Raw genomic sequence first — 133111 nt, forward strand, 5'->3', positions numbered from 1 at the left:
AAAGATTAATGTCACTTTGCTTTTTCCCCTCATCTTTCCTCTGTAAAGGAGGAGAGCTTTCTGATTATGGCAGTGTATTAGTAAAGATAGCCTAGAGAGCTGAATACCTTAAGGGCCTCAATCTTCTCTCATATGTGCCAGAATTAAAGCTGGTATAACTGTTGACTTCAATGGTGATTTATACCTGCATTAGTGAAAGGAGAATCAAGTTCTGAGGTTTTTATGAGGGATACTATGAAATTTGTTCTTTTAGCTTGTTAAACACGACAGTACCAAATTCACATTTCCATTAAAGACAAGATTGTGACATTAAGGATGTCTTTCTCCTAAACTATTTACTCCTGTACTTATTTGGCAAGGTGATGATGAGGGTGGCAGAACAAGAGCAAGCCTCATACAGGGAGCAGATTTAGAGGTCTTCCCCACTGCAAATGCACAACTTTTTCTAGCATTTGGACACAGAAGCTCCAAATATAGGAACTAGAAAACATGCACACACAGTCTGCATGTACAAACCAAAGCTGGTAGCACATAAAATTTGTATGAAGGTCTGCATTTCACTTTCGCAAGCTAAAATAATGCTGTCATATTTTGGCCCATGACAGCATGTTTAATACAGGTTGTGTGTCAGGTCCAGGCATGGACCATCTGGGGCAGACCCATGAAGAATTCTCAACCAGAAGTGGCCTTGTTAAATATTCTGTTCTAGGTATGTTTTTCCACTAATTATTGATCAAGAGCAGGTTATACACCATTATTTTTTGCTGTAGCAGAGAGACAGTTTGTTAAACTCTCAGAAAGCTGTTCCTTTGGTTTCCAATTTGAAGGCCCAAAAGGAGATGTGCCTGCTAATAGGGTATTTCACACTGTCTTATTTCAAAGTGGTAAAGTTGCATTTCTCCTGAATAAGTGGATTCTCTTCTCTACACTGCAGCAAGCCAGAATGGCAGCCTTAAATTGTTTCCCAAACTTTCTACCCAAGTTTCTGGGACTGAAGCATAGCTTGTAACTACAAAGGTTGGGTTTATCATTACTTTCAATTAATAACTTTGTCTATCCTTTTAATTGTAATTTCTTATTCACTTCAGGGAACTATTTACATATATTTACATATGCTTATTTATACACTTTAACAGATGTACTCATAGGAAAACAAGGCATTTCCCTGACAAGCTTAAACCTGTTTTGTTATCATCCAACTTCCATTTCACCTTTTTTGTTTCTTGACATTTATTTCTATTCTAAAACACTGCATTTTGTTGCTAAAGACTTCTTTGGTTTTGTGATATCCTACCAGTTTTGTTTAATTCCTCTCAGTAAAATTCCAAATGATATTGAGTATTACATTAATTTCTAAGAAAACAACTGGGATAGGACTATGGCAAACTGAAGAAAATCAGAAATCACTGTCCTCTACTTCTGCTGCTACAAAACCAAAAGCTTATTACAATTCACTCCTGCATGTAATCCCAATTACTGAGACAGTCCTCATGGCTCAAGTACTTACACGATCATGGGCCCTCCTCAAGGGAGGAAAATTCAGATGACTTGTCTAAGAGTTTCTCTGGAGGCTGTAGGCTGAGGAGACTCCTAGCACAATTTGAACTCGTTATTCTATCACCAGATCAAATCTGGCCTTGGTAATAGTAAGAAATCATTACCATCTGAATTCTAATCCATGGCATATGTAACCAGGGCTGGGTGGTCTCATTATAACTTCTAGGAGAGCAAACCTCATCTCATAAACCACCACTGCAGGTGGTACTTAAAACGGAGGTCTCTAGGCTCTGTGCTGTAAATCCAGTGCTTTTTACCACTGTTGAATTCACACAGCATCTTTAGCAAAGAAAATGTAACAAATTCAGTTAGCTTTGTATTTTCTGACCCCTGAAGATTTCCACTAGATGTTTATCATTATTTAGAGGAACAAAAAAAAAAAGTCTTCAAGTGCATATTTTGTGTGGAATGATGCAAGATACAAATATTTGAGCAAACCTCAGAGAGATAACCCCAGCCATTTAGGCTAGCAGTCATGAGCCCCAAAGAGGACAGTGCTTCCAAAGATGCCATCTGTGTTTTCAGGACACATGTACAAATAGATCTGATTTTATACAACACAACAAATTAGGATTGATTAGACTCCTTCTATGCAAAAGATAAATAGGTATTTCCACATCCTTTGGCACATCAAATGTAATTGATCTAGTTGACTAATAGTTTTGGAGACATTCAAACTATTTTAATCAACCTGAACTGGGCACCATATCAATTTACAACATGAGTCTTAATCTATGTCTGTTTACATGTATTTATTGTGTTACATCACAAGAAAGTTACTGCCTGGCCATGTTGTCTCGTTTCTGTTTCAAAGTACCATGCAAACCTGGTCCACTCTGCTACAGCAGCAGCTAAGAGACATCCTTGAGCTGGCATCTCCATGGTTTAAAATTTGCATGGAAAATTATACCCAGCCCAAAGGAAATCCCAACAGCCAAAACAACATCATCCATGGTGGCAGGACTGGAAGGACAGCACTTCTGAACACCCACTCAACAAGATTTTTTGATCAGGGGTAGTAGCTCAATGAAGGGCAGATGCAGCAACATTTACCATTCTCAGGAAGCAAAGTAGATAGGGAACCTACCAACTTTGGAGCAGACACGTTTCATCTTGGCTAAAACCCAAGTTTTTGACATGAGAGGGCCATGATGTGGGGCTGCTCTTTACATACAAAAGTGATGCTGATGAACAGAGGATATTATTGTAGTTCAGTGAAGAGCAGATACTATTTTTACATTTGATATCAAGGTATTTTGAATTATTTTTTCAAAAACATCTAGAATTTAGGAGACATGTATTTATGTATAATAAATCAAAATAAGTGAGGAAGTGACAGAATAAGGAACTGAAGACTTTCAATAATGTTTCATTTTAAAATTACAAGAGCACAAATGCACAAAATCTTAAAGGCCTCCATCCAACAAAGCACTTACATGTATACTTAATTTTAAATCTCCCTACAGTCACGATTTGCTGAATTGAGGCATAATAACGGTAAACTTCTAGGCCAAATTCTGGACTGAATTCAGTAAATGCAGATGTCTTTAAAAGGAAACAATATGTGTATGTAGAAAGCACATCCCTAGACACGCATGCCTGATCACTTGCATTCATGTTCTGAAATTGTCAAACTTGTGAACATTTGTTTCCCCAGATTTAAAATACTTGCCTTATTTAACATAGAGCCACAGAGGTGCTTTGCTCCACCAGCAGAAAAAATGGTCTCTGCCCAGAAGACCTTGCAGTCTGAAATTCAGACAGATTAATAGCAGGTAAAACATAGGAAGGGATGAGAATGGAGGAGAGCTGGAGTAATAGGCTCACACAGTTATTCATTAGACATGTGCATTTTGTGGTTGCCAAGTTATAAGTTTTAAATATAGAAGTTTACTTTTATGTAGAAGTAATAATTATTAACAGAACACAAATCTTAGGGGGCTTTACAGATCATTTTGACAATCCAGAGGGAATGGGAGTTTTGCCACTGATTTCAATAGAGTCAGGCTTTTATTCTGAGTTTCTGCTTTAACCCATATGTCCCCAAAAGAGAATGCACACAAATCTTTATAGCCCAACCAGGTCTGCCCTGACCTGTATAGCTTGGAAGCTTTGAGTGTAAATATCTGCTGCTTCCCTGCTCTCAGAAGGAGGATGTGTCACTCATTGCATAGCTGTAAACAGCAGTACACCAAGCAGCAACAAACCTTTCTCCAGCCCTTCTTTATAGCCAAGCCTCCTAATTAACCTCGCTATCATCCAGAAACCAAGTAGAAGACTGTTACAGAAGAGGAGCTGCTCCACAATATTTCACCTGCAGTTCTACAGTGCTTTTCTGAGACAAAAGGCATGTGGAAACACAGCAGTATAGAACTGCTAGGTAGGAGCAGTCCATGCAGATGGCCATGCTTGGAGCTCTCACCCGTTCCTGCACACCCCAGGAACCACTCATGCTGCATGCCCCTGGCTTGCATAGCAAAAGGGATTTAAAACTGTCAGGCAGCAGCTTTCACTATTAACTTTCAGTTTTGAAACAGCTGAGAAGGGGAGGCTTTGAGGAAATCTGGGTCCCATTTTTATTTTTAGATAAACTGCCAGGGAAATAAATCACACAACAATGATTTTTCAGTAATTTTTATAGGAGAACTGACAACTCACTGTGGTGACTCAGTATTTGCAGAGTACTCTACAATATTGTGTAAGCACTTTAATTTCATCTGTGATTAAAAGAATTGAAGGGGTCTGGGCTTTGTTCCTTTAGCACTTCGGAGGTGTTTCAGCATGAGGTGGGAAGAAGGTAGCAATGGACAGGCTGTCATTCTTGTTGCAGTAGCTACTTTTAAGGAATCATGCAAAGTTACATGAAGTTAATATTTTTCCAACATTTCAGAACTTGTGTCCCACCTAAGATCTATAAAATTCACTTATTACAGAGATAGAAACTAACCTTAATAAAGTCATTGGTAAAGTTGGAGTAGTACATGGGTTGATCATGCTCTTCCTCAGGTTCAGTGGACCTGTTGGGGAAGAAAAAGGTTTTCCTGAAAGATGATTCTAGTAGCAAAATACCTTTGTAGTACTAGCAAAGAAAAACCCCTAAAAAGTGGTGTTTTTTTCTTTGTGGGGTTGGGGATTTTTTTGTGGGTTGTTATTTTGGTTTGGGTTGTTTTGATTTTTTTAAACTCACCTGTCAAAAAAACCCCTATGTTAAAGTCAAAGAGGAGGCTAAGGTGCCCCTTTAAACAGAGGCACAGGCTCTGAGTAAAGAAACTGGCATTAGTTCAGCGACTTCAACCCGGCTCTGTGCTGTCTGAAAGGTCCAGTCACAGGGAAGCTAATACAATATCTTAGCCTGAATGACTTCCTTTTTATCACTACCTCCATGCTATTTAGATATAGATTTTTTAGTTAAATGTACCTGTTAAATTTTAATGTTCTTTTGAAACCCTGATGAATTCAAATACCGCTATATGCAGCTTACTGGGTCCAAAGAGTCACACAGCAGGAGTAGAGCTGCACTCAAGCCATGCTGAAGTAGTTTAGCTAGAGCAGTGGATCTTTTTATTTTCAGCATAGGCATGATGTAATAACCACCCAGCTAATAAGCTTAAACTAGTTAGAAGTGTCCCATTTTATTCATATAAAACATTATAGTAAGATATTGTTGAAGCAGATTTTCCCCCAAATTGCCCCTGCACTATGATCTGATTTGCTCCCTCCCACCAAGGCAGATTTGCAGCACCTACAGACACTCAGCTGTCTGCACTAGACAGATATGCCCTTGTTCAGGGGATTGCACAGGCAGTCGCTGTCCCTTTTGCAAAGGCAAGGCTGAAGGCAGTCACCACTGAGTACACACAGCTGCGGTGTATTTGCAATATTGTACAAACTCAGACTTTGCAAAAAATTAACTCTTAATGGAGCAGTAATAGGAGCAACCAGATATTATCAGGAATGAGAGGAAATAACTACCAAATTCTTTAGTTGCAAGTGTTCTTTTGGTTGGGACAATGCTTTGTTATGCAACTGAAATGCTAGAAAAATCAAGGAAACAGTGATTTCCTCTTGCACTCACAAGACAGCACCAAATACTTGAAGTTCAACTGTGATGGGCAAGGAAGTATAACACATAGGTCTGGAGATGTTAAGGCAAGACAGGACTATTAGATCAGCTATCCCAACTCACACAGCAAAAGCTACTAGACCACCAAAATACCCTTGCGTTAAGTTTAATACTTACACTTTGATTAACTACATAACTAAAGAATATCAGAGATATCTTGTGATTGTCTGAAGACACCAAGACAGGTAGAACCCATCACAAATCCCAGCAGAGAGTTCCGGCAGGTACTTTGAAACAGTTGCTTTATTTCCAATTTCACCTTCAGTTTTCAGGCATTGGTTCTTCTCACCTTCCCTGCTAGGTGAGAAAGCTTCCTAGTACCCTGTATTTTCTTCCCATAAAGGTGCTTATACATTATAATTGAGTCACTTCTCAATCTTCTTTTTATAATGAAAGATAGAATAAAACAGCCTATGGCCTTTAGAGCATAGGCAGGTTTCCAGGAGAGTTTACGAAGGAGTAGCGGAAGTCTTAATGTGACTACTTACAATGCAGTATCAGTCAACTCCCCTTTCAAACTTGCCAAAAGCTTTTGATTCCTTCGGGAAAAAGCTATACGCTCACATTAAAAAGCACATAAGCATCTATCAGTTCAGATAGCCCTTGGTGTCTCAGCCTGTTTTTGTGGACATAAGCACTATTTACAACAAACCAATTTGGAGTTGCATAGCAGGTAGAAATTTACATCTTGTCTAAATCTAAAGCTCTAGTGCTACTTCTAACAGCAGCTTTTGTTTCACTGAAGTATTTTCTTTCCATAGAAGTGGATTTCAACTGATCTTACCCTGATTTGAGAAAACCCTTTGCCGATCCCAGTGTCATTACAGACCGTTTGCAAGGGCTTGCCATTGATTGTTGCCAACACGGTCATTGGCGGACAGGGGCTGCTCCTCCCCACCAGCACCTTCTGGGGGTACTGCCTGGATCTCCGATACAGAGCTGTTTTCTGAACACAAGAGCCAGCACGCTTTGTTTGGTGACTAGCGCAAGCACCTCCGTACGATCTTGTTACTGGAGAAGGAATCACTGTGGAAAAGCAAGTTGCACCCTTGGTGGCACATGCAGCATCCCTAAAGAGCCATGCCTCAGCCACTCATCCTGGGAGCCAGCCGCTGCCAGGCCAGCACAGCCCCACAGACCCGCTCCTGGACAGCTGTTTGCCGGCCAGCCCTATGCACAGCGACCTGCTCCCTACTGCAGAGTCGCCTGAGGGCTACCCAAATCCATCCCCTGCCCTCGCTGGTCCCTGTTCGGGGCTCCAGCCCCTGGAGCTATACCCAACAGCTCTATATGAAAGCCATTCTCCCTTCCCTCTTTGCCACCTGGGAGAACAGCTCTCCCTGCCTATCACCCAACACCCATTTCCCTGAAATCGAGCAGGGGAGGCTTCCCAGTCCCTTTTTGCCCAGCAGCCAGCATCCTTGCTGGCCCTCACACCTGGCCTGTGACAGCCCTGCGCAGGGCCACACAGAAGCGACCTGACTGAGCCCCTGGTAATCACAGCTTGTAGGAGCAAAATGCTGCTCGGTTCCCTGACACAGCACAACCACTGGCACCAATGGCATCACAAATCCTGTCAGGGCTTCCCTGTCTGGCACTAAAACCATACCTATTATTTATGGATAGCCCTTTTTAAAATTAGATGATTACAAATTAGAAAATACATGTCCTTAAATCTGAAAGTGCAAAAAGGGGTTATAAATATGCTAAGTCATTCTTTTATGTGACCTGAATAATTATGGAAACTGTAAGAGTTGCAGTTTAAAAGGATTTTCAAAACACATCATCTTTCAAAAGACACATCAGTAGAAGGTCATCTGTGACCCCTGCATTGTGTGGGTTTTTCTGATAGAGAAGATAGGCCTAAAGTAAGATGACAGCTGTCCTCCCATAATTACCAAGTAGGAAGCCGAAAAAAACTGAAAGCCACCCAAAATATCAATATCAAAGTACACTCAAATGGAATCAGCATAAAGATAAGCATTACACTTAAATCTCTACAAGATGCTGTATCTGAGCTTAAAGGAAGATGCTGATTTTTAATGCAGACACAATCCATCTGTAATTATTATATACTACAATTATTATAGCAGCATATGCAAATCTTGTACAGTGCAGTATGAGACTAGACTGCTCACATAGACAACTAGTTTGTGCGGTCATGGTAATCACAACACAAGCAGGAGAAAAAAAATGCACGTGCACATCCGTCTTCCCACGTTTGGGAGCCCGGGCAGATCCACCCTCTGTCCCATTAACATGTGCCCATCAACCTCACATCAGAGCAGCATTTATATATTCAAAATTAGGAGTGTCAGTTCTAATGCTAAAGGACAAGTCCCATTGTCTTCTGGCATATTGTGTTTTCTTTGAAATGACTTGTCCTAGATTTCTAGATTAAAAATAATGAGTATATAATTCATATATACCACAAATTTTATATTAAAAAACTTAAAACCATACCTACAGTACTTTAGTACCTGACTTGTATATTTATGTGACTATTGTTAGAAGTGACTAATTGGGTTTGATTAGCTTCATCATTAATATTCTGTCCATAATTTAACATGCTTCAATAAAATACCCTAAAGCAGTATAATGATTAGATTTCAGGAATATGTGTTTTGCAATTAAGTTGCTCTTGATTTTGATATGCAGATTAAGAAATGGTGGTCTCATTTAAAAAAAACTGCCCTTATTAACTCAGCAGTATACTCTGAAGATTAGGTAAGAAATCCAAGATTTTCTCTTTGTATATGCTAGTTAAAATGTATTTCAATCAAGCATATGTGGGCAAATCAGATTTGATTAGTTTAAGTTCACAGTCATTCTACCTAAATGAATAATGTGTCACCTAACATTGCAAAAATTTGATTAATAGTTTATCAGTTAATTAAAAATGGGGTTTAATTTTTCTTTTTTAGGAAAATGCAAGGTAGATATTCCTTGTCTTCATCATAAATGCAAATTATTTCAGCTTGAATCTATTGTTCCTTGCTCGCTTCTTAGCCAACTGGCAAGAAAATAAAGCTTTTAAAACGATCCCTTTTAGAGAGAAGTAGTAAAACTTTGTTTGCTTACACATATGGCTGCCAGTTGTCTTAAGTTCGAGTGGGATAATCCATGCACATCCTTAATCCTCCCCCAGCCCCTGCAGGCCCTTCACAGGAAAGGCCTTGGACTCCGTTTGTTCCATCCCACAGCAGGTCCAGGAGGACTGTGCGAGTGCAGTGGTCAGGCAGGACCCACTGAAGGGTTCGGGGAGAACCGAGGAGATGCCATCCTCCCCAGGGACTGAAAGGAAGAACCTCAGAGGGCAGGCATTCCTGGCGGCCCAGGCCAGCCCCGTTCCCTGAGCCCAGCAGCAGCTGACAGTCCTCAGTGTCCCCTCCATTAGTCAGCAAGGGGGCCAAGCCCCCTCTTTGCAGTGGCAACTCCTTGGGGCCATCAGCCCATCACAAGCCCAGAGGAGTGCAGGGACAGGATGGCAGGCAGGAACCCAGACTAAGGGCTCCCAAGGAAGGGAGCTGCCAGGCAGATTAGATGTCTGAGCACAGCTGCTGTAGGGTTGCACCTTGTGTGTATGTATATATATCTACACACACACACACTCATTCTCACTAGCAGACCCCACATCTGGCTCAGCTGGAGAGGGGAGCGGCACGAAGCTGTTGGTGGTGCCTCCATCTGTGCGAGCTCTCTATACATGCCTGATCTGTGTTGCCAGCTGTGTGTGCGTATGTACATGTGTGTATATATATTTATGTGGTGTATGCAAGTGCCTACTGGGAATTCATCTTCAGCCTCGCTGCTGGTTGGACCCAGGAGCATGGAGCTGCACCAGCCTCGCCTCTCTCAGGCTGTCAGATCCTGCTTGATACATTTTCCTCTTGACATTATCTATGCAGAACAACTTGGGAAGGAAGGGAGGGGGGATTTCCTCCACCTAAAAAGCTTAGAAAGTTTTTTGTAAATAACAGCATTAAATAAATATGATAGTGCTAGAAAAATCAAGCATCAAAGTAAAAAACTGGCAAAGCTGAGGTTTCCTTCAAGACCTCAGTTTGGTTACTTGGTGCAGCCACATCATATAGTTTTAATTATATTCTCCCATGTTACACTTTCTACAGGATTTTACATTATCCAGTGCACAGCATGAATAGCGCTCTCTGAATTAGCAAGCGTGAAACGTGTACATCCACACATGACATTATCCAAGTACGCAATTTAAGACGCTTAGCAGAGCCTCTTTTAAAGATGCTCTTATGAGTCCCCATTATACCCTAGGGAAAACAGCCAGGACTTTAGCAGGGAACATAGGACAGTCTTCACACCACAAAAAACAGTCAGAGGAGGTTCCTCTCATCACTCGGGCTAAGGGTGGGACTGCTACGCAGAGCAGCCGGTGTGCTCCCTGTAGGCATCACCATCAGAGCAGGCAAGACGGGCAGGACAGTGGTTTCTCTGGTAACTGTTTAGCAACTACCGAGAAAATCTGCCTGCTTTTCTTCAAGAAGTCTGTTCCTTTATGTTTGCATTTGAATTTTAATGTTAAAACCAGTCCAGAATATTAAAAATACCTGCTCCAAACCAGCCAGCTGAGCTCCTCACTTGTCTGAGTTCTTCCTCCTCCCCTCCGGCACTGTCCTCCCTGTGACTCATACACACTGCCTTCGGTGCTGGGAGCATCCAGACCGTCCCACCCTTTTTCTTTCACCCAAACGTTTCAACATCCCATCCTTTTCAAGCTGTCTGCAAATCAAACCTCTTATTTTAGTCCTTATAATTGACTCTTCCCTTGTCACCTACACTTTCCATACTTTATATCTTTATTTTTATGCATAAGGCAGCCTCCCAGAACTGATCAAGACCACCGTTACCCTTTCTCCTTCTCTCTATAGCCACTATTGCTGCCACATCAGGAAGAAATCAGCTACTTAATTACAGTGTATGAGAGAGATAAAATGCCAATTTTGCCTCCTATTTATAATGATCACTTAATTCTGCAGGCATCCCACAAAGAGCAGAATCTGCATGCTGGTCCCTCGTATTTTCATATTGTTATTAATAATCAGAGCATGAGGGGGGTGAAAGACAGAAGAGATCATATTTACTGCTGTACAGTTCTACACTAGATATTTTAACTGTAGCACAATAACCCTGTTTGTGAGCAAATAAATGTATGTATATTAACAAAACTCTGCAAAGCATCATGCTTTTGTGACATAAGCAGTCCCTTCTGACTTTATAGGCCACTTCTGATTAATCAAGTAGAAAGCTAAAAAGGGAAAGAAAAGCCTTATTTGATTATCCATTGGACAAAAATGGAAGAAAACAGTTAACAGTAATTAAACATCAAAATCTCCAACTGCAGGTGGAAATATACAGTTACAGTGACATGCTCACAGATTATATTGGACAGAGAGCTATGAGTAACCCTGAATAATGGATCCATCAAGAAACACAATTCACTTCAGTGGAAGCCAGGAGTACTCAGACTTCTAAAAACCAGGCCCGTAAAGACTAACACCTAGATAACTGTGTCCCTAAGATAGGCAGAAACTAATTGGTCATGGATAATAATATAACATGCTTGCCCTCCGCCATTAATATGTGGCTATATTAATATATCATGGCTTGGTAACGTAGTATGACTGGGATCTATATCAAATGATTATGTCAATGGCCCATTAAGCAAACAGTATATTAAACCAGTAGAAGAGCATCGAGTGTTTGCTCCATAAATGGGTATGTAACAGCAGGTTTAGGATTTAACTAGACTCTCCAATAAATGAAATACTATATAAGCTGCAGGTTAGCAACAAATTTGCTCTACCTCGTTGGTTTCTATATAGAACCAGACATGAGGAGGCATTTGCTATCCTAAGATTTGCACTGTCGCCAATTAATATGAAATATTTTCCTATGAAAAGCCATACAAACATGACCATGTAATTCCCTTCTAACAGAAATGTTCCATTAACATTTCTGATAGAGGTCATCAATTCTTCATCACGTTATTTTCACCATGTCCAGCAGTTATCTATAACACTGAGGACACCAGACATGCCTCCTATGTTTTTTTCCCTTTTTTCAATGTTTGAGTTCAGCTTGCCCCAAAAGTTTAGTGATGATGAAAGCTCTGGATGGGAACCTGTGCAGCCTGGAAACCGGGCAAGCCTCCCTTTCCCATAGCACCCCTGATGCTGAAAGGCAATTACCCAGATGAAAGAGCTTCGACTTCTGTGCCCATCCCCCCTGAAGCCTTGCTACAAGGGCTTCCAAAAAGGAAAAAAAAAAAAAAAAAAAAAGAAAAAACCCACAAATTCAAGTTGTTATGTGGATATTTATCCATTGAGGAATGCATTAGAATCACAACACTTGCGTAGGTCACCAAGCACCTATCATCTGGCATCAGTCCCCAGCCATGCCTGGCAGAAGCTGGACTGGAACAGGCGTCAAGGTGAGAGGCACCACGTAACAACGGGAAAGCTGCAGAAAGAGCCGCTTCCCTCCTACACCAAGCTCAGCCTCTGGGCACAGCATTAGCCCTGAAGCCACTCCAGCTGTCTGAGTTTTGCTGCATGGCCTCTGCCAGTGACCTCCCAGACTTGCCTGGCTTCTCACTGCAACTTTCGAGAGAACTCTCACAAGAGGCTGGTTTGCTCCGTACCTCCCCAACCCTTCCAGCCCTCAGCTTCAAACCAACCACAAGCAAAAGTCCTCCCACCTTATAAAGAAAACACAGGACTGTTTTTCAAGCAAACAGAAAGAAACTAAAGTTAAATTATAAAAAGCTTTAAGCACGTCCCTGTGTACTGACCCAAGAACAAAGCACAGGGCTGATGCCTGTCAGCATGCAGCTACATCCTGGCAGCAATCACACCCCCACCAGCACCCTCCCAACCTGCTGATCCTATATACAATATCAAGAGTCACCTTTTTTGTGTATCCTGTAACAAATGCATGTAAATAAAAAACATGTGGTATTGATAGACACTATTACTCTATAACAAAGACTTCAAAAAACAACATGGAGAGGAGATACAGAATCCAAGGTTCAGGCTAGTTATTATAAACTAAAAAGGAATTAAAAAATAAACTACTAAGTCATTTGGTACAAGCTGCAGCTGGGGGCCGGGGCCACATCTCCTCCTGCTGCACAAGCCAAGGAAGAGCGTTGCTTTGGGGTCCACAGCCCCTGCATCCCAGGCCTTCCCCACCGCTTTCAGCCTGCTTCAGATGCCCAGCCCTGGTTTCGGGCAACTCAGCCACAGGTTGATGCCGTGGCCAGGAAGCAGGCAGGCTGCCCTTAGTCATTGCCTCTTCTCTACAGCAGGGTACCTGGCCACCACTACCAGCCTTGCAACAAGCTGCCAGTGTTCCCGACACACAGGTCTCCCTCCCCATGTCCAACCGCCATGACTGCTACCTTAGCTGTTGGCTTTCCGTGCACCTCTGCTGAAGCCTTCTCCCTGCCCGTTTCCCCTCCTGGGATTTTTCCCAAGCTCACTCCTGCCAGCATGCACAAGTTATTGCTGTTCTGGTTCTCACGCGTTGAGCACAAATTGCTCCCCTCCACATATGTTTTCTGTTCACCGATACGCAGATCTGGTGACAGTAATCCTCTTTATTTTCAAAATGGTTAATGGATTTGGGCTCCATTTATCTCCACTCTGCGGAGGTTCAGCTTTCTGGCCTCTACGAAGCCAGCATAAAACAGTTTCAGACACTTCTGTTCACTGTGCACAAGAGTAAAGTGCTTGAGAAGATGCAAGATAGTGAAAAAAAATCAGTGCAGTGTCTTTCTGCCTCACTCATGCCTGCCAATAGCATTTTAAAAAAATCAATAGATTGCAATTTGCATTAATTTTAATAAATTTGCATAAACTCAGGCAAATACATTGAAAGCTTTGTCCCTAACAATTTTAAAGTTAAGCTGGAGCAAAATGCTAGCATCAAGAGCTCGTTGCAAGCAGTAGCCTTGAGGGGTTGGTTAAAGCAGGCAGGTATTCCTCTCCCTACATGGTACAACGTGGGCAGGCAGCACAGGCATGGGAGCAGGGCCCGACTCTGCCCCCGCAGCACTCTTGGGAGGGACGGGCACATCCCTGGCTACTGCAAGGCAGCCTCGGCTTTGGAGGGGGGTTTTGCCAGGCCACCTGAGGCTCAGCTGCATCACTGGCTTCTCCCTGTTTTTGCAAGAAAGCAGTGAAGGGCCCCAGGAGCTGCTCTCCTCGCTGCAGATTGCTGCAGCTGGAGATGCTGCTCACCCAGCCCCAGGCCACACTACAGTTTTGGCACACAGCTTCATGTCAGGAGTTGGTCAGGCCTATGGTACGATACAGCATTCAAAACACTACACACTGCTAGGTAGCCAAAAATGTAAATTTACACAATTAGAAGTAAAGCAACCATGTGGTGGTCAAATAAGAGAGCCCAGACTGGTTTTATGACTGCAGCTAAGTTCTCAGGCTCAGACTTTGAGTGACCTGTATTGTTTCACTCCCGCATTTCGGAGTCCAGCATTAGGTCCCCAAGGTGCTGATCAACCCCGTGCTACCTGCAGCAGTTGTTGAGCAGCAGATAGTTCAGGTACATGCAGAAATATGGTTTGATATTGGGAGACTTAACCTTGTGCAGGTCAACAAATCTTTCCTCCCTTGACTAAGCCTCTAGGTCAGATCTGCAAGTCCACCTACTCCAGGCTCCCCCAGCAACCTCCAGGCAAGTATTTCTCTTTTCAAGAAGAGATGTTCCTCATCTCCCAAATCCATAACTGATCAGGTATAAGATCTGGGGCAAGACAGTGGGATTGCTTTAAAAAGCATCAGGTTTCCTGGGTCTCAGTTGTGTTCTTTAGCCAGAAATACATTCCCCCAGCCTATGGTACAACCTGCTATGTAGCGGGACTGTCCCCTGCAGAAGGGACCATCCCACTGGTGTTAGGCACCAGGCACTTACTGGCATGGGCGAGGTAAAACCAAGCAGACAGGGCAGTGCAGCGTTGGCAGGGAAAACCACGAGCCCCTGTATCCACATCGCACATCCCAACATCGGCACTTTGCAGCTCAGTCCTTCAGCAGGGCAGGCAGGCCATTGTGCCATCCCCCCACAAGCAGCCATGGCTCTTGGCATAGCAAGTCAGAGCAGAAACATGGCTTCTCCAAGGTTAAGCCATGTTGTTCTGCAAAAATGACGTAGGTGACAGACAGGCGTAGCACGGTGCCCTTAAACCTCAGCAGTCAGCCACAGGCAACAAGCTACCACACCAGAGCCCCTACCAAGATTTAAGGGGGAAAGAAAAATACTGCTGCTTACAGGCCTAAAACCAGAAATACAACGGTAGAAATGAAGTGAGTAACCACTTCTCTGTGCAAAATATCATTGAGAGAATAAAATCTGCAGTTGGCTGGAATATAAATAACAAATCTCAAATACACCAAGGCCTTCAACATTGCAGCTAGACCAAAGAGGAGCAATGCATTGGAAAAAATTCTTTCAAATCCAGTTCAGAGAAGCTGATTTCTGATGTTCTTCAACTCAGAGCTTAAAATAATTCCCCCCCCCCCCCGTAGGAACTTACACAAAAAATGACAAAGAAGAAAAAATATATAAAAAGCCAAGAAATAATGACTTTTTAATCTTTGATGATATCTACTCAGAGGGTAACTATCTGTGAGGATTGCAAAATTTAACCTATCATTTTCATAGTGGCAACAGAATTTATAGATTAAAGATTTATAGATTTTAAACATTTGGAACGAAACCATCTGGCTCCATGATAGCAAGCCCCAGACTCAGTGCTTCAATAGCTAGAGCTCTTCTCACTGAACAAAAGCCAAACCTCAAGTCGTCAACAGCATCTGGCTATGATAAAGCCTTGCTCTGACACCAACTATTCAGAGATGCACTGGTAAATTAGCAGGATGCACTGGAGAAGTTGAACGGCATGAAGGGGTAGGTGGAGAAATGGTAGGTGTCCTCTGGGAAAGGTGGATCAGGTATTCAGCATGTGCCTTGCTGGGTTGGGAAGAGGGCGATGAAAGCTGAGTAGACAGACTAAATTTTTTAAATCCACTCTCATAGGGGTCAAACGGTCTCTGGGTGCCTACAGATGCTTCCAGCTAGGGAAGAGGCAGCTCCTGGGAGCAGCCAGTGGGATGGTGCCATGGCAGGGAGGGTACCAATGCAGCACCCGGCTCCACTTTCCGAGGGAAAGCACCTCCACACTCCCTCGCCATCCCCATCCTGGGGCTGGAGACCCACAACACCCCGTTGCCCAAGCCTCAGCAGGGAAACGGGGTCTCCAGGGCCGAGGTGGCCAGAGGCTCGCTCCCCACCAGGCCGTGAGCCCATCACGCCACCCGTTTTAAAGCCACTTCTGTTCCTCAATGGTAAGGTAGAAATAAAAAACTTGAGACAAATCTCTGACATTTTATAACTGCATTTGCACTAACAAATGTAGACGACACATTTATTGACATTGTAACAACTCCTCCAGGACAACAACATTTTTAAAAAAATGGAAGAGTAAAGATAAATCTCCCATAGATATTGCAATGAATCTTACACTGACATCCTAACAGCTCTGATTCAATCCTTGAATAGGGAAGAGCTCATTAAAAATATCTTCCCCAGTCACTGCATGTGGCCGATGGCTCCTTCAGCCCAGCCCCAGCAACTCCCGCGTGCAGCTGGTGATGCCAGACAGGAACAATTTATGGTTTCATGAATTTGATGAAGTGACATATACACTCAGATTAGTATGTTTGTAAGAATTGTAAAGGTTTCAGGCCCAGATTTTGTGAACTACAAGTTTAATTGGCCCACGATTACTATGACTGCATATGCAAATTAGCTCAGAGCAATTTCACATGTAAGTGGCCATAAATTGGGCACACCAAGCCTGCTGCGGACTCGCTGCCACTCTGCCCACATGGCACATGAGCCAGCCCCCGAACCCAGTACACCTGCATCTCACTGGTGCTACCCTCAGGATCCCATCTACGCAGCAACTGCCTCGTGTCACAATCGGTATTGCAGGCCGTTGTAAAACATGGCTGAAAGCTTAAGCAACAGGCTAGGGAAAGCGCAGAGCGATGCACGGCCAAGAACACAGGAGGCGAGAGGAAGGGGTTGCAACCCGAAGGGTGAGCCAGCACCTTGCCTCCAAGGAGGCTGCTTATCTCACCATGTGAAATCCTAACCCAGGCCTCTGCCAAGGGCTTGCCTGTGCTGATAATTCATCAGCAACTAGGAGTAAATTTTATCCTGAAGTTTTTCTTACAGACTTGGCTGCACTTAAGCATTTTCACAAGTTTCCCAGACTTCTGTTCCCCCAGGACATTTCCTTCCTCCTGGGTCTTTCTTCCAGGCAAGAAGTTCCCACAGTTAATGGGAACCCCAAGCCATAGGTGTGGAAGTTGAGACTGAGCCCTCGAGTTTAAAGCAATTCAGTAGATTTGAGCCTAGACTGGTGCATTTCCATCCAGGGCCTGCAGTTTTGGTGGCTGGGGCACAGGTGCACTGCAGGACAGCACCTTGCCTTTCTGCAGAGCCAAGTGCCTGCCCAGGGGCAGCCAGCCTCAGGGCCAAGGAGATGCAGCAGCAACCAGGGACACTGCAGAAGAGCCATCCCAGAGCTGCTGGCTCCAGACACAGCAGCTTCTGGTCCATGTTCCTCAATACCTCATTTGCACACTGTATTATTTGTTTCTTTTTAATGAAGAAAGACTTCAGATCTTCAGCTGTGGACTTGGGGCTCTTAAAAAAAAATCAGAAGGACAAAAGCCTAATATTAATGAAGAAAAACAGAGCTATGCAAGCCTGAGACAACTAATAACCTATGCAGAGCTATAAACTGATAAAGATTTGCTGGTTTCTAGTAAGACGTGAAGCACCAAGAGTTTTCATATAATGTGCTGTTAAGGAAGACTCCAGTATTCAGTCTAACTGAACAAGATGCTTTAGGCTTAGTTTCCTCAAGACTTTTGTGCCATTTATGGACCATTTCTGCATGTAAAACAGGAAATTAGTGCACTAAAAATGACTTATGCACCAAATTAGTCTGTTTTCATACCCACAAAATCCCAAAGCAGCTGTATTTAACTCTGACCCAAGTATTCACCTCAGGGGTGAATTACCTAGAGAAGCTGGAGTCAGATGGAAAAGCATTAGCAGCTTTACGAAGCTTATTTTACATATTCACCAAGAACTTCATTTTGTGGAAACAAGTGCAGATTTGGTGCATGTCGTGCCATGACCCAGCGTGGCAGGAGCCACTCCCATAGCAACAGAACCCCACAGTGCTCCTCCGCCTGACCATAACTGTTATTCTCACGTATTTCCATTTTAGGTGAGCCCTAAAAATATATTCCAACTTAAAAAATGAATCCAGGGTACCCAACCTCAATAAGCCACAGACATAGCAGCGCCACGCTTCCTATGCCCTGCTGCTGCTGGGCTGCAAATCTCACCCAGGGACGGGCCCATAGGCCTCAGGATCCCACATCAGTTTCCTTCCACATCATCCCATGCCCAACAGTAGGGGCTGAAAGGCACTTGGGAAGGAAAGCTAAACCTGGACCATGCCATACAACAGCCTCCCAGGCTGTGGGACCTTTCCCCTCCCATTTACTGGGCATTTTCTAGAACATAGAGATCCTCCCAGTTTCAGCAGGAGGCACCACTCAAAACTTGCCTGTAGCTGTTGCTCAGCCTCTGGGGGTGTGTTAGCCTTGGGGAGGTCACAAGTGAGAGCTGGAATAGGAATTTCCTTCTTTTGCTTCCCCTTAACTCAATGCAAATCACCTCTGTTTACATCTGCAAGCTAGACTCAGCAAAAACATCCTGCACAGATGAACTCTACAAGTATATAATAAATAAATAATAACAATAACAGTTTGTGTTAATATAGCACCTCTAATCCAATTATCTGAAAGCTCTTTGCAAATACTAATTAATAAGTCTTGCAACACCCCTGTGACATAGGTTATTATTATCCCCATTTTACATATGATAAACGGGAGTCACCAGAATGCTGTTTCCCTCGAGCACACAGTTAGCAGCACAGCCAGAGCAAGCCTCAGCTGGGCAGAGCCCTCAGCCTGTACTCCAGCACCACACATTGTGTCACTCTGAAAAAAGGGGGGTTTGGGGAAATACCATCACACTACAACAGCAGAAAGGTGGGAAACTTCCCGGTCATGATGACATACCACCAGAGCCAGCCCCCACACATCATGAGCACCAGGCTCCCACTTGCTGCTTTCCTGCCCCAGAGGACCCCTACAGATCCACACAGAGAAAAGATGAGATCACACCTTACCTCTCCAGCTACTAGCACAGCATGAAGCAATAATTATTTGCCTTGGGTCTACTCCAAGGCAGGGCTTGCAAAACAAAGAGGTATAGGACAAGAGCTCAAACTCCAAAAGGGCCCATGGGAGCACAGGACTCTTTTGTAGACAGCTTTGGTTTCTTCCAGGTGCCATGAATTTAAGCATCCCCAGAAAAATGTGTAATTTATGGCAGGTGGAGCCATTTGTGTTTAGTTAGGAAATGGCCGATCCCAAAAGGGCAGGTGGATGGAGGCTGGAGAGTGTGGGTACCAGTCTTGCCCACAGCAGCGGGGAGGCTGAGGCGTGCTCACACATATAATCTGCCCTGATGCTTTTTACCTGTCTCAGTAATTTCAATACTCACTTTATTCATCAATCCTTTAAAAGGGATTCTAACATCAGAAAGCAAATAATTTTTTAACTTGCATTTTATGAAAAATTAATCATTAAAAAGACAGTTGCTGCTCACTTTCTGCTGAAAACAGGTTGGGTTACTTTCGTATCAGGAAAGTCAAGGCAAAATACCTCTGAAAATGACCTTTTTCTGCTCTCTCCTGACAGAGGAACACATTTGAAGGGCTTTGCATTTGTTACCACTATTTTACACCCACACTGGTTTTAATTAACTGTTGTTGGCTGGAGGAGCTGCTGCAGCTCCCTGGACCAACCATCCAAGTCAGGGACAGTTTGGGGCACTCCTTTTAGCAGGAGTGTGGTTGGAGCCGTCCTTCACCTTATTTCAGCTTACCCCAATGCCAACGAAATGGTGCAAAAAAGGAAATATTTTACATTCCTGTTGTACCTTTTCAGGAACATGCTGGTTTTCACCCCAGAAGAGCATTGCTGTCAAACCCATCCCTGCTGTGTACTGAGCCATAAGGCTGCTTGGTAGTAACAGGGGGAACCACCCTTTCATCTGCAATGAAATCCATCCTCCCCATTTTTAACATCCAAGTAATAAAATTCACACAGCTAAATGAAAGATGTTGTTAATTATTTTACGGACTCGTTGCCAATTAATTCTCTCCTGTGTTATACTGAGGTCAGTTAAGTGCCGCAGCTAGTCCCCTGCTTCCCCAGCAGCACCGCGCATGCAATGCAGAGAAAAACGGACAAGAAGGTGTATTGCTTTAAGTCAAACAAGATAAGGCGTGTTTGCCAGTTGATTACTAAACCTAGGAAAGATCAAACAGCTCCAGTGGAGGAGAACTGGGTACAGCAGCTCGTAGCAAGTGCTGTGGCTAATTCCAGACCAAAGGGGAAGCAGGATAAGAGGAAATTTATGAGTAAGCTCTTGAAGTAATGAAACGAAAGTAATGCTGATTGGCCTCATTTACAGCAGTTCAAAAGCTGATCGGCATCGCTGAAGTAGTGAAGGATCAACTGACAATCATTTCCGTGGCGAGGAGCAGAGCTGACCTGCAGGACACAGCACGGGGGGTTTGGGCACAGGGCGCCACAGCTGCTAGCCCCCATGTCCCCTCCCAGCATCGTCCGGACATCCCGCTGTCCCTGCTGGGGCACCAGCCCAGCTTCCTTGGGAAATGGGGTACGCAGTGCCAAGTGATGACGAGAGCAGCTCGCCAGCTTGGGTTTTTTGCTTCTGTAAAATGGGGGGGACAAAGCTGGAGAGCAGGTGAGTGCCTGGAGATACCCGGCAGAGGACGAGAACTGTGCATGGAAAGCACCGTCCCAGTGCAAAGAGGAGCCTGTGACCAGCTGGGCGTCGTGGGAACGGGACGTAGGCCAAGGTCCCACCAAGCGCTCGCCCTGTCCATGGAGCTGGCGGGGCCGTCCGGGGCTGCGGCAGCCCGGGGTTAGCATGGGCCCTGCGGCACATGGTCCTCCCTGCTCACCCGGCACGGTTGGGGCTGTGCTCAATCACAGGAGCCGGTAACCAACAAGTCAAAATAACAGACAGTGGATCTTCAATTACTCTAGAACCTATTTTTAGGATTAAGGACATTTCTGTCCAACGGTTCCTAGTGTGCTCACTCAGAAATGGGGCAGGGAGAAAGAGCGGCACATTTGTTACTAATATACCTTTGCTTTGAGACTGAGTCTGACCCCTGTCTGGGTCAGAGTTGTATGGGAATACATCATCTGTGAATATGGAGCCATCTGAAAAACATGTGATTCCACTGAATTTGGACAAAACCATCTGCCCATAGGTTGCACCGATGCGCTGATGGAACATGCATTTTATAGAAATGTTTGTCTCTTCCTGGCTGATGTACTGTGTTATGACTAATTTTTGTAGGCCACATTGCATTAAGTCAGGATGTGCAGTGAAAACAACATGCCTGATAAAATCTTATGTGAGACAATGAAATGTAATATATACATTTTGAAATTGTGGAGAGAAAAATGGCCTTTTCCACCTACACATTGATTCAAGTCGTTGTGTAAGCACAAAATCACTGTCCATAAACCAATATGGCCAAAACCATGGTGTTTCTAGTAGCGTTTCACACACTGGGGGGGGGGGGGGAAGATGAGCCCCAAATGAGTGAAGTGTTTTTAAGCTTTGTAAAACATAGTAAGCTAGTTGTTTAGTCTCAGTAATGCGGAGAATCCTAACCCACAGCTGCACCAGCTGTTTTACAGGACACATTGGTTGTGCCTCCCTGAGCCGCTCCCACTCCGTGGGGATGGAAACCCAAACTCTATTTGCATGGAAGACAACATCCCATAAGAGACCAAGCGTTTCCTGGTGCCCGTGCGGGGACACGGCGAGACGGGGTGGCTTGGTCAGACGCAGGTGAGGCTCTGCGGGCTGAGGCCGCTCAGCCAGGAATTTCCCGCAAGGGAAACCTGTGATTTTGGGGCTGGTGGGGATGCAGCGGCGCGGGTGCAGGCCTGGGTCTGCGGGTGCGGCGGGGAGGATGGGGATACCGCTGCGAGGATGCGAGGCGGGCACGGCGGGAGGATGCCGGGGCGGGCGCGGCGCCGGCGGGGGTCGCCCCGCGGCTGGGCTCGGCCGGGCTCGGCGGGGGCTCGGAGGGGCTCGGCGGCGGCTCGGCCGGGCTCGGCGGCGGCTCGGGCGGGGCTCGGCGGGGCTCGGCCGGGCTCGGCGCGGCCCACGAGGTGGCAGCAGACCCTTTGCAATGCGGCGTCGGGGCCGTGCGGCGGGCGGGGGCTCTGCCGGGACAGCCCGGCGCCGCCCCGCGCCTTTCCGGCCCGCAGCCGCGCTGGGCGGGAGGACGAAGAGGCCGCCGCGGGCCGAGCCACCTTCAAGTGGGTTTTACGCTGGAGCGGGACGGGCCTGCCACGGAAACGTCCCCTGGGGACGGAACCGGGGCTGGGGCGGCAGGGGGGTGTTTCCAGGCGGTCAGTAAGCCGGGGTCCCTCCCAGCGTGGGGTGCTCCGGCCTCAGAAGCGCTGCCCCGTCACAAGCCGGCCTCTGCCGCCTGCCCAGTAATGCTCGCTCTCTTCTGCCGCGTTCAGCGCAGCTTGCTGGCTGGTGCGATAAGAAACTTCTCGTCGTTGAGGCCTTGTACCAACGGGAGAAAATATCCTTACTGCTCCTTTACGTATCTTTACTCCCTAGGAGCTGGTCCGCCGAGGGAGGCAGGGTGGGGTGGGAGCACCCGCGAAGCTCTCGGCCCAAACGCGAGGCTGGGCGGTGAAGTGGGGCTGGGGCCACGGCCCCGCGGGAGCGCAGGCCGTCCCTCGCCTGTTTCGCATGCCACGGGCAGAAAGAGGTTCTTCGCCTGCTGGGGGGAAATCGCGGCGTTTCCCACGAGGTGCGTACAGGGAAGGGCGTTAGCCGCCCTTCTCTGGGAGCCGTGTCCTCGGGCACGGTGGGTGTGGGTGCGTTGGGGGCCGCGTGGCGTGGCGTCACGGCCCGAGCGAGCGGGCAGGCAGGAGGCCCCCGCAGCAGGGTGGGACAAGTGGGGCCAGTTTTAGCTACAGCTACAAGGCACGACCAGCGATGCAAACCCAGGCAGGGCACCGTCAAAATTCAGCGGCTGGTAACCATATTTGGGGACCTGTGGGGTGATGGCAGATGGCTGAAGGAGTTTTTCTTTATGAACTGAAAATGCAAACGTGGAATTGCTGCCTGCACCAATTTTCCCTCCAAAGAGCTCACGCGCTAATAGAGACTGCTACACATCTCCTCAATTAAGCAGTCAAGACGTGCTGAATAATAAATGAGCACAGAAAGGCCTCAGCTGCAGCTGGGACCGAGTCCCCAGGTACCTGCGGCGAGCGCAGCGGGTGCACGCTGTGCTGGCAGAGCGCTCCCAGCCCCTGGCTTTGCCAGGGAAGCTTCTCGCTGAAGAGCCCGGCTTTCTGGCTGTAGCCAGTGCCTTGTCCCTCACCTGTCCTACCCAGCCTCTAGGACCCTACAGCGCTGGCGGGGAGGACTGAGCCCAAAGAGCCAAGCATCCCGCCATCCCCATCCTTCACCCTTCTGCTCACAGCCTGCCAGTTCCCTGCCGCCTTTGTACCTCCGCTACTTAGACCACTGCCCACTTTAAATGATTTATGGGGGGTTATATGTATACATGTGAGAATAAAGTAAAAGTTAATTAAAAGATATGATCTACATCAAGCAAGACCATCAAGTGTCTGTTACACTAAATGAGGTAGAGGAGCCCTCCATCCTGCTCAGTTTTAACATTTATTTTTGGGCAAAGCATGGGCACAATGGCGTTTTTCTCCCACCTTGGGTGGCAATATACCTTTGTTTAAAAGACTGTAAGGAGCAGAGAAGTGAAAGGAATTAATATAGTTTGAGGTTATTGCTTGGGTGGGCAGGGGAACATGAAAATTCAAAACATCCCAGCAGCCTGTAGATGTAGGCAAACTCCTGGCTGTTCAGGCAACTGATTGTTCAATAAATGCAAACGGACAAAGCGAAGCATCGCTGAACTTGAGAGATAAAGGTCCTAACAATAGAGGCTTTTGACAGTGTGAGTCCATTTTTTTTTGCCTGTTTATATAAGTAAAACCCAATTTGAGCAACTGGAGCATCAGCTCTTTACAGTGAAAGATAATTTGGCTGGAGCAGCCAATAAGATCATGTAAGATCCTCTAAAGAAGGCCCAAAATACGTATCCTCATTTCATTAATAAATGGCTTGAATCCAAGCATAAAAATGATGTGACTTTAATGGTTTCTCCAACTGGTAGCCACATTCCTTGTTAGCGAGAGATCCCATGTGGGAACATTAAAATAAGACATCCCCACACAGGCTGGGAGTCAGCACGCATCAGAGGATGGAGCTGGGTAATAAAATATTCAAATAAGCAATTCAGCCCTAAATGTTTCTGTACCTGCTGGGTGTCCAGATTTTGAAACTGGGATTTAAAGATCTTTGTATTTCTAAGCGCCAAGTTTCTGTAAGTAAATAAGAAACGAATGTCAAAAGCTGATAATTATGACCCAGTTTGTAGCTGGAAGTCTAACTGGATAATTTAAACCCATATTTTGGCTTAGTCCAGAAAACCCATCAAAATCTAGCATCTCTTTGTGAATAAATCTTTGTGAAGTTGGCATGCCACAGGTAGGAGAGGGACCACGTGATACAGTAGGTTCTCATTTTTTGCTTCAGTAGACTCATTTTTTATTGAATAGCAGAGTAAATATTTAAGCAAAACTAGTGTAAACTGCTGGCAGGTATGCCATGCTAAGTAGCAGTCATTTACTTTTAAATAATTAAAAGTCAATATACAAGCATAGCATTCTTGTTGCAGTGCAGCATACGGTACCACCGCTCTGCCTACGTGTCACTTCAGAGCCTGATTTACTAACAAAACATTTAGCTCAGCTCATTTTGAGAGAAAAAAAAAAAAAAGAGGTTTTTAAAAACCAACCCTCCCTATTGTGTATGATTGCAGGTATTTTGGCTACACAGACCCCAGCTATTTCTGGGTAAGGCTGAATCTGCATTACTTGTGGGGCTCATAAGGAAAGCCCTGATTTCCTTTGCATTATGCATAGTGGAAGTGTCAGGATGGCTCTGATGGCGTTTAATTAAATATTTGGCAGTGTTTAATTAATTAAATATTTAAACATTAAATACTAAATAGGATGTGATATCTGCTTAGTGGACATTATGTCTCAATAGCCATTAGTCATTAAATAGGACTCAAATTGGCCCTAGAAGACTCCCCTTAGCTAAGCAAGGTCTTAAGTACATGCACTTTTGGATCTTCATTAATAAGTAATAGAGGCCAATTCAGACTATGTAGCAACACAGAGATCCCTATTAACGGAAATGTTAATGTCTCTGTTTGAGACCAAGCTCTCCAGTCCAGACAGCAGATGAGATGCTCAGAGCGGAGGAGCGGGATGCAGCCCCTGGAGTGATGTACAGGGCAGCGGCCGGGGCAGGAAGGCAGCGACGGGGGAGAGCCCCACCGCGGCCGTGGGACGCCTGCCGGCACCTTCACAGGGAAGGACAAGGGCACGGCACTCGGATGCCTGCGGTCTACCAGCCCCATAATGTCTATATGGGACTATTTTGGGTTAACTTAAGGGGATTTTAAATTAATTACATGGTTTAGCATTCGCACACACTTATGCTCGCTGCAAGAGCCCCGCTCGCCCGGGGAGCCGTGTACAGCCGCCTCGGCGTAAATGAGAATCAGGCTCCACAAACCCACTCTCTGCCAGATTCCCACAAGTGTTCGCCACGGGCTGATCCAGCCAAACGTTACCACATGCCAGCACTCTAAAGCCGTGCTCTTCCCATAGCATCCCCAGAACGGCTCACACGCTGAAAACTAAGCACGTGCATAAGCACTTGGATGAAGCGAGGTCTATAAAAAGAGGGGGACTGATGCTTTAAAGTTTTTTCGGTAAGATATTTTTAGCAGGGAAACAACATTTTACAGGCCCTTGCGGTTTTGAATTTGCTATTTCATTATTCTCTATTCCCTAGATGACTACTAGTGGCAAACACTGCATACTTTTCGTCTCAGTGATATTTTTGGTAAGATTTATCATTTTTACCATTAAATCCGAACACCGCGCTCAAGTACGCATTCACAGTTCCTTTCAGCAGCAGTTTTGCAGCCCGCACAGGCAGTGCCCAAGGGACTCCGGCTCCCTGGGGAGAGCGGGCAATCCTGGCACTCGCCCTGCCAGTGACCCAGGACTTTTCAGGGGGTGATAAACTGGTTGCAATTTAAAGCAACTCTGATATCATTTTAAATGATGCTAAAGTCTAATGAAAACCCAGCAAGGAGATCCCTAATCAGCTCAAGATCTCTTTTCTTTGGGGATCTGCTGTAACATGCCGCGTGCCATCAGTGGGACTTCCATGGGGGGCGGGCAGCGGTGGCCAGCCAGCAGGACCGCTGCATGGGGCTCAGCGTGGACCTGCCCCACGCTTCTCCCCAGCTCCAGCGTTCATAGATCTTCCATGCCTCCCAGGCTGCATACATGCCGATAATCAGATTGCGCTTCTGCCTAGTAGTTTTTACTTGAAATATCATTGAGTTAGCTCTTGAGGGATTTGCGTCTGGTGACATATATATTGGTATTGAAGTCAGAGGTCGCCTATCACAAAGATCATCTTGATAGGATGATTATGAAAAGAGCCATGCTGGTTAGAAGACCCTCTAACTAGATTTGGTCATCGTCTTTCAGCCTCACATTAGCAACTCCTGGTTTCTCTCTCGGTTTTAGTGATCCAATCTTTCTTCTCAATTTCTCCCTTGGGAGCTTTCTACACAGACATTTTAATATATCACGCTATTCCCTGCAGAAATCATTTGCTCAATAAAAGACTGGATTTTTTTTAATTGTAACATTAGCAGTGTTCAATAGCAGCCACGATGCCCACACCTATGCCTGGCACAGGCTGGGAAGGGCTGGTCCTGGATCTAAGCCATCTCAAGAGCGCGTCAGTCCTTTCACCTTCATGTTTCCACTATGCGCAGCTTCAAGGGCAGCTGGGACCGGCTTTGGAGGGGACGACACAGCTGCCGGGAGCAGTGCGCTGCAGAAGACGTTCCTCCACCATTTTGCTCCATGCAAACTCCAGCTGCACCTTCTATATGTGTTAAGAAATTGTCAGTGATGGGGTAGGCACTATAAAGCAAGCACCCTATCAAATATTAAGTAGCACCGTCAGTCACTGAATTACCAGCTAACTGCCAAATGTGGGGTTTTTTCAGTTCTAATGCTTCCTGTTGCACAATGTCAAATTGTCAGAAGACACCATCTGCAGAACACAAAACAAATATCAGTGCCACACATCCTAATAATTCAGACAACCTGCTCAGCATCCTCTGCCCACACCACCTTCCCAGGCGAAGCGAGGTGAGCCTGCCCGAGCTGCAAGCGGGCTGCTCTGCTCCCCGCGCTCGCTGCTATCCCAGTTATTTCTCCTGGTAGCTTTGCATGCTTGTTGCGTGCTGTTAAAAGGCTTTTCATTTCCTGACAATTTATAAATATGTATTGGGCCTGAAGGATGAGGGTAAAGCAACTGCTGTTTCTTTTTTTAAAGAAAATTAAACATGACAAACTTAGTTATTCATGCAAACCATCCGCCTGTTATCTCTGATTATGCAGGATCCAAATGGTGAAGCTGAGTGAATGAGAGCATTCATCAAAGTAAACTGTCAGAGGCAGGAACACCAGTTTTAACCTACCCCTACCTATTCTCTTTTGTACTTACGTTTCATCATATTCAACAGGCAGTGCAGTTGCTTGGTACCAAGAGCACCTATTTCACTACTATCTCTCTATTTTAAGGGGATTAATTAGCCTCCAGAGAGCAGAGAAGAAACCCTGCATGTAGTGCTCTCATGCTTTAAAACATCACTTCATCGGGTTATTTTAAGCTCGCAGGCCAGAACATATGGTATTTCTGGAACAGAAGCTGGAAGAACAGTGCACATGTATTCCTTTACACACCCAGTGCAGAAGGAGGTGAAGCATTTTGTTGAGCCTCGGCTTGCGTGCATATGTACGTATGCATGGGAGAAATAAGCAAAAATAAACTTCACACACCGAAAAGTGGAAGATTTATTTTCACCCATCCACCAACCTGCCCCACAGCAGCAGTGAAAACCTGGGATACGAAAACTTGAGAAAACAAGAAAGGTCGTATCATACTGCCTGAAATTTGTGGCGAGTGCCACAGTTCGCTTGTCTGTTTTAATCCAGAGAAGCTGCCTCAGACATCACTTCTTATATTCAGAAACAGCTTTGATGTAACTTCCGAGGAAGCTCTCTTTCACCTGGCCCAGGGAGGAGGCTCCCGTGCTTGGGGCCAAGTCCCCTCCTGAGGTGGTGGTGGCCACCTCACCAGGGCTGCCCACAGCATGGCCCCAGCCACCGGCAGCAGAAAGCAGCGTTCTCCCTGCAGCCACCGTGGGAGTCAAGGGGAACCAAGGAGAAGCACCCCGCTGTCCCTCCAGGCCTTGTCTCTCCTCTCATCTCCTTCAAATGGGGTGTTACACCAAACACTCGCCTCTTTTTCTTACCCATGTTAACCTGCCTGTTCAGCAGCTTGCTGGCTGCTTTCACAGAAGGAGACTTGGGTGAAGAGAAAATCATTTGGAGCACACTTACTTGAAGTAGCTGAGAGGGTAAAGACAGCATTTAGGCAGTGCGTTATGATGCTGCCTACCACAACTATGTGCCCTGTCATCTCTGCCTGAACTGTAATAGCTCACAACAGAGACCAGACTCCAGCACGTCCTCATGTTGAGAGGCCCACACTACCCCAAGTGTGCACATGTAACTCTCAGTAATGGTTTTTAATACCTTTTTATTTATCTCAGAGTGCACATACACACTGGGAAGGGCCAATTACTGTTTAATGTGGCACACTTGGATCATCTGTGCAAAATTTGCAAGCTAATTAATTGGTTACAAGTCGTCTTTTCTTCTTCCCCCAAAGCCATTAACGTTGTGTCAAACAGTACCTCCTGCCCAGATGATGCCCAGGAGACGGTGGCGGTCCCCGCCTCTGTCCCGCACCATCCTTCACCACCAGTCCCACTCATGGTGGTGCAAGCCAAGGACCAGAATGTTAAGCTTTTGGTGGCACTGACAGCAGCCACCAGCCCCGTGGTGCTGTGCCATGCCAGGGGGGCCAAACTGGCCAGGGATTTTCACGGTGCGCTGGAGGGCAAGGAGGACTTCTTGCAACTTGCAGTACCTTCTGTGGTACAGTATGATGCTTTAGCACCAGGAAAAAGCCACAGCACTCTCTCCACTGTGATTTACACTCTGGTTGAGTCAGTGTGACAGCAGGCCTACTTAACGCTACCCTCCGCCCCCACTGTTACAGAGTTACGACTTTAAATGCGGAATATGAATCAAGAATTGCCTTTCCATTCAAATCCTCCTTCTGCCCTTCTTATCTGACTCACTTCCAAGCTGCCCACTGACCTTCATGCTAATTGATCATTACTAATAGATAAGGGTAATGCAGCTTTTGAACTGTACTTACGGTGTGCTCTATACTTCTTGATTGGCACAGACTGCGTTTTTTTGCCTGGACTAAGATAATCTGAAATTAAATCAGAAGCCAGTGGACAATACTTGGAGAATACCACTGCATGCTGCAGTGAGCTGCCATGCTCCTACATGCATTACCTGAAACAACTGGAAAAGCCCAGCTGGGGATTTGCAGGAAGGTGGGTGAGGGGGGCTCTTCTCTAACACCCCCACATAGCATGCTTAGTGTCACCAAGCCCTCTTACACCAACAGCACTGCATCTCCCAGGAAGGTGCCTGGATTCGCTGCTTGGAATGTAAGCGCTTACCAGTTGCACTTTCCCGAAGGCTGGAGTGCTTTGCAGGTATTAGCTCAGGAAGCCACGCAACACCCTGCACATCCGGCAAGCTGAGTGATATCTGCCTTTCGATACAGTGAACTGCAAAGAATTTAAGTGACTTGTCAGGAGTTACCGGGAGAGCCCAAGGCGCAGCTCAGAACACAGCTGCTGCCCATAGCCTCCTCTGCAGCTATCAATGCCAACCCTCTGCGACGCACTAATACTGAAGAGCACATTTCATACACAAATGGATTATTACTGGAATCTTATAGATAAAGCCATTCATCTTCTGAGGCCCTTGGGAGTCTGAGTAGTTAATACATATCACAGCAGAAAGATATATAAAGCACACAATACAAAGACACAGCGAGAAGCACATATAGAAATGTTGAAAGGGAGAGAAGAGCTGGAGCAGAAAAGCCAATCTGCACAAGATACACAGTCCAGCCGATGTGCATGCAAGCTGACCAAACAAATCAGATCTTCAAGCACTTTCAGGTGAGGTCTTCAAAAGCATCAACATGAGCTAGAAACTTCAAACTCCAATTGTTCAGCCACCAATTTTCTTAGAAGCACTGTCGATGATACGGCAACGATCAGGCCTTATTATCAGATTTGCACATGCACAGGAGCAGTCACAGGTGGAAGTAGGTGCTGGTGACTCAAGACACCCAGCCTGCCTAGCCCAGGTGTTTGTACATCTGCCCCTTTATCCAACCACAGTGACAAAAATAATAGCAGAAATCCTGACGCCCCATTTTCACCAGCGCTCATACCCTGGTGATGAGCACTCTCAGAACCCATTTCAGGCAGAATAGAAAATTAATGAGGGAATAAAAGAGGTTGAGTTACACATCTTACATCTCAAATATGCCTTGCACAAATCGGCCATGATGAATTGTTGTATGAAGTCTGGGTAAGGCTCTTCACTGGTCAGAATACAGATAAAGCATGTGTGGGCTTCTCACATGTTAAACAGAGCTCGTTAAAGGAAAGATGCTGTTTATCCTTTTAATTCCGACCACATCATTCACTTGCCATCTTATTTAGACCCTATTTTTCCCCAGACTGGCAGGTGATATGATTGCATTGGCCTTGATACAATCACAGCTCACACTCTGCTTGACAATCCAGCAGCAGTGACCAGAGCTTTTGTGCCAGTGCAGCTGGGAGAGCGGACTGCCTGCGCAGAGATCCCACCCCATCAAAACCACACGGATGGGATAAAAACAAAACCAGGCAACTTTCAGTCAATGAATATACATCTCATTCAAAGCAAAAAGAAGGCTCTCCAGCAGCAATGCCAAACACGCAGATTAATGACAATGCTTTGCCTGTGAAAATGGCCTTGCTGAGTCCAAACACGTTCTCCCAAGATGCCAGATTTTCTAAGTTAGCAAAAATGTTGAGCTGTCTGTTTTCTTTAAACAAGTATGTCAGCTCTGCAAGTAAAATATGTTCCCTCGACTGACCTCCCCATGCTGCTAGGTAGGGCAGGATTTGGCTGTCTCTTGTTTTAACACAGACATCGGGACAGCTGGAGAGTTTCCTTGGGAAAAGCAGAGCACAGCCAGTGGGGGAGAGGCAAAGGGACCAGCAGCACTGACGGGCTCTTGCAGCAATGTGCTTTATCACCTGCTGCATCACAGCAAAGCCCTAATACCCCAACTTAGGTGCAAGCCCTGGTCAGGTGTGGCTTTAGGTGTTAAGTGCCAAGTAAAAACAAACCTGTTTTGGGAAGGCAGCCCTTTAAATAGATGATGTCTGGTACCACAGTTTTTTAAAAATATGGCTCTAAAGCAGACAAGACAAAGGAGGCTATTGTTGCTGCTCCCACCTCTCTCCCCAAAAGAGGAGTTGCTGCAGAAAGAGATTAAATGATTTATCCCAGGTCACAGTGGAAGTTTGTGGCAGAAGTGGGAATTGCAGAGCTCCCCTGGGTGCCCGCCCAGTACATTAAGCACAAACTCAACCTTCTTCTGCGCAGCACCAGGTCAAAGGCTGGGTCAGGCAGCCTCCACACTGGAACAGCCTGTCAGCACCTGGCACTGGGCTGCCGAGCAGAAAAACACTTCCTGTCAATAGCGAGGGCAGAGCAGCAATATTTATATCGGAGCTAATGGAGGCAAACACCGATCACTTTCTTATGATTTACACCGAACACACCATAGCCAAGCTCAGCTGGAGGAGCCAGTCTCTCCGCCACCTTTCCAAAGGATGCTCAGCTGTGCCCAGGGGAGCTACACCAGCACCCCGTACTGATGGGACCGGACTACAGCCAGCCTGCCAGGATACTTTCTCATGCAAGCAAGCGCTCACTTGAATGTTTCCCCCATTCAGTAAAATGAATCACACGAATGTAGTTTACCGTAGGGCTCATACTTGATGTGAGACCACAGGAGGCTCCCAGCCTGGAAGACACAGGGGAGCACTGCTCCGACAAACCTGTGCTAGGTGGCAAAAGCCTTCAGTGAACTGCAGTGGAAGTAAAACTAGAGGGCAACCTAGTGCCAGTGCTAGCACATACACATATCACAAATATTTCATTGCCATTATCTCCAGAGCCCATCTAGGCAGCCTTCTGGCATGCAGAAGATCAGGTTTGGGAAAGCCAGAAATGCACTGGGGGTTATGCTGAAATGGTTGGTTACAGTATGAGCCTATATTGAACAAACAGGAGAAAAAATAAAGAAGAAAAAAAAGGAGGGGTGGAGGGGAGGTTCTTCAGTTCTGCTGCTGCGTTGAAGGGACTCTGAGGTGGCACATGTGGGAATGCCCAGGCCACGCAGCTCCTGGACACACTGGTACCTCACATCCCGACTGCTCAGCCTGCTCTGCACGTCTCTGTTCACACAGAGCTGTCTGTCCTGTAGCAGGAGCCTCCTGCACCTTTCAACTACTAACCCATAAAAGTAGCTCCTCAGGATTCAACTGCATAGAAAGCCAATCGCCATCTTGGCTCAAACACAGTGGAAGAGAAGTGTGCATGAGAATACACAGTGGTTATAGAAGGTATTTCCCACTTTACAATCACGTGAAGAGAGAACATAACTGTGTAACAAATCCAAAAGCTATGACACTTTTGTCTCTGATGTTTCCACTTCTAAGCTAGCAGCAGGTGAGAGGACAACACAGCTTGCTCTTTCCAATATTCAGATACAGTTTAGCATCAAAAAATCTTTCAGAGTGATCACAGTCCAGGAGCATACATCTAATTCCCTCTAAAATAATTTGGAGCTTCACTGGGTAGAAAATTGCTATTTCTGCTCCAATGCCAGAGAATTCAATTTTTAATTATAGAAATTTCTTTTATGCACAATTATAATATTCTTTCATATTCTCTCTCACTCTTAGTTCAAACATACTATTAGCTTTTTTAACTACTGCTATACATCGAGCAGACACAGGTCACTCCTGCTGCAGAGGAATGCCGATGACTCTTGAATCAACTCAGAACGAGTAACAGAGAATGAAGCATCTTTTTTGTATGTTCCAGGACAAATTATCTTAACAGTCAATGACTGTTTGGATGCAACCTTCAGTCAGATGAAATTAGAACAGAAAAATGTTAAATACCTTTTCCAGAGCAGAGATATATGGACTGATAGATAATGTCTTGTGGAGACACCGTGAGCTAAGGACTAAATTCAGTGAGCAGACTGAGAAAAGCCACACGAGAATCCACAGCAGAAGTCAGTGAAAAACAATAATGCTTTGCTACTGTCTGTGTTTGCAGGATCAGGAAATAAAGGGATACATTCTCATGTTCCAAACCAATAAACACAAAATTATCTTTATGCAATAATTAATCATCCTCTAGAATTGATCAGCTGAACAAAAAACCCAACCTGTTTCTGAGGACATAGCTATTCAAGGGCAATAGCTGGAGATTCGCAGCTCAAATCTGTCCCAGTCGGATGAAAAGAGAAGACTCCAAACACACAGGAGTTGGTCCAGACCCACATCCTGAGGATTAGTGTTTGTAAAGATACAAAGATGATAAATCAGTTGCTTTAATCCGTGGCTGAATTAAACAGATTGCCTCCGTAAGTTTAGTACCTGCTTTTTCAGTTCCGACTGGAACTTAGTACCTTTGCTGATCAGAGTCAACAGCTCTGTTAGTTTAGAGCTAGGTGCAAGGTGCATCGCCACTACTGAAAATTAGGTGCTTAATTCACCGGCCACGCAGGGGATCGTGCCGGGGAAGGTGGTGGGAAAGCAGAGGAGGAGGCTGCTGCTCTCTGCGTCCCCCACCTCGGGCATGGAGGGCTGGGGCACCCAGGCAGCAGCAGCAGCAGCAGGAGGGCCTGCAGGCCGCTGGCCATGTGTGCCCAGAAGCCCAGGCAGCGGCCACATCCCTGCATGAGCGGACACCAGGGCACAGAGCGGTTACTCCCGCAGGAGCGCAGAGGAGAGCCGTGTCCCTGCCCACTGCTCAGGATGCTCAGAGTGCAGGACCTGGGAGAGGTGGGCTGCCCTGCAAGCATCAGGCCTTTAAATGCACCAAGCAGGTCTCTCGCTCCTGGAGGGGGAAACTTTCCCCTGTTACCGGCCAAACACACACCCCAGCTCCGCAGGCAGGAGAGGAGGCAGGGCTGCACCTGCCTGCACTGGGGGAGTCTGGCAGGGGGCTCCCAGCTGCCCAACACCCACCTCTGTCACACTGGAGACCACCTCTGGTGTCTGCTCTAACAGCAGCCTCCGCTCACCAAATTGAAGAGGCCGTATGCATCAAAACCCCCAGTATCTTCCAATTAAGCTCGTTTGGTACGGATCAAAATTAAAATGCAGTCACCACACAGGCACATCTGAAGCCCTTGCTAGCCAGCAACTAAAGGGTCCAGGCTGGGCCTGTTTCCTTTGAAGCATGCCTGCTGGCTGTAGGTTTCTATAGTGCTCACTTGCAATTACAGCTCTTTTCAACTTCTCCCTCTCTTTTTTTTTTAATTTAAAGAGATTGAGAGGAATTAAAAAACCCTCATCAATCAGATTTATCAAATAAAGCTGTAGAGGTAGGGCCAGCTGCAGCTACACATGTCAAACTCAGCTGCAGATATGAAAGGAAAGGCTGTAATTCATAGTTAGGGTCCTCGGCTTTTTGAGAATTTAGCAGCAAAGCTAATCCCATTGCTATATTCCTAAACCTACAGAGATGCCTGACTCTGAGCTAGGCGAGGGCACCCCAGGATTGGTCCCTGCATACACAGGTCAGGACTCTGCACCCTGTGAAAGGGGGTGTCTGTGCTATGCTTACTGCCCAGGCACAGTCCTTCACATGCTGCTGTGCTGTTCTCGGGGCTTGTGAAAGACTCGAAAGTCAGTTAGTTTCTTTCCTTGTCCTTGCACAACATGTGTGGCTGAGCAGCCTGGATACATCGTTTATTTAAGACAGTATGCACAGGTTACTCTGGTCATTAGAGTTCGAGTGAAAGAGAAGATAATAACGGCAAAACTTCTCATCGATTTACCTGGGTCAGTATTTTATCAGCCTTGTCAAATTCTGCCTCACCGATGTCTACTTCTGTTGAATGCCGTTAGCTGAGTGACAATGCAGCCGAAGAAATTCAAAAGCAGGTAACATCCCCAGATACCTGCACAAGGATCTTCAGGCATGGATAAGAGATGCCTTGAGGGCGCATGAGCTGAAAATGATGAGGAGGAATAGATGTCTTGGGAATGGAAAAAGACAGAGGTGGATCAGTCTTCCCTCTTCTGCTTAAAATTACTGTTACTACTGTGTAACCCCCAAGTGCCACAGTTCTGGGACACAAGCAATGCCCATGATTCTCCCGCAGGCCCTGCTGGCCTTTTGGCCTTTTTGCAAAGCCCCTGATCACAACCCTTCTCCTGCTATGGCAAAGTGTCAGGTGAGCATTCAGAAACCACCACATCCTCTCCTCTCCCTCTGCTTTGCCACACTGCTGTCCAAATGGCTAACCCTGTCCAAAGAACATCTCAACAATCGCTGACGCCTGCAAATAAAAATCCTCTCCCTGTTAAAAACCCCAGGAAATTCAGGGACAAAAGCATGTATTTGTGCACAATGAGACACACTCAGGGATGCAAAGGTGTGGAGGTGCTTCATGATTTTCCTCATAACTACTTTAACAAAAGCATTGTAAAAACTAAGAAGAGAAGGGGTAAGGGATTTTCCCGCCCCACCTGACCGCACGCATGAGCCTCGCGCACGGGCTCTGCCCCAACCTCTCCCGCACCTGAGCGTCCATGGAGATGCTCTCTGGCGCAAAACATCGCAGCCTGCCTTTACACATACATTATGGCATTGAACAGCATCTTGTGCAGAAAGGTAAGAGCGTGACATTCATTTTCCCTTCATACCATCCCAGCGGCTTTGCCCTGCAGTGCGGCTGTGCCACGGGGCGGCTCCCGGGACCCTCCCACACCCTCAAACCACCACCCCGCTCCGCCAGGCCAGCAATGCTCACCCAGCAAGGCCACAGCTTCCGCGGGGCCCAGGGCAGCTGCCGCGTCCAAGCACACCTCTCCACGCCCCATCGGACCTCCTTGCTCTTGTACTGCCGTGCAGTTTAATGCAAAGCTGCTAACGCTGAAAAATACTAGTTGGCTATACTGAAACCGAAGCCCCCTGTTGGTTTTTCCACCATCTAGCAGAAAGAAGCAGCAGTGGTACAAGCCGTCTTTGGCCACTGCCGGCCAAATCCCTTCTACCAGGGGTGCAGGATCCCGTACTAACTCACCCAGGTTCCCGGCAAAGCTGCTTTCCGCAAATGCGGATGCTTCAGCATTGACCGACTTCTTTAGCAGAGGTTTCCAGGCTGTATCTCACACGGTAAAGTTTTCAGTCATCACTCAATTACAAAATCGAGCTGGTTCCTTAGGCTACTGCCTCATGTCCTCCAACAGACTCCATCTGCTGGTTTTTTAGACAAGCAACTCCTGCAAGGACAAAATATATCGAGTTAAATAATACACACTTCATCTTTTGTTTCTCTCGGCAAAACTGTGCAATTTCAGAGGTATTTTGTAAATTCAGATTTATGATGATTATTTTTCATACTAGGGCCACCATAGTGACCATAGAGAATTTATTGAGGTAATAATGTATTTAAATAGTCAATTTTAAAAAAATGGAACCATTGCAATGGGTTAACGTTCAAACCATTAATATTCAAACATATTAAGTCACTTAAAGTATTTTTGTGTGTGTACGCGCTTTTTGGGGTATATTCTCCTCATAATACATGAAGAGAAGATATGCTTTACTGTTGACATTTAGCACATTTTCTTTATTGCTTTTCATTTCATTATGAGTAAAAATGTTATTTGTCCACCCAGCCTTCCCTAGGACGAATGCCATCATTTCTGTTTGCAGAGGCAACCAAAAATTAAAGGAAATATTTTAGATGTCAACATTAAATGTCAAAACCCGATTTTAAGTAATTACTAATACCCTGGCACATATGCATTTTATTCAAAAAATCCCTGTTAAAAATATTCATCGGGGGATATTCAAATTTATTATGTAGAACAACACAGCGTTAACGTGCTAGCTTCTATTTAATGCTTTGGTTCATAGCAACAAAGATACCAATGGGAAATCATTAAACAAATATGCAATTTTTGCAGCATAATAGGTCTATGTTTGTTATCACTTGAAAAAACTCACCGAGCTCAAACCAACAGAAAAAATGCAATGATCAGGCAAAGTACAGCAACATTATAAATGTTAACAGATTTCAGAAAGTGATTTTATGTTAATTCAAATGTTAATGCTGTCCGAGGCTGCTGAAAGGAGCGTGGGGCTGCGGGAGGAGATAGACGTTGCCGGCAGGGGAAAGCACAGGGAACACAAAGGGCTGCCTCTTGGTGTGGGTGGGGGAGTTTTATTAATTATATTTCCTTTAGAGCCCTAACAATAACATGTCAGTAATCTACACATTCTGTACTTAATTGACGTTAATGATTTGGCCGGGTCCCGGTCGTCGCCGGCGAGCCTCCCCACACCGTGAGAATCCCGGCCATCTTGCGTTCCTCCAGCCCCGCGGTGCGGCCCCAATTAAGTCAATGAGCGTGGGGCCGCTGAGCTGCGCCCGCCATCTCCACGGCCCCTCTCCCAGCCAGGTCCCACCCAGACGTCTTCCAACCCACTCTCCACATCCCTGAAGGAGCACATGGCCCCCAGCGCGGCCCTGCACAAAGGGATACATTCATGCTCCCCCTGCAGCCCAGAAGGATGACCACCCGCCACGCATGGCTACCCCGGCCGTGGTGGGCAGAGGCGGAGGTGGAAGAGGTCCCTCCAGTTTCCCTCTGACACCAACAGCTGGGGGAGAGTCGAGGATTTATCTCTCATGCTCGTGAGCAACAGGTCCCAAAACATGCGCAGCCATCCCAAACCCCGTGTCCCACGTGCCTGCAGCTGCCCTCGAGCTTTTGGCCTATCTGTAAGCACTCAGCAAAGCCGGGTACGCAGTTACAAGAAGTGAAGCAATGCCTGTCAAAACTAGCCCCCGCCTGGGTTGCTCTGGTATCTCTACCCTCAGTGCCACTCAGCTGCCAGCCAGAAACATGTCCTAGACTCCCGTGATTTACCTTCTCCGGAGCCGAACATTTCCCTTACGTCAGTCCCAGGAAAGAGGGTTTCTGTTCAGACAGGCTGCTGCGGAGCAAAGTCCACTTGGCGGCAGGAGGATCCAAAACCACTGCAGCTGCCGGCACACCCCAGCCCTGTTGTGAACAGCAGGCAGCCCTCAGAAACTGCAGGAGAAACCTGTAGTCTTACCATAGTTTAAAAGCATGTGCAAGTTACAGCAATGACAAAACCGGGCTGTTCTGGGCAGGTGCGCATTGGCTTCTTGGTACGTTCAACCAATGCATTTCTTACATCGTCCCAGCGCAATGATACGTAGGGAAGGCAAGCAAATTTCTCCATGAGCACCAGACTACCAGACACGCTCTTGTGCATGGCATTTCCTCCCTTCTTGGAGCTAATATGGGCCTCTACTCATCCCCCTTCAATGCCAGATGTACATCACGGCTGCCAGGGCTACACCCCCAATTCCTCCTTCCCCTCTTTGCTTTTGCTTCCCACCTTTCGTCCTGCCAGCATGGAGCCCTCGCTGTCACTCGTCCAGGGGTCTGGCCAAGCACAGAGCGCGGTGGCCGAGCCCATGCCTCTCCTTCACACAGAGGATCAGCAGCCCATCTGACTCCTTTTTCTTCTTACCTATATTAACAGAAGTCAGATCTTCTTGAAGTTGTCCGATGGAGGAAGCCAACAGACAGAGAAGGGGGGGGATGGGGACACAGAACAAAAAAACCCCATGAATCCAGTTCTGGTTGGAAATCAGGCTAAAAAAATAAAAAAATCAGCACACTGTCACTGCAAGCAAATACCATCCTCTATTAGGAAGTTTCAGGACCAGCCATCCCACCCAAACACCTCTCCCACTCCCAGCAGAACAACGTGGCCCAGGCAGCGAAACATTCAACAAACTGTTTTGTTGCCACTTCTCAGGGGAAAACATTTGCTTAAAACCAGTCAGATGAATTTGGAGTGATCTATAGGGCACTTTGTTATGTTAATGACCGTTACCAACTGTCTCTTCTTTATAGTAAAGTGTCGACTCATTGTCAGTTGGGGCGAGACAAGACAGCTTGCTTGTGCCTTGCAGTCCTTTTGCATCACCCAAACTACTCATGTGAAGACACTTTAATATGAAGAGACACTGTCTGTGGCCATTATTAATCTCCTGACTGAAGCCCAGCATACTAATAAAACCACGCAGGATCAGCTAACCTTTCCTCAGAGCATTCTTCATTCTGCAAGATTTTTGGCCAAAATTAAAACATTTTTCTTCACTCTCACAAGCCCGTGTCTGACAACCAGACTTCCCAAACCAAGATGTAAAAACGTTTTCACTTGCCCACTACTGTGCTCAAATAACATCATCATCATTCTGGCATAGGTAAGAGGGGATGCCTCCTGCGAGCCCAGAAACATCAGTTTATGAACATCAGAAAGTAACATTTTGCAGATCTAGCTGAGATGAGAAAGCAACTTGTTTATCTCAGATCAACCTTAAACCGAAGTGTAACAACCAAACCTTACTGTGAGCTGTACAGTCCAATTATTACATTAACATCTGGTAAGTACTTGGAAGATGAATATTGGAGTGAAAAAAAAAAAAAAAGGTTATCTTTTAACTCTTGTCATGGTCAGTAATATAGAAACATAGAAAAACTGGGCTGAGGTACTGAGCTGCAGAGGCCAGCATCATAGTAGAGTACCCCCCTCAAAAAAAAAAAATAAAAAAATCCAAACACCTTACACAGAATTAGAAAATAAAGCACCATAGCCCTCTTTTCTGTCTGATGTTGTTACGCTGGGATTCAATCCAAGAACACTCAAACCATTTATCCTAGTTACACACAGGGCACGCAATAGGTAAGTTCATGTAACTGGAGTCTGAACACGATAACCTGGCATATCACAGCTGTCCCTGTTTCATCTTTTGCCTTGTGGGGAGGAAAAAAACCAAACCCCTTCCTACACAGCTTTATTACATATTTACTCTCTTTGCAGTGAACGCCTAATTTCCAGCCAAACCACTTATTTTTAGTTCTACATAAGGCTTCTTCCATGCATATTTAAGAAAAAAGCAACAATCCTAGGTCCAGAGTGGTGTGTGCTGCCTGCCCATGCTAACCGGTGGCAGTCTCACCCTCTCAGCCTTAGTGGATTTCACATTTTTACGCCATCAATGTGCATGGTGGTTTCTTTCTGAAAGCTCACATTGGTGCACAAGTTACTTTGGACCCCTGACCCTACTGAAAATAAAAGAATCTTCCTCCAATGGAAGAAAATATGGCATACCAAGATATGCTTTTAGTACCAGAAAAGTCATGTCCGTGGTGTGGCCTTTAGCTGCATGATTTTCCAGAAAATGTCTAGGCTTGCTGCTTTTCTCTGTCAGGAAAATTTTTTAGCTCATGGTTAAACCCAGTATCGTTTCAGTTTCAAGGAATTTTACTGTACACAGTTTGTAAAAAACCAAATGTTTGATCATTTGATTTTGCCTTTATAGCTTAGCAGTGCATTAACATGTGTGGCTGAATACTTTTTTTAAAAAAAACAAACCCACAGTGAAGACCAACTGCAATATTGCCAGAAAGACATGAAGTGCATTTAGATGTAGAGAACCATTTCCCCAGCACAGCCACTGTCCGTAAACACATTAGCTCCTCCCCTTTCTGATGCTCATGGAAATATAAGCAAGCAACTAAACCCTTATTTCTCTAGCCAAGCCCAAGTCAGAAATGTAACATTTGAGACTCATAATACATCACAGGAAAATATGCTCATAAAGGAAATACTTCCCCTTCAAACAAAGAGAAGGTATTGCTGGGCAACTGCAGGCTCTTCTCCATCCCCGGAACAGAAGCTGGTGCACATGGCTTCGAGTACAGAGTTGGTAGAAGTAAGGCCTTAGTCTTATGCCGAAGAGTAGGGGCTTTTCAGCCCCTCACATGTCACTAGCAGCCTCTTCAGTTCAAGCAAGCAGGTATTTAACTGAAATGCCTGGGAAGAGGAAGAACAGGTCTACCCAGCCAGGGTTCACTGGCGAGAGGAAGGTTAGGGTGAGGCTCTGCACACCATTTTTCCTTATATCCCAGGCAATCACATATCCTAAGCCAGACAGAAATAGGCCTTTCTTATTTTTCTTCCTTGAATATTATTGCAGCCCTGCTGAAACACCAAAAATCAGTACATTATAAAATACATTTGCTTTCTTACTATACTAGTTACATGAGAGCATGTTCAGCTCAGTAAAACAAAATGAGTTTTCACCTAGATATGCAGTTCCAATAGACAGTCTGCTCCTCTGAATTGCCAGCAGCTGTAGGACCAAAGCCCCCTGGGGTCAGAAAAGTTTTCCTTCCTTCCTTGATAGCCATTTGATCTAATTTGTCCTCAAACACGCCAGTCTGCAGAGTCTCAAAAATGCTGGATTTATTCACTCTACAAAGAATATTTTATTTCTTTTTATAGTCTCAAATTCATCATAAACAGAAATAAAAAAGCTTTGTATACAAACTTACCCTTTTGTGCTTTGCAAGAGCTGATTATTTCAAGAGACTGAAAGGAGACAGATTATGTAGTATTGCAATATTCTGCAGTCTTAATTAAATGTTTGATTAAGTATAAGTTGTGTCAGTAGCAGACAATTCAAAACTTGAAAGAAACAGATTTTGTACTTTAAAGGTAAGACGTAAAGAGACTTGTTTGCAGGTAGCATGGCTGAAAGAGCCTATCACCAAAATGCATATTGTTCAACACCTCAAGCCAAGTGACTTCTTTGCTGGAGTCTTAACTTCAAAGCACAGAAATTTCACAAATGGGCTGGAAATCAAGTGCTAGAAGGGCAAGAAACGGACTTTAAAGTCTTCTCATATTTATACGTAATCATCACCTCCTGCCATCTCACAGACACAAAAAAAAAACCAACCAGAGAACCCAAACCCCTCAGGTTACTCCACCCTGACTGCCCACCCCACCCTCGGCAGATCTGCACCCTGCAGCACAGGTGATGCTGGCTGGGGCGAGGGCAGGAGGACCAGAAGAGGACAGAAGAGCCACGCTGCTTTATGCCACAGGCATCACACGATGGACCTGCACCCCTATTTATGTGCTGAGTCTGAGCAGATCTCTCCAGGAAGATTACAAAAGCCCAGGTCAAGCTGACCTCAGCCTTGCCAGCAAGGAGGAGCTGTGCTTAATCCCCCAAAAATTCAAGGCTAGACAAAGTCTGAGTTAACCTGTATTATTTCAGAGTATGTGCTAGCGTCTCCCTTCTTTTGAGGGGAGACGGTTGTGGGGGAGGAAGGTTTGGAAGATGAGGGTATGAGTAATCTGATGCTTTCAATGTGTGTTGTTAAATACCTAGAAGAAGCATGTTCCCAAAATAGGGGAAGATTGACACCAACAGACAAGGTAAAGCAGGTCTATCCAATGTCAACCTGTGCACTTGCCAATTCCGCTGCTGCACTGCACATTGCCCCCCTGACTATTTCCTAACAGACTTTTACCTAACCTTTCAGCGCCCTGACTGGGTGTTACTCCCATTAAAGTCTGGAGGAAAGCCAATTGTAGCCTTTGGCAATTCCCAAGCCAAAGTTCAGGTACCCCGATGCCTCCCCCGCAAGAGGCGACGCTGCCATAAGCCTTGTATGCCTGCACCAAGGTTCAACTTCACAGCCTAGTCGAAGTAAGAGCATTTTACCCAGCTGCCTGAGTTCAGGCTGCTACGGCTGTGAGACAAGCCAGCTACACTGTACGTGAAGGAAACGGCACCCAGGAATTAGGAGAAAAATGAGCCAGGTCACAAGAGCTTGCAGGGCCAGCAGCTCCCGTGGGATGCCTGGCTGAATATTTGTGCAAGCACTCCACTGAACTTGTGCCCGTTGCTTACCTCCACCTCGTGCAAGCAGGGATGTAATAAAACCCCTCGTGTTGTAATTCCTGAGAACCAAGGGGAGACGCCGACCTAAGACCTTGTCGCAGTTTAAGCCCAGCCAGCAGCCTGCAGTTTTGCAGTAGCAGTAATACAAAATTAGCACTGGATTCATTTCTCTTGTTCAAAGTTTCTCCGATGCCCCCAGCTTTCAGATCAAGGTGAAGTTTTGATACATAGTTATGACAAACCTTTCAGGAGGAGGAAGGTAATCATATGCCACCTGGGTTACTGCAGAATTCAATTTACTTTGCAGCATGCTTTATGCTGGTCTGTAGCTATTAATGGAGAGACAGTTTCCAGCTGAGGAGTTTGCAGCAACACACAGCTAAATTGCTTTCGCCAGAGCCCCCCGCACTCCTGCAGCGGGAACTGCAGCCTCACACGTTGCCCCTGGAGCCCTCTCCCCACCTCTCAGGGTAACACACTTTGAGTTGGAGACAGTTTGCAGGAACATATTATTTGACGTTAGCTCACCTTCGTTGCACAAGCTTCAGCCCGCTTGTAAACACACTAAACCTTTTTCTGTTATCTAGCTAGGCAGAACTGCCCATCTGCTTCTCTCCCTGCCTGCTGTGAATCTGCCTCCAGCCTGGTCCAGGACCAGAGAGAACTTAGAATAGGATCCTCAGGCAAAGAAACACAGAGGGAACTCCCTCTTGGGTTTGTTTTGGGGTTGAGGTTTTGGTTTTTTTTTGGTGTTTTTTTGTTGTTGGTTCATTGGTTGTTTTTCCAATAGGAACAACTATCTTCCTTAAAATTAACTACACTGTTCCTCCCTAAAATGGTTTTCAGTGTATGGCAACAAGTACACAATTTTTCAAGCTACCCTAGAAAGACAGCACACTCAGACATAAGTATCCATAGGTGTTGCAAGTCAACCAGAAACAAAGATTCTTAAAGCATGAGATAAAGATGAGAAAGTAAGAAAATAGCTCTTAAGGTAAGTCACCCCTGTTGGAAAGTACCATATCTCCAGCGCACGATTGCTTTCCTACCTGGGAAGCTGCAAAAGTGGTTGATCTCTGCACTCTGAACAGATTGCTTCCCATCGAAATAAAGCAGGTTGACCTTTTGGGGGGAGGGGGAATTAAAAAAAAAATTAGCAGGATTACTATCTAAAGTAGAGATCCAATTTAGAAAGAGGCCTGTTATCTGAACAGTTTCATTCATAGATAAATGTGCATCTCTCAGATACAGGTTTCCCACACAGCTGAGAACACACGAACACCTGCATTCACCCTTGAATACGTACTAACCAGGAGGTTATATTTAGCTTAAACTGAAAGTTAGAGTTCGTTGTATCTGTAATATTATTACAGCATATTTTCTTGAAAGTTAAAAGTCATAAAGAAAATGCAATCCCCATTTATAAGGGACCAGCTACAGTTTAAATATAATTTTTAAATTTTATTTTTGTTTTAGAAACAGATGAAACATGTACTAAGTACTGAAAAGTACAGCAAAAGGACTAGTACTGAATCTTGGCTGGTGATTTAGGAATTAAGCCTAGAGACTACATTTCAGGAGGGTTATTTTTCCCCCCACCCCCCACCCCAGTTTTGTGTTCTAAATTTAAGGACAAAGTACCAAAATGTGTCTTGACAATTCCTCCCATGATAGAAACTTTTTCAATAATAGGTAAATATAATATTCTTTTGTCTAGGAAATGTAGTTCTCTGAGAAATTAAATCCTCTCTGAACTGGCACCAGCAAACTTGTTCAGCTAACAGACTTGTTTTGTTAGCACAGAACTTATAGCCATTCATTGCAAGGGAAAAAAAAAAAAGCCAACAACATAAAATAATTTGCTTACCATTAGTTACCATAGGCATTTTTATTACATTAAAGCTTTAACATTTATCAGAATACTGGGTAAGGGAAGAACAAAAGGGAGAATAACTTAGGGGAAAAAAACCAACCCAACAATAATAAAAAGCAGCCTTGCTGGGAACTAATGTTTAGAAAAAATTAACCAACAGCAGAGTAGGAGCTTCCTGGAATGTAAGCGTTGTAGCATTTAAGTTATCTACAGAAGGACATGATGAATCCTGGCAGTCTCACAAAAGTTTTCAGTGTTGTTGAACAGTCCTTCAAAGCGAGTATCATGAGAAAAACAAGCAACCATTTTTACATTTATTTCTCCACTTCCCTTTTTTTCTAGAACCATGACTTTCCAGAAAACTTCTTACTATGACTTCCCAGATTCTCAGACCTTGCAAAGGTCAAGGACAACTCTTCCTGTAAAAAGGCACACACCATTCCAGAATTCAATTTTGCACAGAAGACTATTAGCTGTCAAAGACTATGCCAAAATCCCAAAGTTTAAATGATTATGTTTTAAGAAAAGGTAGGATTTTCCCACTGATCCCTTCTTGCTATTAAGCATAACAATCCAGACAATCTGATTCAACAATTTCCTAATACACTGATCATTAGAAAGTGTGTTGTGGAAGCATTCTCCACCTACTTGTCATGTTTATTATCCCCTCCCTAGCCACCTGCATTTGGCTAAGGGAAATCCAAGTAGCCCAGCATGACAATATTATCTTAGTATCCAGAGAGGAAGTTTTAATTGATAAGCCAGTAGTGGTAAATAAATAAAGCCATAGTTACTACATTATTCATCCCCAACTCCCACACTATGCGCGGTCACAGTCTGAAAAATCTTAGCTGACCATAATTAAAAGAAAAATAGGAATATACATAAAACCAGCTGTCTTAGACAGCATTTTTATTAAAAATGGATACACAGAGACATAGCAGCATTTATAACAAAGAGTTTTTAAAAAGGCATCAAGTTGTAAGCCAACCATTTGAAAAAGAGGCTTTGAAATGTTGTCTTCCACAGCACTTTTTGCCCATTTGTCAACAGGGGACAGTATGACTGCAGATTATCCAAAGGACAAACAGGCACAGTAACTAATCTAAACTTCAAGCCCTTTTTCTGAACAGTTGGTCACATCAAGCATCACCCTCCGTAGCAGCATTTGGAGCACTCTTCGGTGTTCTTTTAAGTGGCTGGTGTACTTGATCCATTTCTTTAAAATATTTTAATGTTCAATAAAAATATTTCAAATAGAAAAGTTCTTCTGTCACAAAAAAATTAAGGTTTCCTTTTCAGATTCCATAAAAGCTTATGAAATTCACTGGCAGCATTTCTGTAATGGAGCAGGAGTTAGAACCAGCAGAACAGGCACTTCAGCAAAATTGTCTTGTCAACAGTTTCTAAAGTCATATTGGCTTCAGTCCAGAAGACTGTTTCTTACTACTTTGTGGTGGTGTAAGGACACCAGTGGGGAAAGGTGAAGTCCTATTTTGCTCAGCCAATATGGCTTGTTTTGCTTGAGCTTTGTCCTGAAAGCACAGAAAAAGGAGACAAAAAAAATATTTTTACTTTGGTATATTTATGCAACAGATCAATATAATTCAGTGTTTTATAACTTGATAGACTGCTAATCTGGAAATGCTTATCTGTATCTAACCCTCCTAAAAGTAACTGATAAATCATGCAGTATACAATAGTTAGTGAATACAAACCCCAAGAGGTCAGTATTAACTTTTGGAATCTGATATCAGCATTATGGTACTTGTATCTTCAAGAAAGCAATATTCAGAAGCAACTGAATATGAAGAGCTTTAACCTCTACTACAACTGAATAACCTAAACAGAAAAAAAACCTCCGATAGCTTACATTAACTACAATTTGTTGGACAAGATTTTGATCCTCTGCAAGTTTCTCATGCTAAAAGCCACTCTTGCTCAACTTCTTGTCAACCACCACTGTCAACATAACAGTCCCACAAGATCAGTCTCAAGTGATCAGTCTTTATTTTCTCTTTTTCATCAGACAAGGTTGTATTACCTGTACTTCCTATAGAGAAAGGTCTAACATACAATACTTGAAGCATTTTAAAGGGTAGAAATATGCTTCCGATTTCTAGGGTAATTATTTGCTGTTTGAGATGAGAGGCTTTTTAAACGAAATACAGAACAAGTCAGGTCTCTGTCCCAAGAATTTTGCAACTGGAATACAACCTTACACGTTTTATCATCTGCATACACTCAGTCTCAATCCGATAATGCTTCACTTAAGTTTACTGTATGTTCTAACCAAAGAAGAAACAAGATGTAGGAGATTTTACAGACAGCTTTTTAGTTCATTATGCATATACATACCAGCAAATCCAAGCTGTTTATGTGTGTCTGTATATTGTGCAAGTCTTCAGGAGCTATACCTCTAAAGTGTTTGAGTTTGGAGCTTCCTACTTCCCTTATAGCCATTGCAAACGGAACCATCCATTTTACACATTCCTCTATCTCACACCATTCATAACCTGTAAGACAAGACACATGCTTATCTGCCTGAATGAAGACTTAACATTTGTAAACACATTAGACATAGTTTATAAATGCCAATACCTGAAACTTTCTGCATCAACTCAGATGAGGAGAAGTGATACAAAGCAGAAGCTGCAAGTACTCCGTATGTATATTCCAAGCAGCCAATATCCAGCACACAGAGATCCAAGAGCTACAAGACAACAAATTGTTTAATAAGTCTGTCACAAGAACACTTTTTTTCTCCAAGTGAAATAGTATTTGAAGGAAGAAATCAGTCTTACCTCTGCTATTTGTACAAATATTTGCTGTGGATATTGTGGCAGCAATACCTCATAAAGCTCATTTAAATATGCAACTTGCATGTAAATGTTTAGCCATGATACAACTGTCAGTGGATTTAAGTTCCAGTTAAGAGCCTGAAAGAGCAGACATGCACAAGACTTCAGTATTAATAAAGAGTTCCTAACTTAAACCATGCAACTTTATTTACTCCAGATCAGAAGCTGTAATTCCAGTTCATCAAGGCATCTTTGAAACACACAAATCTAATCCTCTCCTGTACCTCCTCCTGCTGATAGGGTGGGGGAATGATTCATTTTGTTAATATGCACATACTGGTGGATGCTTTAAATCACTTGTTACCTAAAGAACACTGTTTTCTAATTAGAAAGAGAAATTGTGCCTCTTAGCAGCACATAAGATTAACTGAGGCTCTCTGCTTTTAGTCTGATTATGCTATAAGTTTTTAAAAACTAAAGTAGAACTAATTCCACTTTGAAATATTACCTTCATAATGATCAATTCCATACTAAGGATTTCATCTTCTGTACAAGCTCCATCTGTAACATAAGCAAACTGGTGCAACTTTGGTGGATAAATTTCCTGAAAGATAGGAAATCAAGTATTAATTTGTGGAATAGGTTGTAACTAGTCTCATGTGCTTAAAAAAAAAAAAAAAAAAAAAAAAGAACAACCCACCACTACTTCAGCATTTCAAAACATTGGGGAAAAAAGAAAAAAAGAACCAACACCCCATCCTAACTCATGGTGTTCTACTGTGCCTTTAATATACAGATTCCTTGTTCAACCTTCCTGCTCATAGCCTTCACCTTTCACTTTTGATGGATCAGTACAACATGTTTGACTACAGCACCATTGAGACTGTATCATAATCAAGACTTTTTTATACATCCTAAAGAAAAGGCCTTTTATCCATTGCTTGAGAACAGATTGAAGAATAATAGCCCTCTTAAAAGACAAACAGTAAGAACCTAAAAAGCGCTATGTATTTTAATAGTTCAATTTGTTCCAGTAAATAAAGAATAGCTCAGACTATCATCCAGTAGGTACACCACTGACAACAGAATTGCAACAAGTCATCTCTGCATACAGCAGCCAGCCAAAAACTCATTTAGCAACTGCAATTTAAAACTTTACATTTATTCTCTCCGAGAATACTATCCTTTTAAGATTAGAGAGATATACTATGATGTTAGCTAGTCTTAATTTTAGCCACTTCTAAAAAAAAACATAGGAGGAATTTTGGAAAAAGAAAAAAAAAAATTTTTTTTTTTTCTGCCTCCCAGCTGAAAAGTCATAGAAACAAACTCCATAAAGCCTGCCAAAACGCGTCTAGTGTACAACAAGTGTGCTGTCTGTCCATTCACATTTTTATGTTTAAGTAAAGCTGGAGATACTTACCTCAAGCTTTGCTGCTATGAATAAAGAAGAGATACCAATAAGCTGCAATAGTGTTTTTACAACATTCTGTTGTGTTGCCATAAACCGATCAAAGAAATCTTGTGCTAAATAAAAAGTTTCTCTATGAAGCTTGTAGACTTCACAAACCTGGAGAGACATCAGAGATTACAAAGGTCAAGAACAGTGTTACAGAGTCAAAACCAGATGCTACAGATGTATACAAAAAAGGCAAGAGCTAGACATAAAATTCATATTGGCTTTCTGCTTCACTGCTATTGTGAAGTAACATGTTAACTAAGAGCATGAGCTAAACAGTTTCCTTTGACACAAGATGACTGCCACTACAGTAACTCCCAAAACAAAGATATGAGAGTGAAAACCCTTTTAGGAAATGCAAGCACATGTTCTAACAACGTCAGAACATCAGTTCCTTGTTTTTACAAAGATGCATCATTCCAACATCTCAGAAGAGAAAATTCTCACAAACACTTCAGAATTAAGAACACAGACTATGCCACCAAGTCATCCAAACGGCAAAAAAGACTTGCATACAGAGTTGTAGTACATTCTACGTGCCAATAACAGATAGAGAGGTTGTGAGATGCATCTAGTCTCTAAGCCACCACACCTTCCTTCTTTCAGTCACTTTCACAATCATTTCTGCAGCTTTTATCTGCAGCATGACCTTAAAAAGCTTACATTGTGGAGCTTTAGGGACAAATTGATTATTATCCGCTGTCAGTCTAAATGAATATCAGAATATATTGTCCATTTGTACACCATCAACTCAACCCATTATATATTCTTTTCTTAAGTTTGGTACCATTGACAAACTTTAAGATGAAGACGAGTGTCTAGTGCTAGATGGGTTATGCAAACATCATGAAACGTAGTTATGACAGTTATTAGTACACTTTAAGAAAAGCACACTTGAAATACTCACAAGCACTGAAAAGCTTACCTCCATTAGCCAGTCTAGAAGGATTGTTCTCATTTTCGGTTGCAGGAGAGGGTGCCTCTGCAGATAAAGTTTATCCCTTACATATGTCTCTTCTTTGTTTATCATGTTTTTCCATACGTCCTCTCTGTTTGCCCAACTAAGAAAGATCAATATATTTAGTCTCAAATCATAGGACAAAAGGAAGGCAGACAAGCAGCAGCAAAATGGCACACTTACCCTAGAACTGGTAATGGTGAAGCTCTAGTTGGAACAACACTTAGATGTATAAAGCGAGAGTAATCAACACCAACTGGATCATCATCTTTATCTGGAGTAGGAATCAGCACATGGGCATTTTTGTGAACGTTATCCCAGGATGGCTATTAAATGAAATACAAGATTTTACACTGTGCCTTTTTAGATAATCATTTTAGCTGTAAATAGAAGACAAGACATTGGCAAGAAACTATGACAGAAACTATGATTACCTCTTTAAACTGCACAGAATCACAGAATCATTGAGATGAGGAGGGACCTCTGTAGGTCACTTTGTCCAACTCCCCTGCTCAAGCAGAGCCACCTATAGCCAGTGGCCCAGGACCATGTCCAGATGGCTTTTGAGTATGTCTAAGGATGGAGGCTCCACAGCCTCTCTGGCAACATGTGCCAGTGCTCGGTCACCCTCACGCTAAAAGAAGTGTTTCCTGACATTCAGAGGGAACCTCCTGTGCTTCAGTTTGTGTCCATCTCCTCTTGTCCCATCACTGGGCATCACTGAAAAGAGCCTGGCTCCATCTTATTTACATCCTCCCTTCAAGTATTTAGCTACATTGATAAGATCTCCCCTAGCCTTCTTTTCTCCAGGCTAAACAGTCCCAGGTCCCTCAACCTTTCCTTGTAGGAGAGATGCTCTGGTCCCTTAATCATCTTAGTGGCCCTTTGCTGGACTCTTTCCACCAGTATGTTCAAGTCTCTCTAGTACTGGGGAGCACAGAACTGGACACAGTAGGCCAGGTGTGGCCTCATCAGTGCTGAGTAGAGGGGTGTTGCTTATTTTCACAGTAGAGCAAGTTTGCAACTAAAGCTGAAGAACATTTACCCTGTTCTCCTTTTGAAGGACCACAATGGTTTCGTGGAAGAATATCCAAGTCAGAGTCTCCTATTGCCACGTTGCATTTTGGTTTTACCAAAAATATTTTGCATGAAAGCAAGATGCTTGCCTTCAGGTAAAGAATAAGCAGATGGAACTTTAAAACTCAATTTGTGATTATAATTATACAAATACAAGGTCAGGATTTCTGGTAAGGAATATGTAGATGCAATGCCTGAAGTCATGGTTCCATGCAAATCGACCTTGACAATGAACACAGCAAAAACCGTAGTTTATAGAATTTTTCTTATTTATCTTGCAGTGCTAAGATGAAAAAAACAAAGCACTTATGATCCAATTGTTTTCAGAATAAAGCAAGTACATGTTAAGCAATTGCCACTAACATATCAAGTTGACCATTTAATATATAGAATTTTGCCAAGGCCTACAAACATCAGACATCTGTCACTTCACCCGTCATATCCTTTTATTTGGACCAGAACTTAAGTTAAAGTTTACTTTTCTCCTGGCTAACTCTGTTAAATGAGATCTTGGTGTATGCTTCACACAGTTCCCCAGGAAAATACTACTTGCTTTATTTTGCAGTAGAATACAAAGCCAGCCCCATGTCATCATGCCTAAGCAAATTAAAATTTGGCATTTCTGCCTAACAGTGAAGTCAGCCATCTTGCTGCAAACTGATCTGTTCTGCAGCACTAAAAGGAGAGAACTCCCTAACAAGATTCCTAATGTGCTTCAACGAAAAAAATATTAAAAAAAAAATCAGAAGAATCATTAGGTGCTAACTAGTAAAATGCTCTACATTAAATTTTGCCTCTCACAAAGAAGCTTCCACACCTCATTTTTGCCCTGTACTTGCTACAAATGACATCACTTTCCAGCAAAATGGCTACTCTCTAGCACCAGCTTCAGAAACAGAAACCACTGACTTGATGAAACAAACCCCACATTTTTCAGTTCACTCACAGCTAAGACTTTTTTGTACTTTCAGTTACTGACACACAGATGGGTAGTTTTTCTTCTTGGAGTTCTACACGCAAATCTAGCATAGCTACATACCCAGCCATGCCACGATTTAATTTGGTTGGGGGAAGACAAAAAGACAGAATAGTATCTTTATCTTAAAAATGACAGATTTCTTATGAACTGAAAGTTTGAATAAAAGTGTCAAATCAGCATTGCTTTAAGTTAATTTATGTCCTCCCTCAAAACTAGACTTTAGTCCCACTTTGTCCTCCAAACTGCATGGCAAGCCCAGCTGCCAACAGCCTTTGGGCAAGTGCTGCCTTATCAGTTAATCAGCAAACCAATAAAAAAGCAGTACATTATCTAATATCCATTTAAAGGTGCCTACTACACCAGCAGCTTCTGAAGGACAAGGCATCTGCTCCACAGAGTTCTCAACCAAAGCAGATACCTCACATACTACATTGCAGCAATAACAACAATTGATTTAGGAGATTTCACCACACCCAATCTTCTATAAGGAAACACAAACCAAGGGTCAAAAGCCTCTTAGGTGTTTTGAGAAGAAGTGAAAACAAAGGTTTTGACTAGGTAATATCACTCACCAAGACCACTGGGGAAAAGTTGCAAGCAACAGAAAAAGATACAGCTTCACTAGAGACAAGGAGGAAACAAACACGCAGGGCCCTCAAAAGCAAGAAGCTACCAGGGAGACAGGAGTCTGAATTAGTGTAAGTGAGGGAACCCTACAGCTCTGGCATGGATTTTGTTTGAGGGAATGAGCATGTTAATCAGACTCTTGAGTCTTTAAAGCAGACTTAGCAAGACATTCAACCAAAACTAAGAAACAGTATCAAGAAACTGCATTATATCACCCTGTAAACTGTTAGGAAATGGGAGCCACCACTGAAAAAAGAAACAGTTTAAGGTGGGGAGGGTGCGAGGAAACCATGAAGAGCTTCCTTTGGGCTTGCACAGAGCCAACCCAAAAGCAGAGAGCTGCCAAAAAGCGACAGATGTTACAGAGAATCTGTGCAGCCTAATGGAGGAAATCCTACGGTCCTGGGCTTACTTGTGAGGCAAATAGGAGCTGGGTAGGATACAAGCCAAAAATCAATGGGGAAAACTGCCTCTTCAAATCTATATAGAGCCCAGCAAGAAAGCTTGGGTGGGTGACACCCACAGTAATATTCCAGATACAGGAATAGAACAATTGATCAGAGATACAGATCTCTACCTCAGACCTGAGAGCTAGATACAGATCGGAGAAATTGAACTGAGGACATGAGAAGGCTCCTTAGGAGGAGCACCAAGAAGGGCAAAAGGTAAGTGAAGTCCATCAGAGCAGTCGAGCCCATACAGCTATAAAAAAAAGAAAACCTAGGAGTTCAGAGGTGGTTTGTTTGGTTTTTTTTTTAAAGCTCAAACACTTACACACCTCGGTTTCTGCAGCATGTTGTTATTCACTGATATATCAAACGTTCATTTTAACAGAACTTTTGGACATTCTTCAGGCATATAGGCCAGACACAAAATGGAGCCAGTAGTGACCACTGGGGTCATTGTTTAGAGGCAGAACTTTCAGTGAAGCAGCCACACCTAAGAATACAAGCTGCCGAGACACTTGCGTATCTCAGCATGAGCTGGGAGTCACAACAAGCTTCCACAGACCAGGGCAAGGAGGGTAGCAGGAAAGCAGAGGAAGAGGGTGACCCTGAACTGCATTCAAACAGCAGGGTCAGAGGATTTTCAGCATGGAAATCAAAGGCAGAGGAACAGGATGGGGACAGGCCTGTTTGTCTCACCCTAAAAAGCAGCACCTCCTAGCAGAGACATATCAACTACTAGACTGCAGCCTTAGTTTGCCCGTCAGTAAGACTTAAAGTCTAGACATTTTTCACTCACACACATTAGTTTGAAGTATAGGGTTTTTCTTTGCCATCACAAAGGGATTCCAGAATTAATAAATAGGAGACAGAAGAGCAACTCCCATTATTAAGCTGTTCCAATTCTTTCTGAACAGCATAGGAGCTTCTACTACTTTTAATTTTCTAAAGAGTCTGAACATTGTCCTGCCTCAAATTTGGGCCAAGTCAAGCTCTCAACCTGGATATAGTTTACATTCTTTGTCTGAAGACTTTTAAGTTGTTTTTGGGGGGTGGGTTTTTTTTTTTAATTGGATCTTCTAAAGATAACCTAGACTAGTTAAAGAAACTTTTTGGAGGATATTTTCAAACCAGTTAGGTGGAACATTTTGACAACAGTAAGACCAGATTCTGGAAAAATGTCTAGTGAGAAACTGATCAAAACTATTTCCTGAGAGTTTACTCCATTTTCTTTTCACATGAAAACATTAGCTAGTTTCATCTAAAGAAACTAACTTCTAAATTCAATTCTCCGCTATAGATGGAGGTGGCCATGTAATTTGTATCACAATTCCACAGATGACTCTAAACTAGTTAGATGAATTCTGTTTTACACAGAGCCTTGGAAGTGTATCTGTCCGCAGAAGGCAGCCAGAATTAATATGAGAATTGCTAGCAGAATTACAGCAGTGCCAGTTCTCTAAAATCAAACACAGAATTTATGCAATACTCTGCTGTCACAAACCTGATGATATAGCCACCCTTTCATCACATAAAGGGTAACAGCATCCTAATTAAGAACTCAGGCCTTATGTTCAACAGAAGCAAACTAATGAATTGACTATGAAGATGCCGTAAAGTGGGATGTGACTATGATATTTTGCCTTGTGCATAAAGTAGTGTCAGTAAACAATTTATTTAATGTAGAAGTCATGTGGTATAGGCTGCAGTGGATTTATAGCTACTTGCATTTTAGAATCGTTGTGCCTCAACAGAATAACTATCTCACTGGCTATCATACAAGCCTGCTATACTGCTGCTGGAACCGTAAACATATTCTCATTAGTGGCCCATGGCAATTTATATCAGAGAATAGCTTGTGTCACACCATAGACTGAAGAGCTGCTGCTGTGCAGCCAAATGTTAGCTTTTTTAAACAGATCTGTAACAATCTGGCTACTTTGTCACAACAAAAAACCTTCTCTGTGTAGGGACAGAAACACAGGTATCCATTTTATTTGTGGTTTACAGAATCAAAGGGCCAAATCCCGTGAGTACCTGAGCTTAACCTGAAAAATTCTCAAGTGAGTATTTTGGATGCCTACTGCTTAAATTATCTAAATTTTAATTTACCTATCATTCCTGAAGTAACATTGAATGGCTATCAGGCCAGGAACACAAAAATTGGAAGTCTTCGTCCACTTTCAAAGTCGAAGGTCAATATACACAAAATATAGTTCAACTTTCTCTCCACTGTCTTTCTGGAAGAAGGTAAAATTGGGTCCCTGTTGAGGTTTTTTTAACAATACCTTACTATTATGCAATAAGCATGCACAAGAAGCCCTTGCTCAGCTCAAACACACTGAATCTTTTGGTGAAGGAGAGTGCTGTGCTGAAGGACAGGAAGCTCTTCCTTGTCAGAAGTGAGAAATTAGTTTAATATACCGCACAAAAGAAAGACAGAAGGGAAGGAGAGATCCCCTCATTAAATGCTCACCATTTGAGCCCTGCTTAATATGTTGACTGATAACTAGTATACGCAGTTGCAACAAGCAGAGGCCATTCCAAACAATGATGCCCATCTGTTATGGTAGCACTTTAGTCTTAGAACTTCCAGCTGCCACTTCTGGTTAGATGTGTCACATTATGCATAGCCTTGCGTACCAAATGAGTATGGTCTGTACTCCCTGACCATGACTTTTGCAGCTTAAGCATCACCCTGCATGTGCATTAACAGGCTGAAGTCCTAGTGACAGTAACTGAGCAAGCATGTGTGTGCATGCAGGAAAAAAAAAAAAAGGGAGGGGAATAAACCTATTTCAAAAAAACCAGGCTACTCTCCATTTTATTTAGAGTGGGCATTTCAATGTACAAAAGCATCATGCTTTCGATACCACATACCAACACAGCATCCAATATAGATACCAATAGCATCTCAGGTTCAATGATTACAGGAGGGGCACTAAGGGAGCAAGAAGACACTACTAAAGTTAGTTTTGACTTCCTAACTCAGGTCATTCTAAATGTCTTACTGAGAAAACCAGGAATGGTCACTACTAACCTCCACTGCAGGCCTGATTTCCACAGCTAAGTGACTTTACAGAAATTATCCCTCTGTTCTGCAGAGAAATGAAGCCTATTTGACGCCTGCGTTACCATCTAGTATAAGCTTCAAAGTTCTAATCAGGAACCTCATACTCTCTGTCAGTCTGATAATGACACTTGTCAATAGGAATGGAGCTGATGGTGGAAGCAAAGGGGGATCTTTCCTCTCTCCCAGGCGATACATAAGCAGAGACACAACTGCAAAGGAATCATCCCAAAAGATGATTCTGTTTGTATACTTAAGCGTCTTGTGCTTTGGCCTGCAAGGTACAGCATTTAAGCGCATGACTGTATCCTTGCGACTCTCTAGAGAGGTCAATGCAGATCCCCTCCATGTAGGCCTAAACGCGTACGAAGGCTTTTGTAAGGCGCACCCTTGCAATCCTGTGACAGATGGATATACCAAAGTATTAACATAATGTTTTAGACCAACGCAGGCCTCATCTCTTGCAAAGACTGCAAAGCAACCAGTGTGACCTGAAGCGTTTTGCACTCTTCATCAGCCGGGGTTGATAGTCCCCCTCGCCCATTGCTATACAGCACGTGGTAGCTGTGTCTCTGTTGCACCACGTTTGCAATAATAATGAGATACTGCAAAATAACAATAGGGTTAACCGAGATTACAGTAGCATGATAGAGCTAAAGCCAAGCTGGTTACCTGGTTTTCATACTGCTTTTTTCTAGTCATCTCCATTTTTGCAACTTCTTCATCAGGATCCTGCAGGAACTACAGAAAGGAACATGTAGTTTCGGGAGTACAAACCCCGGGACAAGTGACGGCCGGCCACCGCGACACGCACCCGGCCAGTCCCTCAGGGTCGCAGCAGCAGACCACCGCCCACCCAGCACCCCGACCACCGCCACCACATGGCCCCCCGCCACCCAACAAAAGGAGGCGAGGGTCCGGAGGCCAAGCCCGGCGGCGGGCCAGCCGCTGGCCCGCGGGCACCAGGGCAGGCCGCCGGGCCCGCACTCACCGTGGCAACATCGGCTTTCCTCTTGCGGGCTCGCATGGCGCACTCCGCAGCCCCGTCCCCCTTGGCGGGAGCCTTCTCCTCCGCGCAGTCGCTGCCAAGAGAGGAGAAGCTGAGGGAGCCCCGGCCGCGGGGAGCCTCCTCGGGGGTGCCCGACGGAGACCTCGGCCTACAGGGCCCCGCGCGCGGCAGGGCCAGCGGACTCACCTCTCCCGGCGCATGGTGCCCGCCCGGGCCGGGTCGGGGCGAGCGGAGCGCCGTGCGGGGAGCGGCCGAGCAGGCCCGGGCCCCAGCCCCCACAAAGGGCCGCGGAGGCGCGGGCGCACGGCGCGGAAAGGGCGGCCGCAGCCCCGGGCCGGCCCGCCGGCTCCCCCCGCCCCGCGGCCGGGCACCCCGGGAGGCGGCAGGGGCGCCCGCCGCCCCCCTGCCCGCGCAGTCGCTCGCTCACCGCCGCGCCGGCCGCCCCGGACCTTCTCGGCCGAGAGCAAGCGAGCGAGCGAGCGAGCGGGCGGGCGGTGGGTGGGTGGGTGCCCGGCGGAGGCGCTGGCGGGGCGCAGGGGCAGGGCGGGAGCGCGGCGCGGGCGGGCTCCGCTGGGCGCCTCCTGCCTCACGGCGCGGCCGCTCCCGTCCCTGCGCACAGCGCAGCCCGCGCCGAGCGGGACATTTAAACGCGCGGCGCGGGGCCGCCTCCCCGCCCGCCCGCACACGTGGCCCCGCGCGCAGCGCCGGGGGCCGGCGCCCGGCCGGGGCGGGGTCTGCGGGGGGCGCGGCGGGGCGCCGCCAGCCGCCGGCGGGCCCTGTGGGAGCGGCGCGGGGCGCCGCGGGGCGCGGGATGCCGCGACGGGGCCGGGGCCGGGGCCGGGGCCGGGGCCGGCGGGGCGGGGCCGGGGGCGGGGCCGGCGGCACCGACGCGGAAGCGGCACCGGCACCGGCAGCAGCAGCGCGCCCGGCCGCCGCCGCAGGTGGTCACCGCCGGGCCGCCGGCGGGGTGAGCTGAGGTGAGCCGAGCCGAGCCGAGGGAGCTGAGAGGAGGGGCCCGGCCGCCCCGCCCGCGAGCAGGAACGGGCCCGGTCTGTCGGCGGCGGGAGGCTGGGCCGCCGCCATGGCCGGCCGGGGCCTGCCCGGCCCGCTGCCCGGCCCGCTGCCCGGCCCTGATCCCCTCCCTCCTTCCCTCCCCGCAGGGCATGCGGCCGCCCGGGCTCTTCGGGCGGCTGAAGGCGGCTGTCGTCGGGGTGGTGCACGTGGGAGCGCTGCCAGGTAAGCGGCGGCCCGCCGGCGCTGCGCCCGCCGAGCACGGCCGGCCGGCGGGACAGGGCCGGGCCGGGCCGGCCTCTCGTCGGCGTCACCCGTTAGCCCGGCCGCAGCCCCCGGCGCAGAACCCGCTCCCCGGGAAGCCTGTCCCTTCAACCGCCGCTGCGGGCCCCTCGCGAAGTGCCACAGGTTGGGCATCCCTCCCTTCTAGGGGTAGAAGAGGCAGGAGACGCTTCTGTGGAGGGAGCCAGAGCAAGGAAGCAAGGGTTTGGCTTTGGCGAGCTTTCCACCGCTGCGCTTCAAGAAGCAACTGCTAGGAAACGACGCAAATGAGCACTGGCAGAGGGTAGATATCGGATAGAGCTCTCGTGGGTCCTGAGAGGCAACAAGAAGCTCAGACAAGAGGCAGGGTTTCTTCCACCCTGACCTCCTCATCCACCTGTCCCGGGGCTCAGGGTAAGCAGAGCTAATTACAGCAGCTGACCTTCCCATTGATCAGCTGGTGCCTGATGCTCCACATGTTCCCAGAAGCAGCCTCCAGGCATTATGGCCAGCTTTCCCCATGCTGCAAAATCAGACCATCTAACAAAGTTGTCAGGGAGCTCTTGGCAGTCCCCATGTCAGACTCTCAGTGCCTGGCTTTCGGAACCCAAGTATCAGAAGAGGCTTCGGGGTTGATCTTAAGGGAAACTCACTGGACTCCAACAAAATCCACGCGTGTTCATTTCTGCCATGAAGCACTTACACCGAAGATCAGATGCAATCAGCCTTGCAGGTTAGGGTTTAAGATAGCTTTGATTTTAAATTGGCTGTTGTTTACCATGGGCATTCTGCACACCTAGAGGCTGGTGTTGCCCTAGGTTGTATTGGGTGGAGCATCACTAATGCAGGATAAGCTATAGTAAGTACAGGAATAACAAGCTAAGAGTAGATCTGGTGCAAGAAGATATTTTAGCAGATATTCCTCAAGCTGTGAATTAGATTTAGGAGCTGAATGGTTACAGCAGATCTGTCAAGTTCAGCTAAGCAAAGAGATGCCACTAAGGCACGTTGTGAGGAGATACTGGAGCCTTTTAGCAAGTTTACCCTGTTTCACCCTATTTCAGTATGCCAATTGCTATAGTTGTGCTACATGAAAGCTGTAACTGTATGTGGTTTTGGTTTGTACATGCCCTGGGGTAAGCAGCATTATTCTTGCAGGGACACCAAGAAGTTCTCTTCCATTGACCCAGATCATTGATCAAGCTTGTCAAGAGGCAGAAGCTTACAAGGATGCTGGAGTTGTAAGTTTTGGTTTCCTTCTTCCTATGGCAGCATTTACACAATGCTGCTTCTGCATAGCCAATATTTTAAACTGAGTCTATAATTCATCAAAAGCAGCTTAAACCACATGGTTTAGGAAGATGTTTAAATCCACATCTTTTATTTCAATATAGTAAGTAGGCCTTGTAGATTACAAAACCTAAAGTAAGTATCACATGCATCCAAAACAATTGAAAAAGCTTAGATTCAAATTGTGTAATTCAAGTTGCTTAAGTTGAATTACCACCGATTTCTAAGGATGAAGTCAATTTAAGGGGGGGGGGGGGAGAGTTGACTGCACCACGGCTGGTTGCTGGCATTCTAGGTACCTGGCTGTAGAATGCTTCATCATCCAGTCTGACAAGCCACTGTATTTTTAGTTCTGTACAACACTGGTTTCATGAAGTCATGGAGAAATACCATGTGCACAGCGGAGGCACCACATGCATACTTCAGTCACTTGTAGGATGCAGGATCGCCCCACATTTGCATTTGTGCCAAAACAGCACAGATTATTCAGGGACCAAAAAAAAAAAAGCTTAGGCCCTTTTCTGCCCTCTTTAACCCTTCTATCCTAGCCCCCAGCAGCAAGCATGTCTGCTTTGTGCATCTAGAAGAGAAGGCCCAAAAGGCCAGTCTCAGCCAGAGGCAAGTACAACCAACTGAATTGCTGTTGGACCTAAAGTGGTGTAGTAATCTTCATAGGTCAGTAGATTTTAACAGGGTGTATGTCCTTTTGAAAGGTCAGATATGTTTTAAATATTTCATTGCACCTCATCTTCAGGTGTTGATGTGCTTTTTCTTTGACCTGCCTACAGTATTATGTACTGTTTCTGGCATAGTAAGGTGGTGTCCTAATGTCCGAAGTTTGAAAATGCCTTAAATAAGCAAGTAGTCACTGCTCTGAGCTGCTGGTTTTTTTGCAAAACTTTAATAACAAGCCAGTTGAAACCTTTTTAATGGCATAAATTGGAATGATACTTTACAGACTGAACAGAATTGAATGCAAGAGCTTAGTCTAAATTATAGAAGATCAAGGTCAGAATGGAAGACAAATCACACTAAGTGGGTTATGGGCAGAGTGCTAGTAAGGGTAAACTAGGAAAGAATCCCAAGAACAGAATTGTTGAAAGGATAAACAGCAGTGCAGAAGAATGATGTTTCCATAGGTGGGCTTCAGTGCCTATGAACCAGATGAGTTTGTGCAAGGTGTCCACCCAGTTAGAATAATCGCTAGCTGCAAGTTGTACAGAATGAGTAAGTTTCCTTCCTTTTCATGCCTGTTGAAAGAACAGGTGTGCAATAGCTCTGTATTCTGTACTGTGACTTTCTATTTTGTCTTTACAGTTACAGAATCAACATGAGGTATAACATGATTTGATCTACATCAGAAGAGTGGCAAGTACTAGTCTCCGTCTTCTGTGTTAGAGGAAGTGGTTACACAAATGATCTGTAATTCTTAAAGCCATTACCCCAGATTCCAGTGCTTGTTTACCCATTTCCCTTACATAGTAATTAAACATTGAAACCTTTAGCAGCAGGGAGAAAATGCCAAGTATACTGAAAGGTGAAGGAGGGTACAAAAGCAGTTACTATCGCTGCTGACACGCACAAAGCTAGAACAGTTTTAAGACAAGCTTTAAAATCAGTACTAACACAAAATTTTGTGTTTTATACTTTACTGTCTTTTCAACAGTTGTAATAAATTCTGCTATTCCAGGTCTAACTTGTTTACCTTTTCTCCTACTGCATTGCATTCTCAGAACTTGAATATATTTTTAAACCTACTTCTCAGGTAGACAGATGAGGTGAATGCAATTCTTTCTCTACACATTTGGACAAATTCAGGGCTTAAAGTTATGCTTAGTCTATTTCCTGTAGAAGTCACAAGAACATCAGTATACATTCCACAGCAATCTTCATTCTAAAGGTCTGTACACAATAGTGTTATAGCAATATGACAAACAAATACCTTATTAATGCCATAAATGTCAGAGAAAATCAAGAGAGCTTGCATAAATATCAGTATGGTTGCCTAACACTTTCTGCAATTCACTTGTTTATTTTTTCCTGGTACTTTAAGAGAAATGCAAGTTTTTGTGATAGGAGCTTCCTGGCTTTTGCACTGATACCACCACTCTTCCAAACTAACTATCCTGCTTCTGTAACAGGAATATATTTGGGTTTCCCCCTCAGTACTCAGAGTGAAATGTTAAGCTGTTTTTCTTGTGGAAGAAGAGCTAGAAACTTAAAGTGGTTTTTTTTCCACAGATGTTTCTACTGACAGAATTTCCAAATGCTGCCTATATTAGCCTTTAAGAAGATACGTAACCATCTTGCTGCTATGAGATGTTTACATGTTGTCTCAAGTTGCTCAAATTGGTGTTAACATTTAAAAATAAAGTATATGGTCTTGTTCACTCAACACACATTGCACTTGGAAGTAAATCCTATATTCAGAAAAAGGTGACTTGTCTGGCACATTAGCAGCTTAACATAATAAATATGAAAGATTTGTGATATTAGAGCACAGTAATGAAAACAAGTGAGTGCTCAGTTAGGAAGCCATCTGTGCTCAAAATGTATATGCTTTGTACTTGTGTGTTGCTAAACAATGAATTTCCCTAAACAAGATTTTATAAGCAGCAAGCTATGATCTCTGCAATTTGTATCTGCTTTTATTTAAGAAAAATGCAAAATATATATTCAAGTTAACTTTTATTCATTCCATTTAGCCTGGGTGAAGCTTACTTTGTAGCCAGAAAACGGAGCACAAGTTCCGTCTAATTTCATTGATACAGATCACTTTACTGCTAGTTGCTGTGATTTAGCTGTAGCTACTTGAGTAGCTGACATTAAAGACAGTAAGAGATACCTAAGTAAAACTATATCTTTAAAAAAAACCCAACCAACCCAATTATAAAGCTACACTGAGTTGCAAATATTATTGTGTTTACCACACAAAATTTTAGGTTTGCTTCTTTTACTAGTGCTGTCTCTGGAGTTGCATTCATTGTTATTCTGATCCTCCTGACCCTTCTTTTGTCTCTGTACCTAGAAGGGGAGTTGCTAGTATATTTTTTAAATTGATGTTTTTTAAAAATGAAAAGTTTCAAGCCTGTTGCTCTTAAAATGACAGTGATAGTTAGAATTCAAATTACTTGGAGTTTAATAACAGTTGAGATGGAATAAACTAGTATTTCTGCATAGAAACATGTAGGTACTTACCACTTGCATTACAGAGGTTAACATTTCAAATCTTAACTATATTACAGTAGAATAAAGCAGCAGACAAACCTCCCCACAACTATCTCCTGTGGTACATACAGGAGAACATAAGGTGTCTACTTACCTACATTAAGGCAGTAACCTTTTGTTCTGGAGATAAAGTTTTTAAAGGAATTGCTAAGAAGCTGTAACCAGACACAGCAAATAAATGCTTTACAAAGGCCCCTGATATCCTTTATAAGGGGCACATGATTGTGGTGGTGGGAAAAGCTGTGATTGTTCTAGTACATACCTGAGCCTATGTACTAATGGGTATGATGCAAAAAGCTCCTTTCTTCCTGTAGTAAAGAGTAGTTGTTTTAGGCTTGCAAAGGTTTGTATTAGCATGCATGTGTTTGTAGGTAAAGCCCTTCTGTTAGGTGAAACGCTGGGGTTAAAGTTACCCTAGGTAAAAGTTATATTAGGTAGGTGCTGAGTTAAAACTTGTATGGTTGTTACACCTGTTGTGGTTTATAGTGTTGTATATTTTTGAGGCTTTTCTGCTGTGATATGTGTGTGTGCAGCTGAAGTGTTTTAAGAGGTCATTTCTATAAGTTGAATAAAGCTAAGAAAATTATTTTTCTGTATAATCAGAGAGCTCTTTAAATGACCTATTTTCCAGTAGCTAACTGTGATACAAGAGGCACTTTGCACACATGTAGCACTTCAGAAGTCATTCAAAGTAAAAAGGAAATATATTGTTTGAGAATTATGTATGATAAGGCTAATATATATAAGCAACACTTAAATCATCTTAATATTCAATGGAAAAGGAACACAAAAGGTATTTGCTAGAGTTTTATCTCATACTATCCAAATAAATTCTGCTTTGGAGGGTGTAATACCGTAGCTATTCCCATAGACTTCTAAACTATAAGCTTAAGTTCCAAGAACTTTAATTTAGCGTAACTGTTTTCTTTCCACCATTTTAATTAGCTGTCTGGTAGTACTGGAGCCTGTTTTATATACATATCAAATCAGTAAACACGGAAATCTGTGGTGTTATATTTTTATATAAAATATGAAAGAAAGCTTTGAGTTAATGCATCTGTAATTCAGCTCTCTGTATTGCAGAACATATGTTGTTCTTTTTTAATTAAACAAAACATAATGTGCAAAAGAACATAGTCTATTGGATGGTACCAAAAGAATAACACATTATTAAAGTAATACCAAAAATATTCACTGTAACTGTGGACCTGGAGGCCATAGGAAGAGACAAGTGCTGAAAAGTGAATATAGTAAGTTTAAGGCAGAAGAGAGAAATGTGGGAATCCTCCCATATGCCTGTGTTTTGAACTAGAATTCAATGAGATACTTTTTATGCACAATAGTATGGCTAGGGTTTTTAATTAATTTTTAAATGAATTAATTCATTAATGTATCTAATGGAATAATTTGCTTTATGCAAATCCTGAGCTGTCAAAGTAGTGGCAACTCATAGAAAGCTCAGTTTCACTGCAGAATTCCTGTGGAATTGTGCCAGCCCGTTCTCCTGCTTTCTTGGCTCCTGGCATGGCTCTTCAGGAGCTGAGCATCTGAAGCCCCATTCTCAGACGCCTTTCTTCCCGTGTGTCCTATGGATGTTGATTCTTGACTGCCTCAAAGCCTGGGGCTTCTGATTTGCAGACCCTAGCTCCTTGCCCTTATGATAAGCTTGGAGTTTCCCAGATGTCCAGGTTTTGGTGAAGTCTGCCAAGTAGAACGTTCTTAAGCCAAGGACCAAGGGCTACCAGGTTTTGTGGCCTCAAGTCGTTATCTGTTTTTGAGGGTTCTTTGCATTTTTTGAGTTTGGTTTTATTAAAATATCATAGTTCTACATTAATCCTTTTGCCACATACTACTACTGACCAACTTTGCATTTGTGCTTAAACTGACCTAATATATTTATGTGTACAGAGGGCAAAAGGCTGAGGGATTTCTCTTTCTGTTGGTGTCACAAAGGATACAGTAGTTGTGCCTGAGGTACAAGACCATTTGGTCAGTTCAGGTTTGTTGGACCAGTCCTGACCTCATTCCAGAGAAACTGACTAAAAGTTTGTGATTTTTTTTCATTTCTGAAAATGCTGTGGGTTTTCTGAGGACTGGTTGTCATCTTTGTCATATGGCTACCTCCCTCACAGGTAGAAAAGTATCGATGTTAAATTATACATTGAATTGGATGTAGAAACAAAATCAAGGACAGATGTTTTGTTTAGTTGTCATAGCTGGTTTTCTTTTGCCTATCTGAGGTTTTCCTGGACTGGAATTCTGTAATTAAATATGCTAGTGAATGGCACCAAATAGTGCATAGGTCTAATGTTGGATGCTTATAATATTAGATCACTTTTTCCATTAATAGGTTGTGTGTTTTTAAGGTGGCATGTATTTTGTGTATTTAAAAACTCATCTGTAAGTCATTTGGTAAAGGCAGCTGTACCCTAGCACACTGAACGTATGAAGGTTGTGTGCTTGGACTGGCCATGTTGTTCCACCAGATTATTTCCTTTATCAGTTTTCTCCATCCTCCATGTTAGGTGTTCATTTATGATGTCTGTTTCTTACTCTGTAATTCAGCCATTAAATGCTGAGTGCATTTTATATACTATCTTATCTTTTACTGCCAAAAGGGCTTCTACACTACAACAAAGATTAAAGAAGCGTTACATATGAAAGTTTTTAAAAAAGGAAACCTCTTTTTTTTCCCCTTCCTGATTCTCTACATTACTATTAACCAAACTTCTTTGTTTAATCTTCAGTTGTATTTTTTTTCCCCAAAATGTTCTTCCTTCTATTCTGGTTCAGTTACAGTATCTTTGAAATGTAAAGCTCTAATTTTAAAGGATTAAGATGTGTGATAAAACTCGAAAGCGAGCAGAATTTATTTTCTATATATACAATTAATTGTCTAATAAACTTTTTGTATTTTTAGATTGAAGCAGGTGAGAAATTTCTAGCTTCTTTAAACATTCTCACTGCAAATGCAAAACATAAGGCTTGAAATACGTTTCAAGGCTGTACTTTTGTTATTAGTCCTTGACAAAATTATATATGATTTGCAGTTGAAAACTTTCTGGTATATACTATACAATGATTGAAAAAGTACCAAGGTACCAGATAATGTACAAAGATTTTCAATAAATTATTATCAATTATATCAGCAGAGTATTTTGTCATCACTCCATTGTTTGCTAAGAGTATGTCCATGTGGAGTGAGAGGTGTAGTAGATAATAAATAGCAATATCTTCCTTCAAGTAATTCTGAATCCGGAATGGGAGAAATATCAATAGTTAATACTATGGTATTAAGAACACTGCAAAAAGGCACAATAATAGTCAACAAAAAATTCCTTTATTTATCCAACGTAACACTTATTTTCTGACATTAATTGAGTTGAAAATTGCCTTGATTATCTCTAAATCCTCCGTTATCCAAACATACTCAATATCCTATATTCCAGTTGGATAATTGAAGTTTGACTTTACACTATTTTTAATGAGGTATACAATTTAACTCATTCGCCTATAGTTCACATTTTAGGATGGATCAAAGGAAACCAAATTGATGAATGTATAATTAAAATCACATTTATTTCTCTTCATGATTTCCCTGCAAATACCATGCTGTTGATGAAAGCACTTTTATAAGTGGTTGTATGCATCAACACAATTTACTGTAGATAATCCTTCCTTTGAAGGAAAACCTTTAAACTCATGTGTCTTTTAATACCAAACAGTGTAATGGTAAACTAGCTGTGTTTTTTAAGTTCCTTTTTTTCCAGTTTAATCATATTTCTTTATAATAATCTCCACAGGATGGCTTGATAGTAGAAAACATGCATGATCTTCCTTACACAGTATGTCCTGGACCTGAAGTAACTGCAGCAATGACAGTCATTAGTGCTGCAGTGAGACAAACCTGCCCCCAACTCATGCTGGGTGTCCAGATCCTGTGTGCTGCAAATCAACAGGCGATAGCCGTTGCTCTTGCTGCAGGTAATAGAAATGACGCATCAGTTATTACTGTTGTTTGCTATGGCATTTACTCTCTGCAAATTGTGCATTGTACTAACATAGATACCATGAAAAATGAGACATGAAAAGCTCACTGTACCCTGAAAAAGCAGAAATTACATTTTGAGAAAGATGCCTCCTTGATTATAATAGATGATACTTGCACACTGCTTCAGTTGAAGGCAGCTAAAAATCCCAAGGCTGCTGCTGCAGCTTTCTAGGTGAAACCCGTCTAAATATAATGATTAGTTTAAACCTACTCATGTCTAAAAGCCACCTTTGGTGTAACTCTGTTTACTTCAGTTAAATTATATTTGAGGATCAACTTAACCCACTGTGGTTAAGCAGCCTGTTTCAGCATCTAATTATATGTTGTTGCTACTACTGGTATCCATTAAAACTAAGTTTTCATTGCCTTTTTTTAATGAATGGATAGAGTGAAGCTTTTTATATAATAACAAAAAATTGAGTGTACAACTAGCCAAACTACTTAAAATTAAATTGCATTTGGGAGAATTAAATATAAATTAATCTATCTTTATTGCATGAATCCTAGACTTGCTAACCTTTCTGCTCCTACTGCTTGCTAAGCAATTTTAGTTTTTCATATGTAACATTCCATGATTTAAAGACGGAGGCTGGTTTAATATGGAAGGCTTGTACTTCCTAAATACTTCATAAATTGAGGGTTAATGCCTGTTTTTGCCCAAATTGCATGTGATTACAGTAAGATTGCACATTTTTGAATGTACAAATTTTACAAACAGGCAGAATTTCATAAGAATGGAAAACGAAAAGATGCTGGTGTTAATTGAAAACCATACTTCAGGTAAAATAATGTAGGCTAACTTATCTGCAATGACAGTTTTAATTACGTTGGGTATGTTCTAAAAGTCTTAAATTCCTTTTTTCTTGGGGGAATTCTTGTTAGTAGATGTGTTTTGAACTCAGAACTTTGGAGTGCTTTAAAATCAGAAGTTGCCATTTTCAAGGTGTCTAGCTACTTGACAAACTGACAAAACCTGATTTTTATTGCTGCAGTAGAACCTATATGAAAACCTAAAATAAAAATGCTAACAGAATCCAGTTTTAGTTTTTAGGGATTGTATGCATGTAGGATACTTGAGGTACATAGGCATTTGCAAAAGTATTTATACATCTTATTTTTAAAAGCAGTAGTCGAACTGTTAGTGACTTATGCATCCTTTTAGGAGCAAAACTGATCACTAAATAAGGGATATAGTGTGGGAACAATGTATTTCTCTTCTCAGCAATTATTAATGAGGGAGAGAATTCCTGGAGGGCTTGGGTTTTGCTCAGCTCTACTGCTGTTCTGCACTATTTGTTCTGTAACTGGAGAACACCAGCTTGGAAAGGCCTGTGTTTTAATGCATTTCATTGCACTTCTCTAAAAATGATTGTCTGAAGTTCACCGAACAGGAAAGCAAAAAGAAAAGAGAATCACTTTAAGCAAAACCATAGTAAAGCGAGTGCTACTTTGTAGGTAGGAAATCTTTGAGTAGTTTTTCTGTAGCAACTTACTAGTGTCTTTAATGTCAATACAGTTTTCATAGGTGGGAATTAATAAAGCAAGCCCTATATGCTTCCACTACAGAAAATACGTGCTGAAGGTGTTTTAGCTAAAAAGTATATGTAGCGTCTCCTGCTACTATGCAGTCATTTCATTTTCCCTGTGGAAACTCCTATCTTTGGTAGAAATAACTGTTCTGAAGAGAACTGCACAAGGAAATCCTAAGTGGTGTCTAGGTGAAGATAATGATTTTATTTTGTAAAGAGGGAAAAAAGTCAGCAGGTTTACAGTGTGACTAGAAGGAGATCAACATCACCAACATGTGGTTATGTTAATAAACATGTTGTGGGTAGCTAAATAGTAACAGATGAAATTACTGAATTTTCCTAGCATATTGACAACATATTGGATAAATCTGAAAATAAAAGTAATAAATCAGGGGATGAGGCATCTGAGAAGGTTGAGAATTTTGTTTGTCATTTGTTTTGGTTCTTTAGGAAACATTTATTTATTCAATTAAGACACCTAAAGGAAGGAATGACAGCAAGAACATCTTTGTGCTGGGTGCTTCAGCAAAGGCATGGAACAGTGGTAGGAAAATAGAGGGGGATCTTGAGGAAAAAGGGAACTGCTCTTCTGACAGAAACAAGCAGTTCCTCATGTTATCAAAAAACAACTATTGAGCCAAAACAGTTGTTGTCAACATCTCCCCAGCTCCAGAAGGTTATTGCAGACAGTTACACCAGTGCCAAGTGCTCTTGGTTCAGAGCATGGGCAGGTCCACCACTGTGGGTTGATGGAGGTGGTTGCCCAAGGGCATCCATCCAGCAGGCCATGGCATCCTCCTGCCCGTGTTTCCCCTCCATCTGCCCCACAAACCATCATCACTGTGTCTGATCTTCTGCTTTCGCTTTTGACTTCAAAAGGTTATGTTGAAAGCTCCTCGATTTCCCTCTGTTTCCAAGGGCAGATATGGCAATGTTAGGCCACTCAAACATTAATGTCATTATATACACAAATAGTGGGGGAGATTCATGTCACACATTTCTTTAATATTAAAAAAGTCCTTTGCTGCTCAACTTTTATACTCTTCTAATGTAGGCATTTTAGTTTAAAATACTGTAATGTCCCTGAAGACCCGTAGACTGCAAAACATGAAATACAGAATAGTACAGTTTTGTATTTATATTTTTGACTGGAAGCCATCTTTATCTCAAATACTTATTCTCAGAAAAACAACCCTTCTTAATAGTTCATTTTAATTACATCCTCCAAAGACTGTATTGTCGTCCTTCTTCCCTAAAATGCTCTTTGTGGAGAAGCAAGTCAGAATTTGTTTGCTAGGGTTACTTTTCAATTGGTTCATTATTAACAGGTGTACCATGTGGTTTTTAGAGGTGTATAATTTCCTGTTTGTAGTTTCTGATTTAATTCACTACATCTGCTTGAGGTTGAAACAGAATGATGTATATAAGCAGTTTCTATGAGCATTTGTAGAGGAGATAAAAAATACAAATGCTCTCATTTATTTTTGTTTAGCAAATATTACTGGTTATCATTTCTTAGTGCTCAGGAATGTCCACAATATGTTCGCTAAGTCTGGGTCAGATTTAGGCATCGTGTTTGGTTTTCTTTACTTATTTATCAGTGTGTCTTGTTTCCTGAAGTTAACCATTGTGTTAATTTCATGTTGTTTGTTGTTGATCTACTTCCAAATTACATGCCTTTTCTTTTATTGAAAGTTTGCTAATTATGAAGCACTGTTCATATTAGAGGGGACTGTTGTGTCTAAAGGAATTGCCCAAAAGCCCTCAGCTATTTGTGTTTTTTTCTTATGTTAGTGAAATGTTCTGCTTGGCTCTAATCTATCAGTGTAGGTCTTTGCAGAGGAGATGCAGAGCCTTTATAATACAGGGACTATATGCTGGTGATACTCCCTTCATTATTTTGCACATTCTGCGTGCTCTCCATTACCAATGTGTAGCAGTGATTGAGAGGAAATAAATAACTGGCCCATCATTAACCTAATGGAGACAAAGTTAATGGTGAGAAGAAGGATTTCAAGAAAAATTGCCATTGTGGAATATCGGCCTGGCTATCTGCTGATCTTTGAGGCATAGAATAGTGCCCATAGCTGTATCTCTGTAGTGATGCACAGGAACACTTCTGATATTCCAGGTACCCCTCCCTGCTGTATCTTGACTCCATGGGGTGGAGAACCCCAGGCACATAGGCCAGAGGCAAGTTATGCTCTTGTGTTCTGGCCAGAGCTTCAGTCTGTGCACCTGGGAGCAAGGACTGCAGGGTCTACTGTAGAGTGCAGCTTCGCTACACCTGGGTGAGCCTGTGTTACACTCCTCATGAATCAGGGCTCAGTTTTTAAGGTTATCTTCTCTCATCTCATAAACTTACAATAGAATAGTTCAGTTGGAAGGGGCTTAAAATAATTGTCTAGTCCAACTGCGTCTTCACCTGACTGTGAAACTGCCCTTTTTTCCTTTAAGGATCATATTACTGAAATCCCATTTCTGAGTTGGTCTTCATCAATGATAATGACATAGTTGGTAGCTGATTAAGTGAGGCTTCATATCAGAAGATATCCCAGGTACCCAGATGTCTCCATGTCTTTTATAATAGAGCTTTGCTGTCTGAGACCATTCCTTTCACTCACCCACAAGCAGAGATATCTTCCATGGGAATTCACTTGCTACAGCTCATGATACTGTTTAAGGTGGGATAGAATTGGGCAGAATTGTATACTGCTTTTTTGATTTTCTTTTTAACTGCCACCATATTAATGCAGTGGTGAGGGGAGGCAGCTAAGCTGAGAACTGCAGCAGAGGTGTGCATGCCTTGGGAGCATCCACAGGTGCTGTGGAGCAAGGCAGTGAGTGCTGCAGACTCTGCTGTGGGCTCTGCTGAAGATGCTTCTCCCAGGCCTGCAATTCTTGCTGAGCGTGGAAGGAGCTGCTGCGAGACGATGTGCTGAGTAGTAGAGGGTCTTTGCAACACAGAGACTGTATGCCTCCAGTGTCAATAGCAGGCAAAGTCGATACTCCTCTGAGTTTTCACTTTCAGCACAAAATCAGTCTTTCAGATTCTTTTTTAATTAAGAAGGCAAGAAGAGCTGGGAGATGGGATTTACTGTGCACGTAAAGCAAGATACCACCACTAAAGTAACCTGCAGCATCTTGCCTTTGTGTAAAGGCAGAGATGTTTGCCTGAAATCCAAAATTCAGGAGCTGCTGCCTTGCAGAGGCCAGGTCCCACTTCTGTGAAAGCAGTAAATCCTAGCTCCCAGTTCCTTTTGACTTTATAACTGAAGGAAGGAACATACCTGAGAAAAAGCTTCTCAATGGTTGCATCCACTTCACTGTTTTGGGGTGTTAAAATGCAGCGATATGCACATTTGCAGCATTTAAGATGGATAAAATAAAAGTACTATTTCCTCCATCAGTTCAGTCTTGCAGTATTTTCTCACCAGCAAAAGAAGTGTTTCAGTCTATCATTTTTTTCTTTTAATCGTAAATTATCATGGGAAGGAAAGAAAAAAATAAAGCTTTTCTCTGCAGTTGATAGACCTTCACAGCTGTTTAGGTAAAGCTGTTCAAGTAAGATTAAAGTAAGTGGAGTAACACTAACTTTTGAAAAAGTGACAAGCTCTAATTGCTTGAGGAGGCCCTGCAGCAGCTGATGACTTGATTCCATGTTCCTAATACAGTCTTAAAGTTCTGTTTATTAGGTTTCATTGGAAATTTCCTGTTCTTGTTTTCCAGTGAGACTACAAATTTTTTTTATTCTCATATAAGTCAGAAATGGGACTGCCTATTAACTATTCAATGGCTATTACTTTTCAACGTGCCAAGTGTGAAAGTAAGCAATAGTATCATTCTCACAATTTTATGAGCGTAAAAATGAATTCAGTAGCAGAATCTGATTATGGCTTCATAAAACAGAAGGGTAATGATTTGGTGCCTGCACCTATTACACTTGGTTAAAATTTGTATTTTCATAGCCCCCAAAAATCCAGATAGGGAGTGCAGCGGAAAGTCTTAAATTACTAAGTTAAGGAAACACAAACCAAGCATCAACAAATAACATGTAAGCAGTGACTTCAATAAATGAAATTACTCAATGAATAGCCCCTGTCCTGAGTTAGACATTATGATTGCTGTGAAAATGTAATATATCTCTAGACTTATTGATAGTCTTATGATTAGAGGAGAAGTAATTTTTCTTATTTAATTCTGAATTGTACTGTAAACTTGGGCGATTTAAATAGAACCTATAGCTTTTTTTTCCTAGATGCAGAAATCTTGATCTAGCTATTTGCACTGTGTTTATTACCCAATGTCTACTAGCACCTGTAACTATACTTGTGGCACGCTCTTATCTTTGGATCCTGAGAATACTCCATGCTTTTCACCCACTAATCTGAAGGCACAGGACAGCTTGCATTTGGTTTGGCATCCATCTGTGATGTTTCTTGGTAGCTGGAGTCTGTGTTGCTAAGCAATACAGGCTCTTCTCTATCAGGCATAAGGTTTTGTTTCTGCAACTTCAGGGCTTTTGGAATGAAATTGAAATTTTAAAATAAACAGACACCTTGTCATTTGGTAAATACATTTTAAAGATCATTTATGTTTATGTTTGAAATGTGCTAAGGTGAGGCCTCTGTTGCCTAAGCAGTTCTCTGGTGGGTGGGATTGCATTCTTGATGGCTGCTTTCACTTGCATTGGTTTCCTTGGTATGATGTCAGCTCTAATTAAACATGAAGCTGACTCCAAAGCTGGGGCAGCAGCAGAGCTTCAGAAGGGCTTGGAAGAGACCTCTAAAGCAAACTGGAAGAACAGCAAAAGCTGGATAAGATGAGAGCAGAGCTTTTACACGTATGTTAAGTGACAGGTGAAATAGACTTCAAGGCTATGAAAGACTGGAGAGAAGAGGGGAATACAATAAGGGAGTCAGAATTCAATCTTGTGCCTCACAGCTGTGGGCTTGTTACACCATGGCCAAAGGTTTCAGTATTTCAACACAGAGGTATTTCAAGGCTGTGTAGGGGTTCCCTGAGAGTAGATGAATGGGCTGCGTGAAGTCATTGCTATTCATAATCTTGCGCTTAAGTATACATGCTACAAAACCTTCCTACTGCAAAAAATGAATGAATATGGTGGAAACGATGTTGCTAAGATATGGTGGAGTTGATGGTTGGAGTAAGTTCAGAGTAGAGTGGAAAATGTTTCACTCTTCCCAAACCTTATCTGTTTTTACCTTTGGCACAGCTCTTGAAGTAATTTGTTCGTGTGGTGCTGTGTAGAAAACACAAGCTACATTCAGATGGAGAGTCAAACAGGTGGTATATAAAGTGTCCCAGACTGTGTTTTCTTGCCTAATTTCCTAAAGAAAGAAGACTTAATGCTAGCTCTAGTCTATGTCCATGTCCTCGATGCTTTTTGACCTGGTGGCCAACTTCAGGCATATTTAACAGGGGAATAGGTGTTGGGAAAGTAATGCAATGAAAAAGTATCTGGAAAGAGGGGAGAGACCCAAGTTGATGACCCTTCTTGGAGAGAAGATACATTGTTAGGACAAACGAGCTGTGTTTTGACCTTCTTGCTCCTCTGTTGGCACATGCTCACTGGCACGTCATGGCAAGAGGCAGGGCAGGGTGTGCAGCCAACTGTTCTGAGCCACACAGGAACAAACTGGTAGGGGCCGAGAAGGAGAAGGGAACCATGGGGACAGGGAGAAAACTAGTGGGCTCTATGGAGAGAGCGGCATTGAAGGCAGTAAGATGGAAAGCAGAAGTCGGAGAGAACATGGGTGAAAATAAATAATGTAAAACTTAAATATGTGGAAAAGCAAGGTTGGTTAGTCCTAAAGCATATGGAACAACTTGTGTTGGGAACAAGTAAGAGGGGCAATAAGGTAGGGTTTTGCTTGGTTTTAGTATTTCTGGTTTTCAGTCTTTAGTTTTAGCTAAGATATGCTAATTATTTCTTTTTTCAGGTCTTGATTTTATCCGGGCTGAAGGGTTTGTGTTTTCTCATGTTGCTGATGAAGGGATTATAAATGCCTGTGCAGGTAACCTGCTATGATACAGAAAACAAGTTGGAGCAGAGAACATTCAGATTTTTGCTGACATTAAAAAGAAACATAGGTAAATACAAGCAATATTTTATGTAAATATGAATGTAATAATGCTCTTGTATTTTTCTGCATTTTCTGATTTTTTTTTTTAATGCCTATTTAGTGTTAGGAAAGTTAATGGTACATGGAGAACTTTATTGTTCAAGCAAGGTCTTGCAGTACTATTAGGGGATAAGTTTAAAAATAAATTTGCACCTGTAAGCTGCAGGTTGCTGCATCTGTGAAGTTTGCAGTTGTTTAACCTTCAGGATTTATAAATGCAGACTGTAAAAGTTTTGCATCTGGTATTAGGTGAGATTTTATATACTTGTGTATATGCTTACTACGTTTAAAGAAATTTTGTTTCTGGAGGCTAGGCATCCAAGGTTATTTTTAGTTATGCAAGCAGTTGCCGTATAAAAGCATCCAAATCATAATATTTTGGCACTTTAAAAAGCTATTCTTTCTTTTCCCTCCTTCCTGCCAATAATACTGGTTTCTTCTACTTAAATCAGTGCTGTCTATGTACGGATTATGTTCTATGATTATCAAACAGAAGGAACTTATGACAGATGAATCCAATTCTCTTCTGCTGATACTTTATCATAACTGTCACATGGTACTTTCAGCTATTTAGATGTCACTCTGTTTTTTTCCCCAGAAGAACTGCTCAGGTGTTATGTATTATACATGCTAAATAACCTAATTAAAATGTTTGTGTGTAGTATGTGGATAATCATGAGAATAACCAAGTCTGGAAGATCTTAAATACCTAATAAACAGGTAATAAATTTCAAAATAGAAAGGAAACAATGCAGCATGGTCAAATTAAACTTTTACAGTCCTTTCAGAGTGGTTTCTTTCTAATGATTTATTTATATATGCATATGTGTATATATATATATATAAATAAAAATACATCGCATTAGACTTTTTTGTAAAAAATTGTTTGCATTATGATTTTTTTTTTCCTTTGCCTTGACAATTGATGAATTGGTATTTGGATTATACTTCCTGTTGTTCAAATTTCCTTTTTAAGAAAGGAAAAGATTTTGTTTGTTTCAGGCAGACTCATAAGCTGATAAGGAAATGTTAAAGGACTTGTTGGTTGAGTTTTTTAGTGTAGAACAATATGCCTGCCACTGAGAGCTGCTAGCCTCCTATTCTTTAAATGGGGAGAAACTATTTTTGTAGTCTACTTACTGTGTTATGGCTACCCTCCACATTCTAGTTTTAGGGTGCCTAGTACTCTTAAGCCCTGTTTCAACCTCATTGTATGTATTAGGTACTTAGGCCAGCCTTTCTCCAGCTGCAGAAAGGGAGTTGGTGTACTACTTTTGCATCCATCACCATGAGTGGAATGCAGTGCACACACGTGCTGCCTCTGAATATGGCCAGAGCATGGCTCCCCCCAAGAGCATTCATTGTCCATCCAGGCTGATCTGGCAAAGAGGTTGGCTCCATCACTGCTCACCAGTGCAACATGTTGGCCATAGCCATTGTTTTCTACTTAAATGGAAATACAGAGACAACAAAGTCAGGTGTTGAACCAGCAATGGCTGGAATTCTCTCAAAGTTTAGAACCATTTAAATTAAAAGCTTCTATTGCTATAGGTCTCAGACAAAGTGCGTCACCCATTTGTCAAAGACTGCTGTTGAAAAGCTAGGTTGCAGGTAATTGATGTTTGTAACTGCTGTGTAAGATGATTCCTGTGATTATATCATAGGTAATAACTATTCTTTCTGTTAGTTGGACTTCGTGAAGTGGAGGGTGTTAATTCTGTTCTAGGCAACAGAATCTGATTTATGAATGAGTGCACATCCACAACTCCCACTTGAAGTCAGAGATCTGTGTGTGCTCAACATTTCTGAAATACAGGTGCTCGACATGTAAGCAGCTGTCTCAATTGACACCTGGTAGTTCACACTTAGCAATCACTCGTTAGAGACAGGAGACCCCGAGCGATAGACCGATCAATTTATGGTTCCCTGATGGAAAAGGTTGGGTTTTTCCCTCTTGTTCATATTGCAATCTTACTTCCCAATTTAAAACAGGACACTTGCCCTCTCTCACAAAGCCTGCCTTTGGTTGTTCTGACAGCGGGGAAGATGAGGAAATGCAGTCTAAACATTCAACAAGATGGATAACAAATGTGTGTGCCGAGAGTAACCACAGGGTACATTCCTGCTGTTTACAGTGCTCACGCTCTGACGGCAGATGTCAGCGTGGCCGAGACCGCTTCGGCTGCCGAGCTCTTCCTGGCCGATGGGGTGGTACTGACTGGCACGGCTACCGGATTGCCCGCAGATCCTCAGGAGCTGAAAGGTGAGAGCTGTCATACGAAGGTCGGACAACAGGCGGTGAATCAGTTTCTGGATTAATGTAGAAAGAAATCTATATATCCGCTGTTCCTTGAGGAAAGAAAAGAAGCTCCTGCTGTGGGGTTTGATTTGATGCAGCAGAACTAATGTGATCGAGGTGCTATTCAGATTGGCTGTTGTGTGTTTCTGAACAACTGTTTAGCGGGACAAAAATGAAAATTATTTCAAGCTTTTATGACACTGAATGATGGTGAGGCTTAAATGAAGGAAAAAAGTTAAAAATGTATGTTCCATTCTAAAAAGTCTTAATATAAGAAAAAGCCACTTTATAGCCGTATTAGAAAACTAGCTAATATAAATCTTTCCATTGAAGAGTTAAGCATTTTTATCTTCCACAATGAAAATGGAAGTCCTGCAATAAAGGGGCATTTTGATGAGGCAACATTCCAAACAGTAATACCAGGGAAAGTACTGCTTAGAAGATGTTCAGGAAGAATACAAGTTCATTGGTAGATAGAAAGAAGCTACATCAAAATAATTTTTAAATGGTATGTGGACTTTTTATCAAGGGAGAGTCGTTTGACCTATGAGTTCTAACCTTTGCAAAAGTGTTATATAATTCTTCATATTTTCATATTGGCATAAGTTTGGGCTGTCTTCATGAAACTGGATTGCTCCCATGCTAGAATTAAAGTTCTGTCATGAGGGCATTTAATTTTCATCACTGATTTTAATTTAGATTAATGGCTTGAATTTGAGGGTCTCACTACATGAGATAGAATGTGTATTTTTTTAGGTTTTACTTTTGCTGACATGCTTTAACTTAGCATGTTTTGAAGTTCCAGTGTAGAGTGTATTGTATTCAACTTATGTTAGTTGATCAGGGTGAAAAACATACTTTACTTGCCATAGATACCTGGACCTCAAGCATCTTTTGAAATAGCATGAAATCATTCAGTGTTTTCGGGGTTTTATCTATATCATGCATGCTTAACAGCATTTAAAATAAATGTTAAAGTTGTCAAAATGGGTTCTTATTTCATACGTAGTAAACTTTTTGCCAAATAATAGGTTATAAATGACTATGCTTCAATCAGCAATGTTAAAAAGAAAATGATGGCTTGGTGTGAACACTGAGCTCTTTTGGGTATAACACAAACCCCAGAACACTGGGTCTTTTGGTATAGTAAACTAAAGTTGATACATGGAACAGCTGACCCTGAAAGCTAGGCATATTTTAGAGACTGCAAAATTTCATTAATCTAGAGCTCCATCCCTGCCTGCAATTAATGTCCCCATTGCTCTTAATGCAGATTAAATAATTTTTAAAAAGTATTTGATAAATCTTAGGGCGAAATCCTAGGTTAAATTCTGCTTTCACATATGCGCGTGCAACTTCCATTGGTTTCCTGCATCAGAGACCTCTAGGCCCATGGATTTTTTTATCACAGGACTCCAGCCAGACAACACCATGGCTTCTGCTTTTATTTCATGTGAACAAACATGTCAGTCTCTGTCTTTTTCTCTTTCTGGGTCCAAAGAACAAAATGAGTCAGAGTTAGCAGCTGTAATGAAGTACACACATTGATTTTGTGTTTGGATTTGTGCTATGAAAGCAAGAGTCTGCAGATCACGGGTTTATTTTACTTAGGTCACAGCGTTTTGGATGATAGCAGGCCCTCTCGTGAGAAGGATGTTGGCTTAAAACAGTTAGGAGAAGAACTTAAAAATCAATATTCCAGGGTATAAGGATATGACACATTAGGCATATCTATGTCAGCAGATTCTTAAAAGGAATCAGATCTACAGTCTACAAAGTTGGTGTTGATGTGAGTGAAATTTTGCATTTCACGAATTTATGCAGCCCTGGAAGTGCTGTATTACGATGATACACACAATTGGGCACCTTTCATCACACTGCAAAGCATCTCTTGAAAGCAGAACCAAGAGACAGATGAGATTTTTGTCATGTCTTTTTTTCAGCTTTGTTGTGCAGTAATATAGAAGTGTTTTTTGCCTTTTTGTCTTTGTGTTGAATTGACTGATTTGTGATGGGGTGTGGGAAATGAGTGTTCCCCTGTCAAGCCAGAGAACTGTGTTCAGTAGGGTTTTGTTTGTAGTTTGTGTCGCTGCCGCCTTGTAGGCAACCATCAGCATCACTCCTTGTAGAGGCTGGCAGGCTTTGCTCCAGGGCTCCCTGGGTGTACCAGGGCACCAGTGGTTGATGGAGTACAAGGTCTAAAAATCAGACTTCAGGTTATTAAGGAGCAGGAATTATAGCTGAGCATTTTGAATTACAATTAATTAATAAACCATATTTTCATTTAAGAGGTTATAGAAGTTTGTTCCGGCTTGCTACATTGTGAAACATTATTTGGTTGGAGCGTGTGAATCTATCAGGTTTTCTCTTTGGGTATAACTGCTGAAATACCTGCTTCGCATCCAGTCAGTATTTGAAATGACCAAAGCTTTCTATAATGACTGCTTAGTTAACTGTTTGAACAAAGCAAATAGCCTCAGCTGAGTAACCAGTGGAAAACAGGGTACATCATGAAACCTAAAAGCTGGCTGTGACTGTCACCTTAGTTATTGTTTATAAAAGGGGCATCAAGACTGATTCACCCTCTTACCTTTTGATGGTACGTTTACGTCAAAATAGAGGCTGCTGCCTTTGCGGTACCCGCAGAGATGAATGGGAGATGTGAATCTGGTCAGTATGTTTTGTAGCCCCAGATTTAATGACAGAAAGTCCTTTGAATTAAAAAAACTAAAATGTGTTACAGTGGAGCGTTACCATAAACATAGTGTTGTGTACGGTACAGTGATTACTGCATATGAAAAAGCTGTTGAAGAGTAGTTGAGCAAGTTATTGGCACAGTGGTGGTTATTTTTATGCTGCTCTTCGCCATTGTTTTCAAGCTAGGAGCATTTGGCCTTTATTTCATGTAACTTGTGCATACCATAGTTCAAATGCTTTCATTGTGCTTTGCAGCCAAGCACTATTTCATTTCATTTTATTAAAGACATATCTGCAGATGTACTGTCACAAGAATGAGCACAGTGCCCTCTAGTTACAGTTTATTGAAATAGAGAAATGTGCAACTTGTGTAAACTTTAAGATCTTGTTACTGTTTCATCACAAAATTGTCTCCTTTTCTCTTTCTGTCAAAGGAAAAAAAATATAGTCAGAAGAAGAAAGCCAAGAAAGTGAGAGATTTAAAGCAAATCTCTGTGTTTAGAGGAATCTTGACAGTGACTGAACATTGCCATGCAAAAGCATATCTCACTGCTGTTGCTTTATTTTCTTTTTACAAGTTAGAATTTGTATTAACACAGCCAATAGACAAATCACCTTCTACTAATCAACTTTAGGCCTTGATGTGCTTGGAAATGACTTAAAAGTAGCATCTGTAGCATACTTAGTTAGGTAACCCAGTCTCATTGCAGACCGAGCACTCCCGTTGCCATTCTTCACATTGTCGATCTGAATAAATCTCCAGCACAGGAGATGTGTGTGGACTCCATGTGTCATGTATGGATTACAGCAGGAGTTGAATACCTTGCCAGTTTGGAAAGCTTCAGGGTTTTTTATAGTTTCACAGCAGTCTCAGGTTTCACTGGTTTTTACTCTTTGCCTAGTAGGGCTAAGCTATTGTCTTATACCCATATGATCATTTTCTGTTTAATAATTTGGCTCTACATTTTTCCTGCTGATGTGAAATAATTATAAAACAACTACCTGCTAATGTGCCTTATGCACTTGTTGTAAAAACAAATATTGACTTGGAACGCAGTTCCTCAGGGAATACAGTAAAGTACTGTTGCACAAATTTGCGGTCAGTTGTAGCACCTTAATTATGCATTGGTATCTATGTAAAGCAGATATGATATTTCTAAGAGCACGTAGATACTATATAAATAAAATTCTGATTTTTCTAGAACAGGATTTCAGTAATAATGCTATAAATAACTAAAAATGAATTCTTTTGTTGCTGTAACCAGGATTACTATAAGACTATAAAATATGCATAGAAATAACTATAGTTTTTATTATATATACATGATCCATCTGATTTGTTTAAAATTTTCAATAAGGACTGTGTGGAATGGCTTTATGTTTGTGTTAAAATGTTTGTAAGAAGGAGTTACTGTTCCTAGATGGAAAAATGGTAGGGCATGTGACCTAAAAAGAGGTTCAAGAGCATTTTAATAGATCCCCTTTCTCTGGTGAAGTAGGAAGGTGATAAATAATTAGTCTTCCCTGAAGCATAATTAATAAGTTAGGCTTCTGATGAAACTTCATTTAAACAGTGTTTTGAAGCAGACTTCTATATGTTGCATATATGCTTTCCCTAGTTACTTCAAGCTCTAACCATCTTACATAAACTTATCCCCAATTAAAGTAATTTATACATTTTTAAAGGTCAGAAATAATGCCTCACAACATTTCTGTAAGGGATGAAGCATCCAGTCCTATGAGTGACTCTTAGAATGGTCAGTTTGAAATGAAAGGATGAGAAGAATGCTTAGTAATTCTTGAACTGGGATTTTTAAATTATTTTTTTTTCCAGAGCTAGTACTGACCCAAGTCCTGCAGAAAATACTCTAATAAACTTTTATTTATCTATGGGGAACCTTTCCATGATCAAAACAGCCATCCCCTTTTGTTTTTATTCTAAAAAAGGTGAACTGTGGTAACTGAACCATAGATCAGTTTCTGTACCGTCAGGTCTGTCAGAACACATGCATTTCACGGTGAATGTGATCACCTGAACCATGGACTGAAATCCACCCCTGTGCATGAGGGATGAAGTGGATCTGTAATATTTTGAGCCCTGTTTTGTTACTTTGTCTATTTCTCCTTTTAGAGCCAGGTAAAGGGTCAGATAATTAAGTAACACATACTGTATATAGAAAAAACAATTGGCTTTTTTCTATGGATGGCAATGGAACAAAAAGAAGTAGTCTTTATCAGTACTACCTTTTGCTTTCTGGTAAACTAGCTGGAGCTATCAATGTAGTCTATATGACCACTGCTTGCTTTCCTACTTCTGAGTCCCTGAAATTTATCATGAAGCAGAGAGCATGTTCCTTTTCCATTGCCTGTGAATAAGGCCCTTCTTGTTTCTTCACTGAAGATCTTCTACTAGTTGTCAACATAGCATAAATTCAGCAAGGAGACCTGGCAGAAATACACACCAGTCCAGCTACCATTATTGTGATTTAAACTGATGACTGAAGAATTGTAAAGAGCACAGCTCAGCTGAATATTCTGCCGCTGTAACAACCTCACCAGACTTGCAAAAAAGAATCTGAGCTGATACAATGAATGGAAACAAGAATGGCATCTTATTTTTGTAGCTGTATTTTGATTACTTCATGGAAAGATTGGGGGAGGTGATTATTCACATCTTAAGGTGAGGGAAATAGAGAACATAGTTAAGATTCCACATGGTGCATGGCAGCCCACATGGTCACTCCAGCATCAGTAAATCCTTTTTCAAGGCCATGGGCCTGGTTTGCCTGGAATCTATACTGGGTGTTACTGCAACACAGTAGTAAACAATAGCTCCTTTCCACGTATGTGTAGTACCTCAAGCACAAAGGACCCTCTAAGTGTGATGGTAACAGTCACAGTAAGTAAAAGGGTCTGGTCCTGCTGTGCAAAAATTTCCTACATCTAGCATCTCATCTTACCAGGGATATGGAATAAAAATGAATTTATGAGGGAATATACTAAAATGCAGTACATTCTCTGCCAGTCAATTCAACTTAATCTTGCTGAAATCTTGTTCCTTGAGAATAAAGAGTGGTACAGGTATGGTACCAAGAGTAGTGTTCGCTACATATCAAGGTGCCACGCCTAGATCACTGGTCAGCCCGGACCAGGGAAAGAGACAGATAACACACACAGTGTGAGCGCCAACTTCCGCCTTTTATTGCGCAGTTAATTCCTTTTATACTAACAAGGGGAGGCGGTATTACAGGTACATCATAAGGCTGCGACTAACCCTCTAACTTTCCGTGACATCGCGAGATCTTCCGAACGCCAAACCCTACACCAAGACCCAACTTTCATATCTTCCATCCTTTGATATGTGGCCAGGAATATTCTTCTGCAGCATTTGATACAGCAACAGAATGCAAAATGAAATAAAAGTGAGATTTTTCATAACAGCTGTTCAGAGCTAAAGGTGTTTTTTCTAGAGAAGTTGTTTCATTCTATAGTAGAAGTAAGAAATACCATGATGATGAGTTTCTTGATATTCACCTTTCTTTATTGTTGAAAAATGATGCAAATTAGAGTCTTGATAGAGTTTCAAAGATGGGACTTAACCCTAATTTTGGTTTTCCTTTCTTCAGAGGTTAAACATGCTGTGAAAATTCCTGTGCTGATTGGGTCTGGAGTGACTCTGGAGAATGTGAGGAGTTACTTGGATGCAAATGCTCTAATAATTGGTTCGTATTTCAAGAAAGAAGGTTATTGGGCAAATGGTGTTGATCCTGACCGAGTAAAGAAATTTATGGAACACATAAGTAAACTGAGAGAATGAGTTTGTCAGCAAATGGTATTTTTGTGTGTGTGTATAATAAGTGCAGTATAATACATTGTACAGAATTAAAGCACAAATGTGTGCTTGAATGGCTAATAACATTAAATGAAAATGCACGTCATCTCCATAACTAGCTGGGAAACATGGTGACAATTTACTATAAACTGGTGCTTTGGTGTTTGTTTCTATGCAGCACATTTCTGTGGCACTCAAAGCCATCGTCAATGCAAAACCAACTCTCCAAATGCTTGTGTAATATATTCTCTCCTATAAGTAAAATGCTTATGGAGTTTAAAGAATTTGTAGTAAATATTCATCAGAGGTGAGCTGAGTTTTGTTTTGCCTGTGAGTACAATAGGATGCCCTAAGTTTACAGCTAAGAGTATTGTAAATTGGACAAGTTAATTAGCCTTTCAGGTTCCCCATCTGTAAAATGATGATAATAGTACCTACATCACACGGGGGTTGTAAGACATAATAAATGAATGAATGTACAGCACTTTCATCTCCTGAAATGAAGGGCTCTATTAAAGTTCAAGATCATTATTTTTTCATTAAAACTGTGCATTTATTACAAAAATGTAGTAATTGTATACCATACAAAAATTTAAGATAATTGGGAAATTGATTTACTTACAATACTTATTAGAGAATAAGTGTAAATATTTAATTACATTTTAAGTAGAGTTGGAATTTAGTCAAAATGTTTTTGCAAAAATTGGAAACTTTAATAAAGGTTTATTGTTATTTTTCAGCAAGCCCCTACAGCTTTGTACCTCTCCAGACTAGTATTAGTGATGTTAAAAACTGCCAGGTTCCTTCCAATACACAAGGTGTAATTGTGATGGAAACCTTTCTACCAAAGCTGACAGGTAAACACAGATTTCCATTTTTCCTGTAAAAAGTGGAGGAAAAACATGACAGTGTGTGTATGTGTATGTTGTAAGAGATTCCCCTTGAATTTGATCTTTTAGCTCTAAGGAAGTTTAAAACAACCCAAAGAATACCTGTTATGTTATGGCTGTATAAAATGTGGGCATAGGTTTTCATTCCTTGGGACTGGGAGCTAAGTTTGTCTCCTGGGATCTCTCTCTCTTTCCATAACATCTATGCATGCTTCTGCTGATCAGGCTTCTGCTGATGCTAATTAAAGTTATGTTGTAGATATCAAAGCAAGTATACAAACACATTTTTTGTGTCAGTTGGCAGAGTGCCCATGCTTTTCAGGACAAAAGATACATCCTCCTTCCAAAGGCAAAAAGATTTTCAAGAAATTTAGTTTCATTAACATAATGGGGATTCCAGAACATCACAGCATGAGGTAAAGTCTTCTCACGTTTCTTTTTTCTAGACTAGTCTGTCTCTCACATGACTCCCATCAAAAGCAGTGAAATGTCTTTGGTGTGCTGACCTCCTGAAAAAGAGATTCTTTAGACCCTATGACAACCTTGGCGTTCTTCTGCTTTTCTCCCTTTTCCTCTTAAACTTGGCATTGGAAAGGATTTCAGTGCATTGAAACTTTGCATTTTGTCTGCTGACAAAGTTTCAATGCATAGAAATCCTTTCAGGTGTCTGTTTATTATGGCCAGCACTACCTTTTCAAAGTCCACATTTACACAGGGATTTTAATGTGACCTGTGTTTGGACTTCCATCAAAACCAACAGTTCTGTCCCAACCACTTGACGCTACCGTTTCTTTCGTGCCAACAGGAGCATTCATGTGGCCTCATAGAGAGCGGGAGACTGATTCTAGCTGAAAGCTAACCCAGCCTTGTATCAGCCACACTCAGGGGGCGGGGAAAAAAAATTTAGGTCCTCTTCCTCATTCCTTGCATCTGCAGCCCTAACTCCAAGCTGCTGGTATAGGCAGTGCAACAGTGAAGGTGCTTTCTAAATCTGTCTTCTACACACTCATCCACCCATAGCATATTTACCAGGTAAAGCATTGATCTGGTTTAGTCTTTAATTTAGCCCAAGTAATGAGTTCCATTTTATGTCCTCTTTTTTGTGAAAAACACCACGTTAAATAAAAAGAATGAATGTAGGTATCAGTAATAGCACTGTGCTTCCATCAGTACGTATTTTTCACCTTTGTGTGTTTAGGACTGTTTTCAGGCCTTTCACAAGTTGCATATAATTCCATGCATCATTGCACAGAAGATTTAATGATGGTTGTCCCAACAGCTATTTTCTTAATACAATTGATACCAACTTTGAAAGTTATTTTCAGTAAACCTGTAAGCTAGAAAAGCTGACATGTAAGCAATGAGCACTAGCCAGTGCTCTAGTGCCATAAGAAGAGTAAACACCTTCAAGTAGTCAGCTGAAAACTGCAACCGATACACTGATAAGGATTGTTCAGTGATGATAACTATGTTTAAAGAAACTGATTACGGTTGCCAAAAGTCACATTCATCACTGAGTGTGAAAATATATAATGTGCCACCAGCATGTTTCTTGAACTGGTTTCTACTCATTCACATCCTAAAAACTAAGAAGTGACTGGGACTTGAGTGTGTTTTCATCTGAATAAAAGGGGTGGTAAGTGAGAACTATTTCAATGCTGTATGCAAGGTCTAAATGAAGTAATGTCATATGCAGTAGTCTTTGTCAGACAAAAATCCTAATGAGTTGGTGTAATACTCCTAACACGCAGTGAATACTGTAGACAGCACTTTCACTGTCAGGATTTCATTTAACACACCACTGTGTAACGCTTATGGAAGACACAGGCCATAATTTGTGTCAATATTGTTACATATGAATGGTATGTGCAGAATTTAGGGAACAGAAGTAAAGGAAAACTGATTTTAAAGCCTGGAAATGTGACTGATCACCAACTCTTTATCATTCTTTGTGCCGAAAGTATTTGTCTAGCAGCATTAAGCATCTGCTTGCCTGTTTCACACAGATGCTGTAAGTAGAATTTGACCTTTTGTTCAGAAAGTGTTTGAATATTTAATGTAAAATTATTAAGTTATCAGAAAGGCTGTCTCTTTTGGGAAGAGTGTTCAATTTTTATACAGCCCAAGTTGCTAAAGTACTTTGGAGCATGAACAACTTCAGAGCAGAACAAAGCAGGCAGTGCTAATGTGTAGAAACTCCAGAAGTAAATAACAGCTGTTCAAGAAGACGTCTATTAAATATGTATTAATTAATTTGAAGTGCATCACTTAAATATGTGAAGAGATTATCTTGTGTTAATTTACATTAAAACACACAGCACTTGTTAGCCTCATTACGGTATCCTAAGCATATCCTAAGCTATCACCTCATCCTACATTGAGCATTTTGTTGGGTGTTGATTGCTTTCGATTTGCCCTTTTAAAATGTCAGACAGTGGCTTCCCTTTCTTGTTGGATCTCTTCTTTCTTGCAGGTTTTGCTCTTGCATAGTTACTTACTCATGTCCATTCTGTGGTGTGCAGAAAAAAAACTTTTAAAATAGATTGTGAAAATATAGCAGTAATTGCCCACCGCTCAGTTCCCTAATGTGCCCACCTGAACTTCACATGTGGTTCTCGCTGTTAACTTATGAACCAACAGAGAGAATGTGTCTGTTTTTGTAGCAAAATGACTTTACATGAAGATTCAGTATCACCTTTAGCACAGGAGAGATACCTAGTAAAATGGGGGTCTCTTTAGTGAAATTATAGATAAATAAAACTCACAGGTAATAATAGACTTTGTGGTCTAAATCAATGTAGAAATCTTAATAAACAGTCATTCAATTTGTAAAACTTAAATATTTTTATCTGGAAATAATAAGACAAATGGGTTTTTACCTATTTTGGTGCTGAAAATATGTAAGCTTATAAGATTTACAGATAATTTTGAGATATTTTCTTCCCTGTGTCATTTAGGCAGCTGATCCAGCTGCTAGGCTGTTCTTTAATCCCATTATTTTGATGCTGCAGACTCCCTGATTACAAGTTGGGAGTCCAGTTCTTGTTTACTGCACCTCTTCCAACAAACTCCTCACTGGGAGAAAACTGAGGAATATAAGGGACTTGCAGGCAGGTCCTGGCAGAGCAGGAAGTGGGAAGGAAACAAAAATATTTGACTTTAGCAAAATCTCAAAGTCCATGACAGATTGGTACGTTGCATGGTTCTGAAAGAAGTGCATGGGGATATTTGCTGTGGTTTCAGGTTGTTTGCAGCCTCTTCAGTTAAGACTTCCTGAGTTCACACCTAGATTATGTTTCCAAGATTGTCTCTGCTGGTATGTGTGCTTAGGGAGACATTTTTTCCTAAATGAAAGCTGAAGTTTTGCAGGATAATTATGGCAATAGGGGGTGATATCTGTAGCAAAATCCAGGCTTGGAATTCACAGCGCCTTGGTTTAAGGGCAGATTTAGATGTATGTATCTTCAAAAAGAAACCATTAAAGGTTTGCATTACAAAAACTTCACTTAATTCCTGCACCTTTGCCCTAACATCCAGCCAGTGTTTGCTGTGCTGAGGAACTCAGAAGTTGAGCTTAGGAACAGAACTGTCTGTGGCTTTTTTTTTCTTGCACATTTGCAGTGCTTATCTATGCAACCTAAATAATATATTGTTCAGAAAGGGTAGAGAATTGGGCTAAGATACTTTTTGTGGGCTAACATGCCATGGTGTATAGTAGAATTGACCCTCCCTTCCACTCTGTGGTCCCAGCTGCAGAAATACCATCAGAACTTAAAATCCTTCAGAAACAGACAGAGCTCGATTTCTGCCTTAGAGGTGTCAGGGAAACCTACCCAGTTAGCTCCTTGCTTTTATAAGAACCAGTGCTTGTACTGAGACTTGCAAGAAATTGTTCATGTTGAGGCATTGTGGAACTTCTCTCCATTTTTTTTTTCTTTGAAGATGTCAAAAAGGGATTTGGATGATTTGGGGTGAAACTACTACTCTCTGTCTATGTTTAACTTCCCTCTTTCCTGTCACTGTCAAATTTTCGTTGTTTCACAAAGTAAATTCAGTGTCAGACAGCAAACATTAGTGTTTCGTAATTTCTTTTTCCAGAGGATGTCACTCTCCTTGAAATGAATGGGACAGAGATGCTGTTTGGTTGCGTGGATTGCTGGGTTATTGGGTGTTTTGTATATTAAAATGCAACTTCTACTTCTGTCCTACTACCTGTGCAAAGGGAGATGGAATATCCAGTGTAGGGAGTAGGAGCTGATGAATCAGTGGGTATTTAGGACTTTATTACTTGGTGAACAACATTAAGTGTAAAAGTAAGTTAAGTGTACAAGAAGTTTTAAATATCTAAATTTACCAAATCTGATATGAAATTAAGTGTTCAAGATAGTAAACTCAGAACTGTTTGACTTTGTGCTGCAGTCACTGTATTAGCTTTGCCATGTCATACTGCTATCGGAATGAGGTCATAAAACAGAGGCCATTGAAATCATGTTTCATACAGATGTAGGAGGAATCCCAAATTCAACAGCAAATGGGGATGAAAAGGAAGGCAGCACAGTAAGGGCAAGAAAAGATGCTCAAGTTTGCTGCAGTTCCTGCCTCATTGTTTATTCCAGCTTCCTGCTTTTTCAGTTTGCCTCTCAAGCCTTTCTTGTGCATATACATAGATTATACTATGCAGAAGACTAAGAATAAGCTGAAGGCAGAAACTGACTTAATGAAGACATTCTTGTCATAGAGAAAAGATTTTGTTGTCCACAGATGCGCAAAGAAAAATAGAAAAGCAGCTGCCCTTGCAAGTGGAGTAAAAGTAGAGATGAGTGCCACGTCATGATGCTTTAGTCAAAATCCGATGTGTTGAAAGTCTTTTGAGAGGATCCGCGCTGTTGTACGGGGATATAACCAAGAGCAGAAACAATAAGCTTCTGCTGGAAAAATACTGCAAGTCTCATGTCTTAGATACTGTCCTGAATAGTGCTGACTTTTTGTCAACTTTCAGCTGGAGAATAAGGATAAAAGGAAATAGCTTTCAACCATTCTGTTATGGATGACAATATTAATAATCAGTTTCAGGTCAAAAACTTCTGTTTCCTTAACACCAAGCTATAGAGGTATAGTCGTGCACTGCCATCTTCCAGAGGAAGATTCTGAAGGGCAGAGGTCCTCATCTCATTAGTTTTCATCTCTCCTCTGCAAGTAGTTAGTCTTTTCTGAGAGTCTTTGTGGGCAGAGACAGCATAAAGGTGGTGGAAGAAATTTATGCAGCAAGTGGGTGAGTAGGTGAGATGAAGTGGAGCTGAGATACAGCAATCAAGTGAAGGCTTCCTGGGTCACCTGGCCTGCATAATTGAGAAACTAGGGATGTAGCTGGTCAGTAATGAGTTATTAAATTACAGAATATCTGCACTACACCCATGAGGTGGTGAGCACTAGAGTTTGGGTGACCTGTGATGGTTATTTTACTCCTTGCACGGTCTGTTTAAAGTATCAGCTGGAGCATTCATGAGAGCAAATGCAGCTGGTGGCATTTGGGCTGTGGAAATTACAGTTTGTAATACTTTTCTAATAGTAATTTGAGAACTTAAAGAATTATATGACTAATATTTCAGTCAGGCACTGAAACCTTCAAGTTCCAGGAAAGAACTTTTTTTTTACACAGCCTTGATCAAATAGCCAAAAATATTATAGGATTCCTTTGAAGCACTAGCCATGGCTGCAGCAACATACCCAGTGAAATAGATCAGTGGTCCAATCTGCTTTGACAACTCCTATGTAACTAAAAATAGGAGAAATAGAATAGAAAATTTGTAGGGCTGGTAGTGGCTTGTATTTTTCAATAATTTATCAAGATTCGAGAGCACAGATTTCCTTTGGGAAATATTAGTTCTTAGGTTTACAAAGTGCCTCAGTTGTAAATACCCATAAAAATGACAATTTGGTAGGTCGTATTTATTCTTAGGCGGGTCAAAGGACATTAGCGTATTCCTACTGTATAAATCTGTCAAGTACAGAATTTCTTATGCTCCCAAATCACAAAAGCGCCTCTTACAGTCAAGGAGAAAATGTCATATTATTGCCAATCAAGGACAACAAGCAAGCATATCGATCTCAACCCAATAACTTTTGCCCTGCTCGCTAAGTTTTTATCACTGAAACTGGACACATCAAGGGATTGGATTTAATATATACATATAGTGCTGATTTATTACAGGAGAAGAAATACAGTCTGGCCTTACTTCTAGCTCAATATTTTAACACTTATGTTATTCCTTGCATGGAAGTTTACAATGACTTTTTCTACAGACAAAGTGTATAACTTTTAGATATCCCTGGATGTGCACAACTCTTCAGGTCACATAGCTACAATTGACTGTTATAGGTGTATGTGCATCCTCCATTTAGTGGTCTTAAGTCTTGATTTTAAGAGTTTATGTATGTGGAAGTCTGTAGCAGAGTTGCTGTTTCAGAGACGCATAGCTAAAGATAAGCTTGGGGAGAGGGGAGGGGAGATTGGAGGGCATATAGGCACAAAAGGTCTGGGTGCTGCTTGCTGAGCCTGGTCTGAAGATGCGTTGGCTTTCATTTCTCCTGTGGAGCTGTGTATGTAAAGCCTTATGTGTAAGGGCTGTTTACCAGTCACAGATATTGGAATGCACCAGAGGGCTAGTATCATCCCTCTTGGTCTCTTCTGTTGATAAAAACTTCATATTTTTTGGTCATTTTTTTGTTGATAGCTGCAGATCACTGCAGAGGATTTGGCCGCTCCACAAACACAGCATCTTTGAACTTTCTGTATGCAGTGATAACCATGGCTTATGGTAGAGGTATGATCAATTAATTACTTCTTGGAAGGCTAGTGCATCTACAAAACTGAAGGGAAGGATCTTCACCACAGAATTACAGAACAGTGGAGGTTGGAAGGAACATCATCTAGTCCAACCCCCTGGCTCAAAGCATGGTCAGCTAGAACGGGTTGCTCAGGATCTTGTCCAGACAGGTTTTGAATATCTGCAAGGATGGAGTTTCCACAACCTTGCTGGGTAAGCTGTTCTAGTATTTCAATGGTCAAAGGTAAGCTACTGAGTTAAAAAATATAGGCCATGTAAGTGAGAAGGAGCAGGTATCTGCTAATTTTGTTGTGATAAATGTATGAAATTAGTATCCTAGAGAGAAGCCAGCTCTCTGTTATTATGTAATTCTAAGTTCTGCTGGCTCTTTTACCTGTCTGAGCACAAAGTGTGGGTTTTGATTGCTCTTTGGCCTCTGTAAGAGCTGGGCAGCCCTTCCATAGAATAAATGGATGCAGAAGTAGCTGATGGATTTGCTGCTCATGTTCATAATGATGTGGAGAGAGCTGGAAAGGCCATACCCTACTCTGCATTATTTCCTGATGGAGCGGGCAGAGGGACATATGTTGAATTTCTCCAGACGTGTCCTTCCTCAGCCAGGCATTTTGTCAAGAGGTTATATTCAAGGATTATGTATGTTTGTCAAGATTTCCAGATGTCTAATAATCCCAGCCTTTTCTTGCACGTGAGCAAATCGTTTCTACTGTGCATGTATAGCAAATCTGACACTTACTGGAAATGCCCACTGCACATGGTGTGCACACTCAGTAAATCTGGTGTGGCTGGGGCTCTTGTGTATGTGCCCTGCTGTGGATTTTCACAAGCACAAATTGGTGTGTCCCAAACATTTTGCATTTACTGTGCATGTTCAGACCATCTGTGCAACACATGTACCACAGGTCTAGTGATGCTCTGAGGGTTTGACACAATGCATACGCTACACAGCTCCTGGTGGTGCATTTCAGTGTAGGAGGAGTTCAGAACAGGATCATGGCACACTCAGAAAACATGCTTTTCACTAGGAACCTCTAGGAAGAATTCTGCCATAGGAAGAAGCTGATTTTTGGTTCTTCAGTCTTCTGACTTGTCACAGATGATTGTCCAGTAAGACATGTCCTACCTTCAGTGTGCTTTCCTACTGCACAGATTTCAAAAGGATCTGAGAAGACAGTGAGTTTAGATTTTTGGGGTTGATGTGTCTTGACTGAAACGTATTTTCTTCACCAATGTGAATTCAAGCCAGAAGAGGAGAGAAAAAGAGGGTGAACAACTTGGAGTCAAGGGGAAAATATGACCCAGGGTATGCATTATCCATTTGCAGTGTCAGATGGAAATGTTGAGCTTTGCCAGTTGTGTTCAAATCACCTCTCAGAATCAGGCCCAGAATGAGAAAGCTACAACTACTTCCATGCCATTCTCATCTTTCCAGGTAAATACCGAAAGTAGTTGCCAGAGCAGTCATGAATCATGATGTCCTTCCATCCAAAGAGCCTTGGGCTTTTTCCCCCCTCCAAATGTTTAACTTACTTGCAAGGCTGACAGAAAAGCTGTAGATTTTTTTTTCCCCCAAATATCCATTTGCCTTTCCATTTATCTACTTTGATCTAAAGTATAGAACCTGATGGATGCCCTAGGTAAATCAAACATTTTCTGTCTGCCAAAACGGTTTTGCAAATGCTTATTTCATGCCATTACCATTTTTCTGTTTCTAGCAGTTAATCAAAAAGTATCAGCCATTCATCCACTTTAAAAGTAATGCCTTTCCTTTGCATAATTACACATACCCAGTGGAGATCTGTATGCACAGTAAATCTATTCCTTTAAAAGGTTTCGCCTTAAGTACCACAGTGACATAAATTGGTGTAGCGCAAATTTATTTATTTAAAAGGTTTATTCTTTTAACTGATCGGGTAACTGTTATACATCCATTTTTTTATTTGGGTGGGGAGGGCTTTTATTAATGTGTCAGGTTCTGCAGCAGATGTTTATGTAGAAAGGTCTCTCCTTACAGGACTTGTAGCAATTGATATGTGTGTGTAATTTATTCTCATTACAGGTTTATTCTTAACTGGTGTTCAGGGGGTCTTCACTGTATCTCCAGTACATCCTTGAGAATTAAATAGTTTAATGAATGTAATGAGCAAACCTGAAAGAAGTACACGTAGACACGTGTACGTATTTGGACGTTACCTCTCCAAATTTGCAAATAACGTAAGTATGGTATTAAAAGTGAGTGAGAAATTGCCAAAAATAAATGTCTTCTAGTAATAAGTGCCCCAGACAGTATTTTGGCAAAGTAAAGATTAAAAAAATGGATCTCTTCATCATTCTCATGTAAACTTGCTCATCTTCATAAGTTGAGCTTGTAGCTCTCAGGGGTGTCAAACCTAAAGCAGACAAGCCCAGCTGGTGAAAGCCTGGGAGTGAAATGATGAATTTTTTAGCAGGTCTAAGTTTATTTTTAGGCTTTATAGAATTATCTTTCACTTCCCTGTAAGTGGAATTGTAGGAAGTATCTTTAAAAAAATTAAATTAAGAAACTTTACCAGAATGGCAAAAAGTAGCAAAACACCAGAACCTAACTACAGTTGAGCACGTAAGCATACCTGGATTGCATTTGAAATTGTGGCTACAGTAGAATTCTGCAAATATTTACATATATGTTCAGTTTAATGCATGTAAGAATTCTTCAGATAGGCACCGAGTCTGAGGATACACCAGATTGCAGGTTAGGTTGTGACATGAGTGATGTCATGGAGAACTGATCTAAATTTCTAATGTGAATGTATTTTCTGTGGATATATCTTCCATGATACTGGATGTGAAAGTGAAATCCAAGGTGGCTGTATTTTGTTAGGTTATGCAATAAAAACATGCAGAAACATTTTGGGCAGAGGATGGTTCATAAGAAAGTTTCAGGTCTTGAATCTTATTTGTTTAATAAAGGTAGTTTCATTATACAATCAAAATATTCAATCCTATAATTTCACACTACCCATTTCAAAATGTTATCTTTTTTTGCTGGCATTACAGAGCTGTCTACTCTTTCCTACAGTTGAAAAGGAAAAACGGCTTTAGTATCCAAGGCAAACCTGAGAAAATGCCATGGGCCTGGAATGAGAAGATGCATATGATAATTATAGATGTAGCAAGGGCTGTATATTGGAAGGAGGAAGTTTATTACGTGCAGCTCCACATCCCATGGCCATTAAGGTCACTCTTTTGAGATTTCATTTAAAGTGGATCTGGCTTTTTTGGGTCTTTTTCTAATACATCAGGTAGCTCAGAGGTTGCCAACTGTCCTTTTTGATTAGAATTGATTGTGGTGGTTGCAATCATACAGCTTCACAGCAGTATTGGAGAAGACTAGCAAATGCTGCGAAGGGGGGCTTGGGGAAGCAGGGGAAATATCCCATTCAGGCATAAGAGAGTAGGTTTGGTACTGGTGGTTTGACTTCGGCAGATTTACATACTCTGAAAGTCTGACTCTGATTCTTGTTTTAGGTCAATTCTAGCCATTGCATTTCACACTAATACTGATCTGTGACAGCAAATAGTAGACTTTCTTTAGTATTTAGGTTGATGTGTAGGTAGATGCATGTTCTAATCCAACTGTTCCAGCCAATGTGGTATGTTTTCAGAGATGTATGCCCTGAGTAGGAAGAAAAAGCATTCTTAACTGGCTTGTAATGGTTCTTGATGATTTTAAGGGCAGGATTGTGTGATGTAGTTGCCTGCAACAGAGACTGGATTAGTAAGTGACAAAGATGCCTTTTTGAATCCTATGTCCTAGAATGTGCTCATGGGAGCTGCTAACTGGGAGCGCTGGAGACTGCAGCCTTCCCCACTGAAACAGCCTTCTCTCTGTTCTGCAGTTGGGAACCAGAGGAGCCACCTTAAAGGGTGAGAGCGTACCTCAGCTCCCAAACTGGCTCAATCTTGTCTTCCCATGCTGTTTGCATCGATGCTAATCAATGTTAATTATGGTAGTGGGGCTTGTGATGTACTCATTATAAGAGCCATCCTATTTTTCTGTGCTTGTACAGTCTGTAACACAATAGAGCCCTGATTGGGGTTCCCTAGATGCTACAAATAGTAATACAAATTGTTATAATAATGAATATGTGGTTCATGGTGTAAGACTACCAAACTCAGTTCATACAGCCTGCTGAAGCATCACTTGATAATTCTGTTTGCTGTTACCACTAACTATGGCAGAGTATCTATGTCTTGACAGTTGGGGCCTCAGCACAGTAAACCATTTAAGCTTTTGTTAGTGTTTAAATAGGTGCTTGTTTTTAAATTTGCATTTGAGTCTGTGGTTGTTAGTGTAAATATATGCTTAAAGTTGAGAGTGTGCTTAGAAACTCTTCTGATTCAGCATCCTTGTTGTGCTGGGTTCATTATCCCACCACCACTCCATGACTATACTGGGAGTTGACAGGAGGGTGTGCCAGGATATACATTTCTTTCCTAGGCTGACGGTTATAGGCACAAGAGCAGGAAGATGCTTCCTCTCAAGAGCTGAGCAGCTGGTTGGGTGTGGGTTGTAGCAAGGGTTCCCACCTCCTGCAGGGGCTGGAAGTGGGTGGAAGCCAAGAGCTGGGAGCTGATGCTTTTCTTCCTCCAAAGGCTGCGGTCCCCTTCCCGGTGTCACTCCGTGCTGGGCACCCTTGTGCTAAGAGCTGATACCTGACAGGTGCAGTTTCCTGTGATGAATTTGCTTCAGTCTTAGTTACCCACACTGGGAATTTCATCACCATTGTTCATATGCATTAATTGGTATAAATAATTACTATTCAGCCCCGACCCTGCATCCCCAGGCCTTACCCTTGTGAGTTTCAGTGACTTAAATAGTCTCATAGGTTTTTTTTTCAAAGAAAGTTTTCCACAAAAAGTCCATTATTGCTTGTTACCTGATTTGTTATGGATATTGGTTCTATTTTTTCAATTCCCACCACACTGCATGCCTGGATTTTAGTTATCTATGTGCAGTTTAAGCGTGTGATTATCTGCCTGACTCTAGTTAGTTCTCTGTTGTGTACCACACTGGGTTTACCAAGCCTGTGTAGCAAAAATATTTTAAATTGTTAGGGTGTTGTATTACCTCTCTTGAGTGTGTATGTTGTTTTAAAATGAATTTAAGTCAGTGTTGAGTTGCTTCTATGTTTGTAACTAATTTAAAATATTTAGTACAGCAGCTAGATTTTTCCCTGTTAACTGTGCTTTACTGAAATTTCATGATCTACAGCACACCCTAGTGATATCTGGAAATCATGAAGTTAGACCCAGTCAATTTTACTTCCTTTGTGGTAAAGCAAAACTTAGGACTCCACTAAGCAAAGTCCAGGAAAGTAAATGCCTTTGTATCCAAGATGGGAAGCAGGTTGAATCCCTTGGTTTATAAAACAAAAAACCAGCCTTAGAAATTGGACTGCAGGATATTCTTTTGTGAAAAGAACATCTGTATGAGTTCATCTGGTTTGCAATCTGTAATGTTGGACGTATTTTACAACAGACCATGAGGAAAAGCAGCCCAGGGTTGTGTGAGAAGACAATATTTGTTGGGTTCCCTTTTAGACTGGAGAGAGCATGGAAAGAGCAACCAGATGTAAATAAAGTATTGTGGAGGAAACCTGCTGTCAGTCTTCACAGGTCAGAAACCCAAATGATCATTTACTGTCTTATAGCCAGAACATTAAAATTTATGCTAGATATTCGGTTCCTCCTTTTGCAGATCGTTAGGTCACTTGGTTTTTCAGGTGATGGTACCTATACTTAGTTTTCAGTGACCAACAGGCCCCATATGATCCTGCAGAAGGATGTGCACCTACCTAACTTTTTAGGCTACCTTGCACTCACCTTTTTCTGGATTAGGATCTGTATTTCAATCATTTGATTTCTTTTTACTTCTGTGAATACACAGAATGGCAAGGGTTCTGAAATGGATGCTGTTGATCCCCTGATAGGGTGAGAGGAGAAAGCAGGTTTGAGAAGGACTCCGGGAAGGAAGTTTAACTATATAGTCAAGAAGGGAGGCAAATATTTATCAGAGGCGAAATCAAATTGGTGATGTGTGGGTAACACTGAATGGAAGTGAAAACAATATGAGCATCAGCGTAGGCCTTGTATGTTACGGTGGTTGAAGTTAAATCTCATGAATTCTCAAAGAGAAACAGAGAATTCATCAGAGATGCGAGTTAAGTGTCCTAACCTCCCAGCATGTGAAAGCTGTACCGAATATCCGCTGCAGATGCTGTCAAGCACTTAAGCGGCATGTGCAAGTTCAGTATGCCTGTAGAGTTGTTGTTGTCATTGTTCACTGTGTGTGCTTAAGCCCCAAACAACTAAGCTATCCCAGAAAAAGCAGGTTTGGCCAGTGAATGTTGCATGCCAGCAGACAAGCAGTGCTGAGGCTGTTCTTATTTTCATGAAGGGCCATGAAGGCCTGACAAGTGCAAGGCAGCAGCATACACCAGTACCCTCAACCAGCTTGCAGCTCCAGCTTGGCTCAGCTGAAAGATCCGATCCTGTATCTCTGTTACATCTACAGAGTATTAACTGTCTACGTGAGGCAAAGCTAAAGGTGGGGTCCTCCCTTTCTGGCTCACTCATGCATGAGAAATCTCTAATATTTTGGGGAGAGACAAGTTTCCTCTCAGACCTCTGCATTTCCCTCTTGTCAAGTGATCCAAACAATAATGGAAATGAGCATTTTGTTTTATGTAAATAAAACCAAAAAGTTTGCAATAATTTATGGTATTTATTTAAATGACATGCAAATTACTTCATGAAACTTAGGGGGGGAAAGCAGCACAACTGAAACAGCACAATTGTTTCCAAGAACATTCATTTCAAATCCACGTACAATATTTCATTCATGCTTAATTATTTCCCCAATGCTAGTCTAAGCATTACTAGTTGCCTTTGTCTTTTTGCTTTTGCATGCAGTGCGATTAGCAAAACTGCTTGTGCTCTACCAACTCCTGCACGTATGGGGTTTAGCCTCATTGTTCAAGGGGTGGAGCAACAAGCAATATGAACACTCACACTGCCAAATTTGGCACACATGAGCCCTCCAAAGTATACAGATATCACCCGTTTCATTTAAATCCCTGTCCATATTTTGCATTGCTACCATAATGGCAACTTCATTGTCTGGGTGTATTATTTGAAGCAGCTTTTCTCCCATTGTTTGTGCACTGTAATCCTTGAGGTTTCTGTAGTCACCGTGAGCAGCTACTTGAAAGAAATCACTTAGCTCTCACAGATCACTCTCTCTGAACCTGCTGGCAAAGGAACGGGCCATGACTAAAGCATGAGACCTGTGATCTTTCTGAAGAAAATCTCTTCAGTAGAGTTTATAATTTGTTGCTTTCATGGGGCTCTGTTCTCAGGGTTTGGACTCAGTGTTATCTTTCGTCCCCCATGGATTTTTCTACAAGGCATGATGGGAACGTAGGCTGAAAAAAAGACTAATAATGCTGGCTGTGGATGTGTACCCTAACAACATTTTACACACATTTCAAACACTGGCAAAGGGAGACATCTACTGTTTGACAGAAATTAAGGACAGTTGTTTATTCTAATTGCAGCAAAATCTTAGCCTTTTATTCTTCCATCGTATAGAGACTGGCACGTCCTGCTGTGAGTCTTTTCAACAGACTTTTGAGAACTTAATGCTTGTCTACTTAGGGCAGAATGAAGGATCCCCTGGAACTTATCATAGAGAAGGGGCTGCCCAGTTCTTTCCCTTTCTAGCGTTCAGTTATCTGCTTGGTCAGTGCCCTCTGCTCCAGTGGCACTTGTCTCTCATGGTTGTGTATACACACACTGTTGTAGGTAAAGCCATGTGGTATTAGCTATTCTTTATAAATTATGCCCATTACTGTTTTGAGTGCACATCATTTTACTCCTAAGACAGTCATTTATGACAGTTTTTAAGGCAGTTGTTCCCAAATTGAAGTCTGCAGAAGGCCAGCAAAGGGCCTCTTTGTAGTTTGCAAAGAGTTTCCAGTTCTTTTTGTTTCCAAACTCTAGATCATGTTATAGGACAGCTATAAGTATGGTATAAACACCGCCCTGCTCTTCATTTAGCGTAGCAATTGCTCTTTAGACAACCCTGTTGTAGCCACATAGGCATTATGTGTGATCCTAAATGGTGACACCCTTGTGACTGCAAGTGAAGCAGAGAGGTGGCCCAGGAGGCAGTATTAAAATATAGCATGCTAAAATGTGTAAGTCTGAAAATCCCATTGTAACACATTTGAGTATTTGCAGTGACTTCTGGAAGCTTTGAATCTGGTCCGTCATTGTGGAGTGATTCAAATTCACCTTTCCATCTCCAGTTCCATTCCATGCTTCAACCTAGCACACGAGAAAAGAAAATGGGCAATGTAATCTGTACAAGCTGGCCTCTTCCCTTCCACCCTACTACCTAGCTGACTGCGAGCTCCCCTTTTGCCTGACACATTATCAGAACTCAGACCCAAGAAGGCTGGAGAGAATTGTTCTGTGTTACCAGAAGAACAGGAAACTTAATCTAACAGCTTTGTAAAATTTGGGCTCTCATTCAGCACCTGTGAAGTTGGTTTAATGTTGGAAGTGAAGTCAGCCAAGGACCCTTGATTCTGATGGGAATTAAGTCAGCTTCTTTGTGCTTACTCTTTGCATCTCCAAAGTACTGTATGTTTGGGGCCAGAATTATGTGTAGCTCAACACTTAACTATTCTCAGACTCCACAAGCACCAGGTTATGGTACAGATTTCTCACACCACTGAATAGTATCGAGCATAGAAATCTATCACTGACGTTATTCCAGACACCTTCAATGTCATCCTTCCATCCTTGACACTAGAATGCTTTGTTCCTTAACTGAATTTACAATACGCATTTTAGATCTGATTTTGAATTTTGCCTACTTTATTTATGTCCTTTAATTAGAGGTTTGAAGAAAGCTCAGATGCACTTTTCTTAGATACATTCTGCAAAAGAGTGATGAATGGAGGAAGCAGTTTTAGGAGACTGTCTTTTTTTTAGCTCCTGTCTGGAAGGCTTGCAGGTATTCTGTCTAGCTACTTTTTTAACCAGGATTTTATTTTCGCTTCAGTGTTCATACGTGCTATAACATATAAACATGTAAACTCATTTCAGGACACTGACTTTCACATTCAGATTTGCTGTAGCTTTTTCTGAAAAGGTCACAAAACGGCTACTCTGTACCAGTAAACACAATTACTGAATTAGGCTGCTGAGGAAGTAAAAAAACTAGCATAAATGACTACTATAATAAGAGTCTAAAAGAACAGAAGATAGGTGTACTGTTTGCAGTTAAGGGTATGCCTTAAATACCTTTAACAGCACACTTGGATAGTGCTAGCTAGCAATGTGTGCTTTATTCTGCAGCCTGTATTTTTGGATCATCTTTCAAGACTGAGATGATATAAGGCAATTAATAGTGGTTTGTGACCTTCTGCACCAGTAGTCCATCTTTTTGGCATTGAAACTGATTTTGCCCAACTTATCATTTTATCACCTGAGAGTGTGTAGGGGAGACGAAAGAAGCACCTTTTACAGCAGTGGTGGAATGATTTAGGTCAGTCATACTGTTCTTCAAATTCAAACTGTTTCCTACAAGCTGATGAGGCAAACCTCTTCTTTGCTTAATGTCACATAAGGTACATTGAAAGGCTGTGAAGAGACAGATGTTCTATATCTTCACTTCATATGCAAAAACCTGTTATATCCTTTATTTGCATTCAATTAGAAGTCAGACCCTGATGAATATCTAATGTAGGAAATGGGGAGAAGATTTGCCATCAAGCATATGCTTTGCTTGTCGTGGATCTCTGTAACCTGCTATTGTGTCTTCCCATAGTGATTTGGTCATTTTTACTATATTATTTACACCTGCATGCACAGAGGTGAAGAGTATTAATAGATGAAAATCAGCATTAGGTTCCTGGTTTTAGAAATGTTGCCTTTTCTCATTGTACAGAGTTCTAGAAAAAGCGCCATTCCTTTTAAACAGCCGTTCTGCAGTTGCAAAATTTCGCTTACTAAGTGGCTTTGTTTATGGATTTAAATGCTATAGCATTACTTTTATATTCATTTTCTCTTTCCATATAGGTTATGCCTTGTTTGATCTTGTGAAGCTCACCATCTTCTAGGTAATCCAGAGTAATATCAGGAACTTAGAAGTTATAAAACTGTATTATTGTCAAGAAGGAAAGGTTCAAATTATAAATATAATATGAAGCAGGAGTGGCAGACACTTTCAGAACAGATGCTGTTATTCCTGTGACCCTATAAGAGCATGCATACCGGAGTTTTTTAGTAACTAGGGAGAGATGTAGGTTATCTAGAGCCCTAGATGTTAGACAGGGATAAGCAAAGCAGCTTTTCTTCACTGCAGCATAGGGTTTCCCAGACCTCTGGGGGAACTGATGGAAATCTCTTACCCTGCTAGACATGGATATGATTAGAAACCTGCTTTGTTACATCTTCCATCACCTTTCTTTTCTGTGGACCAGTCCCATCACACATTCTGAGGAACACATGACATTTCTTCCTTTTTCCTCTTTTCTTCTTGCTTTGATGTAACTTTGTAAATTAAACCATCCTCACCCATATCCAAGTTAACACATTGACACGAAAGGGAAATCTCAAGAGTATTTTTATGTGCTTTGCAAACTTAGGCAAATTGATCTATACTACTTGCACATGCCTCAAATTTTGAATGAATTTTTTTGCCATTGTGATAGTAAGAAATTTAAAGATTTTAAGAAAAAAAAAGAAAGGCAGCTAGATGAAATGATGAAACTGGGTTTGTCACATACAGTTGCCTAACCCTCATGTTTTCTCTGGGAATCTGGCACAGAAGAAAATTTAGAGAAACAGGTTTTTTCTGCCCAACAAGATTAAGTGCCTTGTCTTAAAAAAACCTGTCATGGTTTTCTGTGAAGGTAATAGGTATTTCAGATAATTGCGTCAGGTATTTCTGGACAGTTCCTTCAGACTGAGCCTGCTCCTGAAGGGCTTTTTCTCAAGACCCCGTAAGAAGCAGGCTGAAAGCCAGTATGAATCATTCTGTTGGTGGCAACAGTCCATCTCTAGCTGAAATTGTTCCTGGTGCCCCTTGGCCTATCTCCTAGTATGTCAAAAGCTGTGAAAATATGCAGTGAACCCAGCACGCTGAGGACATGCTGAACTGGCTTGTGGTTATTTTGGGTTTTATTTTATGTTAGGAAAGGGCTTGACAGAAATCTGCCAAGTGGCTCATCAAACTGATTTCTGGTGCTTGCTTTTGACAGATGACTTGGGGATTTTGGGAGGTGAAAGGGAATTTTTTTCTCTCAATTTTTAAAAGTGTAGAGTTCTTAGTAACCTGAAGAGGAAAAAGATGTGAAGCATCCTGATAAAGGAAATAGTGAATCAATGCTGATAAAGGGTATCAAGAGAACTATGATATAGGAATAGCAATGACACCTAGTACTGGTAAGAGCCCAGCACACTGTAGTGAATACAGTGAGGTTATTGGCAGGATCCGATTTGCAGCAGGACCACCTTGAACTGCTCTCACTCCACGAGCTCCTAGAATTTAAAAAGCATGTGAACGGTTATCTCAGGTACTATTTATTTGTTAAGAGTGCATGTTGAAATGCATAAATACATGCCGCCAGAATTACAGTGACAGATCCAGCAGGGATACGCAAGCCTGTAAAAGAGAATACAGCCAGCAGAGCTGTCCTACCTCACATTTAGGATGACTTTTTCCCCCACGGCCAGCCTGTAGCCGAACCCCTGCGATGGCGAGGTGTGGGTAGCCACCAGATGGAGCCCGCCGGGTAGCAAACGTGGTCGGTCGGGAGAAAATGGCTTGCGGGTCCTGCTGCTTCAGTAAGACCAAGAATAGGACTTCGTCGCTGTTATTTAGCCCAAACTGACAGAATGTTTGGTGGAATGTGTGGTGTGCTGATTCATGTGCATCAGTTAACGCTCACCAAGGGGAGTAACAGGTACGCCATCAGATGCTGGCTGGTGACTATGTACAGAATCAAATCTTAATCCAACTGATTGCATTAACCAGATTCCCACTGACTTCAACAGAGTCAGAATTTCTCCGAGAGTGTAGTGTGATCCACAGCAGCGTGTACATCCTTAAAGGATACACTCTGCGCTGTTATCTTACCTTTTCATTTTAGTAACTTCTTCTATAGAAAAAAATAGACCTAATAAATACCTGCTGATGCAGCCCTAATAACCTGTGTTTATTTTTAACCGGAGTAGTGAAGTCATTATTCAGTTTGGGACAGAGTGATAAAAACTCCCTCCTTCAATGGTTGGCGGACTTCATTGCTTTTAATTTTCCTCCTTGGAAGGCTGCTCACAGCTGGAATTTGGGGTGTTACTTTTTAAAATGTACATGGCATTTTGGTTCTTTGCTCATTTCAGGAATTACATTTGCTTTTTACATCCAAATCGTAAAAATCAAGAGCACCAGTAGACCTGTAACATTTTGAGTTGTTACACAGAGAGTTATTTTATGTGATCGTATAAAGCACGGGGAGGTTAAGAAGTCCCCAGTGCAGCCACAGGAAAGGGTCAAAAATTGAGAGTTATATTCCTCCTCCTTTTATTCATCCTGCTTTTTCTTCTTCTCAACAAGAACGGAGGGGAGATGGTTTGCCTTAAATCAGAGATGGAATCGTAATAAAGCCTTAGTTGACAAAAACAAAAACCTCTGTTAATAATCAATTCTTGGGAAATGGCAGCATTTCTAGCATTAGGCAGTAACTTTTCAAAGATTGTACTGGTGTTAAGAAACAGTGTGATGTTTCAAGAGCCATATGCGACACAGCTGTTTGACGCTGCTTCAGCGCATAGCCCGTTTGATTACATATGGTGCTGTATCAGACTAGCAGGCTGCACGTGACCGAGCTGATGGCTGAAATAAAGCTGGATGAAAGCATGCGAAAATATTCTCAGAAGACATCCTCAGACAGGGCCAGGGATGGCCTGATAGCATTCTGTGGCGGGCAGTCCCTTTCTTCCTCCTCCTGCAGTTGCTCAGCTGGGATCGGGAGGTGCTCTTCCCGAGCAGCCCACCCGAAAATACGGTGACATTTGCTAACGTCCTTCACCGAGGCCGTGTCGGCCCGCGCACGGGAGCAGCAGATGCTGCCCGGGGGCGCGTTGCGCTCTTCCAAAACGAGCGCCGAGCTCCAGGAGAAGGGTCGCACCGCGCCCGACCCCCGGGCCGGGCCGGGCCGGTAAGCTAGCAGCGCGGCTCGGAGCGCACCGCCCGCCTTGGGGGGGCCGGGGCCGGGGCCGGCTTTGCTCGGGGCGCCGCCGCGGCGGCAGCCGGGAGGCGGAGGCGGCACACCGACGCCTATTGCCTAACGCCGCTCCGGGCCACGCGCTTTCCCCGTGGAGCAAGCGCGGGAGCCGCCGTAGCCGAGGGAGCCGGGCCCGCTCCCCGAGGCCCGCCGCCGCCCCGCTGCCAGGGCGCCCCGGCCGGCGCGGAGGTGAGGGCGGGCTGCCGCCGCCTCGGCCGCTCCCTGGCGAGGCAGCCGCCAAGGCCGGCGGGGCGCCGCGGCCCTGGGGCGGGCAGGGCAGGGCAGGGCAGGGCAAGGCAGGCGGCGGGGCTGCGCGGGGGTCGCCCCGCCGGGCCGCGCTCCTCCCCCGGCGGCGCCGGGGCCGTTTCCTGCCCGGCCTGCGGGAGAGCCGGGCGCTGCGCGCGCGCTGCCGGCTGAGGTAGGCGGGCGGGAGGGAAGGGCCGCGGCGGGGCTCGGCGCCGGCCCTGCCCGAGGGGGCCGGGAGCCGCGGCGGTGCGGCCCCCCCCGGCCGGGCGGGCGCCCCCTGTCCCCCTCCGCTTCCCGGGGAGCTCCCGCCACGCCCTGGCCCGGCGACAGCGGGGCTTTGCGTTTGCGGCGGCCGGGAAGATTCCGGAAAAGGCCGGCCGCCGCGGCCGGGCGCGGAGGGGAGCGGGGCCGGGGGGCCGCGGCCCACAGCCCGGCGGGTGTCGGGGCCGCCCCCGCCCCGGGGAGGGCGGCCGGGGACGGGAGCGGCGCTGGAGGCCCCGGCAGCCCCTGGATTTGAGGGCGTCGGCAGGGGACGGTGAGAAGAGCCTTAAACATACAGAGACCGGATTGAACTCTCCTTTAACGTCCGATTCCTTTTTCCCCCCAAGTTACATTGCGGCTGTATCACCGTTTCAGCAATAGTAAACCTGAAATGGGCGTTGTAGGAAAATAAATAAAAAATATCTGAAGTGTAATTAAATTTCGGCTGTTTGAGAGAGTTTAGAATTACATTTTATGCTCAGCCTATTTTAGTCATAAAGATTTTAATAAATTTTAAAACACTCAACATGTTGATTAATTTTAATGAGCTGAAGTTTATGTTTCGGTAGTGAGTCAGGGAAAGCATCTTTAATTTTCCGGCTTAGTTCAGATTTCGAAGATACCACTGCAGTGTGCTGCGCCAAGCATCTCTACCAGGGAACAACCTGTGCTGTTTGTGTTTTCCAGGTGTCCGCTCTTTCTTCTTTTTTTAACTGAAAGTCTGATTGGTTTGGGTTCAGTATCAGCTAGCTGATGCAAGCAACCTGTAACTTTCTGTGTTTTCCAAGTGTCTGCTGTTTCTTCTTTTTTTAACTGAAAGTCTGATTGGTTTGGGTTCAGTATCAGCTAGCTGATGCAAGCAACCTGTAACTTTCTCAAATACTGCCTTCAGAATGGAGAAGCTGGCTAGGAAATGAAAAAAAAAATCCACCCTTAATTTAAAAATTAGAAAGACATTGAGTAGGTCTAAAAAACATTTAAGGATTGAAGGAGTTACGGCTAGTCTTCTGCAGATATTTTGTAATATAGCAGTCCAGGTAAGCAGGGTACCCTAAGTACCTAGACAGGTTAGGTGCCAACTTTCCTTTAATCTCAATGGAAGGAGATAATTGCCACTGAACTGTGGTTTTAGGCATCCAAGAGCCTTGTAAAATCAGCCCCTGGGTTCCTAGAAGTAGTTTGTTTGTATAATGAGTAGATTTGTTACCTCTTCTGTTAAATAAACCAATTAAATGCTTTGATAAATATACATGCTTTGATAAATACACAAAAGAAGAAAGTAAGCAACGCTTTTAAGGTCACAGTTCTTACAAAACAATATTAAAAAGCTCTTTTATGCATTTCAAATGGATTCAGATTGTCTAGCAAATACATGATTTTCTTACCATCTCCTAACATAATTGAAACTCAAAAATTGAACATCTGAATAAATGTATAGTCAGCAACGTAATTATATTATTACAACAAACGTTTGTAGGTGTAGTGAATCCTCATAGTTGGAAGGAAGAGTACCAAATACTGAGATAAGAATGGTAATTGGCATGTTTTAATCTTTACAGCAATAAGTAGGAATGAACCCTTCCTTAGCAAAATAACTAAAAATTACAAATGCAGAGCAGGGTTAAAACTGGTATATTTAAACTAAGTTTTACTGGCTGCTGATGCCAATCATGATTTAAATCAGACCACCTGCTTTGCAGATTTTAAATACTAGGCTGGGCTTTAAAGGTAGGATTTCCAGTAAGTGATGATTTAGGAGCATAAATGCTACTACTCAAGCTGCCAGTGTGCGTATGGACCAGTGATGAGACAGTCCTCCTTTGCAGATGGGAATATCTTGATACCCTGCCCGTCCAGCAGCTATTATTGAAATAGTTAATGAACTTCTGGCCTGTTTAGTGATCAGGTCTGAGCTTTGTGCACACTGTTGTTCATGAAGTTGTGTTCTTTAGTCTGTCTCAGTTGCGTTTGGTTTTGCTCTAGTGCTGATCTCATTATAAAAAGTTGCAGTACAGATAGAGCTGTTGCTATACAGTTGAGACAGAAGAAATTGTCCTGGGTTATCTCCTGGGCATCTGTACTTGCATAAATGTTTGCTGTTGTCTTGAAGTTTCAGTCTGAAGATCTATGTATGCTTTCTAGCAATTGGAGATTCTCACCCCATGTTCTTGCTTATCACCATATGGTGTCCACCAAGATAAAGTTAGCTCCTGGTAAGAGGACTTAGATCTATGTCTTCATTGCTTGGTAGGTTTGGACTTTGTCCTGTAGGTGGTTTTTGGTTTATGTACATGCACGTTGTAGACATGTTTACTGAGGAGTATACTCTGTTAACTCAATAGGAAGTTGTAAGGAGTAGTGAGGACAGCTCAGCGGTGGGCCAGGCTGTGTAGTGGTTAGAGTATCTCCGGTGTGGACATTTGGGAGGCTCTTCATTTTTCTGTAAGTGGGACAGTGAGCCCAGTGGATAAAAGGGCTTTTGCCTGTCTAAAGTCATCATTCTGTGAAAGAGGAAGTAGGATAATAAGATGGGAATATTAAATAGGAAAGAGCTGAAATGAGGTTCACACCATAGATTAGTCTGGGCACCTCTTTGGTTGTTTGCATTAATAGGACTTTCAGTGAGTTGGGTATGTTTGTGATCCTTTTGTTTTAATTCTTTCTGTGGCATTTTTCTTCTTAAGAAGTAATTAGTTCTGAGAGGCATGTACTTTTTAGTAAAACCTGTTGGTTGTAGGTTCAAAGATGAAATACAAACATATGATGTTATCATTCTCTTTTGATAGGTATAGCAGGATCATTGCTTGCTTTGCTCCCCAGTCCCGGGGCTGAAAGAGAGAGCATCATCTAATTTAGTCAGAAGTAGAGAGTCTAGTATCTCAGATGAGTATTTGGGGAGACCACAAAGAGAAGAGGAACGCAGCCACTGAATTGCAGTAGAACAAAAAAGGTAGGTCTGTTCTACAACAAAACTTGGTCTCTCAGTGACTTAATTTTCCAAAACTCTTGTGGGTTTTGGTTTTGGTTTGTGTTTTTTTTTTCAAGTGCTGAATTTTCTCAGTGCCATGTGAAATCAGTAGGAGCTGTGGGGACTCAGCACCTCTGAAAGCCAGGTGCAGTTTTATGGATATCATTGACATTTCTATCCCTCCACTAGTGCAAATCCAGTATTTTACGTTCCTAGTGTTTCTTAACATCTCGGTGGATTCTGTAGAAAATAATTTGGTGCTAGAATCAAGGTGCACTTTTGTTTGCTCATCAGTTACACAACCAAAGTTTATAAATATACTTGGCTGTCATCCGGTACTGCCTCTGGCACATAAAACTTACAGGTCCTTTTAATCTGGGGTAGGATTCTTGCTCCCTTGTAGTTCACTGGCATTTTCAAATATGCTATTTTCCTATTCTGCTCACTCAGTGATTCTGATCACTAGATTGATGTCAACCACAACTTTGTGCTCTGCATTTTGCAGTTGGCTTCTTACAGACCTTACCAGTCTGTGAGAGTTTGCAGCTGCAGAGCTTTATAAGCCTTTTGTTTGATTTCCTCAGCCTGAAGCTAGCTGTCTATCTGCTGGGTTTTTTTGTGGGTTTGGGGTTGGTTGGTTGGTTTGGGTTTTGTGACTGCTTATCGTAGTAGCAGGTTAAATTCTGTGTGGAGTCTCTGTGCTGCAACTTGTTACTGTATTGTTAGAATATCTTGGTTTCATGGTCTGTAGTGTACTGTTAAAAAAAATACATGCACAGTGAAAACTGTCTGATTGAGCACCTTGATTCTTCATCAGAACCTGAAATTTTGAAAGAACTTTGTAATGGTGTGAGTTCGTAAAAGATCTCCACAGTGTTGGTCCACTCATCTGTGTCTTTGCGCTGAATGTAGGAATCTCTGGGATTACTTTATGTGTATGTGTTGTAATACATGGGTTATGTTTTAATGGCTGCCACTAGTGCACTGTATTTACAGTTCAAAAAAACAACTTGTATGTGCTGTGCATCAGCTACTGTATTCACTAAATTCACTGCAGGACTTAAAATATAGTGAATATGCTAAGAGATCATAGAAATACTTGCAAGAGTTGAGAGAAAGTGAGTGGTCCTTGTAATGCCTTTGAGAATTTTGAGTGGGACGCTCACATTCGGAATTAAGCAGGAACGGCTCCGCTGTGCCAAGAACCTTCTTCAATCAAGCCAAAAAAACCGGAGTAAGTGTTAATTTTGTGAGTGGAAATACCTTTGGGGAAGTTGTGAGGGGAGTAAAGCAGTAAGATAATTTACTATGGAAAAAATGCTTAAAATTGCTTGAGTTCCAGTATGTTTCTGCTTTACCTTGAGGCTAATATGTTATTACGAATTCGTGTGTTCGCCACACTTTGTATGCCACCAGATAGCAGTGTGATTCCTGTTTCATTATGGTCTGGGTTTTTTCACTCTTAAGCCAATTGCACTTTGAATCTAGTTGTTAAAGAGTTTTTTGTTTATTCAGAGAAACCTGAGAGTAGCTGATTACCTTTGCACTGCTCAAGGTGCCACGTCACCATAAGGAAACTTCCTAGTATTGGCAGTGTGGTGGATGGAGTTACGTTGGTGGCTTTCTATGGACAGCCAGCTTCTGTGCACTGCAGGAATCTGATGCTTCAGCTTCCGGTTTCTTTGCTCAGAAAACATTGTTTCACATATATTACAATTAGATTGGTTTAGGAAACTGTGCAAGTCAGTCGGTTTGATTGGGGGAAAGCAGTTTATAGTACTTTTAGCGAGCACCGTGTTGTGTTGTCAGCTCTCCAGCTTGTGTTGGCCCGTCCGTGCCACAGAGCCTTCATACTGAAGAGCTTTGCATGGGACGTTCGCTGGATTTAGCCCAGAAAGAAGCAACAAATTCATTTCAGCACTCAGGCAGTTGGGTTAGTCTGAGGTCATGCTAAGGATGTGCAGGACAAGCACGAATCAGTTCCCATCTCGCTGAGGGGAAGAACTGAATCCTGCAGCACTTAAGGCTTCTGGGTGCTGGTCTGAATGTTACTCTGAGTGGCAGTCTGCTAACCTTTTGTTAAGAAGGTAAAAACAAATACTTAAATCTTCTCATTTTCCAACATTACCAGGCTTGGTAATGTGAGCTCTATCAGTTGTATATTTTGGGTTTTTTTTCCTCCTGCTCTAGGACGAACAGAGCAGCCATTTATTTATTACATTGAGCTTGAATCATATTGAATGACATAATATATAACTCTGGAAGCAGAGTGTGTCACTCTGTTGTCACTAACCAGCACACACTGCCATTCTGATGCACTGCTGTGTCATAAGCCTGCCAAAAACCCAAAAGCAACAGTAGTAAAATGGAGAACTTTGATATTTTCCTTAGACTGGCATGAAGATGAATGAAGTAGTGAGAGAAATGCAACTATTTGATGAATTTCCTACTGTGCCTCTCTGCAGCTATGGACCATATGTGGTCCCTTCTCAAAAACCAGATTTTTGTTTAGTGTCAACAGTGCTTGGATACTGCAGTGACATAGATGATTTGGAGTCAGCAATTTTAGTGCAGAAGAAAGCATTCACTTTTACAGTAGTTAATTTTTAATATGAAAAATTGTGTGATACTGCTCCACTTTCACTTTGCACTGAGGAGATCTATTCAAGAAAGACTTGAAGACAAGTTGGCTTGGGCTGAGAAAGTATTGCACACGCACTGCGATAAAAACTGTTCTAGAGGCTGGAAAACTGAACGCTTCTCTGTTCGATAGTGCTAACATTACATATACAACAATAAATCTGCCTTCTGTGTATATGTGATTATATTTTTAATCCTATTGAATGCTTCTTCCCCTCCCACCGCCCCAACCCCGCGCAAGCCCTTTCCTCGATTGGTGTGCAGAATGGAAGGTATTTTCTTATTGAGCAAGCTTTTTCTTACTGTTCAGTGCTTGGGCCTTATTTACTGAACGCTCTTCCAACTCTGCTATGGGGATGGAGTTTCTTAATTTCCCTTTATGGGTTTTCCTCTGATCTCATTGGTCCAAATCAGTATCTTTCATTAGTATTGAACCTATTTTTGCAACATGAGATGAGGATATTTTTAGTATCTCTTGTCTGTTCTATCATTAAAATAGTTGTTAAAGTCAAAAGTATGCACTTGCTTTGCCAAACTGAAAGCCAAAGATGGATTTTTCAGTGTACTCAAGCAGAGCTGCATTTGAATTCAGCTGTTATTTTGAAGGGTCAGCATTTCTGCAAGTATCTCTCTGAGATTGCAGGATGGGTGTCTGGAAAAGTTAGAGCATAGTAACTGTTTCTAAAAAGTTGGATTCAAGTGACTGGCTTAACAGCAAGCAAACATTAGGTGCCAAATAAGGGGTAAAATCTTTTTCTTCAGGTAGAATCTTTTCCTTTTTAAAGCAGAGAAGCCATACTGTTTCTTCATGCAGCCTCTTTCCTGCTCACTACACTTGCTGACACCTGCAACTCAGGCATGTTTGCTTCTGTTACACCTCCTGATTTGTCTGCTCTGAGAAGGCAAGCAACCTGGGAAAAGAGTATTGAATATGCAGAAATTCCAAAAAGGTGCCCTGTATTAGTGTTTTGGTTTGGTTTGGTTTTTTAATTGGGTCATGTTCATGTGCCTTTTCTGGGGGTTGTGTTCAGTGCAATAGCATGGCTTCCTATGCCTGCAGGATTGGGGGCCGGAACCTTTTCCCGGGCATTCCCTGCTGCCCTTTTTGTCAGCAGTGCAGCCATGAGTAGCCACACTCTCTGTGGGCCTCTACAGAAATGAGTGGGCTTAGATAGGCAGCAGCAGCAGGTGAACAAGGTAGAAAAGGTTTGGTCTCAGAGGGATCGTTCTCAGGGCCAGGTATCTGCCCCATGCTGGGGACTTGTCACTGTGTGTAAGGGGGGCTGAGGTCCCATCTCTCCGCCTCCTCGTACACAAGAGTCATCTCACGTGTCTGCTCTGAGTCCTGAGCGCCGTACACATACGCCCCTGCATTTCTGATGCCTTGTCTCCAGAGCTCCCATTTATTCCCAGTCCCAGGTCTCTCTGACTCCTTCTGAAATCTGTTCCCTTCCTCAGGCTCTTCTTGCTTGCTACAGATAGCCTCCCGCCTTCAGAAATCAGCATGGAAGTGTTTAAGCATGTTACAAAATGGGGAGAAGAACTGATATGTGAAAACAACTAATTTGTGGCAAGAATTAGGACAATGAGAGAATACCTGACAGATTTGTCCATTATAATCTGCTAGCTGCTGTAGAGTGAGGCTCTGCTTTGCCTTTTTCCTGGAGCTGTGTGCAACGTTGAATACATGCGGCAATTGCTCGAGGCAAATGCAATGTACTCTAGAATTAGATAGAAACTTTCTTAAGTCTCTCATTGCTGGTACTTGTCCTTGTTTGGTCTTCTGAATTTGTAATAAAACCAGATTTTTCTGGTCTACCCTGTAGTTTAATTTGCAGTTTAAGAAGCCTTTAGCTGTTGGCAAATAGGTTTGGTTTTCCCAGAAATTAAAAAGAAAGTTAATTTATTTTTTTCCTGTATTGACTGTGCCTCTGTCCTTTTAGTCTCACAGACTCCTGAACTCTGTTTTTTCCTATAATTCATTTAGCAGCAAGATTTAGTCCCTGTGCAGCAATCAAAAGATAACTTAAAACGTCTTTTCCAGGATCTTAACTTGCCAAGATGCCCATCAATGTTGATGATGTGATGCAACTGTTCTGCCATCTCTCTCAGGAGAAAGGGATGAAAGCTGCTGTCAAACACTCTGGTCGAGGAGCACTGCTGGCAGGTGCAACAGCATTTATTGGGGGCCTCATGGGAGGTCCACCTGGAATCGCTGTAGGTAAGTGTGTGTTGCTGTAGGAACAGTGTGGTTAACTCCCTGAGTGGAGAAACTAGGAAGTCTGTGCAGTAGGTATGGGTTGAAGGAAAGGGGCGTGCAGTGTTGAGATTTCATGTAACTGGGCTTTAACAAGATGCCATTTTATATGTTGACTTTTTAGAAACAAGGTATGCAACAGGAAGGCATGTGTCAGTGTTTCCTTCTAGGGTGATAGTGGCCTTGCTGATTTTGACTCCTGTGCAGCAAACGGGAAGCCATACAGAGGTCTGAGATTGAGATATAGGCACCTTTGAAACCCTTCGAACAAGCTGTTAACAAATCATTTGCTTTTGATGGGTAGAGCCCTGGTTCCCATCTGCTGAGCTACACCAGTGTCCGAGGTGTGGGAGAAAACAGAGAGCAAACTAACAGCCTCTGAGCTTGTTAGTGTGGTGTGGGCTCTGCTCCAGCGCTGCAGTGGAGCAGTGAAGAGGAGAGGGGTAAGGCAGGGGTGAAGGAGCTTCCTTCTTGGTGAACTTGGCTTTTTCCTCTGGAATTCGTTATTCCCTGTCGCTTTGATTTTTTTTTTTTTTCCTTGTATGGAAAATTACAGCAAGGCCAGAGCGTAATAGTAAGGAGTTGTCTCTCCTCTGTATCCCTTGAATTAAGAGTTGTCTAGTTTGAGAGCTGCTTTGTCACTGAAGTCATGTGGGCCTCAGTCCTTGAATGCTCCTTACTGCTGCGAGGAGTTCCAGCAATTTCATGGGCTTATTGGTATTGGAGTGAATTGCAGTATGCCTGCGTGATGGTAAGCAAGGTTGCATTACAAAAATAAGCAAATAATATATGAGGAGTGATAACAGAAAGTGCAAAATGAAGTTGTGTGTTTACTCCTAATATAAGTACAGAGCTTAATTAATAGCCAAAAATATTATTTTGACAAACTTTATGACTGAAGTTATCAGGAACAAAGAAGGGAAATTAAGCTTTTGTAAGAAATTTGTAAGCTATAAATCAGAAGTAAAAGTAAAAAGTAAGTGGCTTCATTCTTGAGTGAGATGATGAGAAACACTGAAGTTATTCTTGAATGTATTTTATCATTTTGTTTAAGCTTTCATAACGTCTCCCAGTCAAGCTCGGTGTTCTTCAGCCACTGATGAAGGCACTGGAACAAGTATACCTATTATTGTATACCAAAAATATACAACAATAATAAGTGTATATATAATAAGAATAATAAGTATTAAGTATACCAAAAGCCATGTCCCAATTACAGTGCAACTAAATCAGATGACCCCCATTTAACTTCTAAAATTGCAAAGGTAAATGACCCTGGGTCTTTAGTAGGTTTTAGGACAGTTACAGGGACGTTTGCAATCAAGTGCTCTTTCACTTACACAAACAGCCTGGATAGGTGTGGGACTGGGTAGCAGGGATTGTCCTTATTGCTGCTGTCTTGCACCAAGAATTAGAGGATGAGTTACCTTCCATCTGCAGCAGTCACTGGAGAAACTTGCAGCATATCATGCTTTCCAAGGACTGCTTCCTCTGAGAAGAATGGATTGTGGATGTGTTGCTTGGGGGGAAAAAGTGTGATGATGCAACAAATCTTGTCTTAATAGATGAGGAACCTAGACATCAATACTTCTAGTGGCTTTTGCATTAAGTGCCCCTAAATCAGTTATTGATGTTCTCATAAAAGTTCCTTGAAGATGAATTCAGCTGTCGTAGGCTTTCAAGTATTTCTGTGGCATCATGGGAAAAATTGCCAACTGAGTAAAAGCTGCAAATTACAGAATTTTTGTCTAATTAAAAACTGCATCCCTGTGAGTGCATAAATGACTTTTTAGGAGCAGTCACTGAGGTGGGAATTTTGGAGGCAGGGTCGGTTCTGACACCCCTCCATTGTGAGGGTTCTCCTTCCACCAGGATGTCTGTGTGTCTGGGCAGCCCAGTCAGTCGTGTGAATTGTTGTTGGAGAGCACTGTATTGCAAGTTAGACTGGTAACTCTTTGAAAGAGAACAGCCGTGTGGGACTGCAAGGCTGGTTTCTCAGCAGCAGCCACAATCATGTCAGCTGTAGAGGATCCCTCTGGTGTTATCTTGATGACCTGGAGCCACTCTATTTACCAGAGCATTTCTTCGCTGGCTGGGGTGTTGATTTGATAGATGAAAGCATGAGTGTGCCTAACCCCAAGAAGCTGATGGGTTTGGTCACTGTGAGCAACTTCTGAGGAGTGGACTTCGTGGGAGTAGGAGGCTGCAAATGTGTGGCTCTTCAGAAGCAGAAAGCTTGGATCAGTCTGGGAATCTCTCGCCAGAGATTATGTGTTAATGGCACTGATAAGGCAATTGTTGGTCAGGTGTTTTCCTTGGGCATGGTTTTATTTAGTAGTAGGGCTTATCCTGAAGAGACCAGTGCCCTAAGGAGTGTTGTTTTGTTTCTGATTTCCAGCTTGAAGCTATTAGCTTTGATTGTGTAAAGAGTTCCTTTGTGATTGCTGTGGATGTAAAAAGCTTTAAAAATCCTTCTAGTTAAAGCAGACGCTTATGCAACTCTGCATTGATCTCTAATAAAGGTGGGAACGTTGTTGATGAAGGCTGTGGATAGAATTTCAGGTTTTAACATTAACTGGTGAAGTGCAACATCTCTCTGTCTTTTCTAGGAGGAGCATTTGGTGGATTGCTTGGTGCCTGGATGACTACTGGACAGTTCAGGCCAGTGCCTCAGATTTTATTGGAATTGCCTCCTGCTGAGCAGCAGAAACTCTATGATGAAGCCGTTGTTATTCTCAGGCGCTTAGACTGGACTGATGTTGCTCAGCTGACTGCTCTTGTAATGGGAAATGCTAGTCTCCAGCAGAAGTTGACAGCAGTGCTGATAAATTACCTCTCCAAAGAGCTAAGAGCAGATATACAGTATGGAGAATAAACCTTTCCAGAGCAGGCTTTTTACACTGTAATGAATTTTACTCTGACAATTGTGATTCTTCAACATAGCAATTATTAGTTATTGGTACTAATTATGAATGTAGGCAGATCTAAGTATTATTTTGGGGTTTGGGGTTGGGTTTTTTTGTTTTGTTTTGTAATGATAGTACTAGATTACTGTGTTACCCTGACACTGACTTGCTATGTAATTTTGAATTACTCTGCACTAGGACTGAATTAAAAATCACTGAAGGGAATTATGCTTCTCTTACCCTAATGTATCACTAAATTTTCAAAGTAATTGTGTTTTATTTAGGAGATCTAATCCTGTTTGTGTAAGTGCTTTAATTTTCTTTTGTGAATGACATATAGGTGCCAAAGTAGCTAGGGCACTTTGAAGAATTTTACATACTGTCTGTTTCAGTCCTGTAAAAGAAAGTTATAAGAAAGTATGTTATTCTACTGTGAACTCAAAGATCTCAATCCTTACTTTATTATTTGTTGCATTTTTATTGTAATTCTTGAGTTATTTAATTCCTTTCTGTAAGAAGTGAAGCCAATGCCTAAACAAGATTTAAAGCAACAAGTAAACAAACTGTGCACAATCAGTAGCTTCTGGTGTCCTAGAATGGGAAGGCATGGCAAGAATACACTTTCAAAAAAATGAAAAAATGTGGAGCTGAGTCTGTCATTTTTGTACTATCCCTAGGATTAGGGTTGTCATTTCAGCATTGGTTTCTTGACTGAATCTGAACAGCTGGTCCTCTGTTTTCATTAAAATATTCGTAAGGAGCATCATAGTGGCCTGTGTTTTGCTTTAAAGTAAATGAACTCTTTAAGAACTGGGTGCTGAAGTTTGGGGAAGAAGGCAGCTTTGTATTGGTCAGGCAGCAATTGGCAGCAGTGGTCATGGTGGTGTGGGATGACATGCTGGCTGCAGTTAACACTGTTATCTCCAAATGCAATGTTGCCGAATATCTCAGCCAGTTGTTCACCATTTGTTTCAAGGCACTTGTAAGACAAGTTTGTAAGTAGAAAAATGTGCAGGTATGCCTTCTTTTGCATGTAAAAACAAGAAACTGCTCTGATAATTTAATTTTTCCCCTAAAATAAAGACCTATCTGTGTGTATGTGGTGAGGTTTCTCGAAGTTGAGTTTTAAATGGTGAAGCTTTAAACTCAGAAGTTGCTATTGTATACACTTGATTAATTTATTTCTTCAGGTGCAATTTGCCATTAATGAATTCAGTGTACTTTCCTGCCTGGAGTGCAGGGCAGTGATTATTGTTCTCATCATTTGAAAACACTTTTTCAGTGACGTGAAAGACAGATGGAAGTGAATGGTAAGTGCGCATTCCTTACCCTGTCATAGTTTCATAATGGCAAGCCTCAAATAGGCCTGGCAGGACAAGGGGTAATGGCTTTAAACTGAAAGAGGGTAGATTTAGATTACATGTAAGGAAGAAGTTCTTCACTGTGAGGGTGGTGAGGCACTGGAACAGAGAGGTTGCCCAGAGAGGCTGTGGATGCCCCGTCCCTGGAAGTGTTCAAGACCAGGTTGGATGGGGCTTTGAGCGACCTGGTCTAGTGGAAGGTGTCCCTGCCCATGGCAGGGGGGGTGGAACTAGATGATCTTTAAGGTCACTTCCAACCCAAACCATTCTATGATTGAGATCAGTGTTTGTTCAGTTTCATTGACAGATTACACACACTGCAGCTGGCTTTTTAAGACTTTACATACTCTGTATGTCCATTTTAAAATACTATTTTTATGAAGGCAGTTACTTCTATTGGCAATTTTCTGGTTATTTCACAAGTTAAATTCACTTTTTCCAAAATAACACACTGCTAACAGCAGCAGATGATTGAATGATACAGTAGGATGGAGCCTGCTTCTTATAGTCAGCTGTTTGAACCCAGCCACGAAAGAACTTGACATCTGATTGTAAAGGAGGCCATAGGAAAGATGTTGGTTTCAATGAATTTATAACAGTATCCAGTATTTAAACAGATCATTAGCAGATTTCACAGACATTCATGAAACCATTTCATGGTTTCAGACATTTATCGTGACTCTTACTTTACAGGTATTCATAAATTGGAGCCCAAATGTAGGTAATGAATTGATTTTTATCACTCGTATCAGTGTCATAGCCATGAATGGAGCTTAAACTATGTGAGTCCTAGGCCTGGACTCTATGTTACTCTTTTTCTTAGGGTATTCTTTCAAATGTTTTTTATTACACACTTAGAAATGATAAACTGGTTTTAATTACGATCTTTCAGACTTTACTGTTTTATGAAGGGGGCTAGTGTCATATGGGTACCAATAGAAGTTTGGTCCAAGTAGTGCAGAGTTCTGCATGGGCCAGTCTAGCTTATGTTAAATCCTGCTGTCCCTGAGCTCCCGGGAACCTTTAGACTCTGTGTCACAGAGTAGCATGCTTTTAGTCATAATAATAAATTTAACTTCCATAGATTTTCAGATGACTGAAGTAGAACCAGGAAGTGAATTGTATTGTTGGTTCTCTGTATCATTATTTAACAGATTTGATGGTCATGGAACTTCTTGGCAGATGGCAGGTACCTATTTTCAAAGTGATAGCAATAGGTTTGCAGTTTGGTCTGAAACACGTTTCACTGCTGGTAGTAGAACAAGAACAGAACCCAGCTCAAGCGTTCATCTCAAGTGAGTTTGGACATAGGAGAATTAGGAAATAACCACTTCTGATTGAGGAGACCCCGATACATAACAAATGGGGGAGAATGATCATGGCACCCCACATGGTTTTGTTTGTATTTTAGTGGCTTCTGTCGGTTCATACTGTTGAATGGTGCAGAAGGATCAAATTCCACCTTTATTGCTCTGGCTACAACCCTATGTTATTGTATTGAGATCACCAGGATATTTGGTTTGTAGCCTTATGCAGGGATTTGGGCAAGTTAGAAGAACCCTTCAGCAGATTTGATCATCTGAGGAAAAGACCAGCTGCATGAGAATGTATTAATATCAATCTGTTGCTGTTCTTGGGTAAGAAACATGGTTGTCCACTGCTGCTGCATCCCTTGTTGGTACTGGAAACAGCCACAGGCAGGGGATGGCATCTTCTGAAATCCATTCTAGCTGCATCATGTCAGGGCTGAGTGTAAGGCACAGCTATTGCCTAGGAAACGAGGTAACACTGTGCCAGCAGTTTTGGGAAGCAGCTGAAAGAATCACTATGGGGAGATGTACATATTTATATAAAGAAACCATCTGTGATTCTGGTTATTAACCTGGTTTGGTTATAGATGTGACAGCATCAAGCTAGATTTTCATTGGCAGATGGTGTATTTTTAGTTAAAAATTCTTTTTTTTTTCCTATGTGGTGGGGTGGTTTGGTTTTTTTAAGCTGTCTGATTTAAAAATAGAAAGCAAGCATGATTGTAAAGTGTTGTGTTAGCAAAGAGAGGGCATTTTTTAAAAGAAAAAAAGCAATCCTGAATTTAAACATAGATTAGTAATTGAGATATGCCATCTAGTGGCAAAGAGATTATTTCTTAAATTCGTTTTACTGAGACTGCCTCAGTATGTGGATAACACAGTTATCTTTCTCCATTAAAAGTAGGGGTAACTTCTTTTTTTGCTAGTGGTCTGTTAAATTCCTGGCTTTGCCAATGTAAATTCATTCATTTACAAATATCAGCCTAGCTACAGACTAGATAGAATTCATATACATTCCCTGATGAAGTTGTTTTTGGTGATTATCATATGTGAGCTGTGACTGCACAAATATTTACTGCAGCTGCATGTCACATTTAATTATAGTGAGAAAATGCACAATCAGGCAGAGGAGGGCAGTTTTACCCTCATGATTACTGAAGGACAAGTGGATTTTGTGAGCTGAGCAGCAGCCAGTTTGCAAGGACTGATTAACCACAGGTGAATTGGTGAGCCAGTAAAGAATAATTGCTTGTTTTTCAGGAGGTTGCATTTCTTTGTTCAATCACCTTCAAGTCTGCACCTGTAGTAGATCTACCTGCGCAGCCTTTAGAGTGGTGCTCACCTTGACTGGCCCACGTGTAACTGCTGCTCATGCGGACCCTGCAGGACCAAGGAGTATTTGGCTGTGAAAAGTTGCTAGTCATTGTCACAGCACAGACTGCCTAAAGGTCCCGTTCCCAACAGCATCGCAGAGGCTCCCAGGCTTGATCCACTCGGGGAGCAGGAGAACTGCAACGGAGGCTTTGAACTAAGGGTGGGGAGCAGGGTGCTAGGGTGGTGCACCACAGTGGCACACCATGGTGCCTGTGACACTGGCTAACTAGTTGCTATAGTTCTTGTTAACTGGAGGTTTTACAGGGTTTTGGTGAGATCCTGCTGTGGAAGAGGGTTCTCTGTATTGACCCACTGACTCCAGAGTGCACAAAGAACTGTAAAAGCAGAACAATCCTGAGATCCTGTTAACTGACTGATGATGAGTTTACAGCTGGCAGTGAGAACCTAGCCAGCCACAGTAATCTGTCCGAAAGGTGGTCAGGCAGAGAGCTGCTTTGAACCTCAGAGCTGAGGTTCTGCAAAGTACATGTCCCCACGAAGGAGTGTCTGGTGGCTTGTGGCTCAGCCTGTTTACATCATCTTTGTCACATCAGCTCTCACCTCTTACTGCAGTGTGAAAAGTAACATGGATTAGCATTACGTGGGCAGTTTTTCTAAGGACAGCCTCTCTCCTTCCAGGGCTGCACACCCGCACCTATGGAGGGCTTTGCTGGGGAAGAACATTCCCAAACGAGACAGTCTCCATCTCTCTCAAAGAGGTCTCCCGTGGGCTGCTGGCAGGAGGGGATGCTGTGCAACTGTGGTGGGTTAACCCTGCCTGTATGCCAGGTGCCCACCAAAGCTGTTCTATCATTCCCCCTCTCAGCTGGACAGGGGAGAGAAAATATAACAAAGGGCTTGTGGGTCAAGATAAGGACAGGGAGAGATCACTCAACCAATTACTGTCATGGGCAAAACAGACTCTAGTTGGGGGAAATTAATTTATTGCCAATCAACCAGAGTAGGGTAATGAGAAATAAAACCAAATCTCCAAACATCTTCCCTCCACCCTTCCCTTCTTCCTGGGCACAACTTCACTCCCAGATTCTCTACCTGCCCCTCCCAGCAGTGCAGGGGGATGGGGAATGGGGTTTACGGTCAGTTCATTACACGTTGTCTCTGCTGCTTCATCTTCCTCAGGGGCAGGACTCCTCACACTCTTCCCCTGCTCCAGCGTGGGGTCCCTTCCATGGCAGAGAGTCCTCCACAAACTTCTTCAACATGAGTCCTTCCCACAGGCTGCATCCTTCAGGCACAGACTGCTCCAGCACGGGTTCCCTGCGGGGTCACAAGTCCTGCCAGAAAACCTGCTGCAGCATGGGCTCCTCTCTCCACAGGTCCTGCCAGGAGCCTGCTCCAGCATGGGCTTCCCATGGGGTCACAGCCTCCTACGGGCACCCTCCTCCTCCAGCATGGAGTCCTCCACAGGCTGCAGGTGGATATCTGCTCCACCATGGACCGCCATGGGCTGCAGGGGGACAGCCTGCCTCACCATGGTCTTCACCACGGGCTGCAGGGGAATCTCTGCTCCGGCACCTGGAGGATCTCCTTCCCCTCCTTCTTCACTGACCTTGGTGTCTGCGGGGTTGTTTCTCTTACATGTTCTCGCTCCTCTCTCCGGCTGCTGTTTCTGTGCCCCCTGCAACTTTTTTTCCGTTTTTAAATCTGTTATCCCAGATGTGCTACCACTATCACTGATGGGCTCAGCCTTAGCTGACAGCAGGTCTGTCTTAGAGCCGGCTGGCATTGGCTCTGTCGGACATAGGGGAAGCTTCCAGCAGCTTCTCACAGAAGCCACCGTGGTAGCTCCCCTGCTACCAAAACCTTGCTGCACAAACCCAATACAGCAACTCTCTGTACAGGGGTCCTCACTTGCCAGGGGAAGCCAGTGGCTGCCATTCCTTTGTAGGCTGCTGCTGCCAGCGCGGGGCCTCCGGGGCTTGACAGCAGCAACACATTCCTCTGCTTGATGAAACAGCATCCCTCGCTATCACCTCTCTTTTAATTGTTCTGGTGCTTTCACATACACATACTTCTGGTCATACAGCATTTATACCCGTCAAAATTTCTGTCAAAAACTATGCAGATTCATGTGGAAATTCAGTTTTTCCTGTTGCAGCAGCTCCAGTAGTGCTCACTAGTGAAATACAGGCAGACTCAAGGGTTTAATCCTGCGTAGCTGCAGCGGTAGGACCTGCTGAGCTCAGTCTCCACCAGCACCGGTGCACCCAAAGGATGTAAAAGCTCTTATGGAGAAAGCACTAGGTTCTCAGAAGGGCTGTCATTGCTTGACCAGCTGATGTATAACTCCAAACTAATTGAATAGCAGACTTTGAGCTGGGTTGGAAAGCTTTTAAAAAACCAAAGGCCTTTGCATTGCAGTGAACTAAAGCTATTAGCTCCTAATTAAAACATGAGGTTTCATCTTTACCTTTCTAGAGATCACAGAAATCTATGTATTTTTCAGGCTGTAAGCCAGAAATCAAACATTCATCATGTAATTGCAGTAAGTGTGTGCTAATATTTCTCATTAAGTGTGATTTATGAATTCCAGAAGAGCCTAAGAGGTAAATATATAAAATTATTCTGAAGTCTGCAAAAATGAAGGCATTCATTTCTTTGGATGACTGTTCAGCAAGAAGGATTTAGGCAAACATGAACATTACACCTTTCAACATTTGGTGAAGACACTGCATTTGAACATCTGTACCTTTGCAATTCCCTCAAAATGGTGTGGTTTCAACTAGTGTCACTGCTGATCTTCCAACAAAGACAAAGCTTCAGCTATCAGCAGGTACAGCAGCATGGCTTGGTGGAAAGCCCATTTTGCTGGGCCTCCGAAGAGGTATCGCCTTCGTCGGCTCTTCGGCTTGTTTGCTGGGTGACCTTGAGTAACTTCCCATCTCGTTCCTGAATGCGTTTTTTGTTAAATGCTTTGCAATCTATCCATAGGAAATGGTGTGTTACAAAAATGCAATAGCACTATTATGCAGCTAACCACTCTTTGATCCTGCAGTCAGGACACAAGCATCGAAGAAGAAAGAAGGTAGTAAATGTTAGTACAGGTTCACAGCAATCTGGATGAAGAGATACTCCTAGGTTGTGAAATGTAGCTACTTTGTTGCAGGGGAATGAAAAATTTACACTGGTGGTTGACCTTAACTAATTAGACCCTGCACAGGAGTGTCTAACAGGATGCAAATGTTTTGTATTCCTTATTTCCTGCTCAGCCTCAGCAGGCATGAGTGATTTAGGGTGAAATTAAATCTTTCCTGTGCTCTGACATGTTGCTTCAGAGTAGAGCACTCTCAGATATTCCCTTGTACGTGTAATCTGAAGACAGCATGAAGGGTTTGTTATTTCTGTATCAGTCAAAGAGATATGAGGAATAATTTTGTAATTTGGGGTCAAAACTGATCTAACAAAAGCTTTAAAGGTCTTACTTTTACCTCACCCCACTGCAGCTCCCTCAACAGCACCTTGTGTTGAGATATTATGACAAAATAATTGGAGAATCACCCAGCTGAGTCAGAATCAGCTCCTGAACACTTACAGAGAGAGGAGGGTTCCCAGTGAGAGAGATCACAGACCTGGGGCAGGTGTGTGTTTAGCCTCCACATACTTCCCCAGGCACCAGCATTCCCTCCCAGCTGAAGGACATCCATGTCTGCTGCTGAAGTGTGTGATCCAGTGGGTAAACTGGGTGCAGAACTGTAGGTAAGCTCATTCTTCTGATATTTGTATGGATTTCCAATGTGATTTTCTGTTCTTGCCCAGCTAACTATGCTAATGGATAGTTCCTCTAGATTTCTGCCCTCTCCCCAGCAGGCAATTCTGCTTGATACCAATGGAAGTTTTCTGCAAGAAGAAAGGAGGCCAGGGCAACTCTGACTTTTGACTGCCATCTGCATTTACTCAGACCTCTCTGGCTCTAAGAATCCTACTCTTTCAGGCCAAAATGAGGGGGCCATCTAACTTTTCTACCTTGCCCTTCCAGGTTCATTTTAAGTCCTAGATAACCAGATTTTCAAAATCCTAAGTTAAAGACTTGCTCCCTTTTGGAGCAGTGAAGGATACAAAAGATGCAGCAGCTGAATGTAATATTTGGGCTTGGGAGAGTTGGAGTGCAAGAGCAGCTGCTTCAAATTACTCAAGAAAGCAGGGGACAGGACAAAACAGTTCAGCAAATACTGCATTAAAGTGAAAGACTTGCTGGAGTATCAGTAGGAGTTAGCTGCCTGCTCTGTGCCTGTCTGTGAGCTAAAGTTCACGCAGCAGACTGACCAAACTGCAGTTTATTAATTGCTTATACAGGAACAAATTCAGTAATAAAAAGCTAAATAGGGCACTGGCGAGGCAGGGTCCGGGATCTGATTTTGTTGGTTTCCATAAAAGGGGTTTGCTTGCTTTTTCCCAGCCATTCTCTCCAGGAATCTGTGTATAAAAATATTTGTTCCATAACCACAGTGAACAGCCTCCCATCGCCTGGCAGCTGCCTGCATACTTGAGGCTTTCTGCCGTCTCTGAAGTTTAACTCTGCAGGAGCCTGTACTGCTGCTGATTCTAATCCTAATTTCAGGCTTTCATGTCTCCAGCCCAGCCCCACGGGACTGGGGCTGCTGACAATGGCAGCAGCACATCCCCCATGAGTATAGGGCGAAGATTAGCCTTCACGTTGTGCCACTAATGATAAGTAGCAATGAGGATAATAAGGAGCACTCTCATAGTGCTTTACGTCTTCAAAGTGCTCTGCTGATACTGACTAATTAAGCTGCCACGCAGCCTTGCGACAAAGGTATGTATTTCTACTGTGCATAATTTAACTGTACTGTATTGTTATGCAATAAACCAAAATTGGATGGTGTCTTCAGATAGCAAGCAGGAAATCATTTCACTAACTACTGGCTGCTCACACCCCCACAACTGAGCCAGCTTCAAAGCTGCCCCGTGTCTTTTGGTTAGCCTTAGCGCATCTTTGGGAACCTCAAATATTCATGCAAAGCAGCATGATGCCAAGTGTTTGTGCCAAGTGTTTTTTGCAGCAGCTCAGTTTCCACCCTTGCATATGGCCTCCACCGCCTTTTAACCCTGCCCGGAGGATGCAGTCCCATTGCCACTGAGTTAAACCCAGGCACTGCTGTGCTTAACTGAAGAGTCCCAGTTTCTGTGCTGCTGGCACAGTGTTGTAATTACAATATGGTACTGGTGTGTATGGGTTGCAAATGAAAGCAAGGTGGTGTGGTTTAACCCCAGTCAGCAACTAAGCACCATGCAGCTGCTCGCTTACTTCCCCCCCACCCAGTGGGATGCGGAAGAGAATCGGAAGGAAAAAGGTAAAACCCATGGGTTGAGATAAGTACAGTTTAATGGAACAGAAAGGAAGAAACTAATAATGATAATAATAAAATGACAATGCTAATAAAAGGATTGGAATATACAAAACAAGTGATGTACAATGCAACTGCTCACCACTTCCTGACCGATGCCCAGTTAGTTCCCGAGCAGCGATCCGCCCACCAGCCCCACTCCCCCTAGTTTATATGCTGGGCATGACGTCACATGTTATGGAATATTCTTTGGCCAGTTGGGGTCAGCTGTCCTGGCTGTGTCCCCTCCCAACTTCTTGTGTCCCTCCAGCCTTTTTGCTGGCTGGGCATGAGAAGCTGAAAAATCCTTGAATTAGCCTAAACACTGCTTAGCAACAACTGAAAACACTGGTGTGTTATCAACATTCTTCTCATACTGAATCCAAAACATTATACCAGCTACTAGAAAGAAAATTAACTCTATCCCAGCTGAAACCAGGACCCAAGGTCACACCGTGCTGTGCTGACACGTCAAGGAATAGAGCAAATGCTCTACTTTATGGGCAAGGTTTCAAAGCCTTTCTGGGCAGCGAAGCCACCTGCCTGCAGCATTCCTGCACCTGCCGTCAGCTGCTAGCATTGATGTGAGCCAGCGGTCAGTAAAACGGTAGGTATTGGTTAGTATCAGTAAATGCCACCAGAAGAAAGATAACCCTGATTATATAGTCACAGTGCTGGGCTCCGAGTTACCTATTTTCTCTCAGGAAAGAGCTTGAGGTCACTGTGGACAGATTTCTGACAATACAAGGTCAGTGCTTGGCAGCAGGTCAGAAAGCAACAAGAAGGTTAGGACAGATGAGGAAGGGAACTGAGAAGGCGGCAGTAAACGTTGTTAGGTCACTAATAAATCCAGGTAGCAGCTACATCTGGAATAGTCTATGCAGCCTGCTCAATCCGCTCTGGTTAGTCCTTTTGGAGCCAAAAAGAGCATTGGAGAGCTATGAAGGATACAGAGGATAACACGGTATAGGAGGGCATCTGTGTAAAGGGAGATGGGCTAGTTTAAAATTGTTCAACCTGGAAAAGACACTAATGGGGAGAGCGTTGGTCGAGGCTGTGAATGGCACAGAGATGAACAGGAGGAACAATGCCGTGGCATAGAAGGCAGGGTGCACCCACTGAACTGGCAGAGGTGAAGGGAAGTGCTTGTTCACACGGTGTAACAGGGAATTGTGGAGCTAATTGGCACAGGATGCTCTAGGTGCCAAAACAAAAGTGTGTTCAGAAAGCGATTAGGCAGATTGATGGCAGCGAGGACTATTAAATGCACTGGTCCAGAATCAACCACTGCCTCAAGAAGTTTCTCACCATGGGCTGACAAGAGACTAAAGCAGTGGAAGTGTCGCTCTGTAAGTGCTTCTTACACGCCGTTCCTCATGATTTTGCGGTAGGTGAACTCTGGCTCTGTTTAATTAATACTGCTTTCTTATGTTATCCCAAGCACATGCAGCACATAATTTCTGCAGTGCTGTGCCAACATATGTGCTACTGCTAGTAAAATATGATGTATGTGCTGCCAAAGCAATTGTGTTCTGAAAACAGTGTGGCACACTTTGTATTGTACAAAAGGGTTTTCCTGTGACAGGGGAAGACCTGCCTATTTGCCTTTGTGCCTCTTATCCCACTCAGGAGTGGAGCCTTCCTCCCTGAATGCTTTCCCGTGTACAAACAAGTAATTAAGCAGGGGTAGGAAACCCTCATCTCTCTTGGTCCATCAGTTGCAATCAGTTATTTCATGTTCTCAAAATTGCAATATCAGCTTAAAAATTAAACCAAATGTCTTTATTGCTTGCACCAAGCACAAAATGACTCCATGCCACCAGAATCCAAATCGCTAGACAGTATTTTTAAAGAAGGAAATCTAAATCTCCTTTATTTACACCCATGTACAGTGGAAGTTGTATTAAGATACGGTCATGATATTGCTTTGTTTTGTAGAAGGGAAAGTTGTTTTATAGAGAGAGATTACATGGGTCATATGCTGATTGAAATGTTCCTCGTGTTTTCTTTTTGAAAGTTTAAGTGTTCTCACAGAACTGATTTAAACTTTATATATAAAAAAAAGCTCCTTCTCTTCCCCTGTCTCACTGTACTTCCCAAACCTGCAGCCAGAAAACCCCCAGTTTGCAGAGGTACCTGTTGTGCAGGGCTGTTCAGCTGGGAGGGATGCCCTGCCCGCTGTGCTGTGTGGCGGGCAGCTCCGGCGTGCCCCACGTCGCAGCGTGCATCCCACCGGCGTAGCTGGGCAAGCAGGCCCCAGGAAAACCTAGCCTCCGAAACATGAGAGACGAAGTCTGGTGGGGGAGGATGAGCAGGGAGGAGAAAGTTCAAGTGCTGCTGGGTGGGAGGCAGAGCTGTACTGGAGGTCATCAGCCTGGTGCGCTCCAAACAGCTTTTAACACCACAGCTGGTTCTGGAGCTGCCTGTGAAAGCTTGCATCTGGGGAGTGGCATTGCTCATGTTCGGGTAATGACCAGTTCCTCTGCCTGCTCCCGATGCAGGACCCTTCCACCATCTCCCAGAGGGAAGAGGACCTGCAAGCCTGGGGGCTCATGGGTTGCCCGGGTGGTTCTTCTGAGTGGTGAGGGTGCTGAAACAGGGGGAAGCTGTGTGGAGGAGTAACCCTATTTTTACCGGTCTGTCTCTAACTTGTAAGGACTAAATCAACAAACATACCCTTTAGAATCCCTTCTGTGACACAGCCGTGTGCTGGGCTTTGGCTCTTGCATGTCCCTGAGGAGAGAGAACGTCAGCTGGCGTGAGGGATGCTTGCTTAGTGATTGCCAGGCTTCTTGCAGCGCTGCTGCTCCAGGAGGGGCTGGCTTTGGGCGCCAGGGGTGTGCTGTGAGGGGCTGCCCTTGCTCGGGGGCTACACCAGCTTGCATTACAGACCCTGTTTTTATGTAGGTAACGTACCTCTAACTGCTGTATTATAGGGACAGCAGTGGTACTGCTGAAGTCTTGAAATAGCAAAGTGTGACAGGCTCCATTTGTCATCTTCCCTAGATCAACACCGTAGCTCTTTACCAGTGGATTTTGTAGAACCTCTCGTCGTTAAGGCTGTTTCCTTGCAAACAGATGGCTGCAGCGTGTGATGTCCTGAGTGCCTGTTGGGACCCAGCACAAATACAGCGGCTTGCTCAGCCTGCTGGCGTTGTATCTGCCTTGAACATGCTACCAGTAAGATGAACAACTGCAGCTGCAGCCTGATAACCCTGCAGGACAAGTCCTCCCTGGCATGGGATGGGCGTGATTGACACCAGCCTGTCTCTGTTGAGGTTTGGGGGGTAAGACGTCTCCCCTGCATGAACCGCAGGGGAAAGCTCTGCTGCAGAGGCCCTTGCAGGGTTAATGCGCTCCTCCTACTGCTCCACTGGGGTGATACAGTAAAGACAGCTGTGTTAGGAGAGCGTCAGGGAGAGCAGCTGGATCCTGCCAAGCCGGTGAAAAACAGCCTCTGCTCTCAGAGGAGACACACCTGCAAGTGGTGTGAGGCTCCCTCCTGCCGCCGGAGCTGTGTGGGGGGAAGATGCTGGGGCAGCTGCCCTGCTTCTGTGCGCCCAGCCATAGGGGCTGGACTGGAGTGCTTGCTCTGGGCACCGCTGGGGAGCACGGCTGGGCAGCAAGGGGCATGTGAAGTCTCAGGGGAGTGTATGAAAGACCTTTGGACTAAGCAAGCCACGCACAGTGAAACTTTGCTGAGCTGCCTGGCTCTTAGAGGCTGGTCAGTAAACAAGTGTGCTCAAGGCCATTTTTTGGAAGGAGTTAGGGACTCAGGTTGGTTTGCCTGAAACTTGCTGCTGAGCAAATGCTCATCAAGTCAGAGACTTTGATGGCAAGCAGGCAGTTGTGACCTGGGTGCTGGTGGCTCTGGTTCGTGGTTTTGCTTTGCCAGCTCGCGCCACAGTATGAGCCGTTCAAGCCATTTGAGGATGACTGTAAGGGGTGCTCCCTTAAGCACTGCTCTCCTGCGCACGCTTCAGGGCACGGGGCTAGTTCTGCAGCTCCGGCACCGTGCAGAGCTGGTGTGCTGCACACAGGGTGATGTGCAGCTCAGCCAGGCTGCTGAGAGGTTCTCCCAGCACACATGCTTGCCCTCACTGCCTTCTCGCAGCTGGGCCATGCTCCATAAGGCAGTTGTCACAGGCTAATACCGATGTGGCGACGTGTGTTAGGGGACGTGGTTCCTCCTGCAGGCTTCAACAGGAGGGAGAACAAATCCGCAGAGAGGCCTCGGTATCACACTTTTCCCCCTGGTGTCTCTGGAAGATTCTTTGTGTATGAAACCATAACAGTCTGGTTTTACCTTATACGTAACTCTTCTGATAAAAACCACGTGTGATTTTTTTTCTTTTCTTGTTGCTGTCTGTTAGAGGAAAAGAGGCCTGTCTAGCCCTGAGTTAATGCTTTTCCCTTCTCAAATCTGTTTTTTTTTTAAGGTTCTCACCAAACGCATTGTATTTAGGACAAAAAATGAGAGGCTAGACAAAGCTCAAACAGGGGTGCAGCGTCCCCTTGCTCTGTGGGGCAGCCCAGGCAGCGGGATCACTGCCAGGCAGCAGGATCACAGGCAGCAGGATCACTGCCAGCAGCAGATGCTCTGCCCCAGGGTAGTTTGACCATGCAAGAGAGGGCACTGCACGAGAATGCCCTGCTAAAGCAAAACCTCATATCTAGTTCTCCACCTCCTTTTTCTCAGCCCTTCCTACAATAGCAAACGGGGGAGGTTGTGTAACTCACTCGTGGCCATGAACCTCTCGATAAGAGGTTTATGGAAAACCTGCTTATGGTTTATTTGCATTTCTAGGCCTTACTGGAAATTAAGTCAAATGCCAACTTCAATGGGAGTCGCTCAGTGTTTGCCAGTACTCAAAACCGCAGCCTCCCTGCCTGCCTCGTCTCCTTCAGCTGCCACCTCGGGACTGCAGCACCGACTGCTGTGTCTGTTCAGAGGTTTTACAAACAAGTGCGTGGGCAGGAGAAGCTCCTTCCCATACTCGTGTGTGGCACTGGGGTTTCTCCTGCCTGTGACATGCAACATAAAGCAGACCTGGCTGTGTGTTGCCCTGCCCAGTGCTTTATACCATGGTGTGCATGCAGCCTGTGCTTCCCTGGCGTGCAGCACTCGTCCCCATGTGCTCTGGAGAGCATCTCTGGCGCTCCGGTCTTAGGCAAGGGTTTCTTGGAGCTCTTTTGCCATATTGTCACCATGGAAGTGACAGGAGTGTAACATCTTCTTCCTGCCAACACCTTTCTTAAAGATCCATGGCCCGGAGCAGAAAGAGTCAGAAACAGAAGCCTGTATGTTTTGTTGGAGACACACCACTTCAAAGCTCAGCAGTAGTGGGACCATCTGTGCTCCTCAGTTCCTCCTGCTAACCAAAAATCCCAGGCTGAGGAACATGAGAAACTGCCTTGCCACAGTAGTGAGTCGGAAGAGGCCGTGGGCTGTGGCAGAGCCAGAACTCCTGCTTGGATAAAAACTGAGTGTTTGAGTAACTGGGAGCAAGACTCCAACTGAGAAGCTGGCTCGCTTCACCCTGCTGCCTCTGAAGCTTGTGAACTGCTGAGTCAGCACTGTGCTTTGGAGTTGGTGGTGTGCCTTGGCTGCGTCTCGGGATGGCAGAGCACGTGTTTCACTGAACCTGTTTGATCCTTTCTTTTCAGCTTATTGACAGAGCAAATCTCCCTGTTACCTTTCCTTTGACTTTTGTGATTGGCTGCTACAGCAGGGCCATCCTCTTCCTCACCTTCCTACCGACTTTGGAGAGCAGAAGAGAATTGCCTCACTGCATTGCCCTTAATTCTGTTTTGCTGTCTCTTTGCTGGAGAATCCCCAGCAGTTTCAGCAGGTCTGATGCTAACATTCAAGTTTTGCTTTCCATGTTCAGTGCACTAGTGTTCTCGCTCCTGACAGCTACTGGGACTGTCCTCTGGCTCTTGTACACGCAGCTGAAAAAGAACCATTTTGCTGAGGGCCAAAAAACGTTTGCATTTTTCTAGAAGTGCCTGGGCTCCAGTTTCTGCTCGAGGGAATGGAAAGAGCAGCTTCTGGCCAGTCTGATTTCCTGAACCAGCACACCCCAGGGTCAGGCAGTGCCAAGGCTGGTGTGCAGCGGGGACGGCTGCACGGTGCTCTGCCCTTTGTGCCATGACACCCTCAGGCAGGGGCTGAGCAAGGAACCCCTTCTGGCAACCTATCCCCACACATCATGTTTGGGAGCCTTTCAGGAGGAGGATGTGACTCCACAAAATCCCCAGCCTGCAGATGTTTTTCCAAAGTGAGCAGTCAAGATACCGCTCTTTCTAGTCGCATGGGTTTGCAAACTTTAATGAATCCCTGGTATAAGACATTTATTTAGCTCAAAAAAGAAAAAACCCAAACCATCAGGAAATGCCCCATTAATGCTCTGGAGATAGAATCTGGCTGGAAGACTCCAGGCCAGACTGTAACAGCACAGCTCGTGATGTAAAACCCATGTGTTAGCAGGCCAGATGCCAAGAGCCCCAGGCTCTAATCCCAGTGCTGAGCTCCCCAGCTTGGCTAATAAAAGTACAGGATGGGGGTGGGGGGAGAGGCTGTGTTTAAATTTCCCCATGTTTTCCTGGGCAGGCTCCTTTTACCATATGCATTAACAGTTTAAGAGTCGCTAGGTTACTTGGGGCTTCCATGCGAAATGTCTTCTCGAACCTGTGGCAGCTCCAGCCTTTCCGGGTCTCCCCGCTTGGCAGCAGCTGTGGCACGATACTGACACTGCCTGCACGGCTGCAGAGCTGGGAGCAACACCGAGCAACTGGCTAGCAATAGGGAAAGCTCTGGGAGAAGGCACTGTAACGCACACAAGGCAGCGTGCATGTAAGAAGCCTGTGGAAGTGCAAGTGCAAGTGCTCATGCTCCTCGGCTCCAAAACACCATGTTTCAAAATAGCAGTGTGTGTATGTGATGCGAGTCACCCTGATTCTCAATTATTCACAAGGGTGTTGCAGCTTTTCCACCCTTGACTCTTCTCCATACCCACCTCCTGTAAAGAACGGGGATGCAGCAGTTGCTGGAAGGTGTGTACATTTCCAGAAAGGCCACCAACTACAGTACAACATGCGCTGAAGAAAGGGGCTGGGTTGTTTTTGGTGGAGTTTGTTTGTTTGGTTTTTTGTGTGGAATTTTTTTTCCTGCTGTGATCAAGAAAAGCTCTTTCTCAACAAGAAGGCATTTGCTAGAGGCGTGTCTGTCCTTCATTAGTGGATAAAAACAGTTCATAACTCTTTCAGGGCTGATAATAGTAAGACCTTTGGACACTAAGATAAAGAAAAGCTGATCTCTAAGAGAACTAAGGAGTAGGTTCAAAACTGGAACACATTTCTGGAGCCAGTTACTAGGAAGAAATTGGGAGTTTCACCTCAGGAGCAGGGAACTGAAATGCCAGCTATGGACATGGATTCAGCGGCTGGACTATTTTTGGCTTGTGAACCGTTCTAATGGCTGTTTAT

At 43.1% G+C, this 133111-nt stretch overlaps 2 protein-coding genes across 15 annotated transcripts; one reads left to right on the forward strand and one right to left on the reverse strand.

Moving 5' to 3' along the window:
- Window positions 1-45026: 45026 nt before the first annotated feature.
- Window positions 45027-57926, reverse strand: CCNE1 (cyclin E1). Of its 2 annotated transcripts, none has more exons than XM_075040126.1 (11): window positions 57702-57926; window positions 57498-57588; window positions 57179-57238; window positions 50491-50633; window positions 50275-50410; window positions 49314-49460; window positions 48399-48494; window positions 47894-48028; window positions 47691-47802; window positions 47448-47605; window positions 45027-46624 (listed from the first exon to the last, which is right to left on the reverse strand). In XM_075040126.1, the coding sequence occupies exons 1-11, from the start codon at window positions 57713-57715 to the stop codon at window positions 46502-46504; spliced, it is 1215 nt and encodes a 404-aa protein (XP_074896227.1). In that variant the 5' UTR covers window positions 57716-57926; the 3' UTR covers window positions 45027-46501. The 2 variants fall into 2 exon arrangements, with proteins under 2 accessions (XP_074896227.1, XP_074896226.1); XM_075040125.1 differs by having other exon boundaries at window positions 45028-46624; window positions 57179-57247.
- Window positions 57927-58389: 463 nt separating this feature from the next.
- On the forward strand, window positions 58390-116973 carry LOC142036691 (protein C19orf12-like). 13 transcript variants are annotated; one of them, XM_075040128.1, is made up of 12 exons: window positions 58390-58492; window positions 58676-58751; window positions 59946-60028; window positions 67109-67289; window positions 68075-68136; window positions 74849-74999; window positions 77070-77294; window positions 83654-83749; window positions 84600-84716; window positions 91484-91573; window positions 92919-93808; window positions 108228-108386. In XM_075040128.1, the coding sequence occupies exons 7-11, from the start codon at window positions 77120-77122 to the stop codon at window positions 92984-92986; spliced, it is 546 nt and encodes a 181-aa protein (XP_074896229.1). In that variant the 5' UTR covers window positions 58390-58492; window positions 58676-58751; window positions 59946-60028; window positions 67109-67289; window positions 68075-68136; window positions 74849-74999; window positions 77070-77119; the 3' UTR covers window positions 92987-93808; window positions 108228-108386. The 13 variants fall into 13 exon arrangements, with proteins under 13 accessions (XP_074896229.1, XP_074896228.1, XP_074896230.1 ...); XM_075040127.1 differs by lacking the exon at window positions 68075-68136; XM_075040129.1 differs by lacking the exon at window positions 68075-68136 and having other exon boundaries at window positions 67152-67289.
- Window positions 116974-133111: the final 16138 nt, after the last annotated feature.

This window comes from Buteo buteo, chromosome 11 (genome assembly GCF_964188355.1).
Source record: "Buteo buteo chromosome 11, bButBut1.hap1.1, whole genome shotgun sequence".
In the NCBI taxonomy this organism is placed as follows: domain Eukaryota; kingdom Metazoa; phylum Chordata; class Aves; order Accipitriformes; family Accipitridae; genus Buteo; species Buteo buteo.

Bases quoted from the DNA above. Each gene is read 5' to 3' on its own strand.
- CCNE1 (XM_075040125.1), bottom strand. The intron at 50,634-57,178 runs GTAACCAGCTTG...TTCATTTAATAG, and splicing joins AAAAGCAGTATGAAAACCAG to CCATCCTGGGATAACGTTCA. The intron at 48,029-48,398 runs GTAATATTTCAA...CTGCTCTTTCAG, and splicing joins TGGAATTGATCATTATGAAG to GCTCTTAACTGGAACTTAAA.
- LOC142036691 (XM_075040128.1), top strand. From the start codon at position 77,120: ATGTGTGTGCCGAGAGTAACCACAGGGTACATTCCTGCTGTTTACAGT. The intron at 83,750-84,599 runs GTTCGTATTTCA...GTTATTTTTCAG, and splicing joins TGCAAATGCTCTAATAATTG to CAAGCCCCTACAGCTTTGTA. The intron at 91,574-92,918 runs GTATGATCAATT...ATCCATTTGCAG, and splicing joins AACCATGGCTTATGGTAGAG to TGTCAGATGGAAATGTTGAG.